The sequence below is a fragment of the Salmo salar genome, chromosome ssa27 (genome assembly GCF_905237065.1).
Source record: "Salmo salar chromosome ssa27, Ssal_v3.1, whole genome shotgun sequence".
Taxonomy (NCBI): domain Eukaryota; kingdom Metazoa; phylum Chordata; class Actinopteri; order Salmoniformes; family Salmonidae; genus Salmo; species Salmo salar.
This window is the reverse complement of record NC_059468.1, coordinates 6111929-6223344: the sequence shown is the minus strand read 5'-3', so window position 1 is coordinate 6223344 and position 111416 is coordinate 6111929. Positions and strand designations below refer to the sequence as shown.

At 43.7% G+C, this 111416-nt stretch overlaps 5 protein-coding genes across 9 annotated transcripts; 3 read left to right on the top strand and 2 right to left on the bottom strand.

The window, feature by feature from the left end:
- Positions 1-8010: 8010 nt before the first annotated feature.
- On the top strand, positions 8011-13405 carry LOC106588515 (zinc finger and BTB domain-containing protein 12). Its single transcript, XM_014177625.2, is given in 7 exon segments — positions 8011-8420; positions 9224-9444; positions 10897-11091; positions 11302-11493; positions 11817-12077; positions 12080-12277; positions 12279-13405. Coding segments are annotated over 6 exon segments (1680 nt in total). The 5' UTR covers positions 8011-8420; positions 9224-9240; the 3' UTR covers positions 12909-13405.
- A 534-nt stretch (positions 13406-13939) lies between these two features.
- LOC106588516 (negative elongation factor E) lies at positions 13940-17133 on the bottom strand. Its single transcript, XM_014177627.2, has 11 exons — positions 17044-17133; positions 16550-16635; positions 16228-16300; positions 15990-16135; positions 15678-15755; positions 15440-15477; positions 15080-15363; positions 14793-14937; positions 14562-14616; positions 14378-14480; positions 13940-14274 (listed from the first exon to the last, which is right to left on the bottom strand). Exons 2-11 carry the CDS (start codon positions 16622-16624, stop codon positions 14201-14203), a joined length of 1071 nt encoding a protein of 356 aa, XP_014033102.1. The 5' UTR covers positions 16625-16635; positions 17044-17133; the 3' UTR covers positions 13940-14200.
- LOC106588514 (helicase SKI2W) lies at positions 17126-61392 on the top strand. The gene is made up of 29 exons (XM_014177624.2): positions 17126-17371; positions 17729-17850; positions 18809-18930; positions 22238-22355; positions 22574-22691; positions 23748-23822; positions 24127-24180; positions 25464-25627; positions 25760-25921; positions 26174-26319; positions 26541-26687; positions 30126-30210; positions 30330-30436; positions 30786-30932; positions 31081-31177; positions 31375-31587; positions 33522-33632; positions 33807-33918; positions 36425-36543; positions 42241-42372; positions 42756-42893; positions 43110-43214; positions 43394-43529; positions 43790-43916; positions 44233-44443; positions 49705-49815; positions 51235-51453; positions 54971-55111; positions 60819-61392. The coding sequence occupies exons 1-29, from the start codon at positions 17359-17361 to the stop codon at positions 61017-61019; spliced, it is 3753 nt and encodes a 1250-aa protein (XP_014033099.2). The 5' UTR covers positions 17126-17358; the 3' UTR covers positions 61020-61392.
- A 295-nt stretch (positions 61393-61687) lies between these two features.
- LOC106588517 (proline-rich transmembrane protein 1) lies at positions 61688-67605 on the top strand. Of its 2 annotated transcripts, XM_014177628.2 has the most exons (5): positions 61688-62175; positions 62725-62736; positions 63911-64377; positions 65077-65247; positions 65779-67603. In XM_014177628.2, the coding sequence occupies exons 1-5, from the start codon at positions 62160-62162 to the stop codon at positions 65953-65955; spliced, it is 843 nt and encodes a 280-aa protein (XP_014033103.1). In that variant the 5' UTR covers positions 61688-62159; the 3' UTR covers positions 65956-67603. The 2 variants fall into 2 exon arrangements, with proteins under 2 accessions (XP_014033103.1, XP_014033104.1); XM_014177629.2 differs by lacking the exon at positions 62725-62736 and having other exon boundaries at positions 65779-67605.
- Positions 67606-69826: 2221 nt separating this feature from the next.
- On the bottom strand, positions 69827-95427 carry LOC106588519 (transmembrane protein 268). 4 transcript variants are annotated; one of them, XM_014177631.2, is made up of 10 exons: positions 95255-95427; positions 91996-92052; positions 90975-91104; positions 90532-90626; positions 78340-78447; positions 77982-78134; positions 73288-73398; positions 72523-72609; positions 71928-72146; positions 69827-71662 (listed from the first exon to the last, which is right to left on the bottom strand). In XM_014177631.2, exons 3-10 carry the CDS (start codon positions 91090-91092, stop codon positions 71492-71494), a joined length of 1062 nt encoding a protein of 353 aa, XP_014033106.1. In that variant the 5' UTR covers positions 91093-91104; positions 91996-92052; positions 95255-95427; the 3' UTR covers positions 69827-71491. The 4 variants fall into 4 exon arrangements, with proteins under 4 accessions (XP_014033106.1, XP_045565477.1, XP_014033107.1 ...); XM_045709521.1 differs by having other exon boundaries at positions 95251-95269; XM_014177632.2 differs by lacking the exons at positions 91996-92052; positions 95255-95427 and adding an exon at positions 91194-91328.
- Between the last annotated feature and the right edge of the window lie 15989 nt (positions 95428-111416).

Sequence of the window (111416 nt, the reverse complement as noted above, 5' to 3'; positions counted from 1 at the left end):
GTTGCAGATAATGATCAGCTAGGGGGAATCTGTTTTTCAACATTTTGATGCTATAATTATATAAATACAGTACCAGTCCAAAAGTTCGGACACACCTACTCATTCAAGGGTTTTTCCTTATTTTTTTACTATTTTCTACATTGTAGAATAATAGTGAAGATATCAAAACTAATCATGTAGTAACCAAAAAAGTGTTAAACAAATCAAAATGTATATCAATTTATTTTAACCCCCTTTTCTCCCCAATTTCATTGTATCCAATTGGTAGTCTTTTCTCATCGCTGCAACTCCCGTACAGACTCGGGAGAGGTGAAGGTCGAGAGCCGTGCGTCCTCTGAAACACAACCCAACCAAGCTGCACTGCTTCTTGACACAATGCAAACTTAACCCTGAAGCCAGCCACACCAATGTGTTGGAGGAAACACCGTACACCTGGCGACCGTGTCAGCGTGCACTCTGCCCGGCCCACCACGGGAGTTGCTAGCGTGCGATGGGACAAGGACATCCCTGCCGGCCAAACACTCCCCTAACCCTGACGGCGCTGGGCCAATTGTGTGCGGCCCAGTGGGTCTCCCGGTCGCGGCAGAGCCTGGACTCGAGCTCAGAATCTCTAGTGGCACAGCTAGCACTTTGATGCAGTGCCTTAGACCACTGCGACACTCGAGAGGCTAATCAAAATATATTTTATACTTGAGATTCTTCAAAGTACCTTGATGACAGCTTTGCACACTCTTGGCATTCTCTCAACCAGCTTCATGAGGAATGCTATTCCATCAGTCATTAAGGAGTTCCCAGATATGCTGAGCACTTCTTGGCTGCTTTTCCTTCACTCTGCGGTCCAACTCATCCCAAACCATCTCAATTGGTTTGAGGTCGGGTGACTGTGGAGGCCAGGTCATCTGATGCAGCACCATCACTCTCCTTGGTCAAATAGCCCTTACACAGCCTGGAGGTGTGTTGGGTCATTGTCCTGTTGAAAAACAAATGATAGTCCCACTAAGCACAAACCATATGGGATGGCGTATCGCTGCAGAATGCTGTGGTAGCCATGCTGGTTAAGTGTGCCTTGAATTCTAAATAAATCACTGACAGTGTCATCAGCAAAGCACTCCCATACCATCACACCTCCCTCTCCATGCTTGACGGTAGGGAATCAGACATGTGGAGATCATCCGTTCACCTACTCTGCGTCTCACAAAGACACCGGTTGGAACCAAAAATCTCAAATTTGGACTCATCAGACCAAAGGGAATATTTCCACTGGTCTAATGTCCATTGCTCATGTTTCTTGGCCCAAGCAAGTCTCTTCCTCTTATTGGTGTCCTTTAATAGTGGTTTATTTGCAGTAATTCGACCATGAAAGCCTGACTCACTCACTCTCCTCTGAACAGTTGATGTTGAGATTTGTCTTTTACTTTAACTATGTGAAGGATTTAACTCAAATGAACTTATCCTCTGCAGCAGAGGTAACTCTGGGTCTTCCTTTCCTGTGGCGGTCCTCATGAGAGCCAGTTTCATCATAGCACTTGATAGTTTTTGCGACTGCACTTGAAGAAACTTTAAGTTCATGAAATGTTCTGTATTGACTGACCTTCATGCCGTAAAAAAGTAATGGACTGTCGTTTCTCTTTGCTTATTTGTGCTGTTCTTGCCATAATATGGACTTGGTATTTGGTATAGGACTCCCGAGTGTCGCAGCAGTTTAAGGCACTGCATCTCAGTGCTTGAGGCATCACTACAGACACCCTGGTTCGAATCCAGGCTGTATCACAACTGGCCATGATTGAGAGTCCCATAGGGCAGCGCACAATTGGCCCAGCGTCATCCAGGTTTGGCCGGTGTAGGCCGTCATTGTAAATAAGAATTTGTTCTTAACTGACTTGCCAAATTAAGGTTAAATAAACAAAATTAAAAAATGACCAAATGGGGCTATCTTCTCTATACCACCCCTACCTTGTCACAAAACAGCTGATTTGCTCAAAGGCATTAAGAAGGAAATAAATTCCACAAGTTAACTTAACAAGGCACACCTGTTAATTGAAATGCATTCCAGGTGACTACCTCATGAAGCTGGTTGAGAGAATGCCAAGTGTGTGCAAAACTCACCAAGGCAAGGGGTGGCTATTTGAGGGATTCTTAAATATAACATATTTTGATTTGTTTAGCACTTTTTTAGTTACAAGATGATTCCATATGTGGTATTCCATAGTTTTGATGTCTTCACTATTATTCTACAATGTAGAAAATAGTCAAAATATAGAAAAATCCTGAATGAGTAGGTGTGTCCAAACGTTTGACTGGTACTGTACATGCAATGAATTTTCCACCAACAGGTTTATGTGCCAATGCACCACAAATAAGCAACGCATAACTACATAGGATTACCGATTTTTGGGGATTATCATCAAGGTTTGTGTTTTCAACACCACAACCAAGTAGAGTATGTCAATCTCGACAAACAGATATACTTGGTTTGACAATCTCCGAATGTCATTAAACTTTTTGGTGTTTTGTAACAATGTCTCTTTCCATAAATCAGTGGCTGTTGTGCAGTTTGGATACTGGAATTATATTAGTGAAGGGGATGAACATGTGCAGGTAGCCTACAGGAAGTAGCCTGATCAGAGTAAATCATTGTGACTAAATTTGTTTATGCCACACATGATAGGTAATACATTTTAAGTCAAATGACAAATATTTAGGCTGTATTGAAGCGTTATGTTCTAGGTTCATGAATAGCCGCTCAGATCGGAAAAGGAGGCAGAACATATTAAGCTTTCCTGAATAACTGGGCCTGCTGGAAGCATAGGCCTATATGATCAGAGTACGATTTGGTAGAATTGATGGGCAACAGACAGTGCATCGGTAGGTAATCAGAAGTAAAAATACAGCCAGACTGGCCTGCTACTGTGCCTTGCTGTAATCTTCCGAGATTAGACCCAGAACTGTGTGGTGCTGTAGCCTAGTCTATGTAGGATCATTGTATTGTCCCTAAACAAGATCAATAGGGGATCTTTTTCAGTTACTTGTCTTCACTGTTCTTTCATGCGCACCTGGCCTCTGCTGCCTATTGGCTATTTATATAGAAAATGGGGTAGATTTGAATGATTTTTATGTGTGTTATGATTGCTACTTAGCCTATTGCAAATCTGGACAAACGATCCACCTACCATTATTGTTGCTATGAATAGAGGGCAGGATAGTCAGTTCACTGGTAGACTATTAGGCTATTGAACTGTGGTATAGTAAGCATGCGGAAAAGCGTAGTGCATAAGGGAAGTACCAAAACACCTTGATATGGGAGGCGATACAAGCAGATGAGGAAAATGTGGCTGTATGGAAAACGTTATATAGTAAATCCTGCAAAATGGCTAATGTAAATCAGGGGAAAATGCACTACCCTCCCCTGTACCCAATTAAAAAACACACAACCCTCCCCAAAGCAAAACAAATAACGTTTGACAACCATCCCTAACTCACTGTATGTTGCGGATAAAGAAACTTTAGGTTGCTTACTCCAAAACATGATTAGTGACTTAAGTTTCCAGACATTGCTTTTTGTGTCTTCCCCTTTTAATAAAAAGTTGACCGGCTAGTTAGGTACATTGTGTTGGCACTAGTGATGGGTCGTTCGCGAACGAGTCGGCTCTAAGAGATGGCTCTTGTGGGTGAACGTTGGGATCCGGCTCGCATATCAGAAGAGCAGAATCTATCATTTTTATTTTAAGATATGAATAATCAAGGGATTTAAATGAATAGAATTAACTAATTCAAAGAACTGATAAATAAAAAAAATATATAGGTTTAATGCTCAAGCGCACACATTCGTTCTGACTGTCTGCTCAGACTAACAGCCTCACCTGTTGTTCCTGTTAATTAGACACGCAGAGTCAACCAATGAATCAAAGATGCGTGGGGGAGGGCCAGAGCCAACTCACACAGTCACACACTTAGCAGCCGAGGAGAGAAAGGAAGGACAGCTGTGAAAACAACAGCTGGAAAATGAGTCAGAAGCACAGTAGCATTTGGATGCATTTTAATAATGTAGAATTTGCCAAAAACAAAATCTCATATAAAGCCGGTTCTACGCACAACCTACACCAGCATATGCGAACTGTGCACCCAACTGTGAAGCTAGCTGTAGCGGAGCTTTGAGAAACTAGCGGGCCTGCTAGTGATGGTGGAGTCAGCACCTCCACACGTGGTGATGTATCCACTCAGTCAAGTAGGCCTACTCCGCGACCCACAGCAACGCAGTCTTCTATGGACCAGTTTATGCCAAAGTCTATGTCTGTAGCAAAACAAGGCCAAATTGATAATTGATATTGCATTGGCTAAAATGATTGCCACTGATTTCCAGCCATTTTCAATTGTGGAGGACAGAGGTTTTAGAAATTATAGCAATAGTCTAAATCCAATGTACACAATTCCAAGCAGGAAAACCCTATTCTGTTTTCACAGCAGTCCTTCCTCTCTCTCCTCGGCTGCTAAGTGTGTGAGTTGGCTCGCATCTTTGGTTCATTGGTCACTTCATTGAAGATTTTTCGATGTCTAGCTGTCTTCTGGACTGCTTTGAGTTCAGCGACAGACACACCTCAGAACTTGGCAGAGGAACTGTTGAGTGGCAAGTAGATGGAAAAGTGGTCTGTTGTGTTAGCGACAATGCAGCTAACATAACCAAAGCCATGAACATTTTTAAATGGACTCATCATCCATGTCTTGCCCACACAATCAACCTGATTGTAAGAGATGCTCTGAAGGTGATGAAGCCAACTGTGGACAAAGTGAAAGCAGCAGTAGAATCCTTCCACAGGAGCACAGTAGGTGCTGAAAAACTAGAGTCAACACAACGCAAGATGGGGATGCCTGAGCTGTGGCCTAACTAGACTGCACTACAAGGTGGAATTCAATAGTTTATATGTTGAAGCGGTTTCTTGAGTCAAAGGATGCTATCATCTCTACCCTGACCATTGTCAATGCACCCGTTGATGCTCTGACCCAAGAGGAATGGGAGGTGGTGGTGGAGGAGGAGTTGTGCAGAGTCCTGGTACCCTTTGAGCAGGTCACAGTGGATATCAGTGGAGAGAGGAACAGTAAGCAGTTATTACTACATCATTACTTAATCCAGTATTATATATGTACAGTTGAAGTCGGAAGTTTACAGACACCTTAGCCAAATACATTTAAACTCAGTTTCACAATTCCTGACATTTAATACTAGTAAAAATTCCCTGTCTTAGGTCAGTTAGGATCACCATTTTTATTTTAAGAATGTGAAATGTCAGAATAATAGTAGAGTGACTTATTTCAGCTTTTATTTCTTTCATCACATTCCCAGTGGGTCAGAAGATTACATTCACTCAATTAGTATTTGGTAGCAATGCCTTTAAATTGTTTAACTTGGGTCAAACGTTTTGGGTAGCCTTCCACAAGCTTCCCACAATAAGTTGGGTGAAATTTGGCCCATTTCTCCTGACAGAGCTAGTGTAATGGAGTCAGGTTTGTAGGCCTCCTTGCTCGCACACACTTTTTCAGATCTGCCCACAAATTTTCTAGAGGATTGACGTCAGGGCTTTGTGATGGCCACTCCAATACCTTGACTTTGTTGTCCTTAAGCCATTTTGCCATACCTTTGGAAGTATGCTTAGGGTCATTGTCCATTTGGAAGACCCATTTGCGACCAAGCTTTAATTTCCTGACTGATGTCTTGATGTTGCTTCAATATATCCACATAATTTTCCTTCCTCATGATGCCATCTATTTTGTGAAGTGCACCAGTCCCTCCTGCAGCAAAGCACCCCCACAACATGATGCTGCCAGCCCCCGTGCTTCCCAGTTGGGATGGTGTTCTTCGGCTTGCCCCTTTTTCCTCCAAACATAATGATGGTCATTATGGCCAAACTGTTCCATTTGTTTCATCAGACCAGAGGACATTTCTCCAAAAAGTACGATCTTTGTTCCCATGTGCAGTTGCAAACCGTAGTCTGACTTTTTTATGGCGGTTCTGGAGCAGTGGCTTCTTCCTTGCTGAGCGGCCTTTCAGGTTATGTCGATAAAAGACTTTACTGTGGATATAGATACTTCTGTACCTTTTTCCTCCAGCATCTTCAAGGTCCTTTGTTGTTCTGGGATTGATTTGTACTTTTCTCACCAAAGTACGTTCATCTCTAGGAGACAGAACGCGTCTCCTTCCTGAGTGGTATGACGGCTGCGTGGTCCCATGGTGTTTATACTTGCGCACTATTGTTTGTACAGATAAACGTCGTACCTTCAGGCGTTTGGAAATTGCTCCTAAGGATGAACCAGACTTGTGGAGGTCTACAATTGTTTTTCTGAGGTCTTGGCTGATTTCTTTTTATTTTCCCATAATGTCAAGCAAGCAAAGAGGCACTGAGTTTGAAGGTAGGCCTTGAAATGCATCCACAGGTACACCTCCAATTGACTCAAATGATGTCAATTAGCCTATCAGAAGCTTCTAAAGCCATGACATAATTTTCTGGAATTTTTCCAAGTTGTTTAAAGGCACAGTCAACTTAGTAAACTTCTGACCCACTGGAATTGTGATACAGTGAATTATAAGTAAAATAATCTGTCTGTAAACAATTGTTGGAAAAATTACTTGTGTCATGCAGAAAGTAGATGTCCTAACCAACTTGCCAAAACTATAGTTTGTTAACAAGAAATTTGTGGAGTGGTTGAAAAACGAGTTTTAATGACTCCAACCTAAGTGTATGTAAACTTCCGACTTCAACTGTATATGAGCAGTAGATGAGAATGTAGTATCAGTAGACAAAACATGAACCTGAACTAATAAGTTACTGTTCTCTCTTTTCAGCTATGTGACAGCCTCAAGAATTATGCTCCTGTGTAATGGTCTGCAGCGAGTCACAGCCAGCCGCCAGAGAGAAGCAAATGTAACCACAGGACATGTGACAGAGTTGATGGACACCCTATGTTCATCAATGGACAAAAAGTTCCATGAATGGAATATAATCACGTGCTATCAGAAACCGCTGCACTTGACCCCAGGTTTAAGAAGTTAGCCTTCAGTGATGCCAGAACGATTTATGAGGCTCTTCAAAGAATAACCTCAGCAGCAGGGAGGGACAGCCCCAGCAGTCAGCTGGCTCAGGCACCTGGGCAACAAGAAGAGGGATCAGATGGAGCAGAAGCACCAGCAGTAGTGCCACAAACTTCTGCTGGTTGGATGCTGTTTGACGAGAGCGCAACTGGGGTTGCAGCTCCGACGGAATCCCTCAGCAGATGCCATAATGGAGGTCCGATCCTATTTGGAGGAGCCCCTCCAAAGATCTGCAGATCCTCTGAGCTGGTGGAAGAACAAGAGAGAAGAAACCGCACAAGCCCCTCGAAAGTGAGGCAGCTTGCATTTCTGAATGCAAATCTCTCATAAAAGCAAAATATGGTCAGCATTGCTGTGTGCTGCTGGTTATAACATGGCAATAAAGAAGAGAGAGAAAAGAGGGACCAGTTTAATGTTTTAAGTGGAATGCTGCAGTTTTGCACATTGTTATTTATTTTTCTTTGATATGGTGCAATATTCTATTATGTTGTTCAGATTGTATTCGTTTTGAATTGTTACATTTATATGCACTTTGTTTATATACATTAAAAAAGTTATACTTTATGCACATGTGTAATAGCATCCTTCTTTTTACATTTATTTCAATTTGTGGGATGCTGCAGTTATGCAAATTATTTATTTTTCTTTGTGGTGCAATATTCTATTATGCTGTTCAGATTGTATTCGTTTTGAATGGTTAGAGTTATATTCACTTTGTTTATACATTTAAAAAGTTATACTTTAAATGCAAATGTTTAATATGATTATTTTTCATAACAAACCAATGCATTTGTACATGCATTGTGGTTAAGGTAGAGTATAATTTAATTTAATAATTTAATTAGAATTGTTTTAACCCCAATCATAGTCAAACTGTATGACTTGAAAAAATACAAAACATATTTTTTTCAGAGCCGTTTGGGAGCTGAAAGAGCCGAACGAGCTGGGTCGCTGAAAAGAGCCGGAATGCCTATCACTAGTTGTCACGGGAAGTGCTGGTCCACTCTCGTTGAAAAGAAAATGGCTAGCTGTATCGTAAAAATTCATGAAAACTAATATACGTTTTTTGGTCTTAATGTAATTTTAGGCGTAAGGTTAGCAGTGTGGTTAATGTTTGCTTTAAAATCAAAATTTAAGAAGATAAATTGTAGAAATAGGCGGGGTTTATGACTTTGTGGCTATGTAACTACTGACGCTCGTTTAAAACAAGCTAACAAAGTAAACATACCAACGTTAGCTAGCTGGCTTGCTAGCCAATATAGAATGAATGACCGGTTATTGAGTGCCTAGTTACTCCACAACATATAGTAAGGGGAAAAGATATCTACAGTAGTAGCAGGTAAGGAAACACTAAACTAACGTCGAGTTTACTGTGTTTTAGCAGGCAGGTCACAAACGACGCCTAGCTAGCTAACGGCCTGTGGCTAGTAGGGGGGCAATAAGCTAGCTAGCGAGGTACTCCTAGCTGGGTAACGTTAGCTATGACAGAGGTTGGATACACAATAACATTACCGTTTGCGAAATTTAGAACCTGCACAATTGACCTTAGCAAATGATGCTAGTGCTAACTAGCAAACGTTAGCTAGTAACGTTAACAGCAGCAGCAGTAGTATTACGTTAGCTTTATAGTCACATAAAACAATGATATATATAGTTAACTAGTAGCTAACGTTAGGTCGAAAAACAATGTATGATTATCTTCAACCTAGGCTTGTAAGCGCTTGATTTAATTTTTTGGCCATAGAGAACCATTTCATATAGCTGATTTCAGCTACTCGTTGTGACCTGCCTGACAAACCTTGAAAACAAAACGAGCGAACAATGACTTCACCTACTCTAACATCAATTAATAATCACAGGGAATATTGGGTGTCAAGCCGGGATATGGGAGCTGTTGTGCTTTTACTCTTTGACGTATAGTCAGACACCATCATGCCTCTTGTACAGCCATGGGGGTCTCTCGCTTGCTCTTGCTCTCTGGTCTGAATTTGGCCAGTATGACTGTAGCTGGAGAAATGTCCAGACCCCAGAAAGTGCCACGTTTCCCTTTGGTTGATCCAGATGCTAAATGTTCCCTTTTTAAAATATTTGTATTTTTATTATTGCAGAATTTCAAGAGTCCTCTTCATGTCTCTCCTATAGGCTCCACGGTAGCTAAGATGGAGGTGCTGTGTTTCCGGTTGCCGGGTCACGGTGACGACACCCTGAAGAGCATGAACTCCCTGAGGTCCAGGCAGCAGTTTTGTGACATCACTATAGTGGCCAGCGGCAGGCAGACGTTCCGGGGACACAAAGTGGTCCTTGCTGCCTGCTCCCCCTTCCTTAGGGACCAGTTCCTGCTCAACCCCTCCTCTGAACTGCAGGTGGGTGCCAGGGAAAGCCACTGTGTTACACACTATTTGGGTTATGTTTGATAAATGTTGTGTCAACTTCAGATGTACTAGCCCCTGACAGACACTTCTTGTCACATACCCTTTCAATGATCTGACTGTTTTAATAGGCATATCTTTGAGCCTGGGAAGTTCTCAAATGTTGCATCATGCCAGCTGTGGTTCCAGTCCTATGCCTCATTATGGTAGATTCTATCACAAGTCTTGCAGGATATGACACTAATGGCTTACACGATTGATCATAAGAAAAATACACTACATGACCAAAAGTATATGGACAACGGCTTGTTGGAACATCTTATTTCAAAATCATGGGAGTTGGTCCCCCCCCTTTGCTGCTCAAACAGCCTCCACTCTTTAGGGAGGCTTTCTACTAGATGTTGGAACATTTCTGCGGGGACTTGCTTCCATTCAGCCACAACAGCATTAGTGAGGTCGGGCACTGATGTTGGGCGATTAGGCCTGGCTCGCAGTTGGTGTTGAAGTCAGGGCTCTGTGTAGGCCAGTCAAGTTCTTCCACACTGATCTCGACAAACAAAATTGGACCTCTCATTGTCATGCTGAAACAGGAAAGGGCCTTCCTCAAACTGTTGCTGCAAAGTTGGAAGCATAGAATTGTCTAGAATGTCATTGTATGCTGTAGCGTTAAGATTTTCCTTCATTGGAACTAAGGGGCCTAACCCGAACCATGAAAAACAGTCCCAGACCATTATTCCTCCTCCACCAAACTTTACAGTTGGCACTGCATTCGTGCAGGTAGTTGTTCTGGCATCCGCCAAACCCAGATTCGCCCGTCGGACTGCCAGACGGTGAAGCGTGATTCATCACTCCAGAGAAAGCGTTTCCATTGCTCCAGAGTCCAATGGCAGTGAGCTTTACACCACGCCAGCCGATGCTTGGTGCTGCGCATAATGATCTTAGGCTTATGTGGAACTGCTCAGCCATGGACACCCATTTCATGAAGCTCCCAACGAAGTTATTGTGCAGACGTTGCTTCCAGAGGCAGTTTGGAACTCAGTAGTGAGTGTTTCAACCGAGAACAGACAATTTTTTACGCACTACGTGCTTCACCGCTTGGCAGTCCCATTCTGTGAGCTTGTATGGCCTACCACTTTGCGGCTGAGCTGTTGTAGCTCCTAGATGTTTCCACTTAACATAATTTCCAATAACAGCACTTCCAGTTGACCGCGGCAGCTCGAACAGGGCAGAAATTTGACGAATTCACTTGTTGGAAAGGTGACATCCTATGACGGTGCCATTTGGAAAGTCACTGCGCCCTTCAGTAAGGCCAGTCTACTGCCAATGTCTATGGAGATTGCATTTGAAGGGGTGTCCACATACTTTTTTGTATATATAGTGTATCTGAGACGTAACAGCAAAATATCTGTTTGGTGTGTTTTTTCCCCCCCCTATTTTGCCCTCTAGGTGTCAGTCCTTCACAGCTCCTCGGTGGTATGTGAGCTGCTCCAGTCCTGTTACACCGGTGTGCTGCAGTTCAGCCCCAAGGAGATAGTGAATTACCTGACGGCCGCTAGCTACCTGCAGATGGAGCATGTTGTGGAGAAGTGCCGGGGAGCCCTGGGCAAGTACATGCAGCCAAAGAACCCCAGCTCACCAAAGGTTAGTTACTTATTTTGGTTAGTGTATAGTCAAAGGCACCCTATTGAAATAATTGTTTGAAATCACAACGTAAAATGTTATTATACCGTGCTTCAATTGTTGAAGGCAAATAATTACTGAACTTATTTATCAAAGGCTGGATTGTTTTTACCTGTGAAGATGTTGAACTGACTCGTCTTCATTCTTTTTCTCTCCACCGCTCATTTTCAGATCAAGTCAGAAGAGAGCCAATCGATGCCAGTGACAGTCAGTGGCAGCCACTCCCTTATGTCAACCTCTGCTGATCATTCCTCACTGCAGCCTCACAGCCCTGTACAGTCTCAGGCTGATGACCATACAGACTCAAACACTAAGACAGATGTACAACACGATGATGACCCTAACACAATGGATGAGATCAAAGTAAGGCAATTCAGGAACAACACTTACCACTGCATCCATCTGTACATTTTTTGTTGAGTATTTGAATGCTTTTTTTGTTGTAAAAATATAGTTTACCAAGTTATATGAGAGTAATTTCCAAATACTTATTTCAAAAACATTTAACCAAGGTATTTACAAATAGTATGCAGTGCATTTGAGGATTTTCAACTACTTGTCTTTTCAAATAAAATATATATCTGAATAAATACTTTGATCAAATGTATGTGAAAGTAGTTGAGATTTTAAATAGTATTTGAACCCAGGTCTGGTAGCACACTCAAATCAGTCTCATGTTGTTCCAGGTGAGAGTAACAGAGGAGGGCAGGGAGGATTATGACATGTTCCGGATCTGCATCGAGGATGAGCAGGAGCCGGAAGAGAGGCGAGAGGCAGAGGAAGGCGGAGAGGAAGCCACAGAGGGGCATCAGGGGTGCCAGTACCAAGATACGGACAGTGTCATAGTGGGAGGGGGCAGGGGTGATGATATGGCCCCAGCTGAAATGGCCATCCGCAACAGCGGCTTCGAGAGGGAGGGGCTCCAAGGGTGGAGGCGTAGACTCACGACTCACCCAAAGTGGGCCGGGGGAGGGGGAGGGGCTTCAAGAGGAAGCGTGGCTCGTACCGCGAGAGGGAGAGGAGGCCTCTGGGTATGCAATACCAGGAGGCATGGCGTCTACCCACCGGGGCGGAGATGATGCAGGGCTTCGGCCTGGACTTCAGCCAGGAAGCCATGAGGTCAGCGTTCCTCTCGGGGGGGCGATCTCCCACGGCTAGACTACGGGATGGGGGAGGTTCAGGGAGAGGAGCTGGTGCCCCGGGACGGGAATGGTCAGGCTCACTACAACCTGGACGACCCCAGCGGTGATGGAGGTGAAGGTAACATGGGGATGGCGGCTGTGCCAACAGGTGGTGACGGGGCGGGGGATGAGTCTGTGGCCGTGGTGGGCTCCACCTCCAGCACAGCGGGGCCGGTGGCATGCGAGCAATGCGGCCTGACCTTCCCCTCGGCCCACTCCCTGGCCGTCCACACGCGCGCCACCCACTTGCTGTACGTGTGCCCCTGCTGCGGCAAACACTTCAACCACTCCAGCAACCTCAACCGTCACATGACCGTGCACCGCGGTGCCAAGGTCCACCGCTGCCCCCTCTGCGACAAGACATTCACGCAGAAGTCCACGCTGTGCGATCACATGAACCTACACAGCGGTGAGCGGCCTCACTGCTGCGCCTACTGCCACTCGCGCTTTGCCCACAAGCCGGCGCTGCGGCGCCACCTCAAGGAGCAGCATGGGAAGACGACCGCTCAGAACAGCCTGGAGGCACAGGCCGAGATGGAGCGAGTGGCAGGGCCAGGGGAAGGAGAGGGAGACACTCAGGACAGATTTGACTTTTGAAAAGGACACTGGAACAGGGAGGGGGGAGGAGATGCTCCCTTACCCCTCCTCTCAGCCAAAATGTACACTCATTGACTAAGCGTTGCAGTTGGAGGTACAGGGGGTTTATTCAAGCAAGCGGCTGTGTGCTTACCTTCTGCTCTAATTGCCAAAAGAGTGGTTTGGAGTGTGCCTTTGAGTTTGTGGGTTGGAAACGAGGTTGTGTGTGCTGGAGGGACCTACTAAGATCTTGAAAGGGAAAACCCCTACTTTTAGACCTGGGGTGCACAACTCCGGTCCTCCTCACGGGCTGAAGTGTATGCTGGTTTGAAGCTCTGGCCAGTCAATGACATGGCTTGATTATTTCTCTTAATTATTTAATTGAAGGGGGGGAAACGATGACCTACTGTACAGCACCGTGGCTCTGGAGGACTGGAGTTGTGCACACCTCAGTTTTAGACCTTATTGTCTCATTTGTAACTCACTGGCTGACCAATAAAATATTTTACATTTGTGTATTTGAAGGTGAGGTTCTTGTTAAACGTTGGATGTTGGTATGTACCAGCTGATTTGTAATGTGTAATAGTTACAAACATTTATTTGTAACAATGTGTACTTAAGTGTAAGACAGTATATTTAAAGAGGTACCCAAAATAAAGTAGGCTGCCATTCCATAATCATGCTCATCACAAAAGGACAAATAGTAAGAGACCTACACTTTGTGCAATGCGCGTTTACTCAGGACTCGAGACACTATTCTGTAAATGTGCACAAAATGGCATGTGACTTGGTGTGCTCAGCTGACATGTTAATATACAGTGCATTGGGAAAGTGTTCAGAACCCTTCACTTTGTCCACATTTTGTTACAGCTTTATACATCTCTGCACTGTATCGTGCTAAACCAAAGGAAACAGACAAATCGATGCATGTGAGAGGTAAGTGGATGTCATGGCCTACAGCTATGAGACAATAGTGTATGTTATTACATTGATACAGTGCCAAATCTAATTCGATCCTTTGATTCAAAGCAAGACCGCATCAGACAACCAGATGGACAAATGTATTGACGTGATTTATTGAGCTCCACAAAACAATGAAACCCCTGGTTGCAAGATCAAACCACAATCTCTGTTCACATGGTCATTGCCATTACACATCCTGGCCATGAATGAAATGTAGCATCTACTCAGAACTGACACATGGTGCCGTATCGCGCTAACAGGCAATCAACAACACAAAATGCAATATAGAAAATGCATACAAAGCTAATTCGTTGATTCTTACAGATCTCCAATGTGGCACGCCTCTTAGCTCATAGGAAATCCTCACTGTACACAACCTGGTTTCTCTTGTCTCTGTAGGAACCTTTGGCACTGTTCTGCACAGCTGTGAGGGGAAAGAGAGAAAGTATACATGAATCCAGAGTTGACACTTCCTGTCATACACTGCTTGTTAGTCCGATCTGTGTTTGACTAGAACTGATATTTACCCAGAGTGGCCCAAACAGATTTGCCGGTGGCTGCCTCCAGCATGGGCTGCTTCCTGGCAATGCTGACTTTGATGGGGACGTCTCCCACCGTGCTTCCATTCAACTGGGAGAAGAAAGGTGTATAGATGATTGGTTTTACACTATAATGCCTTAAGTTGGGACAGGGAGCTAGAGCTATACTGACCTCTGCTACAGCTTGGTCTGCAGACTCCATCTTCTCAAAGGTGATGAATGCACAGCTAGAAAGAGAAAGACAAGGCTGTGTTCATTATGCACCAAACAGAACAAAACAGTGAGGGACTTACTGGACGAGTTTTAGTTTAACTGCAAAACAATTTAAAACACTGAACATTTTCAGTTTTGGATGCTCTCCCAATCACACACCCACAAGGACATAAAAGTAATGTAGCCGTACTTGCGTGGGGAATCCATGGACAGGTCAATGATGGTGCCGTGTTGGGAGAAGGCTGAACGCAGGTTGTCCTCCACAAGGCCAGTTCCATACACGTACACTGTGTTCCCCTTCCTCACCCCCCTCCGCTCCGGGTACGAGTCTGATCCTGAGAGGGGGAAAGAGAGAAGGGAGAAGAAAAACTGTTCCATTATTCCATCCTTGAATTTGTATTTTGAGCTAAACATCCTTTTAAGAATGCCAATGATAAGACACATGAAAAGACAGAAGTCCAGTAAACGAACACTCACGTCTGAACGGTCCGTCTCGCTCCCGTGACTCTCTGTCTCCTCCCCTTTCCCGGTCTCCGTCCTGGCTCCTGTCTCTCTCGCGGTCACGCGGCTCTCTGTCCCTGCCCCGGTCGCCGCTGCCCCGGTCTCTCTCTCTGTCCCGGTCTCTCTCTCTGTCGCGCTCCCTTTCTCTGTCCATCTCTCGGTCTCCTCGGTCTCTCTCTCGCTCCATGTCTCTGCTGGTGGAAAGGCCGCCACTTCCCTCCTCCTCGTCACGAGCCGCCCGGTCACCTGGAGTGACGAAGCTGTTAGAGATCGAGATGTTAAACCGCCTTATACAGAGAACCAGCGTCTATTATTCATCAGAGCTTTTAGGCTTACCTCTCGTACAAAGATTTTCTGTGGGCTCTTTTGCCAGCCTGGAGTAGAAATTAAAATTTAAAAGCAACAGCATCAGTTGTATATTTCCCCCCAAAAAAATATCCAAGTCACTGGTTCTGTGGCCACAATACAGGCAGACAGCATTGGTAAAATACTGTAAATGCATGCCATTTTGTAGGTAGAGTTCATCAATTCATTGGCTGATTTTACATGGGATGTCATATAATTCTAATTTTACCTCAGAAAGTTCCTCATCAGTGGACATGCTCCTTTGGAATGGTTGGAAAGCCACAGGGCCTGGGACTTTCTCTGGATCCTGGTAAACAGAAAGAGAAAATATAACAAATCATTACTAAACCATAAATTGATACGTTTGAGTTCCATCACAGACTAGTTTGTGTCAGATTCAAAAGGCATTTGCAACTCTGTCAGCTTTAAACATGATTATTATTATTATTATTATTATTATGTATATAAATTGTTGTATCAATAATTTATTCTATGATCAAGTCACATTACACATCCTTGCATATTGCATTTTGTATCTCACCTTGAGCTTGATCTCTAGCGTTCTAGAGCGCTTGAAGCCAGAGTTCTTGTTCTCTGACTTGATGGCGCTGATGGCTCCAGACTTGATAAGCATCTTTGCCTGCTCTGTAGCTGTCGCTGTATCTAGCACCGGCTGGTCTGACAAAGCTAGGAGGGAGAGAGTAGATGCAACATAATCAACTGTGACAAAGTATCTGCTTAGTAATACAGTTTAAAAAAGTGAAGACAAAGCCACATACTTCGCTTCAATCCACTCTGATTGGTCTGGCTGGTTGAACTCTGCTGCTTCTTCAAAGCCAGCAGTGCCTTTTTCTAGAGGTGTGAGGATAGAGGGAGAGAAAGAGACAATAAGAGGTGTAAACACTAAGGCCAATCGGAGTTTGGTATTTCAACATTATGAGTGTGATGATGATGACTGACCGGTGAATTTAAAAAAGACCTAGGACTACTCCTGATCACATCTGCAAATGTGGGGGCAGTGACACATCTCATTGTCAGAAGCAGGATATGGATACATAGATTTCTCTCTAGTCAAGTGAGGAGATTCTTAAAGTTTTTCACCTTTTTCTTGAGTTTGGCATATTTCTTCTGCAGAGACTCCTCTTCCTCTGTCAAAGAGCTTGGGAACACCACCATGTCGAACCCAGCTGGAAAGTATTGTGAAAAAGGAATGGACAACCAGAATAGTGGACATATTTGCACAACACAATGAATACCAATATACAAGTGTGGTTGAATTCAACTCTCTAATGCAATTGCATAAACTCAAAAACTACTATTTACACTTTGTTCACGACCAAATAGATTTCTGTTTCTACATTCTGCATGCATCTGACAACATTTTAAAACCTTACGTTAGCTTGTTAGCTGGTTGGTTGGCTAGCTACCAATTAACATTAGCTGCTACTACTAGCCATCTACATTGTGTTACACAGGGCAGTGGAAAGTATATAATTGCTTATCAACAATATGGCAATGCAGCTTTCAGACTACAACAATAAACAAAATATACTACATTGACACTATTGTATTTAGAAATGTCATTATTTTGTTACCTCTGTCACGTTACTATAGCTAGTTGTAATCACACCCATTCACGAACACAAAAACACAGGCGCATGAAAATGACGTCAACAGTTGTTAGTGCGCATGAATAAGAAAAATCACTATTCAACTTGCTAAAATTTATGGAATAAGTAAATTATAAGGAATGCATGGCCTACACTTGACAACATTTAGTAAGAGAATGTATTAATATTGAGATATATATCGTATTACATATGGCAATTTGACCTACTTCCGCCTACCAATCTTTGCCATTTCCGAATAGACAGTGAACTGCTGCACCAACTTTCATCTGCGGTGGAGAAATGGAAATAATAGGTGAAGGAGATTTAGATAATATCAGATAATATGTACAGATAATGAATTAGGCATACGGTTATGGCCATTGCTGTAAGCTTTGCTTTAAAGTAACTTGCTAGCAATACAGTTTACTGGCGAATATAACAACTTGGGTTAGCCTAGCTAACGTTAGCTAGCCAGCTCAGCTCTCATTCAAGTTGCAGAAATGTAACGTTAGTCCCTCTCAACATGCGGAACGTGTTATGAGCAGAATCTTATCAGCTAAAGCAGTAAATGATGACATTGCAATATATGTTTATATGATTCAATATCTACAATGGAGGACAGTCCATAGAAACTAGGCTATTCATCTCAATCCCATGTCTCTCTCCATAGATCTTCCCCCTGTAGGCCCCACAGATCTCCCGCTATCCCTGCTGGAGATGGGTTGCTCTGGCAGGTTTGAGCTCATCACACATCCACAGCCCAATAACCAGACCCTGTATCCACAAAGCACGGTCAGTATGACTCACATCAAATTATATTTGTCACATGTGCAGAATACAACATGTGTAGTCCTTACAGTGAAATGCTTACTTACAAGCCCTTAACCAACAATGCAGTTTTAAGAAAATACAAAAAAGTAAGAGATAAGAATAACAAATAATTAAAGAGCAGCAGTAAATAACAATAGCGGTGCTATATATAGGGGGTACCGGTACAGAGTCAATGTGTGGGGGTAATATGTGCATGTAGGTAGAGTTATTAAAGTGACTGCATAAATAATAACAGAGTAGCAGCAGTGTAGAAAAGGGGGGGATGCAAATAGTATGACTAGCCATTTGATTAGATGCTCAGGAGTCTTATGGCTTGGAGTTAGAAGCTGTTTAGAAGCCTCTTGGACCTAGACTTGACACTCCGGTACCGCTTTCCGTGTGGTAGCAGAGAGAACAGTCTCTGATTAGGGTGGCTGGAGTCTTTAACAATTTTAGGGCCTTCCTCTGACACCGCCTGGTATAGAGGTCCTGGATGGCAGGAAGCTTGGCCACAGTGATGTACTGGGCCGTACGCACTACCCTCTGTAGTGCCTTGCGGTCGGCGGCCGAGCAGTTGCCATACCAGGCAGGGATGCAACCAGTCAGGATGCTCTCGATGGTGCAGTTGTCTCAGTCTGTGGTTGGATTCTTATCTGAAAACTCTCCCCGCCATTTCTACAGATATGAAATGACTGCTTAAAGTATGCACGCAATATATTGCATATCTCCATCTACCTCTACTTGTCTAAGTTACCTACAGTAGGTGTCACCTACCTATCCTAGGTCCTTAAGAACCGCAAAGGCCCGCCATCAAGTTTAAAGGAAAGGAGCAAACTTCAGTTTGGAAAGCATCCTGTGTTTACATAGGATCTACATCTCCTATCTAATCTCTCCAGCCTATTATCTCCCTTATGTGTTTCAATCATTCATTTATCTACAGCTCCCCCATGGACTCCCTCCCACCAGTGTGGGCCTGGAGACAGAGGTAGAGAAGCGCTTCCTACGCGACCCTGCCTGGCTTCCCATACACGATACCGACGCTGCCTTCCACATGTTTCTGAAGTGAGTCTGCTTACAGTGCCTTCAAGTATTCATACCCAAGGGCTTAATCCACATTTTGTTGTGTTACAGTCTGAATTCAAAATGGATGACGTTTCTTTTTTTAATATATTTTTTCCATGTACACACAATACTCCATAATGACGAAATGAAAACATGTTTAATTTTTTTGAAAGAAATATATTGAAAATTAAATACAGAAATATTGAACATACATATTCACACCCCGGAGTCAATACACGTTAGAATCACCTTTGGCAGTGATTACAGCTGTGAGTCTTTCTGGTTAAGTCTCTAAATACTTTACACACCTGGATTGTACAATATCTGCACATTATTCTGTTTAAAATTCTTCAAGCTCTGTCAAGTTGGTTGTTGATCATTGCTAGACAGCCATTTTCAAGTTTTGACATAGATTTTAAAGTAGATTCAAGTCAAAACTGTAACTAGGCCACTTAGGAACATTCAATGTAATCTTGGTAAGCAACTCTTTTCATGACGTAGTAGGCTGACCAGGTGAAAGTATGGTCCCTTGTTGATGTCACACATTAAATCCACTTCAGTCAGTGTAGTAGTAATGGGCATTCCGGCTCTTTGGCTCAGGTCACCAAAAAGAACCGTCTCTTTTGGCTCCCAAACGGCTCTTTAAAAAAAATATGTTTTGTATTTTTTCAAGTCAAACAGTTTGCGATAGTTTGACTATGATTGGGGTTAAAACAATTCTAATTAAATTGTTAAATGAAATCATACTCTACCTTAACCACAATGTATTTAAAAATGCATTGGTTTGTTATGAAAAAGAATGCTATTAAACATTTGCATTTCAAGTATAACTTTTTAATGTACACTGCTCAAAAAAATAAAGGGAACACTTAAACAACACAATGTAACTCCAAGTCAATCACACTTCTGTGAAATCAAACTGTCCACTGTCCACACCCCCAATAAAGGAGTGGTTCGGCAGGTGGTGACCACAGACCACTTCTCAGTTCTTATGCTTCCTGGCTGATGTTTAGGTCACTTTTGAATGCTGGCGGTGCTTTCACTCTAGTGGTAGCATGAGACGGAGTCTACAACCCACACAAGTGGCTCAGGTAGTGCAGCTCATCCAGGATGGCACATCAATGCAAGCTGTGGCAAGAAGGTCTGCTGTGTCTGTCAGCGTAGTGTCCAGAGCATGGAGGCGCTACCAGGAGACATATGTGCATATAAATCTAACCATTCAAAACGAATACAATCTGAACAGCATAATAGAATATTGCACCATATCAAAGAAAAATAAATAACAATGTGCAAAACTGCAGCATCCCACTTAAAACATTAAACTGGTCCCTCTTTTCTCTCTTCTTTATTGCCATGTTATAACCAGCAGCACACAGCAATGCTGACCATATTTTCTTTTTATGAGAGATTTGCATTCAGAAATGCAAGCTGCCTCACTTTCGAGGGGCTGATGCGGTTTCTTCTCTCAGTAATTATTTGTCCCATTTTCGAGAAGACCCTCTCAGAGGGAACGGATGTGGCCACTATGCAGAGTCTCGCTGTCATGACTTTAGTAAGCCGTAGGTAGACAGAGGCCTTGTTCTTCCACCAGCTCAGTGGAGGAGGGGCTCCTCCAAATAGGATCGGACCTCCATTATGGCATCTGCTGAGGGATTCCTTCGAGGCTGTATCCCCAGTTGCTCTCTCGTCAAACAGCATCCAAACAGCAGACGTTTGTGGCACTGGTGCTTCTTCTCTATCTGATACCCTCTTCTTCCTGGTGCCTATATTATTTAAGTACATTTGTCGTTCTTTGAATTAGTTAATTCTATTAATTTAAATCTTTTGATTATTCATATCTTAATTTTTATTTATTTTTATGAATAGATTCGGCACTTCTGATATGCGAGCCGGCTCCCAACGTTTACCTACAAGAGCCATCTCTTAGAGCCGTGAACGGCCCATCACTACAGTGTAGATTAATGATTAAATAATGATTTTTAAGCCTTGAGACAATTGAGACATGGATTGTGTATGTGTGCCATTCAGAGGGGGAATTGGCAAGACACAAGATTTGTGCATTTGAACGGGGTATGGTAGTAGGTGCCAGGTGCTCCAGTTTGTGCCAAGAACTGCAATGCTGCTGGGGTTTTCACACTCAACAGTTTCCTGTGTGTATCAAGAATGGTCCACCACTCAAAGGTCATCCAGCCAACTTGACACAACTGTGGGAAGTATTGGAGTCAACAATTGAGGCTGTTCTGAGGGCAAAAGTGAAGGTGTTCTTAACTCAATATTAGGAAGGTGTTCTTCATGTTTTGTACAATCAGTATATTTGTAGCCTTGTGTTTTAGGTTATTGTCCAGCTGAAAGGGGCATTTGTCTCCCAGTGTCTGTTGGAAAGCAGACTGAACCAGGTTTTACTCTAGAATTTTGCCTGTGCTTAGCTCTATTCCGTTTTCTTTTTATCCTGCAAAAACTCCCTAGTTCTTGCCGATGACAAGCATACTCATAGCATGATGCAGCCCCTACCATTGATGTGTTGTGTTGGATTTGCCCCAAACATAACGTTTTGTATTTAGGACATTTGACACTTTTTGCTACTTTTGTAGTTTTACTTTAGAGCTATAATGCAAACAGGACGCATGCTTGTTTTATTCTGTACAGGCTTCCTTCTTTTCACTCATTTAGGTTAGTATTGTGTAGTAATTACAATGTGTTGCTCCATCATTAGTTGTCTCCTATCACAGCCATTAAACTCTAACTGTTTTAAAGTTACCACTGGCTTCATGGTGAAATCCCTGCGCGGTTTCCTTCCTCTCCAGCAACTGAGTTAGGAAGGAAGCCTGTATCTTTGTAGTGACTGTGTGTATTGATACACCATCCAAAGTGTAATTAATAACTTCACCATGCTCAAAGGGATATTCAATATCTGCTTTTTATATTTTTTTCCCCATCTACCAATAGGTGTCCTTCTTTGCGAGGCATTGGAAACCATCTCTGGTCTTTTTGTTGAATCTGTTATGTTTGAAATTCAATGCTTGACTGCGGGACCTTACAGATAATTGTAAGTGTGGGGTACAGAGATGAGGTAGTCATTCAAAAATAATGTTAAACACTATTATTGCACACAGAGAGACACTGTACATTTCTTATTAGGGTTTTGCTTGTTTACTTTTTATTGCTTTGATGCCATATAAATCTCACTTGGAAAGTGGTGTTGAAGGGGAATTCAGTGGTCCAGATGAGGCTATGCACCTGTAGTGAAATACTGTTGTACCACATGGTCACAGAATTAATTTGCGGTAACAGACTTGTTTTTCTCTAGGCTGACTGAGCGAGACGTTCATGTGGACTCTCTTCTCCATTGCTCTTCGTCTCCTCTACACTCTGGCATCTCAGTAGTCAGAGATCCAACGACAGGAATGCTTTTGGACTTCACTGAGGTACATGCTATTGTCAGCTGTAATTAAGCTATGCTGTCTTAGTCTGTGTGTCTTAATAATACCGCTATGATCATAATGTGACTCATTGGGAACATTCAGAATTGTAGCACTTCCCTGAGTGATCTATTAATCTTATTAAAAGGTCTACTTCTTTTCATACACTTGCTACACATTTTACAACCCAGTGTCATTAAATCTCCTTCTCACTCTCTGTCCAGGTGTTACTGGGAGACACAGGCATCTCTGCTAAGAATTCTATGTCCCTGCAGCGCCCACCAAACCCTAATCCCTCTGAGAGCCTCCGAGGAAGCAACACCAACTACCCCTTTCTGCCTGGTGGGTCTGAGTCCTCACCTAAATATATTATCAGATCCATATATACTACATGACCAATATGGAGTTGGTCCCCCATTTGCTGCTATAACAGCCTCCACTCTTCTGGGAAGGCTTTCCACTGGATGTTGGATGCACAGAATCGTCTAGAATGTCATTGTATGCTGTAGCGTTTCCCTTCACTGGAACTAAGGGGCCTAGCCTGAACCATGAAAAACAGCCCCAGACCATTATTCCACCTCCACCAAACTTTACAATTGGCACTATGTATTTGGGCAGGTAACGCTCTCCTGGCATCCACCAAACCCAGATTCATCTGTCAGATGGCCAGATGGTGAAATGTGATCCATCACTCCAGAGAAGGCGTTTCCACTGCTCCAGTGTCCAATGGCGGCGAGCTTTACACCAGTCCAGCCAATGCTGCTTGGCATTGCATATGGTGATCTTAGGCTTGTGTGCGGGTGCCCGGCCATGGAAACCCATTTCATGAAGCTCCCAACGAACAGTTCTTGTGCTGATGTTTCTTCCAGAGGCAGTTTGGAACTCGGTAGTGAGTGTTGCAACCGAGGACAGATGATTTTTACACGCTTCAGCACCCTACGGTCCCATTCTGTGAGCTTGTGTGGCCTTCCACTTCGCGGCTGAGCCGCTGTTGCTCCTTGACGTTTCTTCTTCACAATAACAGCACTTACAGTTGACCGGGGCAGCTCTAGCAGGGCAGAAATCTGACGAACTGACTTGTTGGATGGAATGGTGGCATCCTATGATTGTGCCACATTGAAAGTCGCTGAGTTCTTCAGTAAGGGCCATTCTACTGCCAATATTTGTCTATGGAGATTGCATGGCTGTGTGCTCGATTTTCTAGACCTGTCAGCAACGGGTGTGGCTGAAATAGCGGAATCCACAAATTTTAAGGGGTCTCCACATACTTTTGTATGTATAGCGTATATTCATATATGTATATATGGCTCTGAAATATATAATAAATATTTGTCGTAAGTTAAGTCTTGCCTTTAGTCAATTATAGAGAAATATTTCTATTCTTTCTTGTTTACATAGGTGGTATGGACGAGCTGACACTGGAGCAACTCAAGACGAAATCCGAGCTGGAGGAAGACATAGACTTTGAGAACGGTGAATTTACCTTTTATTATGGAGTTGAAATGGTGGAGGGGCAATGGTCTTCCATACAAAAGGCTGCCTGTGCACAGGGAGGCGGGTTAGTGTGAGGCGGGATGCTTACTTTACAATGAAAATGCAGACTGAAAGGACCTTTGAAATAACAAACACTGTGTGCTGTTCCTGGGAACCAAATGGCTCTCTTCAAAAATCGGAATACAGATTTAAGTGATTACAGATCTTTTTGTGATTGAGTACATGTTTCTTGCTTGTGTCGTGATGTTTGTGTAAGTAACATATCTATTTCCCTTTACTTCAGGGTTACTCACAGTGCCACCTGGACTTAAAGTTGGGATGGACTTCAGTGACAAAGGTTTGAATGGACATGCACTACGTGACCAAAAGTATGTGGACACCTGCTCGTCGAACATCTCATTCCAAAATCATGGGCATTAATATGGAGTTGGTCTCCCCTTTGCTGCTATAACAGCATCCCCTCTTCTGGGAAGGCTTTCTACTGGATGTTGGAACATTGCTGCGGAGACTTGCTTCCATTCAGCCACAAGAGCATTGGTGAGGTCGGGCACTGATGTTGGGCGATTAGGCTTGGCTCGCAGTCGGCGTTCCAATTCATCGCAGAAGTGTTCGATGGGGATGAGTCCAGGGCTTTGTGCAGGCCAGTCAAGTTCTTCCACCAAAACCATTTCTGTATGGACCTCGCTTTGTGCACAGGAGCAGTGTGATGCTGAAACAGGAAAGGGCCTTACCTAAACTGATACCACAAAGTTGGAAGCACAGAATCGTCTAGAATGTCATTGTATGCTGTAGCGTTAAGATTTCCCTTCACTGGAACTAAGGGACCTAGCCCGAACTATGAAAAACAGCCCCAGACCTATTCCTCCTCCACCGAACTTTACTGTTAGCGCTACGCATTGGGGCAGGTAGCGTTCTCCTGACATCCGCCAAACCCAGATTCTTCCGTCAGACGGTGAAGTGTGATTCATCACTCCAGAGAACGCGTTTCCACTGCTCCAGAGTCCAATGGCAGCCGATGTTTGGCATGCCGCATGGTGAGCTTAGGCTTGTGTGCGGCTGCTCGGTCATGGAAATCCATTTCATGAAGCTCCCGACAAACAGTTATTGTGCTGAAGTTGCTTCCAGAGGCAGTTTGGAACTCGATAGTGAGTGTGGCAACTGAGGAAAGATGATTTTTACGCCCTACGTGCTTCAGCACTCTGTGGTCCCGTTCTGTGAGCTTGTGTGGCCTACCACTTCGTGGCTGAGCCATTGTTGCGCTTAGATGTTTCCACTTCACAATAACAGCACTTACAGTTGATCAGGGCAGCTCTAGCAGTGCAGACATTTGGTGAACTGGCTTGGTGGAAGGGTGGCATCCTATGACTGTGCCATGTTGAAAGTCACTGAGCTCTTCAGTAAGGCCATTCTACTGCCAATATTTGTCTATGGAGATTGCATGGCTGTGTGCTCGATTTTATATACCTGTCAGCAACGGGTCTGGCTGAAATAGTCAAATTCACTAATTTGAAGGGGTGTCCACATACAGTAGCTTCGTATATATAGTGTATGTTCCTAAGGGTTATCCTCTTAGCTTGAATAAATATATAATTTTCTTCCTTTTTTAAATTCTCTCTGTAGATGCCAAAACCACAAAGGGAGAAATCAACCTCCTGTCCCTCCTATCCACCTTTGATGACATCGTAGACTCCCAGCCCGAGGCAGAGGAGAAAGAGAAAGGACTCGGAAGCGGAGATGCTCTCAAACTACCCAGAACCAACAGCCTGGATGACCTGGGGATCAAGGTATTCAATAAATACTTTTTTTCTGTTTATTGATAAATAAAATCTACATCTAAAATGTAGTTTCCACTCTTAACTTAGCTTCTGTTTGTTATGTTCATATACTTAAAGGTGGTTGTTTATTTCCTCCTGTAGGACTCTCCCTCTACACCTGGGACCACCTCGACAGAGAAGAAAGATGGAGGAACGACCAAACCAGGAAAGGGCCATGAGGAGAAGAAGAGATGGGCTATCCCAGTAGACATCACCTCCCCTTGCGATGACTTCTACAAACGCATCCCCAACCCTGCCTTCAAGGTACTGTGATGTAATGACAAAATATGTTGGTGGTTTGGTAGATGTAGTTGAATATGTCGATGACCAATGTGTTGATTAGTCCCATGTAGATTAAGATGAAGCCTGTTCATTGACATTACCTGGTACCTATAAATATCCATAAATATTGCAGGGTTTAGTTTTACAGTTTTATGTCATTATTACACTCTATTCCCTTATTGGCATAGAGCCATGTTCATTCCACAATACTAATGTGATCCCCACCTCTCCCAGTATCCCTTTGAGTTGGACATGTTCCAGAAACAGGCAGTATTGAGGCTGGAGGCCCATGAGTCTGTGTTTGTGGCAGCTCACACATCAGCAGGCAAAACCGTGGTGGCAGAATACGCCATAGCACTCTCACAAAAACACATGACCAGGTGTGTGTATTTACATGTTTGACATGCTCTCTAAAATCTCTAATCCAACAAAGTAAAAATATGGGATTTTTTCAGATTTATACAAATGACAGATTTTATGACCTGTATCATTGAAATTAATGAATTGGAAATTGACTTGTTCCTGGTTTTCCATGTTGTGCCCATCACAGCCAATCACAACATGGTGCATCTAACCTCCATGTGTTTGCACCCTCTGATAGGACCATCTACACCTCCCCCATCAAGGCGCTGTCAAATCAGAAGTTCCGCGACTTCAAGACCACCTTTGGGGATGTGGGGCTGCTGACTGGGGATGTTCAGCTGAATCCTGAAGCCTCCTGTCTCATCATGACCACTGAGATATTGAGGTGATGTAATATATACATCATACAGTGCATTCAGAAAGTATTCAGACCCCTTCACTTTTTCCACATTTTGTTACATTACAGCCTTATTCTAAAATTGATAAAATAGTTGTTTTCCTTATCAATCTACACACCCTACTCCATAATGATAAAGCAAAAACAGTTTTTTAATCTGAAAATAAAAAATGTAAATAACGTTTACATAAGTATTCAGACCCGTTACTCAGTACTTTGTTGAAGCACATTTGGCAGCGATTACATCCTCAAGTCTTCTTGGGTATGATGCTACAAGCTTGGCACACATGTATTTGGGGAGTTTCTCACATTCTTGTCTGCAGATCCTCTCAAGCTCTGTCAGGTTTAATGGTGAGTGTTGCTGCACAGCTCTTTTCAGGTTTCTCCAGATATGTTTGATTGGGTTCAAGTCCGGGCTCTGGCTGGGCCACTCAAGGACATTCAAAGACTTGTCCCGAAGCCACTCCTGTGTTGTCTTGCCTGTGTGCTTAGAGTTGTTTTCCTGTTGGAAGGTGTACCTTCGCCCCAGTCTGAGATCCTGAGCGCTCTGGAGCAGGTTGTCATCAAGGATCTCTCTGGACTTTGCTCCGCTCATCTTTACCTCGATTCTGACTAGTCTCCTTGTCCCTGCCGCTGAAAAACATCCCCACAGAATGATGCTGCCACCACCATGCTTCACCGTAGGGATGGTATTGGCCAGTTAATGAGCGGTGCCTGGTTTTCTTCAGACATGACGCTTGGCATTCAGGCCAAAAAGTTGAATCTTGGTTTCATCAGACCAGAGAGTCTTGTTTCTCATGGTCTGAGAGCCCTTTAGGTTCCTTTTGGCAAACTCCAAGCGGGCTGTTGCGCCTTTTACTGAGGAATGGCTTCCGTCTGACCACTCTACCATAAAGGCCTGATTGGTGGAGTGCTGCAGAGATGGTTGTCCTCCTGGAAGTTTATCCCATCTAAACGGAGGGACTCTGGAGCTCTGTCAGAGTGACCATCGGGTTCTTGGTCATCTCCTTGACCAAGGCCCTTCTCCCCTGATTGCTCAGTTTGGCCGGGCGGCCTGCTCTAGGATGGGTCTTGGTGGTTCCAAACTTCTTGCATATAAGAATGATGGAGGCCTCTGTGTTCTTGGGACCTTCAATGCTGCAGAAATGTTTTGGTACTTTTCTCCAGATCTGTGCTCCGACACAATCCTGTCTCGGAGATCTCCTGACAATTCCTTCGACTTCATGGCTTGGTTTTTGCTCTGACATGCACTGTCAACTGTGGGACATTATGTGTGTGTCTTCCCAAATCATGTCCAATCAATTGAATTTACCACAGGTGGACTCCAATCAACTTGTAGAAACATCTCAAGGATGATCAATGGAAACAAGATGCACCCGAGCTCAATTTCGTGTCTCATAGCAAAGGGTTTGAATACTTATGTACAGTAAATGACGCATTTTTGTTTTTTATTTGTAATAAATTTGCAAAAATGTCTAAAAACGTGTTTTCACTTTGCCATTATGGGGTATTGTGTGTAGATTGATTAGAAAACATTTTAATTTAATCTGTTTTAGAATAAGGCTGTAACGTAACAAAATGTGGAAAAGAGGAAGGGGTCTGAATCCTTTCAAAATGTACTGTATATAGTTGAAGTCAGAAGTTTGCATACACTTAGGTTGGAATCATTAAAACTAGTTTTTCAACCACTCCACTAATTTCTTGTTAACAAACTATAGTTTTGGCAAGTCGGTTAGGACATCTACTTTGTGCATGACACAAGTAATTTTTCCAGCAATTATTTACAGACAGATTATTTCTCTTATAATGCACTGTATCAAAATTCCAGTGGGTCAGAAGTTTACATACACTAAGTTGACTGTGCCTTTAAACAGCTTGGAAAATTCCAGAAAATGATGTCATGGCTTTAGAAGCTTCTGATAGGCTAATTGACATCATTTGAGTCAATTGGAGGTGTACCTGTGGATGTATTTCAAGGCCTACCTTCAAACTCAGTGCCTCTTTGCTTGGCATCATGGGAAAATCAAAAGAAATCAGCCAAGACCTCAGAAAAAAAATTGGAGACCTCCACAAGTCTGGTTCATCTTTGGGAGCAATTTACAAACGCCTGAAGGTACCACGTTCGTCTGTACAAGCAATCGTACGCAAGTATAAACACCATGGGACCACACAGCCGTCATACCACTCAGGAAGGAGACGCGTTCTGTCTCCTAGAGATGAACGTACTTTGGTGCGAAAAGTGCAAATGATTCCCAGAACAACAGCAAAGGACCTTGTGAAGATGCTGGAGGAAACCGGTACAAAAGTATCTATATCCACAGTAAAACGAGTCCTATATCGACATAACCTGAAAGGCCACTCAGCAAGGAAGAAGCCACTGTTCCAAAACCGCCATAAAAAAGCCAGACTACGGTTTGCAACTGCACATGGGGACAAAGATCGTACTTTTTGGAGAAATGTCCTCTGGTCTGATGAAACAAAAATAGAACTGTTTGGCCATAATGACCATTGTTATGTTTGGAGGAAAAAGGGGGAGGCTTGCAAGCTGAAGAATACCATCCCAACCGTGAAGCACGTGGGTGGTAGCATCATGTTGTGGGGGTGCTTTGCTGCAGGAGGGACTGGTGCACTTCACAAAATAGATGGCATCGTGAGGAAGGATTAAATTATGTGAATATATTGAAGCAACGTCTCAAGACATCAGTCAGGAAGTTAAAGCATGGTCGCAAATGGGTCTTCCAAATGGACAATGACCCTAAGCATACTTCCAAAGTTGTGGCAAAATGGCTTAAGGACAACAAAATCAAGGTATTGGAGTGACCATCACAAAGCCCTGACCTCAATCCCATAGAAAATTTGTGGGCAGATCTGAAAACGTGTGTGTGCGAGCAAGGAGGCCTACAAACCTGACTCAGTTACACCAGCTTTGTCAGGAGGAATGGGCCAAAATTCACCCAACTTATTGTGGGAAGCTTGTGGAAGGCTACCCAAAACGTTTGACCCAAGTTAAACAATTTAAAGGCAATGCTACCAAATACTAAGTGAGTGTATGTAATCTTCTGACCCACTGGGAATGTGCTGAAAGAAATAAAAGCTGAAATAAATCATTCTCTCTACTATTATTCTGACATTTCACATTCTTAAAATAAAGTGGTGATCCTAACTGACCTAAGACAGGGCATTTTTACTAAGATTAAATGTCAGGAATTGAAAATCTGAGTTTAATTGTATTTGGCTGAGGTGTATGTAAACTTCCGACTTCAACTGTACATATAACATTACACGTGATATCACACATTAACCCTATGGAACACTGTTTTTATACTGTCTAACATTCTAACTGAACGCATACTATGGTTATACATTGAGTCATGTAGGCTGACACATCAGCTTGACTAACATATTCTATCTCCCTCTCTCTCGTAGGTCCATGCTCTATAACGGTTCAGAGGTCATCAGAGATTTAGAGTGGGTGATCTTTGACGAGGTTCACTACATCAATGATGCTGAGGTAACAGAGAAGCCTCGCTGTCAAAACCTTCCCCTCTCACTGTTTTAGTCAGTCACGTGTCACTAAATCTCATTCTCACGTTTTCTTTCCCTCCCCTTCTGTCTTTCTCTCCCTCTTAGAGAGGAGTGGTGTGGGAGGAGGTTCTGATCATGTTACCTGACCACGTCAGCATTATTCTGCTGAGTGCCACTGTCCCCAACGCTGTGGAGTTCAGTGAGTGGATCGGGTACGTTGTCAACTATTGCCTACTGTCAACACCTGTCAACACCAAACCCAACGCATGTATGCTCGGAAAGACACGGTTAAACCATGCACGCTTGCTTGAGTACATGACCTACTGAGGAAAAACTCTGGACCCTAATTCTAGGCTATATCTAGGGCCCAGAGTATTTCTTGTTTAAGTCACATGGTTCGAAACAACTCCTGGTCCTAGTTAAAGTGCAGTAATAGCCGGTACGGTATGGAGCTTTTATAGTGTTCAGTGTTGTGCTTGGATTCTAGTATATAAATGGAACGATGTCTGAGCTGTGTATGGATGCTTCAGTTTCTCCGCTCCCTTCCTCTCTCCTCTCCAGGCGCATTAAGAAGAAGCACATCTATGTGATCAGCACAGCGAAGAGACCTGTGCCTCTGGAGCACTACCTGTACACAGGCAACAGCACCAAGACCCAGAAAGAGCTGTTCCTACTGCTGGACCCTATAGGCAACTTCCAAACCAAAGGGTACGTACACGCACACACACACACACACACACACATACACACACACACACACACCTGGGCTCATGGATATGTTAGGGTTGTCATTAGACTTGGGACGATAAAACAAAAATGATTGATACCAACCGTTGGTGGTTTCTTTGTTTTTAAGGTACTATTCTGCAATAGATGCCAAAAAGGAACGCACCAGTAAACACGCCCAGTCCTTTGGGACGAAAAATGCATCTCAGAAGACTACACCCAACCAGGTACAGAATATCACACCTACTCACTCTGTCTCTGCCCCCCTTACCCTCTCTGTCACTCATTCGTCCTCATTGAAGCACATCTGTCAGTCTTTGAACATCTCCACTTTGCCATTTCTCCATATGCCATCTTCTCTCTGTATAATTTCTTTACTCTTTCCCTCTCCATTTTCTCATCCCTCTCTCCATTTCTCCAACAGGACCGGGCGGTGTGGCTTTCCCTCCTACACTCCCTGTCCCAGCGCCAGCAGACCCCCGTCGTGGCGTTCACCTTCTCCAGGACGCGCTGCGATGACAACGCCCGCTCTCTAGCCTCCATGGACCTCACCAGCTCGGGGGAGAAGAGCGAGATCCACTCCTTCTTCCAGAAGAGCCTGAGCCGCCTCAGGGGAGGGGACCGCCAGCTGCCCCAGGTAAGGGTGCACTCTGGCTGGGACCGGTTTTCTTCAATGTCTGGAAGAACTAAGACCTGCCTATCAAGTGTACTCATGTTCTACTGTTCTATGCAACCATCAACAATGCAATGAATTCGGCTCACATTGCTTGAAATGTATTATTCCCTATCATAGCCAATTGTAGCAAATAGATTGAACTGTTGGAAATGTGACCTAGGAATTGTTAGATTGTACATTTACATTTTAGTTGTTACTTTTGGCTAATATTAAAGATAATTTACTGATTAATTACTGGAATAATTAATTGATTTTATTAATTTGGTTATCCTATCCAGTAGTTATCATTAAGAGTTATACCATTAATCACCATCAACAATAGTCTAATCAACAGTCAATTTACTATATTCTCATTCTGAATAGCCGTCAGTTCCGGAACTGCAAAAACCCAGTCGCTCGCAAAGGACTTCAATGCCATATAATTCATTCAAGTTTTTTTTTACTAAACTAAACTTGTTGGAAAATGAAGTAGTTAAGAGATATGATATACTTTGGGGTACATTAGAGCATTTCCGTGAAGTGAATTCTTCCTCTGGTCCCAGCCCATCCCGATAGTGAACTCAGTCAGTTAGTCTTGAATGAGCATACAGTGCGTTCTGCACGATCACCTCTGGGATGATTGCTTCTGTCTTGAGTAGGATATGGTCTCGTCGATAGGTGTTTGGCTTCCAAGGAGATGTAGGTCATTCGTTCAACTGGTGTGGCCCTCCGCGAAGTAACTTGATCTACCAGTCTCTGTTTAAAAAATATATATATATATTTAATCTTTATTTAACTAGGCAAGTCCGTTAAGAACAAATTCTTATTTACAATGACGGCCTACCCGGGTCTCCCCTAACCCGGACGACGCTAGGCCAATTGTGCGCAGCCCTATGGGACTCCTGATCACGGCCGGTTGTGATACAGCACAGGATTGAACCAGGGTCTGCAGTGATACCTCTAGTACTGAGATGCAGTGCCTTAGACCGCTGCGCCACTCTGGAGCCCTGTTAGCAAGTCCTGTAGTTATATTCATATAGGCCGGGCTGATTAGGCCGGACAAGGTGTCACAGGACCACCCTGTTGATTCTGAGAATTCAGCACAGTTATGTCCATTGAGATTTCCTCATAAGTGTCCACAGTATGTTCCTACTATGCAGAAAACAGTCCAGAGGATGAAATATGTAGCATATAGGTTCTAAACATGCTTTGAGTAAAATATACATTAAATTCCCTTTTAATGACATAGAAATATCAGGAGAAAACTCACAGTATGCTTCAAGTTATACCAACATGTTATGAGTCCTTCGGTTTGAAACGTGTTTAACTGTCGCTGGTGCAATTGCCGCTACTTTTCCCTCTTGTTAAAAGGAAAATCATAGCCTGACCCCCCCTCTTTCTTTGAATCTACATCCACGGTGCCTGAAAGTCTAGTTGGTAATCAACAGTAACACATGCAGGTCGTAAGATGGTCTGCTGATCGGCACAAAGCGTCTGTTCTTTGTCTCCTCAACCTCCCCAGGGGATACTCGGAGTCGTAAAACGGGGAAAGGGAGAGGGGTTTATGTTGTTCTTGTGATAGGGGCGTCTCGTAAGCTACTCAGTGACTGGAAGGGCTAACCCCCCTTTCACCACATCGATGCGTGCACAGGGAACATCTGCCCCTTCATCATTCATAGCTTGAGGGAGGCACTGTCGATAACAAAACTACTCGTCTTGGCCTGGAGGGTGCGTGATCCTCGTCGTGGGCTCTCGTTACAACAAAGTCATTTAGCAGATGGTCTTATCCAGAGCGACTTACAGGAGCATTTAGGGTTAAGTGCCTTGCAGCGACCATTCAGTTACTGGCCCAATGCTCTTAGCCGCTATGCTACTCGCCGCTTCACCTGTCTTGTTACCAACCCCTCCTCTGTTAGATCCTGTTGATGAGGGACCTGCTGAAGAGGGGGATCGCCGTGCATCACAGCGGCATCCTGCCAATCCTAAAGGAGGTCATTGAGATGCTGTTCTCACGGGGGCTAGTAAAGGTGAGTCTTATTGGTCCAATTTTTTAATCAGTGTGACAATTTGTCAATATCTTGAAACGCCATGTTTGATCAAAAGCCCTAACTTACATCCTCTACCTCTGTCATCAAATCACAATTTATTTAAAGTGCATTTAACGTCTTGACACACTTTACAAATGAATGTCTCTCTCTCAGGTTCTGTTTGCCACTGAGACGTTTGCTATGGGAGTGAATATGCCCGCGAGGACAGTTGTGTTTGACAGCATACGGAAACACGATGGTACCGGCTTCAGAAACCTGCTGCCTGGTAAGCTCCCTTCCTTCCCTTCCATCTTATGCGTTTATATACACAACTTCCTTTTCATTCATTCACTCTCTCTTTCTTAGTGTCTCTCTCTGTCGCTCACTATCACTCTCTGTGAAGCAGACGTAACATCAGCACTTTCGTTATGGCAAAAGGAAAAGTCATTTAATTAATCAAGGGCTATTTTCATCTGATGCCACTTCAATCTCTCCCTCTCTCTCTCTCTCTCGCTCTCTCTGATGTTTGAGTGGAGAGGAAAAAATAGAATGGATGTTTTTCTACATGTTTAAGAGCTCTTAGTAACGTATGACCAGGGTTTCCGTTAGCCGGTAAATGGCAATAAATATAATTGTTCCGGTCAAATTGTCCGGGAGAAAAATAAAGTCCATTGCAAAATAAGGTTTTTTATTCGTTGATGGAAAACCAGTCTATGTGTTCCAACTTCAAAGGCAAATATACTTCATAGGCTAATAAATCCTCAAGCTGCTGGGTAATTTGTGTCGGGTGTGTGTGTTTCTAATTTTACTCACGCAAAAGATGCAAGGTCCTCATAAGGGATTTAAGCTGCCACCCTAGGCCAGATCAACATATGCCGCCCCTGTGTCATGTGTAGCATAGAGATTTGGAATGAATTGATAGGGTAGAGTAATGATGTGTATCATGCACAATTGGTGCATTTCAGTTTCCACGTATTCACATCGGAGAGTTGCAATCACTAGGCAGCCAACTGCCTGTAGTAGGAAACAGAGTTGTTATCAATAAGCCACGTATATCATACATGACACAAGTCACGACCCCACAATAGTTCAAATTACAATAACCATAATGTTTATTAACATCATCCAGTAGAAATGTTTATTTTAATTCGATTTTATTTACAATGACTAACCTCTTTTGCCAAACCCTCCCCTAACCCGGACGACGCTGAGCTAATTGTGCGCCGCCCTATGGGACTCTCGATCACGGCCGGTTGTGATACAGCCCGGGATCGAACCAGGGTCTGTAGTGACGCCTCTGGCCGCTGCACCACTCGGAAGCCTCAACTGTTAAAAAGAGCGAGATATCGTTTGAGCTTTGCCAAATTTTCATAATGGAAACCCTGAGTATGACTAACCTCTTTTGTCTCTGTCTCTGTCCCGGCTTGCTCTCTCTCTATGTCTGTAATCTGTAATCATGAAGTGCTTTGAGAGGCTGGTTATAGCACACATAAACTCCGTCATCCCAGACACCATAGACCCACTCCAATTTGCATACCGCCTCAACAGATCCATAGACAACACAATCTCTATTGCACTCCACACTACCCTCACCCACCGAGATAAGAGGAACACCTATGTGAGAATGATGTTCATTGACTACAGCTCTGCGTACAGCACCATTTCCCCATCCAAGCCTCATCACCAAGCTTAGGACTCTGGGACTGAACACCTTCCTCTGCAACTGGATCCTGGACTTCCTGACAGGCCGACCCTAGGTCGGTGAAGGAAGGCAACATCACATCCGCCACACTGACCCTCAACACGGGGGCCCCACAGGGGTGTGTGCTTAGTCCCTTCCTGTACTCCATGTTCACACACGACTGCGTGGCCATGCACAACTCCAACACCATCGTCAAGTTTGCTGACAACAGGACAGGGACCTGGCAGTGTGGGGCGGAACAGCAACCTCTCCCTTAACGTCAGTAAGACTAGGGAGCTGTTTGTGGACTACAGGAAGGGGGGGAAGCACGTCCCCATCCACATCGACAGGGCTGCAGTGGAGTGGGTCGAGAGCTTTAAGTTCCTCTATGTTCAAATCACGAAGAACTTAAAATTGTCCGCTCACACGCGCACAGTTGTGAAGAAGCTTTCATCAAGGCAAAGTGTGGCTACTTTGAAGAATCTCAAATATAAAATATATTTTGATTCGTTTTTTGGGTTACTACGTGATTCCAAATGTGTTATTTCATGTTTTCACTGTTATTCTACAATGTAGAAAATAGTAAAAATAAAGAAATACCCTTGAATAAGTAGGTGTGTCCAAACTTTTGACTGGTACTGTACATATACTCACTCCATCATTTGCTCACACATACATTTATACTGACTCTACACACACCCACTCACATACAATCATCATATACGCTGCTGCTACTCTGTTTATCATATCCTGATGCCTAGTCAACTTACACCTGTACATATCTACCTCTATCGATACAGTATCGCTGCACATTGTAAATATGCTACTGGAACTGACCCTGTTTATAGTATGCTTACTTACTTTGTGTCCTTATTTTTAAATCGCGTGCGTTTTTGTTCTACCTTCATTTTAGTATTACATTGTTATTGATTACTGCGTTGTCGTGGTTAGAGCTTGCAAGAAAGGCATTTCACTGCATGTGGCATTAACTTGAAACTTCTCTCTCTCGTGTTTGAGTGGAGAGGAGAAAATAGAATGGATGTTTTTCCACATGTTTAAGAGCTCTTAGTACTGTATGACTAACCTCTTTGTCTGTCTCGCTCTCTCTCAGGTGAGTACATCCAAATGGCTGGTAGAGCTGGTAGGAGAGGTCTGGACGCCACAGGCACTGTCATCATCCTCTGCAAGTCAGGGGTACATGACATGGGAGACCTACATGTCATGATGCTGGTAAGACTTCCATCAGAATGTACTGTTGTCTTCCATTTAATACCACTATATCAGTGTTATATTACAGTTTTTTGTGATCAAGTTTTTATAATTTTTTGGTTGACAGGACAAACACAAACTTAACAGATATTACAAAAATACACATTTATCCCCCAAAATCCCTCTCCACTTTCCACCTGCAGGACCCTATTACTTGAGTGCATATATCAAAGTAGTGATTTTAAAGTGTTGTAGTCCATATGTTAATATTGTCTGACTTTGTTCAACTTGAACTGTATGGTCCAATGTCCATGAATGAAAAAATCTGCTGATGTGTCAGAATGTGTGGGGCTTGCCATCGTAAGGAAACCATTCTCTTGGCTGCTGTTAGGCCGGCAAGCCAAATCCTTCTTTGCCTGTATGTTAGGTTCAGTGAAGTATAATCATTAAGCAGTAGCACATTGGAAGGACATGGGATGGGTCTAGACAAAATGCTTGATAATGATGAAGCCACCGATTGCCAAAACGAACCATATGAAGGAGGAGTACCCTGAGGGCAGAGCATACAGAGGGGTTGAATTTATGTTCATCTGAAAAAGTTTTTTCAGAGTCTCATAACTCATGTGTGCAAAATTGTAGTTGGTGATGTGGGTTTCTTGAGAATGTAATATTGGACCAGAAATTACTCCAGTTAATATCTACTGCTGGTATAGCTTAGGTATGGGCATTTCAAGTAATTTCACTATTTACATTTTGACACATATCCGGATAGTCAAAAAATGTCATTTTTTCCTTCCCTTTATTTAAACTTGGACACTTGTTTTCTGCGCACCCTGCACAACATGGGAGAGACTGCGCGCTGCAGCACGACGGGGGATCTGCAGGGGCTGGTGGTGTGCATGGGAGGGAGCTAGAGAAAAAGTAGCCACTGACTTGCAAATGCCATAGGTTATCTATGATCACATCTGTCAAATCAATCAATGTAAAGAAGCTAGCTGAGATAGCCAGATGCAGTAGATGGTATAGAGTACAGTATATACATACAACATGCAATTTCAAAAATTGAACTGAGTTGCGGTTCATATTAGGAAATCAGTCAATTTAAATAAATTCATTAGGCCCTAATCTATGGATTTCACATGCCTGGGAATACAGATATGCGTCTGTTGGTCACAGATATCGTTTAAAAAAAGTCAGGGGCATGGATCAGAAAACCAGTCATTATCTGGTGTGACCACCATTTGCCTCAAGTAGAACGACACATCTCCTTCACATAGAGTTGATCAGGCCGTTGATCAGGCTGTTGACTCTGGAACGTTGTCCCACTCCTCAACTTCAATGGCTGTGCGAAGTTGCTGGATATTGGCAGGAACTGGAGCACGCTGTCGTACACGTCGATCCAGAGCATCCCAAACATGCTCAATGGGTGAAATGTCTGGTGAGTATGCATAACTGGGACATTTTCAGATTCCAGGAATTGTGTACTTGCGACATGGGGCAGTGCATTATCCTGTTGAAACATGAGGTGATGACGGCAGATGAATGTCACGACAATTGGCCTCAGGATCTCATCACAGTATCTCTGCATTCAAATTGCCATCGATAAAATGCAATTGTGTTCGTTGTCCGTAGCTTATGACTGCCCATACCATAACCCCACCGCCTCCGTGAGGCACTCTGTTCACAACGTTGACATCAGCAAAACGCACTCCCACATGACGCCATGTCTGCCATCTGCCCGGTACAGTTGAACCCAGGATTCATCCATGAAGAGCACACTTCTCCACCGTGCCAGTGGCCTTTGAAGGTGAGCATTTGCACACTGAAGTCGGTTACGACGTCGAACTGCAGTCAGGTCAAGAGCCTAGTGATGACAACGAGCACATAGATTCGCAGTTTGTGAAGAAATTCTTCGGTTGTGGATTTCCACAGTTGTCTGGGAGGCTGGTCTCAGATAATCCCGCAGGTGAAGAAGCCGGATGTGGAGGTCCTGGGCTGGCGTGGTTACATGTGGTCTGCGGTTGTGAGGCAGGTTGTTCGTACTGCCAAATTCTCTAAAATGACATGTAGGTGGATTATGCTAGAGAAATTTACTTTAAATTCTCTGGCAACACCTCTGGTGGACATTCCTGCAGTCATCATGCCAATTGCACACTCACTCAAAACTTGAGACATCTGTGGCATTGTGTTGTGTGACAAAACTGCACATTTTAGAGTTGTCTTTTATTGTCCCCCAGCACAAGGTGCACCAGTGTAATGATCACGCTGTTTAATCTGCTTCTTGATATGCCACACCTGTCAGGTGGATGCATTATCTTGGCAAAGGAGAAATGTGCACTAAAACGGATGTAAACACATTTCTGCAAACCCCCCAAAAATTCTGTGTATATAATTTGGTCAAGACTATGCCCTTTCTTACCCTTGCTGTCTTTGTTTTGTGAATTGGATGAGATACTATCTCTGAACCCCAGGGTACTCCATAAGCACTTAGAGTAGAACAAAGCTGCAAATAAAAGAAAAATGAAGAACCAGGCCGATCGTATTGCTTTTCAAGTCTTGGTGATTTATTTATTTATTGTTTATTTTTTTCTGCCAAAAAGAATAACAGTTGAGAGTATTAATGATTTTTAACAATTCTACATAACTTTTTACAATGAAAATTGTTTAATAAACATCCATGTTACTTTCACTGATTAAACTGATATAAAATTTGACCTCTAAAATATTTTATTGAAATAAAATCTGCGACTCTGCTAACATTTGACAGTGATTTGGTGGTCCCTGGAGAGGACCCGTTTAGAAACCGCTGCTCTACATCAGTCAGTTCTTTTTTAGAAGTGTATTACTTGGCTTACTTAGAAAGGGATTGCTATTCTACCAAGGATATAATAATTAAAATCCCATATTTCCAATTTAAATCCAAAATCCCCCAATAGGTTCCATCTACCTTGCCCACTAAGTGCTCCGCCATTGTACAGAATATAGTCTGCGTCCCAATTGGCACCCTATGTAGTGCACTACTTTTGACCAGGGGCCCATAGGGAACTGGTCAAAAGTAGTGCGTTATGTAGGGTTTGGGAATAGGGTGCCATTTAGGGAAAAGCCATACATTCCTCTAGGGTTGCTGCGTGCTAGATTGTATAAACAAGTGCCTCATTAAACTGTCAAGGGCCTTATTTTTAACCGACCTCTCTAATGTGGGGCATTTGAGTGGACTTTAATATGGGGCTTTGGGGTGGACTATTTCCACCCTGAATTGGTCCTCCTGTTGCTATACTGTAGAAAATATGATCAATTCTCCCTATTACCCTCTCGCTGCCCACTACCGTTGTTGATCAATTGTTGGATCAGTCTTCGGATAAGTTGTTTTAGCCTTATGCTAACAGTAATTGCTCGATAGCAGTGGTAGCTAATCGCTGACTGTTAGTGTATAACTATGGGCCAAAGTTGTTCCTGGTCAGATCATCAGGGGAAAATGTACGCTCCTATAACAGTTGTTTGCTTTGCTAATTGCTGTCTAAATGATTAGAAATGCTCAACTTCATCCTCCGTACCTCCACCCTGTGTGATCTAGCACTAACCTTTCTCAATCCACTTTAAAAGGTTCCTGCTCCATTACCTCCAATTATTTCTATTTTTTTGTGTGTACAACATAAAAGTGACATTCATTTTAAATGACATCCATTTTAATGACACTTCTTCTTTGTCGCCCAGGGTAAGTGAGGGGGTGATTTTCATCGTTTCCTACTACAAAAAGAGTCTAAATGGATCCACCTCCTAGATATTGTCACTCCCCACGGATTAAACTAACAACTATAGCTAACTGTTTTCTCTAGTATACCTTCCCAGACTTGACCAGTAGCCTTTTGTGTTTTATTCCTTGTTCTTCTGACTTATTGATAATTGCCATGGTGTGCGTCTTGTTTTTTATTGATCGTGTCTTACGCAACAGTGCATATATTGTGTTTTACGCACACAACTCTAAAACATTATCCCTTTATGCACTTCCTGTACATCCCTGTGCGTTATTTTCCATGTTGCTTTTGTACACTGACGTGATCATGATTTGTGTATTTATGTTTTGTCTATAGTTTATTTTCCTGACATGACATTTACTTGCCCAATCTCTATTTCTAGAGACACGTCACCACTAGTAGTCGAAATGCGTTGCAGTTGTGCGTCCTGATGTACAATGCTGACTGCTCCTATATGTATTATTTTGTAAATACTCAGCAAAAAATAATGTCCTCTCACTGTCAACTGCGTTTATTTTCAGCAAACTTAACATGTGTAAATATTTGTATGAACATAACAAGATTCAACAACTGAGACATAAACTGAACAAGTTCCACAGACATGTGACTAGCAGAAATTGAATAATGTGTCCCTGAACAAAGGGGGGGTCAAAATCAAAAGTAACAATCAGTATCTGGTGTGGCCACCAGCTGCATTAAGTACTGCAGTGCATCTCCTCCTCATGGACTGCACCAGATTTGCCAGTTCTTGCTGTGAGATGTTACCCCGCTCTTCCACCAAGGCACCTGCAAGTTCCCGGACATTTCTGGGTGGGGAATGGCCCTAGCCCTCAACCTCCGATCCAACAGGTCCCAGACGTGCTCAATGGGATTGAGATCCGGGCTCTTCGCTGGCCATGGCAGAACACTGACATTCCTGTCTTGCAGGAAATCACACACAGAATGAGCAGTATGGCTGGTGGCATTGTCATGCTGGAGGGTCATGTCAGGATGAGCCTGCAGGAAGGTTACCACGTGAGGGAGGAGGATGTCTTCCCTGTAACGCACAGCGTTGAGATTGCCTGCAATGACAACAAGCTCAGTCTGATGATGCTGTGACACACCGCCCCAGACCATGACGGACCCTCCACCTCCAAATCGATCCCGCTCCAGAGTACAGGCCTCGGTGTAATGCTCATTCCTTCGACGATAAACGCGAATCCGACCATCACCCCTGGTGAGACAAAACCGCGACTCGTCAGTGAAGAGCACTTTTTTCCAGTCCTGTCTGATCCTTCGACGGTGGGTTTGTGCCCATAGGCGACGTTGTTGCCGGTGATGTCTGGTGAGGACCTGCTTTACAACAGGGCTACAAGCCCTCAGTACAGCCTCTCTCAGCCTATTGTGGACAGTCTGAGTACTGATGGAGGGATTGTGCGTGTCGCGCAGGTGTGATGTTCGGATGTACCAATCCTGTGCAGGTGTTGTTACACGTGGTCTGCCACTGTGAGGACGATTAGCTGTCCGTCCTGTCTCCCTGTAGCGCTGTCTTAGGCGTCTCACAGTACGGAATTTATTGCCCTGGCCACATCTGTAGTCCTCATGCCTCCTTCCAGCATGCCTAAGTCATGTTCACGCAGATGAGCAGGGACCCTGGGCATCTTTCTTTTGGTGTTTTTCAGAGTCAGTAGAAAGGCCTCTTTAGTGTCCTAAGTTTTCATAACTGTGACCTTAATTGCCTAACCGTCTGTAAGCTGTTAGTGTCTTAACAATTGTTCCGCAGGTGCATGTTCATTAATTGTTTATGATTCATTGAACAACCATGGGAAACAGTGTTTAAACCTTTGACAATGAAGATCTGTGAAGTTATTTGGATTTTTACGAATTATCTTTGAAAGACAGGGTCCTCAAAAAGGGGCTTTTTTTTCCTCTGATGAGTTTATATTCTGTAAGTAGTTCACTAAAGTTTAATGCGACGTTCTAGGGGAAGCCCACAGTGCTGCAGTCCCAGTTCAGGCTGACCTACACCATGATTCTCAACCTGCTGCGTGTGGAGGCCCTCCGTGTCACGGACATGATGAGGAGGAGCTTCTCTGAGAGCCACAGAGACACACAGGTACTGTGCTACATTACCCACAAGCACTTGGGGCAAAAGACTAGAGATAATGCATGACACGACAGTTGAGGACTACCAGTTTTAAAAATTGGTAGTCCTCAACTGAATGGTTCTTAACTGAATGGTCAAAGGACCGTTCAGCTTTTGATGGAAGGAGTCAGAACAGAAATATTGTCCGTAATATTCATATTTAATGTCACGTTTATTCATGCTTAATGAGGATCTACATTAATCTACATTCCTTTTAGATTTTATTTTACATAAGTACTTTACATACTTTACATAAGTATGAGAGGGGTTGGGTCCAAAAAAAAAGCAGAAGACAAATTTCCAGCTCATATGATCTAATAAAGGTGTATATTTTCCTCCTCTCTTTCTCTCAGGCCCATGAGCAACAGATAGGTCAGTTGAAACAGACTCTGTCCTCTCTTCCTCCTCTGGACACGGAGGGGCAGCTGTCTGACCTGCTGCCGTACTACTACACTGTCACTGAGCTACGCATCACCGCTGAGGCGCTGCAGGTACACACACAACATACTGTAGAGGCACGCACTCACAAAGATACGTGCTCGCGGGCACACACTTACGTATGTGTAACACACACACACGGTCTCAAAACACTCAAGCTCAAACCACATCACAAAACGACTCAATATAATTGATTGTGCAAAAGTGTCAATCTGAAGAAGAAAAAAAAATACAGCATCACGATGATTTGCTAATTGTCCATCTTTCAGTGTGCAGTTCTGGGGTCCGTGAATGGGTTGAAGGCTCTCTCCGTGGGACGAGTGGTAGTGGTCAACAACAAACAGCACTTCAACGCCCTTGGAGTCATCCTACAGGTGTGTTTGTCTGTGTGTCTGTGTTTCTGTGTGGGTGTGTGTTTGTCTGTGTGGGTGGGTGTGTGTGTCTGTTTGTCTGTGTGGGTTTGTGTGTGGACTGCTTTTTAAGTTGACAAAGGCATGTAATGCAGTTATCGTTCTCACTTCTCCTCTCGTCAATTCTTTAATATCTCTCCCAGGTGTCTAGCGACTCAGTGAATCGTACGTTTACTGCTCTCGTCATCTGTGAGAAAGGCAACGAGGAGGGAGGAGGGGACAACCCCAACGCCAGTGCCTTCCCCCACCTCTACAACACTGCCCTCTTTCTACCTGAGGGTCAGTCCATGCACACCTTTATTCATGGAAACGCACACGGATTGATGCTCGACTTCTCCCTGTTAGAGACATACACATTTACCAATAAAGACACAACACACACACAGGTGCCTAAACACACACACACACACACAGCTAAGTGAACACACACACACAGCTACCTCAACACGCACACATGCTAACACTAACTAACAAGCCCACGTACGCTTCAACAGAATAACCAATAACGAGTGTGCACATTCTATATGATCCGCTGATAGGTCCCTGCAGTCACACGGTCCAGAAGCTGAAGCTACAGGACGTGTCAGCCATCACAGTCAAGACCCTGAAGGTGATCCCTGACCGAATCATCGACAACTACAACAAGAGGCAGCAGCCGCGCTTCAGGTGTGTGTGTCCGTGTGTGTGTGTGTGTGACAGTGTGGGACAATTTGTGTGTGTACATTCATGCATTATCATGGAGCGTATACAGTATGTTTCCGCCTTTTTGCACATTATGGCTCCACTAAGCCCACATAGCCATGTTTTATCTATGCAAATGAGGGGTTTATATGTGTGATGTCTTCCATCTGCCTTTATTTTGTGAAAGGCACTCTACATATCATTGAATGCACAGAAATAAAGAGCCACCACTCTTGAGTCTATTTTCATCTTTCTCTCCTTCCTTCCATCCTTTCTCCCTCCCTCCTCCCATTTCTCACAGGCTTGATCCTCCGGGCCAAGCCATCTCCACGGCAACCCAGGAGCTCCTGCGATTGGCGGAGGCCAACCCAGGCGGGGTGGTGACCCTTGACGCGGTGAATGACCTCCAGCTGAAGAGTGTGGATGTGGTGGAGGGCACCATGAGGCTGCGCGTGCTGCAGGACAGCCTCAAAGACTTCAACTGCATCCACTCACCCACCTTCTCAGAACAGGTGTGTGTGTGTGAGTGTGTGTGTCACTTCCAAACACTGACCTGATATTGCCGTAATGAAGTTGGAGCACTCATATAATGAACAGAGACAGGTCTGACAGACTGTCTCCACACCCCTGCGTCTTCCTCTGTCTTCCTCTCTTTCCGTCTATCTTTTCCACTTCATTCTCCCTTTCCTTCCTTCTTTGTTTCAATCTATGGTCTAGGACAAAGGGTGTCAAGAGTAGGAGTTCTGAAATAGGATCTGTTATTGTCTTTTTGATCATAATGAATTAGATTACATGGACAGGGTCGACCTGATCCTAGATCAGCACTTCTACTCTGAGACTCTTTATGAATACAAGCCCTTTTTATACTGCTTTCTAATAGTGATTATGTCAGACTGTAATTTATTTGGGCCTGCACCATTGTTTCCGGTAATAGCCGGCTTTTGGTCGATTAAAAAAAATATCAAAAGATGCGAAATAAAAATGGTGCCGGCCAATTGTTCGAAAAAATAATAATCCCTTTGCGAAATTATGCATTTTAGCCTATTCGTTGATTGAAATACAAGTCGATGTAGCGCAAGAATTCAAACAGCTGTTTGTTGCTGCTGGAGTGAAATGTGTTTTAATGTGCGCATTGCTGCGCTTATAATGTCAAGAAATAATAGTTTATCAACATTTTATGTTTAAACGTTCTGATCTGCTGCATGAACCTCATTGCTTTTTAAAGTTTTTGGGAATGCAGCCTAGGCCTACTGGTTAAATGAATTTGGGATCTATTGTCCCACAACTGTCCCAGAGTCTGTTTGGAATAGGCTTTCTTTCTCGCACAGAATGACAAGCTGACCAATAGAATAGGTTCACTTTTCTACTATGGGGGATAGTAGGTTGACATAGGCTAGTGTTTTTGTTGTTCGTTACTCGTCTTGTTGGCTGAGGAAAAGTAAATGTGGGCAGTTATTCTAATGTAGGCGGCGTGTGGGTTTGAAGTTTGGGGAAGCTAATTTTCACCATTTAAAATAATAAAGGATTGCTCGCATTTGCAGACTTATGTAAGATCAACTACTACTCGTAATGTGATGATTAGATTGGATCGTCATAATTTAGGCTAATAATATAACTTAATTACTGTTCACAAAAAAGACTGTTCAATGCAGCTCGAAGTTGCATAGAGTAGACTATATCAGATAGCCTATATTTTTTTCTATTTTCTTTGCACAAGACAATGTTGGCCTTTTTATAAGCACATTTCATGCAATTTTACTTCACTTTATATGACTGAAGACATTATGGGGTATTGTGTGTAGATTGATTAAAATGTGACAAATTACAGGGTGCCTACTCTGCTGACACTGACAGATCAATAAAAACGACGTTGTCTGATTCACATATTTGGCTTACAAAAAAGGGAGACAAAAATACAATATGACGTCCATCTAACCTGGAGGAGGAAATGATTGTCCAAAAACACTGGCACTGAGAGCAATAACAGTGAATATGCACACTCACTGGGCAAATGGCTGATGTTCTCCACTGGTGCCAATAAGATGGGTTACGTTTCGCTCAATTAAGTTGAGAATTTTGATAACTTAACGTCAGATTGGAGTCTTTTCGTTGTCTTCTCTTTACAGCAATAGCCATTTGTTTTCCAAACTGTTTTTGCGAGATGATATTTTGAAATATCGCGATATGCCTGGCTGGGTCTCTCTGCTTTTCACTCAGTCGCAACTCAACAGTCACCTGTTTGGTATTTCTTGCGCTATGTCCAAATTGCGGGCCCTTCTGACTGTAGGCGATGTGATTTAAAACAATTCACAGCTTTAAATTTGTTTTGAGGAAGCTAATGATCCTCTGTGGCCAAATCATGCTTTCTGTATTTCTGTATAGACAGGAGTAAGTTTATACAATTAGTCCATTTTTTGGAATGCTTCCGTTAGCCTTGTTCTAACATCTTTAAATTACTTGTCGGAATTCAGTAAGAATGACGCACGCCGTTGCATCCGAGTTGCATGTCCTGTTAAGATGAATTACCATAAACTAAATGGGATTTCTGTCATTCTGAGAACCCGTGGATGAACGCCCTAATCAGGTTACGCAACCAGTGCATATAGTCCAGTAAATTAAAATGCTGCCGGTCAAATGTCCTAACGGGAACCCTGGCCTGCACTAAGCATTGTAAAACTAAGCCTTGTTAGATATTTTCCTGCCTTGTTCAGTGGCCAACTCTGTGGCCTTTTGGTTAGTGTCGGCCCTGAGATTGGAAGGTTGGGAGTTCGATCCCCAGGAGAGTCATACCAAAGACTGTAAAAATGGGACCCGCTACGTCTCTGACTGGCACTCCGCATTAAGGAGATAGATTGGGGGGCCAGGCCCTGTGATAGACTAGCGAAGTACTTGCACATCAAGCTGCATCACGCTACAGAAACAGGAGATAGGCTCCAGCTCCTCTCGTGCAAGGCTACTTACTGCCATGTTCCAGGGTGAGATGAGAACAGCAGAGCAGGAAGTTCTATAATTACCCATGTAGAATGAGCAGAGTCACCGCTGTCTGTCTCACTGAAGGGATACATTAGGACTGCATGTCATTAGAGCCATCGCTCAGTTAGACAGTAGGCTTTGTGCTGCTGAGCTCTAATTTCTTTGGGAGATAGTGTATGTGAGCTATCGACACTCTATTAAACAGGCCATTCCATTTTGTGGGGCATACATTATACAGTGCATTCGAATAGTATTCAGACCATTTCACTTTTTCCACATTTTGTTTTTACGTTACAGCCTGATTCTAAAATATGACAAAGCGAAAACAGGTTGTTTTGAAATTTTTGCTAACTTATTACAAATAAAAAAATGGATACCTTGTTTACGTAAGTATTCAGACCCTTTGCTATGAGACTCGAAATTGAGCTCAGGTGCATCCTGTTTCTATTGATCATCCTTGAGATGTTTCTACAAGTTGATTGGAGTCCACCTGTGGTAAATTAAATTGATTGGACATGATTTGGAAAGGCACACACCTGTCTATATAAGGTCCCACAGTGCATGTCCGAGCAAAAACCAAGCCATGAGGTCCAAGGAATTGTCCATGGAGCTCCAAGACAGGGTTGTGTTGAGGCACGGATCTGGCGAAGGGTACCAAAACATTTCTGCAGCATTGAATGTCCCCAAGAACACAGTGGCCTCCATCTTAAATGGAAAAAGTTGGCTGGCTACCCAGCCAAACTGATAAATCTGTCGTTCTGCCCCTGAACAAGGCAGTTAACCAACTGTTCCTAGGCCGTCATTGAAAATAAGAATTTGTTCTTAACTGACTTGCCTAGTTAAATAAAGGTGTAAAAAAAAAAGGGCCTTGGTCAGGGAGGTGACCAAGAACCCGATGGTTACTCTGACAGAGCTCCAGAGTTTCTCTGTGGAGATGGGAGAACCTGTTTTTGCTTTGTCATTATGGGGTGCCCAAGAACAGAAAGGCAACCTGCCTAAGTGACTACAGACCCGTAAGCACTCACGTCCGTAGCCATAAAGTGCTTTGAAAGGTTGGTAATGGCTCACATCAACACCATTATCCCAGAAACCCTAGACCCACTCCAATTTGCATACTTCCCAAACAGATCCACAGATGATGCAATCTCTATTGCACCCCTCTTTTACGCTGCTGCTACTCTCTGTTTATCATATATGCATAGTCACTTTAACTATCTATTCATGTACATACTACCTCAATTGGGCCGACCAACCAGTGCTCCCGCACATTGGCTAACCGGGCTATCTGCATTGTGTCCCACCCACCACCCGCCAACCCCTCTTTTACGCTACTGCTACTCTCTGTTCATCATATATGCATAGTCACTTTAACCAAATCTACATGTACATACTACCTCAATCAGCCTGACTAACCGGTGCCTGTATGTAGCCTCGCTACTTTTATAGCCTCGCTACTGTATATAGCCTGTCTTTTTACTGTTGTTTTATTTCTTTATTGTTCACCTAATTCCTTTTTTGCACTATTGGTTAGAGCCTGCATTTCACTGTAAGGTCTATTCCTGTTGTATTCGGTGCACGTGACAAATAAACTTTGATTTGATTTGTTGTGTGCAGATTGATAAAAAATATAACATTTTATCCATTTTAGAATAAGGCTGTAACGTAACAAATTGTGGAAAAAGTCAAGGGGTCTGTAGCTCAGTTTGTATTATATATTTTATACAGTCTTTTTTGCTCATCTTTATCAAGGGTCCAATAATTTTGGACCCCACTGTATGTGTGTGTGATAGCCTATCCATGTACAGGCTCACCTTTAGAATAAATGTATTGTGAATTAGGTGAAATTGCTGTGCAATCTATGTGATCAAATAGTTGCACAGTATATGAAATAATTCTACAGACCTCTTCTCTATTGCTGTTCGGAGTGCATAGATAAAGTGATTGTACACTACATGACCAAAGGAATTTTTGGACACCTGCTCGTCGAGCATCTCATTCCAAAATCATGGGCATTAATGTGGAGTTGGTCCCCCCTTTGCTGCTATAACAGCCTCCACTCTTCTGGGAAGGCTTTCCACTCGGTGTTGGAACATTGCTGCGGGGACTTGCTTCCATTCAGCCACAAGAACATTAGTGAGGTCAGGCACTGATGTTGGTCGATTAGGCCTGGCTCGCAGTCAGCGTTCCAATTCATCCCAAAGGTGTTCGATGGGGTTGAGGTCAGGGCTCTGTGCAGGCCAGTCAAGTTCTTCCACACCGGTCTCGACAAACCATTTCTGTTATGGACCTCGCTTTGTGCACGGGTGCATTGTCATGTTGAAACAGGGCCTTCCCCAAACTGTTGCCACAAAGTTGTAAGCACAGAATCGTCTAGAATGTTACTGTATGCTGTAGCATTAAGATTTCCATTCACTGGAACTAAGGGGCCTAGCCCGAACTATGAAAAACAGTCCCAGACCATTATTCCTCCACTTCACGGCTGAGCCGTTGTTGTTCCGAGACGTTTCCACAATAACAGCACTTACAGTTGACCGGGACAGCTCCAGCAAGGCAGAAATTTGACGAACTGACTTGCTGGAAAGGTGGCATCCTATGACGGTGCCACGTTGAAAGTCACTGAGGTCTTCAGTAAGGCCATTCTACTGCCAATGTTTGTCTATGGAGATTGCATGGCTGTGTGCTATATTTTATACACTTGTCAGCAACGTGTGTGGCTGAAATAGGCAAATCCACTAATTTGAAGGGGTGCCCACATACTTTTGTATATAGTGTATATAATTTTCACCCTTTTTCCACGCAGTTTCTGCGGGTGCAGGAGAGGATGAGTGTTCAGGAGGAGCTGGACAAACTGCTCTTCCTCATCTCAGATCAGTCCCTGTCTCTACTGCCAGAGTACCACCAGAGAATCAAGGTATGTCTGACTTCCATTGTCTTAATGCACATCCAATATTCAATTAAAAACTATTCATACAGTAGGTTTCTTCCTCGGTTCCTGCCTTCTATGGAGTTTTTCCTATGGAGTTTTTCCTAGCCACTGTGCTTCTGCCTCTGCATTGCTTGCTCTTTGGGGTTTTAGGCTGGGTATCTGTAAAGCACTTTTTGACAACTGCTGATGTAAAAAGACTTTAGAAAATACATTTCATTTGATTTAAGGTGTAATATGCAGAAATCGCTCCGCCATTTCCTAGTTGCTAAAATCCTAATAGTTTCCCTTATTTCAGTTTGTGACAAAACAAGCTGTCATTGTGTAGAGAATCATTGTACCGTCTAAACCGCTGTGAAATATATTTTCCAGAACCAAAATTATTGTATTTTCAGCTGTTTGAAGCTGGTGTAGTGAACCAAAAGTAAAATACTAAATTTAATTATGAGAAGCATAGAAATAGCACACACAGAACATATCTACTTTGCTTTCAAAGAGAATGACAGATCTATAACTCACATTTCTGTGTGAATTTGGTTGTCGCCCCAAAAAGTGACACATTGTAGCTTTAACTAGTTCATACACATGCAGAGCTCTAAAGTAACATTTTCCATTGGGTGCACCGGTGCTCCCAACTTTAAAAAGTTAGGAGCAAAGCATATAATTTAGAAGCAGCAGAAAATGTTAATTTATTTAATAGATTGAGATATAGCATATGTACATTATAGCTACTTCTGAAGCTCATGTTGTGCCCTAGAAACTAATATTTAACCCTGTAAATACATTTGTTTAATATAAAACGCTCAAATGTTGACACAAATACCTGTATCTGTGCCCCCAGATGTTTGGACATACTGGTAAAGTTACCAGGTTGTTAGCTAGATAGCTAATGAGGTAACAAACATGACTGAACAAGGTGTAAAACAAATGGTTAACGGCTCGTGAAATGTTTTGGAAGTGCCCGCAACATGGTTTATGAATGTAAAATGCTTAAAATGTACCTAAAAACATGAATAATTGATCATCTCTGACGTAAAAGCCTACAAAGTTGCCTGCCATTATGTCAGATCGTGACATTGAGTTCAAATACATTTTTAACTGACCAAATTAAGAATTGTTGTTAACGCACTGCAAAAATGTGTGTGGACCAGAAAGAGGCTCTCTTGCAATGAGGAATTACCATCGTCAGAGAAGTTATAAAACATATCTGCAGATCATTTTTGTCTGGAGCTCAAAAATCTGTAGTAACAGTATGCAAATCAGGGAGCCAAATGAACGACTTGTTCAAAGATCCAATTCTGTTCCCGACATTCACCAAAAATATCTATTTAAAAACAGCCTTTCGTTCGCAAACGATCCATCACCATGTAACACTAGTGTAATAAAGGCATTATCCTCCATCCCCAGGTGCTCCAGTCCCTGCAGTACGTGGACAATAGCGGTGCTGTGCAGCTGAAGGGCAGGGTGGCCTGCCAGATCAGTAGCCATGAGCTGCTCCTCACAGAGCTACTGTTTGAGAATGCCCTGAGTCCCCTGGCCCCTGAGGAGAGCGCCGCCCTGCTGTCCTGTCTGGTCTTTCAACAGAAGACCCAGGTGGAGCCCCACATCACCAACACACTGCAGGAGGTATGGGGGAACTGGGGGGGAGGTTTGGGTTTAGGGGGAGAGGTGGAGAGGGGTAGGGATGAGAGTGTGAGAGAATGCATTTCCTTGGTTCCTTGGGTCCTTTTTTTTGCCTCTTCAAAACTTATTGAATGAGAAGATCAGAGGTCACTCCCCTCTGACCTCATCCAATGGGTTTTGAGGAGAGAGGACGCAAGGAATTTAATGAAATGCAATTGAGATTCTCCCTGTGTGTGTGTGTGTTGGGGTGGTAGAATGTGCTTGGTTGTCTACTGGGGTAGGGTTGAGGTTACACTTTTGTGTTTTTGTGTCTGTCCCCTATGTGTTATAGTTGTGAAGGTTGTGCAACAATTTTTTTCTCCCCCATCTACACTCAGTACCCCATAATGACAAAATGAAAACATGTTTTTAGAAATATTTGTCAATTTATTGAAAATGAAATTCAGAAATATCTCATATACATAAATATTCACACCCCTTAGTGAATGCTTTGCAGAAGCACGTTTGGAAGTGATTATAGCTGTGGGTTTTGCATCAAATGCAAAATGAATCATACCGGCTGTATTTCTGTATTGTGAAAGTTATATATCTTAACTTGATTGCTGACATACAAATAAATGTGGGACTATATCAACAATGGACTAATGAAACAAATACCAACAAATAGTTTTTGGTTTGTGATTTCCTTTAAAACCTCTTATGGATCCCTTCACGCACCAATCCCTTTAGCGGGATTGATTTGACAATATCCAGTGAAATGGCAGCGCGCCAAATTCAAACTACAGGTATATCAATATTCAACATTCACGAAAATATATGTGTAATACATCAAAATAAAGCTTAACTTCTTGTTAATCCAGCCGCTGTGTCAGATTTCAAAAAGGCTTTATGGCGAAAGCAGACCATGCGATTATCTGAGGACAGCCCCCCGCATACAAACACATGAAAATTATTTCAACTAAGCAGGTGCGCCACAAAAGTCAGAAATAGCGATATAATTAATGCCTTACCTTTGATGATCTTCTTCTGTTGAGACTCCAAAATGTCCCAGAAACATCACAAATGGTCCATTTGTTCGATAATGTCCTTCTTTATGTCCCAAAAATGTCAATTTATTTGGCGCGTTTCATTCAGAAATACACCGGTTTCAACTCGCCCAACATGCCTACAAAGTATCTAAGAAGTTACCTGTAAACTTGGTCCAAACATTTCAAACAACGTTCCTAATCCAACCTCAGGTACCCTAAAACGTAAATAATCGATACAATTTAAGACGGAATAAACTGTTTCTAATACCAGATAACAACAACGTGAAGTGCGTTCCAGTTCACGCGCACCAAAACAGTAGAGTCCACCTGGAGTGACACTTACAATGAATAGCCCTACTTCTTCATTTCTCAAAAGAAAAACATCAACCAATTTCTAAAGACTGTTGACATCTAGTGGAAGCCATAGGAACTGCAACCAGGTTCCTCATAAATAGGGCTTCCCATGGAAAACACAATGACCTCAAAAATGTTTTTCCCTGGATGGATTGTGCTCGGGGTTTTGCCTGCCAAATCAGTTCTGTTATACTCACAGACATTATTCTAACAGTTTTAGAAACTTCAGAGTGTTTTCTATCCAAATCTGCTAATTATATGCATATCCTAGCTTCTGGGCCTGAGTAGCAGGCAGTTTACTTTGGGCACGCTTTTCATCCGGACGTGAAAATACTGCCCCCTAGGCCAAAGAGTAACACTGCAAAAAAAATGTGGCAAAGAAATAAACTTTTTGCCCTGAATACGAAGCATTATTGTTTGGGGAATATTTTCAAACAGGATGCATGTTTTGGAATATTTTTATTCTGTACACGGTTCCTTTTTAATTTTTATTTCACCTTTATTTAACTAGGCAAGTCAGTTAAGAGCAAATTCTTATTTTCAATGACGGCCTAGGAACAGTGGGTTAACTGCCTTGTTCAGGGGCAGAACGACAGATTTGTACCTTGTCAGCTCGGGGATTCGATCTTGCAACCTTTTGGTTACTAGCCCAATGCTCTAACCACTAGGCTACCCTGCCGCCCGCTTTTCACTCTGTCATTTAGGTTAGTACTGTGGAGTAACTACAATGTTGTTGATCCATCCTCCATTTTCTCATATCACAACCATTAAACTCTGTAACTGTTTTAAAATCACCATTGGCCTAATGGTGAAATCCCTGAGCAGTATCCTTCCTCTCCAGCAGCTGAGTTAGAAAGGACGCCTGTATCGTTGTCGTGACTGGGTGTATTGATATACCATCCAAAGTGTAATTAATAACAGGATATGCTCAAAAGGATATTCAGTGTGCTTTTTACACATCTGCCAATCGGTCTTTGTGGTTTAATCTGTGTTTTAAAATCACTGCTCGATTGAGGGACCTTACATATAATTGTAAGTGTGGGGTTACAGAGATGGGATTGTCATAAAGAAATCATGTTAAACACTATTATTGAACATGGAATGAGTCCATGTAACTTATTATGGAATTTGTTAAGCACATTTTTACTCCTGAACTTATTTAGGCTTGCCATAACAAGTGGTTGAATACTCATTGACTCAGCTTTCAATTTTGTATTCAATTGTAAATCATTCTACAAACAAAATTCCACCTTGACATTATGGAGTATTGTGTGAAGATCAGTAACACAACATCTCATTTAAATCTATTTTTAATTCAGGCTGTAACACAACAAAATGTGGAGAAAGTAAAGGGGTGTGAATACTTTCTGAAAGCACTAACTATACATTTCAATGTGTCATCTGTAATGTACATGGATGGAGGATGGACATGTTGGCTTCTGAGTTTTAGTAGTACCAGCCTAGCCGCGCCACTGGTGACACACACACTGGTTTGAGCTCAGGCTAGACGCACACAGCTGTCTTACCCCGCAGCAAGGGCGCCACACCCGATACACACTCCCCTGAACACAGCCCTGAAACATGGAAGTGCTCTAAAGAGGGCTGAATTAGTGATGGGCGAGGCGAGAGCCATGTCTGGAGTGGTTTATAAAGGTGCCATCCAAGGGGCGAGCAGCAAGGAACAGTGATCACTGACAGGGAAAACAATCACCCAACACAGGTAACAGGGCTCCGAGTGGGATTTCAGATGACGTGCAGCTTAACACTTAACAGAGGGGAGGCTGAGGTTGAAGTGGAGTGGGCAAAGTAAGGCGGATGTGATTGGAAAGTGTCACGTGTTTAAGTGCTCCTTGTATGACTAATCTGTATCTGTCTGCCTTTCTCTATCCTTCCTCCTCTCTCTCGCTCTCAATCTCTACTCTTCTCTGTCCTTCTCCTTGTATTAACCCACTTTTGACCGTGCCCCATTACTACCTCCCTAATTACTACCTCATATCACTCTCCTCTCTCTCTCCTTTCTTTCTCTTTCTTTCTTTGCCCTTCTCCTTACATTACCCCACTCTGTCTGTGTGCCCCGTCTATTACTTTCTTCTTTTGCCACATCTCTCCCTCCCTCTCTCCTTTCCTCTCTCCCATAGGGTATTGAGAGAGTGCTGGCAGTGGCCCAGCGTATTGGGGAACTGCAGAGGGACTGTGGGATAACCCAGACAGCTGAAGAATTTGTGGGCCAGTTCAAGTTTGGCCTGACCGAAGTGGTATACTGCTGGGCCAGAGGCATGGTGAGTGGCGTAAGCTAACTGTAATTTTAGACTCTTCTTGATTGACCTCATTTCAATCAAGACACTCGTGGACAGTTTCCTGGACACAGAATAAGCCTAGTCCTGGACCGAAAAGCATGTCCATTTTAAAGTACTTTGTACTCCAGAACTAGGCTTAATCCCATGTCCTGGAACCTGGCCCCTCAAAGCTCCATGAACCTGGCTCCTCAAAACTCCATAAACCTGGCCCCAAAAAGATCTTCACCAGGAGCTAGGTTTCTATCCAATTGGGGGGGCATCAATTATCTGCAGATAAGTGATAAAAAGATTATCCGAAGATGGTAATTCCTCAGTGCAGAAACAATATATTGAGGAGAGAGCCTCATTCTGGTCCACGCAAATTTTTTCGGTGAGTTAAATTGACAAAGGTAGGCAACGTTTTAAGTTTTACATTAGAGATTGACAATTTTTTCATGGTTTTAGGTACATTTCTAAGCATTACTGAATGAAGAGCCATTTGGGAGCCAAATGAACAGCTCTTTTAGGTGAATGGAGCCAAGTGATCCGGGTCACAGAAAAGACTCTAAATGCCCATCACTGTGCAACAGAGCTCAAAGGGGACACTGGTGTCTTAAAAGGGCAATGATATACACAACATGACCAAAAGTATGTGGACAACACCTCGTCAAACATCTCATTCCAAATTCATGGGCATTAATATGTAGTTGGTCCCCCCTTTGCTGCTTTAACAGCCTTCACTCTTCTGGAAAGGCTTTCTATTAGACGTTGGAACATTGCTGCGGGGTCATGTGTCACCGAATATGTCGTACTCTTCGGCGAATATGTCGTATGTGAGAGAGAAGGACCAAGGCGCAGCGGGATTGTGGATGCTCATGTTTTAATTCAAAAAAGGAGTAAAGCATCCACTGGAAAAACAATGCACACGACAGGAACAGTCTTACAGGCATACAAAAACGCAGTGCAAGAACAATTCCCCACAACCCCAAAGACAAACACACACACCTATATAGGACTTCCAATCAAAGGCAACTATACACACCTGCCTTCAATTGGAAGTCCCAATCACCAACACAACATTCAACAAACACAAACCACCTGCCACATCCTGACCAAGACTAAGCAATACGCCCTCTGCTGGTCAGGACGTGACAGTACCCCCCCCCTCAAGGTGCAGACTCCGGGATGCACCTAAAAAAGAAAAACACAAGAAAATCCCCAATACCCCAACAAAACCAACAAACAATAACCCCTAAACAAAAAAGGGAGGGAAGGGAGGGTGGCTGCCGTCACCGACGGCACTGTGCTACACCCCCCCTCCCCAACCCACCTATATTCTGGAGGTGGCTCCGGTTCTGGCAGCTCGGGGCAGTCTGGTCACTCTGGCAGCTCCGGTCAGTCTGGCCACTCTGGCAGCTCCGGCAGTCTGGCCACTCTGGCAGCTCCGGTCAGTCTGGCCACTCTGGCAGCTCCGGTCAGTCTGGCCACTCTGGCAGCTCCGGTCAGTCTGGCCACTCTGGCAGCTCCGGTCAGTCTGGCCACTCTGGCAGCTCCGGGCAGTCTGGCAGCTCCGGGCAGTCTGGCAGCTCCGGGCAGTCTGGCCACTCTGGCAGCTCCGGGCAGTCTGGCCACTCTGGCAGCTCCGGGCAGTCTGGCCACTCTGGCAGCTCCGGGCAGTCTGGCCACTCTGGCAGCTCCGGGCAGTCTGGCCACTCTGGCAGCTCCGGGCAGTCTGGCCACTCTGGCAGCTCCGGGCAGTCTGGCCACTCTGGCAGCTCCGGGCAGTCTGGCCATTCTGGCAGCTCCGGGCAGTCTGGCCATTCTGGCAGCTCCGGGCAGTCTGGCAGCTCCGGGCAGTCTGGCCGCTCTGGCAGTTCCGGGCAGTCTGGCCGCTCTGGCAGTTCCGGGCAGTCTGGCCGCTCTGGCATCTCCTGGCAGTCGGGCCGCTCTGGCGGCTCCTGACTGGCGGGCGGCTCTGGCGGCTCCTGACTGGCGGGCGGCTCTGGCGGCTCCTGACTGGCGGGCGGCTCTGGCGGCTCCTGACTGGCGGGCGGCTCTGGCGGCTCCTGACTGGCGGGCGGCTCTGGCGGCTCCTGACTGGCGGGCGGCTCTGGCGACTTACGACTGGCGGGCGGCTCTGGCGACTTACGACTGGCGGGCGGCTCTGGCGACTTACGACTGGCGGGCGGCTCTGGCGACTTACGACTGGCGGGCGGCTCTGGCGACTTACGACTGGCGGGCGGCTCTGGCGACTTACGACTGGCGGGCGGCTCTGGCGACTTACGACTGGCGGGCGGCTCTGGCGACTTACGACTGGCGGGCGGCTCTGGCGACTTACGACTGGCGGGCGGCTCTGGCGACTTACGACTGGCGGGCGGCTCTGGCGACTGTTACGACTGGCGGGCGGCTCTGGCGACTGTTGACTGGCGGGCGGCTCTGGCGACTGTTGACTGGCGGGCGGCTCTGGCGACTGTTGACTGGCGGGCGGCTCTGGCGACTGTTGACTGGCGGGCGGCTCTGGCGACTGTTGACTGGCGGGCAGCTCTGGCGACTGTTGACTGGCACTCCAGTCTTGCCCCGTCAAACAGCCCTTGTGCCCCCCCCCCTAAAGAAATCTTGGGGGTGCCTCTCGGTCTCCCTTACCCGTCGTGTTCCCCAGTCCGCGCCAGACTTCTTCCGCTGCTTGGTCCTGGTTTGGTGGGGAATTCTGTCACCGAATATGTCGTACTCTTCGGCGAATATGTCGTATGTGAGAGAGAAGGACCAAGGCGCAGCGGGATTGTGGATGCTCATGTTTTAATTCAAAAAAGGAGTAAAGCATCCACTGGAAAAACAATGCACATGACAGGAACAGTCTTACAGGCATACAAAAACGCAGTGCAAGAACAATTCCCCACAACCCCAAAGACAAACACACACACCTATATAGGACTTCCAATCAAAGGCAACTATACACACCTGCCTTCAATTGGAAGTCCCAATCACCAACACAACATTCAACAAACACAAACCACCTGCCACATCCTGACCAAGACTAAGCAATACGCCCTCTGCTGGTCAGGACGTGACATCATGCTTCCATTCAGCCAGAAGCGCATTGGTGAGGTCGGGTACTGATGTTGGGTGATAAGGCCTGGCTCGCAGTCGGCGTTCCAATTTAACCCAAAGGTGTTCCATGGGTTTGAGGTCAGGGCTCTTGACAAACCATTTCTGTATGGACCTTGCTTTGTGCACGGGGGCATTATCATGCTGAAACCGGAAAGGACCTTCCCCAAACTGTTGCCACAAAGTTAGAAGCACAGTATCGTCTAGAATGTCATTGTATGCTGTAGCGTTATGATGAAAAACATCCCCAAACCATTATTCCTCCATTATCCCGCACTTTGCATTGGTGCAGGTAGCGTTCTCCTGCCCATCCTGCCAGATGGTGAAGCGTGATTAATCACTTCAGAGAACGAGCTTCCACTGCTGCAGAGTCCAATGGCGGCGAGCTTTCCACCACTCTTGGCTTCTGTGCGGCTGCTCAGCCATGGAAACCCATTTCATAAATCTCCCGACAAACAGTTCTTGTGCTGACGTTGCTTCCAGAGGCAGTTTGGAACTCTGTAGTGAGTGTTGCAACCGAGTACAGGCAATTTTTGAGCTTGTATGGCCTACCACTTCACGGCTGAGCCGTTGTTGCTCATAGACGTTTCCACTTCACAATAACAGCACTTACAGTTCACCGTGGCAGCTCTAGCAGGGCAGAAATTTGACGAACTGACTTGTTGGAAAGGTGGCATCCTATGACGGTGCCACGTTGAAAGTCACTGAGCTCTTCGGTAAGGCCATTCTACTGCCAATGTTTGTCTATGGAGATTGCATGGCTGTGTGCTCGATTTTATACACCTGTCAACAACAGATGTGGCTGAAATAGCCGAATCCACAAATTTGAAGGGGTGTCCACATACTTTTGTATATATAGTGTACTTTGTAATATTTTTTTTATTTATATTTATAATAAGTTAATAATAATGATAACAATCAGGATGTTGTGTCCAATGGGGTAAATGCAGATGGATAAACCCCATGTTTCAGCCTGTGTACATGTTATAGCCACTATGCTACAGGTGATGAAGCTTATTGCTAATAACACATCTAATAGACTCCATGCATGGTCCAATATGCTAAAATAATTCTAACTGCGTTTTCACCAATATGTTTTGGGGCTTTTAAAAAGTCATCAGAACGGAGCTTCTCAGACTGAAATTGGCCGAACTCACAGTTTAATACATGTACAAAATGATCCCTAAAAGCACGATGGTCATGACTTTCTTACATGAAAGGGGAGGTTAACTTGGCTCCAGACAATCGATCTGAGATCGACTTAAGTTTCAGTCATGGGATTAGTTTTTTATTTAATCCCTGCTTCCACCACCCTGTGAAGTTCTTCATAACTTATTTCTTCTGTAGTCTAATTATCTGCATGGTTTCCCGAGTCGTAGTGGTACGACCACACATAGTGTTGTCGAGTGACACCAAGTTTAGTTCGATACGATGGTTATTATATCAATATTTGTGCATGAAGGCACTTCCACCGCCATTTCTCGCATAATTAATTTTACCGACATAAAAAGATCCCACCATGTCGAACGAACAAATGATCTGTCGGCATTTATGAAACTTCCTGTTTCCATCACAGCCGTCGTGATTTTTTTAATACGGTATGACTTTACTCATAAAAATTGTGGATGGAAACGTGGTTACTGATGATGGTTTTTTCAACACACAAGTTCGTACCAAATTATTGCCTGATGATCTTCTGAACTTCCTAATACCTTTCTGATTTCAGTTACTTCAAACCATATTTCCTTCAAATTGAAATACTGTCAAAACTACTGGCAGATTGATTTGAAATAGACTGTCATAGCCCCTTTCAAAAAAACGTTAACATTTGCTTTGATTACATCGCCTTTTTTACTTAATGGAGTCGCAATTTTTTTTAGATATATAAAAAATGGGGTCATGGGCCAAAAACGTTTGGGGACCCCTGCTGTACTTTATCTTAACTTTAAACTAACTAGTATATGTCACACCTTAGAGAGCCTTTAGGGGTGATTTGGGTGGGCATTCTAGTTTTTCTATTTCTTTGTTGGCCGGGTATGGTTCCCAATCAGAGGCAGCTGTCTATCGTTGTCTCTGATTGGGGATCATACTTAGGCAGCCTTTTTTCCCACCTTAGTTTGTGGGATCTTTTTTTTGGTACTGTGCTGTATGCCCTACTGAACGTTACGTTTTCGTTTGTATTTGTTTTGTTTCGGTGTTCATTTAATACATTTAAAATGTACGCCTACCACGCTGCACCTTGGTCCGATCCTTCAATCAACGAACGCAACAGTATCCCTACTTCCTAGCCTATTTATTTAAAAAGAGATGCAGAGTGTCGGGGTGGCAGGTAGCCTAGTGGTTAGAGCATTGGGCCAGTAACCGAACGGTTTCTAGATCTAATCTCCGAGCTGACAAGGTAAAAAGCTGTCGTTCTGTCCCTGAATAAGACCGTTAACCCACTGTTTCTAGGTGTTTCTAGGCCGTCATTGTAAATAACAATTTGTTCTTAACTGACTTGCCTTGTAAAATAAAAGTAAAAAATACAGGGGAGACCAAGAAGGCAGCAGTCCTGTACTCAACTGTGTCTAAATTAACTGGTACATTTTCCTATTTCCTACCCCAGCCATTTGCAGAGATTGCGCAGTTAACAGACGTCCAGGAGGGCACGGTGGTGCGCTGCATCCAGAGACTAGACGAGGTGCTGAAGGAGGTGCGCCAGGCAGCACGCATCGTGGGAGACTCGGTCTTGGGCAGCAAGATGGAGAAGGCCTCCCTGGCCATTCGCAGAGACATCGTGTTCACTGCTTCGCTCTACACACACTGAGATGAGAATGGGGGGGGGGGGAAGAGGAAGAGAGAGAGAGGGTGTAGATAGTGTTTGCATTGTAGGTGAAAGAGTGTGGAGAGGATGTAGGTACGGTATTGTAGGTGAGAGAGTGCCAAGGTGCCTGAGCCAAGTCCCAAGCTCGATCAATGTGTGTGAGCATGGTGGGAGAACGGGTGAGTGTATGAGGGAGGGGTGTGTTTGTGTGCACGTTTGTGTGCGAGTGTATGGACATACTATTGTTTACGTGAGTCCTAATTAAATTCCTTGACATGGAAAGGGAATGCTCTTAAACAAATCAGACCAAAGTAGTAATGATGATGAAATTATTTGTAATTTATTGTACAGTAATAAAATCCACTGTGGACTACCATTTTAGAGTGCTTTGATTTTAGCAATTGTCCCCCAAGGGCTCCTGTGATTATGTCTGAGTAAGTGGCTGTATGCATGAGTTTGACATTGGTTTAAACATTATGACACTGCTAACTATTGCCCTTGCTGTATACTGTAGGAACAACAATCTGTACATATCCTATTCTGTGAAACAATGTCATTTACAGTCAACTATCTAACCCTAATCAAAGTCATGATCCCTTCTAGACTCATGCTCATGTTATGACAGCAAGATGATTCTCAAAACTTCCTACAGCATCCACGGGTATAAAGAGTTGTCAGCATAGCATAAAAAGTATTCAAATCCAATATCCGGTCACCTCTTTAAAAGGTTTGTGTCGGATTTTCCAGCTCAGTGGCATATGTATTTCCAGTCTCGGCTGTCTCTTTAAGACAACGATAGCTTTGTGTCTGATTAATTCAATGTAACGAGAGATGCATTGGAGAAACCTATTTTCCGCTGTAACTGATGTACCAGCTACAGAGAGTGTGAAAAAGCTTGACATTTCTTTCCTATTGGTCATGATCATCGGATAATCCAATTGGCGGTTATCATATACTAAAGTTATAACGTGATACCGTTATTATAGGCAACGGATGTGGGGATTTAAAAAAAAAAATGGATTTAAATTAGCTGGAAATTAAGTCATCATTTTTCTGTTAGAGGGTTTACCAGAAGTCGTATTGGAGGAATAAGAATATTTACATTACATTGTTTGGAGGGGAGTTTTATTCTGACTGCACGAAATGTCTGAAAAACACGGTAAGCTTTTTTTCTCTTGTTCTGTTGCGTCTTTAATGTCAGCACTGTAATTGATAATTGAGCCAATTCTTCACCTCCCCCGCTGTCTATTCTCTCTGTTGGATTGTGATAAATGTGTACATTTGGGATAATTATTTGACTATAGGTTGTTTTGGTGTTTTTTGTTGTTGTGGTGCATAACTAACAATTGGCTACTTGGTGACGTATGCTATCTCTGTTTTCATCTCTGTTTTCACCTCCCCATGTCAACATCTCTGACAAACTCATCCTTCTATTTATCTGCATGCCCTACATCTGTAGTCTGCTATGTTTTTTTATTCCCAATAGGGTACGCTCTATTTAATTGCCTATGCATGTACATTTATTTAAATAACTACAATGAAATAAGGGTTTGTGTGCGTGTGTTTCCCTGAGTGTGGGTGGATTTGCGTGCGTTTGTACAGTGTATCAGGGCGAAGAAACGAGAGCGTGTGATGTTAACATAAGAAATGCAGCACAATAATTTGCTTCATTTCTCTTTTTAACTCCCCTGGATTCATTGTATCCTAGGAGGTTACCAAGGTAAGAGCCATGCTACTGAGTGAGATGCCTCCCTAATTCTAAATGAAACCCTATAGCACAGAAACAGGTTTCGGTTGGAAAAGCCCTGTATAGAGGCCCGCCGTGCATGTTCATGGCATGCACATCACCCCAATGAATGAAGTTTATAGGCTATATAGCTGTATCATGTGATAGACAGACAGCTGAGGTTTTCTTTTATGTATTGAATAGACAGAACATTGTAATCCAATATGGATGATAAGACATGCCAGATATAATCGTATTGTTCATTATGGAGAGATGGCAACAGATATAGGACTATTCCCCCTCTCAAAGGAATCGGCTAATCTTAATTATTGACACCCAAAGAAATCCTATCATAATTTGACTAGAGATCTACAACATAAGACATTTGGAATGCTCAAACAATATATGTTCTTTGATGTTCTTTGAGTAGTATGCTATCTGGTATATGCCTTAGTTGTGAATGGGCCATTAATTCAAACAGTCAATGAAAATATACATTAGTGCATTAGGAGTTCATATGGATCTGATAGTGAACTATCACATATCCCCCATCCATCCACTATAACCCTTCCTTTCTTCACTGTTGTCCTCTCCTTTTTCACTTGACTATGTCTCCCATTGCATCCTATGAAACAGATTTCCCTGTTTCACATTCAGTTCCTGATGTGCGCCATGTACCCTTGAAAGGTGTCCCTCCCGCTGTGTCAGGATCCCATCCCCCTTCTGTGTCTGAGTGGTCTTACTTTGGCTGTGGTGACAGTGTTAGTGGGTTATGTAATGGTGTGTGTATCCCCAAGCACAACTCTCTCTCTCTGTCTCTCTCTGTCTGCCTCATCAACTGCTGAGTAGGCTAGTCAGCATGCTGTGTATTGCTGTACTGTACAAAGTCAACCTGGCTACTGTGTGAACGTGGTGCTTTTTGTTTCTCTTTGTGTGTGAAATGTATTCAACATTTTCACACTACATACGTTCGTGTGATTTACATACCCGTAGGTGACAAACCTATTATAGTGCTTGTATTGCGTAAGCGGTGACCAAAATGTCAGAGTGATGGCTAGTTAGATAACATTTCTGCCGACTCTTCACTCACTCACTCACTCACTCACTCACTCACTCACTCACATATTTATTTCTCTCTCTAATTTCTTTCCATCTCTTCCACTCTCAGGTCTGGAGGACTCCAATCGGCAGGCCATGTCCCAACCCATGCAGCAAATGCAGCCCCCTCCATACCTTCCCTCCCAGGACCCTAACATGGGCCAACAACACCCCAACATGCAGCACCCCAACATGCAGCACCCCAACATGCAGCACCCCAACATGCAGCACCCCAACATGCAGCACCCCAACATGCAGCACCCCAACATGCAGCACCCCAACATGGGCCCTCCGCCCGGCTGTGGCCTCCAGCCCAACTACCCCCCTCCACCCCCGCCCCCTGGCTCCGATGGCTACCAGGAGACCCAGTTCCACAATGGCTCCTACGGACACCCAGGGGCCCCACAGGGCTACACAGTCCAGACCCAGGGCCCGGGAGGGGGGGTCCCACACGCCCCTGTAGGGTATTTTCAACCAGGATACCCTCTCCAGCTGCAGCCCTGCACAGCCTATGTTCCTGTCTACCCCATGGCGTCGGTGAGTCAGTGTATTCATCTACGATAGCAGTAATTATTCCAAAGCATTTTGTGTTTGCCGAAAAGAGAACGAAGCATATGAGGGTGGTATGCTCACCTGAATCTTTAGAACACCGGTGCTGGGTGGGCAAAAATATACAAGAACGGAAAGGCCCGCACAAGGTATAATGCTGCTCCCCAGTGTTTTACTTCTGCACCATGATACATTCTGTAAGGGATAATCAACAAGGGGTTAATGCTCTAGAATGCCCTTCAAGCCAATCAGAAACAAGTATTCAACTATGCCATGGCATATGTTTTTGTATCATCATAATGCAGTAGTAAATCACTGTGGAGCGGACGCAGCATTATAGTGACCTGGCATTTCCTTTCTTAATCGAATGGAGAATGAGTCACCCACACAGCCAATTTCCATTGGTTCTTAGATTAAGGCTGTGGAAAGTAAACATTGGTTTGCTGCTCTTGAGGGGTACAGAGAAATCCCAAAAGGCTTTTCCAAGGTCAGTGGCCATGAAGAGATCAAGCATCTCACCGTAGGAGTACTGGTTTTGGATCAGTTTTGCCATGTAGATCACAATGAATAAGATTACATGGACAAGGGGGGACCTGATCCTAGATAAGCACTCCTACTCTGAGATGTTTGATACATCTCTCTCTCTCTCTCTCTCTCTTTCACTCTCTCACTGACTCTCTCACTCAGGGACAGCCCTACCAGGGGATGCCCCAGGGTCAGATGGGCATGCAGATGCCCCATGGCATCGCCCTGATGGAGCCCCGGCGCCCGCCTCACGACTACCTGCCAATCGCTGTGCTCACCACCGTCTGCTGCTTCTGGCCCACAGGAATCATAGCCATCATCAAGGCAGTACAGGTTGGTGTTAGGCTAGCACAGAATTGTCTGCACAATATGTTTGTTAGCTAGCCAGTAATTTTTTGTGAAATTATTGATTGTTTTGTTGTTTCTCTGTTTTACCGTATTATGTTTATTTATTATATGCTGGCTTTGTTGGTTAGCCTGATCGCTATGCACAAGACTCTACAACAGTCTACATCATGTAATTGCAGCGTTGTTTACACAGGCTAAAATTGATTTTTGCAATGGGCTTCCTACCGATTTGTTTGAGTTGAGCTAAACTGACAGCCAGGCATAGATAGCCCTGCAAACCTGGGTCTTGAACCATTAGTATTGTTATTGTTATGGTTGTTTAATTTAAGGCCTGATAAACTGTCTTTTGTGGCTTTTTGTGTGAGTATGTGCGGTTGTCAACACCACTCTCTCCCTCTCTCAACTAAATTCATAAACGGCATGAAATAGATTCTATAAATATGGCCAAGCACTCCAAAAACCATAGTTTGTGAGGGGAAAAAACATTCTCTCTCTCTCCCTCCTTCCCTCCCTCAGGTGCGTACAGCAGTGGCCAGGGGGGACATGGTGACGGCAGAGATAGCGTCCCGCGAGGCGCGTAACTTCTCCTTCATCAGCCTGGCGGTGGGCATTGCCTCCATCGTCCTGTGTACCATCCTCACCGTGGTAGTCATCATCGCCTCCCAACACCATGACGATGACTGGGAACCCTAATACCTAACGCAGTGTGGCATCATGGGATATGTAGCTTTGGGTGGAGATTGAAGAATAAGAGCACCGGAATTCACTCTCTGAAACTGGTATGTTATATTGGGGTATATATATATATATATATATATATGCACCCTGTGTACTGTATATACAGTACTGACCTGACCTACTGACTACTAATGGGTTGAGAACCAATCACACTTATATTCAATTGCCAAAACAAATAGGTACACATTATTTGCCAGTATTACTTACCATTTACACTCGGATATAATAGCGCTCCATAGCACTTATGGGGGAAACAGAGTACATACACAGAGGCATTAAAGGGCAATTACACCACATTTCAACCTCATTTTCATTATCTATAGCACAGTACCAGTGTCTACATTTGTGAAAATGTTGCATGACATCATCAAAAGTACAAAGAAATAACAACTGTGATTTTCAAAAACTATGAGATTCACAGTGATGTGGGGAGTAAGAAAATGCCCTCCCTCTGGCTAGAAACTCATTGCAGGTTTTGAAAATCACAGTTTTTCTTACTTTTACTCCTGCCTTGTGATGTCACAGAATAATTTTTAGGACCTTCTTCTCTTTTTAACCACAGATCATAGAAACGTGCAATTTTCACATATGTAGACACTGGTATGGTGCTGGAGATAATGAATATGAGGTTGAAAAGTGGCAGAATTGCCCTTTAACTATGAATTACAGATTAATTTATGGTCCCCTTGAACCTAGGTAGACCAAACCATGGATCACACTGTATCTTGATAAACTATTTAAGCCTTCACAAAACTGCCAAATAGATCACAAATCATGACTGACATTAGTGCCATATATAATTAGTATTGTGTAAAGAGGTTGTTTTGAATTACTTCTAATATAAATACTTTTATTGAATTGTGTTTAGTCATTTATAGTTTTTGATTTATGATTTTCATAAACACCCGCCATCTAACGATAGTATTTTTAAAATATTGATTAAATGGATAGTATAAATTATAGTATAAGACTGCCAAACAGACGTAGGTATGGAGGGATACAAATGATCAGTATTCATTTTACACACAATCAAATGGAAAGTAAATGAAGACATATTGTCTTATTATGAGATTAATATATGAAAATTGTGAAAAAAGATGGAGATTTTTCTCGTTGGATGAATGACATCTCTATTTAAAGTTGTGCTGATGGAGGGATACACCATAGGGTGTACTGTGTCGGTGTCTTTTTCCCCGCCTTTTTTTTACATGACATGGACTTTTTTAGCTACAAATTGTTTGTTGCATAAGATTGTTTAATACTTGTTCACTTTATTTATTTATGTATTTATGTATATTATAATTTATTAGTTTATTTATAATATTTATTTTTCATAGATTATTAGCATGTCACCATTGTGTTTTAGTTGAAATCAATAGTTTATTGTATCCCTATTGGCCTAGAAAACCTTAACTAAACTCAGCAAAAAAAGAAACGTCCTCTCACTGTCAACTGCGTTTATTTTCAGAAAACTTAACATGTGTAAATATTTGTATGAATATAAGATTCAACAACTGAGACATAAACTGAACAAGTTCCACAGACATGTGACTAACAGAAATGGAATAATGTGTCCCTGACCAAAGGGGGGGTTAAAATCAAAAGTAACAGTCAGTATATGGTGTGGCCACCAGCTGCATTAAGTACTGCAGTGTTGCCAGTTCTTGCTGTGAGATGTTACCCCACTTTTCCACCAAGGCACCTGCAAGTTTCCTGACATTCCCTAGCCCTCACCCTCTGATTCAACAGGTCCCAGACGTGCTCAATGGGATTGAGATCCAGGCTCTTCGCTGGCCATGGCAGAACACTGACATTCCTGTCTTGCAGGAAATCACGCACAGAACGAGCAGTATGGCTGGTGGCATTGTCATGCTGGAGGGTCATGTCAGGATGAGCTTGCATCATGTGGATGAGGGAGGAGGATGTCTTCCCTGTAACGCACAGCGTTGAGATTTCTTGCAATGACAACAAGCTCAGTCCGATGATGCTGTGACATCGCCCCAGACCATGACGGACCCTCCAACTCCAAATCGATCCCGCTCCAGAGTACAGGCCTCGGTGTAATGCTCATTCCTTCGACGATAAACGCGAATCCGACCATCACCCCTGGTGAGAGAAAACCGCGACTCGTCAGTGAAGAGCAATTTTTGCCAGTCCTGTCTGGTCCAGTGACGGTGGGTTTGTGCCCATAGGCGACGTTGTTGCCGGTGATGTCTGGTGAGGACCTGTCTAACAACAGACCTACAAGCCCTCAGTCCAGCCACTCTCAGCCTATTGCGGACAGTCTGAGCACTGATGAAGGGATTGTGCGTTCCAGGTGTAACTCGGGCAGTTGTTGTTGCCATCCTGTACCTGTTCCGCAGGTGTGATGTTCGGATGTACCGATCCTGTGCAGGTGTTATTACACGTGGTCTGCCACTGCGAGGACGATCAGCTGTCCGTCCTGTCTCCCTGTAGCGCTGTCTTAGGCGTCTCACAGTACGGACATTGCAATTTATTGCCTTCGCCACATCTGCAGTCCTCATGCCTCCTTGCAGCATGCCTAAGGCACGTTCACGCAGGGACCCTGGGCATCTTTCTTTTGGTGTTTTTCAGAGTCAGTAGAAAGGCCTCTTTAGCGTCCTAATTTTTCATAACTGTGACCTTAATTGCCTAACGTCTGTAAGCTGTTAGTGTCTTAACGACCGTTCCACAGGTGGATGCTCATTAATTGTTTATGGTTCATTGAACAAGCATGGGAAACAGTGTTTAAACCCTTTACAATGAAGATCTGTGAAGTTATTTGGATATTTACAAATTATCTTTGAAAGACAAGGTCCTTAAAAAGGGACGTTTCTTTTTTTGCTGAGTTTACATTACATTTGATGACGTTTGTGATGACTTGCACTTCCCAGCGTTGACATAGCACAGAAACTGACATAATTACTTTGTACACCTTGGCTAATGTCAGCAGGCTTAGAATTGTTTTTATACACTCCAATAGAAAATTGTATAATTGTAGAAATAGACACATTTAGAACAAAAGTTGCTTGTCTAATTGAAGTGGTTGATCCATTTTCTAATTCCATATAGAGTAAAGTATTGCAGTACTAAGAAAAGAAAGCTACACATTTGATGGAAAGTGCTTGGATGGACGCAAAATAATTTAAAAAAAAAAAATAATTATATAAAGGGCTAGTGCAGTGTAAATTTGAGAAATTGCAGCTTTTGCAAAGAATGTTTTGCTAATATTAATGGTTTTAATAGCCAATAAAATAGTATTATCTTAGTTAATAGTTTATCAGAGTAAAAGGTTGTAGACAAAGAACTTATATGCTACAGACAATACTCTGTAATGCATGCCATTGTGAGACATTATTACAATTCTCTCAGCTTTACCCTAATTGTCTTATCTGATAGTAAGGGTTGCGTCAAACACATTTGCTCTCTAATCTAGCCTATCACTTTATGAGGTGTGCTGCCCCGTGTAAGAGAGCCAAGAGGGCTGTCGTGTAACAGCGTGAGCTAGAATGACCTGAGACGGAATCAGTGAAGCAGAAATACTGATGGTGGCACTGAAAACGAATGTCTCTGAGGAGGGAGAAAAAAATCTATGCCTAATAATACAGTACACTAGCATTTTACTCTCCTCAACTTGTTTCTATTACCCCAAGCCCCCTCTATGTCTCTCTGTCTCTCTTTCTGATGTCCATTGCAAAATTGGGACTGTAGTTATCAACATATCTCTAATCTGCTTCTCTTTTTTCTTCTGTTTTCAATTCCTATGATAAAGTTATTCAGAGATATAGAAAATGTATTGTTTCTCGTGAAGGACCATGATTACAGATTTGAATATTGTATTAGGGTGTATGACATTTTATTCCAAAAGTATTATTAAATTATTATTACTACTATGGTTATTATTCTGTTACATGGAAATCACTTTTACATTTGATTATCATTACTATATTTATAATGTACATTGTATTTGGAGAATATGTTCTTATTCTGATAACACGGTGTTCTAGAAATATGTTGAGTGCAAAGTAAACACAGTACTGTGACCCGTAGTGCTGTTACTCACCTCTATACAAGAGAAGTATTGGTATGGAATGTTCTTATGCTTTTTAGGCTCACTCCTAGCATATCTAGTTGTTTAGATCTACACTGTGCTTTTCCCACATACTTGTTTTGTGAGGCAGTTCTATGTCATTGAAGATGACAGGCTTGCTACTGCTTCTTTGCAGTATTGATACCTTTTCTCTGAGCTTGTAAATGTAATAGATTGCCATTTTCAAATTGGCTGGCGAATCACAGTGTACATGTACTTTTCTTGGGGTTTATTTCTGTTCATGGATATTACACATGCATCTGTTGTGTATGAATTGTTTGAATAAAATGTTTTTTTTGTTGTGCAAGAGTAGGTAACAGTGATGTGTACTCTACAGCTATCTCGCTCTCTGTCTTTCACTCTCTCCCACTCTCTCTCTGTGGCCTTTCCACTCCCTACATCTCTTAGGTGCTTATTTATAGTTGGCCCGGATTCCTCCATCCCTGTATCTCTCTTTCTCTCACTGTCAGAACATGAACGATCACTCAATATCTGGTGGGAGGCTGGTGGGAGGAGCTATAGAAGGACGGGCTCATTGTAGCTGGAGTGAAATCAATGGAACGGTATCAAACACGTTTGACTCTCTTCCATTTATTCCATTCCACACATTACAATGAGCCCATCCTCCTATTGCTCCTCCCACCAGCCTCCTCTGAGATAGAGATAGAGAGGGAGGTGGTGGGACTAGGCCAGACCGTGTCTGAAGGATCACAGATGGTCATTTAGCCTCCTGAAGAGCGACCCAGCATCTCTGCGATCGTTTTACTTGGTCTGTCGCAACATGCATCTCTGTTCCACTACACCTCCCTGCCTCCCCTGAGCGGGACCTGCACTGTCGCTCACTGTGTGCGTTTGTGTCATCGGGCTGAGCACCGGATACTTATGAGCCAATCACCTCGGCAGTTGCGTTAAGGCTGATTAATAACGATGGGTAATGAATGAAACTGTGTGCCACATGCTCCTTCTGTGTAGCTGTGCAGTCAGCCAAGACCAATGATTCATGTTGACCCCTTGAGCTTAATACTTTCTCTGCATCAATGAATCTGTTCTCTCTTGCCCCCACTCTTTCTTTTTATATCTCCCCAAAATCTATTTATTTTTATTTATTTAACCTTTATTTAACTAGGCAAGTCGGTTAAGAACATATTCTTATTCATACTTTGCCCTGTTTATCTAAATGCACTCCCAAAATGTCTTAGCATGTACTGTAAATTAATATCCCTGTCTACATAAGGACAAACCTCTTAAAGATATATATCGTTATTGTTTGTATAATGTAATGCAAAATGTACACAAGTGGGTACTAAGTCGTGACTTTTACATTGTCAGTGCAAATATTCTATTGTCCTACAGTAACATATTATTTAAAGTGGAACGCATGAGCTTTTCTGTGTCCCAGTCTTATAATCCTAGGACCTTGGTTTTTATATACTGACAGAGACAAAGGGAGGTGGTGGTGCAGTGATTCCTCCTGTGGTGTAGGGGGCGGTGTGTGGAGTTTGGCAGCTTTTCAGATACCAACAGCTTGACATACACCGCACCGTAGGTGAGTAGAAGCTGGAGTGCTTTGGCCTGCAAAAAGGGATATGTTAGTATAACATAACAACAAAAGAGACTTCGTAATACTGTATTGAACACATGCTACAGTCTAGTCTATAGGTAGGCTATATCTTAAACAGTGGTGGCTGGAGCCCGTCCTCCAGATTTCTCCCTCCACCAGCCTCCACTAATCTGGAATACCATTTGTTCAACATGAGGCACTAAAGAAAAGTCCTTTAGCGAGCGGTCTACATTGTAACATAAGATTACAAGTATTATTGAAAGCAGTCTAACTAACCTGAGCTGGCACTTTTTGGTCTGGTACCAAAATGTAGTTAGTAGTGAGTTTGGTGTCCTCCCTCTGGCTGGTTGAGGTACTGCCTCCAGTCTCATCATTCATCAAGAGGGGCCTTTCCTCATCAGAACCTTCATTAACACTTGACCCCACCGCCACAGGGTCATGGGTCATGACCTCTGACACCAGGACAAGGTGGGACATTCTCTTCTTGAGTCTCTTCTAAGGAGTGAGTGAAAAGTGAGGGGAACCCGTTACAGTGCATTGTCTGCTAGTGCAACACAGAAACATTGAATGGTGATCATCACAAGATTGCCTTACAAGGCAATTGAAAGGCAATATACACCAAATAAAACCCTCTGATAGTCCTAAAACACAATACGTAATACTCAAATGTCTCCTATTGTCAATGTCCAATTTCATTTCAATTTTGCTCAGACAATTCCTTATAACAGTACACAGAGATTTGTCAGTATCGATCTATGCATATTATATCCCATTGGCTTCCCAAAACAGAATGTCCCTACTGAAAGCCTTGCCAAAGAGAACACAGACACAAATCAATAGAGCGAACATGGTGACATCATGATGTACCTACCTGGGCCTCGTCTCCGGCAAAGCTCATCTCTAGAGTTTCAGTCAGTGTCCTCAAGCAGCGGGCCGTATCCCAGTACACAATGAACAGCTGAGCGAGACGAGACAGACAGGCAGGCAAACAGACGGTTAGAGACAAACAAACAGAGACAGATGGATGAATGTAATGAGGACAGTTTAGATGACTAAAGTTCATATTTGGTCTAAAGTGATCAACACAATATTTAGCATATGGAGTTTCTGTAATACACATCATTTCCCGTGTTCCGTTAGTGACACTCAAGGTGCGGGTCTATGGTCACTACCCCCTGGCACACACTGGTTGAATCAATGTTGTTTGCACGTCATTTAAATGAAATTACATTGAACCAATGTGGAATAGACGTTGAATTGACGTCTGTGCCCAGTGGGTAGACTTGTTGTGGATTCATCTCATTCAGGTATCTGTTGATAGTGATTGATGCCGCTAATAAATTCCCTGCTTTTTTGTTTTGACTTCCTACGAGCCAGAACATTTGTTACTGTCTGATTAGGATATAAAAGGGCCTATTTCAATTAAACTACAGAATCAATTAATCGATATAAACTTCAAAGTGTCTTGCTGTAATGATCGGTCTATGGATGCGGTTAGATTTATACCACAAAAAAACAGTAAAGGTATTTCGAAGTAACCTCGATTACAAGAATGTGAGTGTGATAAAAATGTTTGACACAAAATGTCTGCCATCTCAGAATGAACTGCCTATATGTGCAGGTTACGGTAGCCTACCTGTAGAGTTCCAGTGCAGTTCTGCACCCAGTCAGCCACGCCCACCAGCAGCATATGTTGGCTCAGCCTCTCATTCACCTGGATGAGTCGCACGTCAATGTTGATGTTTATCTGTAGGAAGACCATTAAATGTTACAGGTACATCTATGTTAATGTTTTTTGGTCTTAAAACTGTTTTCAGACTATAGTCCAATATCTCTATAGAATTGATGGTGTTCAATAACGAACCACATAGGTTTCAAAGTGTCTGAATATTTATCTTCAATCCTCTTGTGTGGCATATCTATGTAGTCTATTCATTTGCTTCCACAAGCACAGATGTATTCCTATTAATATTTATGCATAATTTATGTTGCTACCACAGCTCACTATTTTTAGCACTACGATTAAAGATTAGAAGGCATTTATAATTAGGCTTCCCATTAAGACTATTTTTTCCTGCAGTGGGATTTCATTCATATTTTTCATAATTCATTTAAATTGTAATTAAAACTGCTGAAAATCAGGTGTTTCTATGTCAAACAGGCCCTCAGCCAGCCAAATCACCAGTTAAGCTCTTTATCAGCCTTGCTCCCCTCCAACACAAGGTCACAAATCCCCAGCTGTCCGCAGAGTCATAAATTACCAGCTGCTCACTGCTCATTTACATTTTCATCATTTAGCAGATGTTCTTGCCCAAAAATCCATATTATATATTTTCCCTGCTCACGTCAGCTATTGAAACCCATGGACATTCGGTTTGATCACAACAATACGTTATCCAATAAACCACCAATAAGCCATTGGTTAAAAAAACATAATGACTTACCTTTTATTAAAGCTATGGTGTTTATGTAATTATTCCATCACAACCATTTGATCATCTTTTCAGATGTACCGGAAAAGATGGCCTCGTTAATGTTAATGTATTGTTGACGTTTTAGCTAGGCGTAAATTCATTTCTGGGGAAAATGTGCAAATATTCTGCGCAGCACATATGCACATTCGGTTTCTACAGTCTTTGACCTTTCCAACTATGTAGAACTTGTCCTATTCGGTTGTAGTATCATAATATAGCATGTATGAGTATCCCTCCCTATGCTGTGACTTAGTGTGTAATGCTCAGACAACAGTGTTGCAAGTGAAATTTCTGACCAATGCCCACTCAAAACCCGCCCAAAAAGCCTGAAAACTAGACCAATTGTATTTTTATACAGCAAGAGAGGAGTTTCCATATTTATACAATTAACCCTTTTTCATAACGCTATTGAGCCAAATAAGGAATATCGTCGTAACCTGTAATGACGTTAGAAGCAAAATTTTTTTCTTCAAAATAATAAGTATTGCGAGCTAGGACATGACGTAATAAAGGAATTTGAATATGTCGCAAGAGAAAAGACAATTTGCCCTTATTAAACTCGCCAGATCATTTTCCATCAATGGATGTCTATTAAACTCATTTGACTGCTATGGATGTCGATTTACCTCGTTTGACTGCTATGGATGTCGATTTACCTCATTTGACTGCTATGGATGTCGATTTACCTCGTTTGACTGCTATGGATGTCGATTTACCTCATTTGACTGCTATGGATGTCGATTTACCTCATTTGACTGCTATGGATGTCGATTTACCTCATTTGACTGCTATGGATGTCGATTTACCTCATTTGACTGATATCTCATTTAAACAATAAGGCACAAGGGGGTATGGTATATAGCCAATAACCACGGCTAAGGGCTGTTCTTAAGCATGACGCCTGGATACAGTCGTTAGCTGTCCCAAATAGATCCACAGACGATGCATCACTCTGCACACTGCCCTATTCCATCTGGACAAGAGGAATACCTATGTAAGAATGCTGTTTATTGACTATAGCTCAGCATGCAACACCATAGTACCCTCGAAGCTCATCATTAAGCTCGAGTCCCTGGGTCTGAACCCTGTCCTGGCAACTGGGTCCTGGACTTCCTGACGGGCCGCCCACAGGTGGTGAAGGTAGGAAACATCACCTCCACTCTGCTGATCCTCAACAATGGGGCCCCACAAGGGTGCGTGCTCAGCCCCCTCCTGTACTCCTTGTTCACCCATGACTGCGTGGCCAAGCACGCCTCCAATTCAATCATCAAGTTTGCAGACGACAAAACTGTAGTAGGCTTGATTACCAACGATGACGAAACAGCCTACAGGGAGGAGGTGAGGGCTCTGGGAGTGTGGTGCCTGGAAAACAACCTCTCACTCAATGTCAACAAAAGAAAGGAGATGATCGTGGACTTCAGGAAACAGCAGAGGGTACACCCCCCTATCTACATCGATGGGAGCGCAGTGGAGTAGGTGGAAAGCTTCAAGTTCCTTGGCGTACACATCACTGACAAACTGCAATGGACCACCCACACAGACAGTGTGGTGAAGGCGATGCAACTGAGCCTCTTCAATCTCAGGAGGCTAAAGAAATTTGGCTTGTCACCTAAAACCCTCACACATTTTTACAGATGCACAATTGAAAGCATCCTGTCCGGCTGTATCACCGCCTGGTACGGCAACTGCATCAACCCGCAACCGCAAGGCTCTCCAGAGGGTGATGCGGTCTGCCCAACGCATTACCGGGGTAAAACTACCTGCCCTCCAGGACACCTACAGCACCTGATGTCACAGGAAGGCCAAAAAGATCAACAAGGACATCAACCACCCGAGCCACTGCCTGTTCACCCCGCTATCATCGAGAAGGCGAGGTCAGTACAGGTGAATCAAGGCTGGGACCGAGAGACTGAAAAACAGTTTCTAGCTGAAGGCCATCAGACTGTTAAACAGCCATCACTAGCACATTAGAGGCTGCCGCCTATAGGCATAGACTAGAAATCACTGGCCACTTTAAGGAATGTAACACTAGTCACTTTAATAATGTTTACATATCTGGCATTACTCATCTCATATGTATATACTGTATTCTATACTTTTGTACAGTATCTTAATCACTTAATAATGTTTACCTATCTTGTATTACTCATCTCATATGTATAAACAGTATTCTATACTATTCTATGGTATCTTAGTCACTTAATGTTTATATATCTGGCATTACTCATCTCATGTATGTTTACTGTTTTCTATACTATTCTACGGTATCTAATTCACTTAATAATGCTTACATATCTTGCATTACTCATCTCATAAGTATATACTGTTTTTCAATACTATTCTACTGGATCATAGTCCGTTCCGCTCTGACATCGCTCGTCCATATGTATATAGTCTTAATTAATTCCTACTTAGACTTGTGTGTATTGGGTATATGTTGTGTAGTTTGTTAGATATTACTGCACTGTCGGAGCTAGAAGCACAAGCATTTCGCTACACTAGCAATAACATCTACTAATCCTGTGTATGTGACCAATAAAATTTGATTTGATATACCACAAACCAAACCTCCGGGGTGCCTTATTGCTATTATAAACTGGTTACCGACATAATTAGAACAGTAAAAAAATGCTTTGTCATTCCCATGATATATGATCTGATATACCACAGCTTTGAGCCAATCAGCATTCAGGGCTGGAATCAGGTTTATAATTGTAAACAATCCCCTTTGCGCATAACTATAGATAAATCTGACAGGAGAGTTTGAGTGATGAAAGTTGGACAGAGGATCTCAAGATCGCAAGAAACACTTAGACGAACATAAAAAAATAAATATTAGCCTACTTTCTGGCAATTCTGCTGTTATGTGCCAGATGTTAAGACTACAAACCATTATAAATGGCCTATTTTCGAGATTGACTTGTCATTTCAATAGGCATAGGCTACAGACTAAAATCTGGGTTTATAATTGTAATTCAACTTTGCCATGGTTTGCTTAGATAAAGGAAGGATGCCTATAGCCCCTGATAGGCCTACATCTCATTTCAAATAGTCTACAGTAGCCTAGACAAGATGTAGGCAAGCTGTAAACTGAACGATTTAGCAGCTTGCTTAGTTCAAATGAACAGAAAAATGTATTCAACATGAATAGCGAGGCGATTTCGAGGTTAGACGTGCTTGTTTCTCCCAATAGCCTGCCTGAATAGGCTACTGAGGATGCGGTCATAATTTCAATCACTGAATTTAATATTAATAATATGTACATGAACTAAATATGCTTGTCAATAACATCCAGTGTTTTTTTTTTACTTTAAAAAAAATGTTTTACCTGAAGCCTAATTTGACTACTGTTACCGTCAATCTAACGCGTTCTAACAACAGCTCGGCAATTGCGATAGAGCTTTGATAACTTTCACTTTAATTAATTAAACATGCCCATTAATAATTGCTTAATAACATAAGGCTACAACAACAATAAACATAAGTTATTTTTTCAATTATTAAATTGGTTTACCAGCTCCAGGTAGGCTACACAAGTGGCTAAAATGTATTTGCAATGACTCCAGTGATATTTTCATTTGTGTTTAGATTTATGAGGGGGAAAAAACAATTTAATCTATTTTAGAATAAGGCTGTAACGTAACAAAATGTGGAAAAAATGAAGGTGTCTGAATAATTTCTGAATGCACTGTAAAGTGTAATTGCGATGCAAACTCAAAATGTTTTAAGCGCATAACCATGTGTGTGAGGTGTATAATTTTGCTTCAAAGTAGATTTGTTTAAGACTGCCAAGAAACCCTACTTTAGCCCAAAGCAGTAAAGTGCTGTCAGACTGATAAACAGATTGAACACACACCTCCTTGTTACTATAGTGGAGGATGACGATGATGAATGTGGTGAAGAAGATGGAGACCAGACTGACAGACAGGCAGAGGACCCAGTAGTCAGTGACCGAGAGATACATATGAAGAGTGGAGAACCCAGCACACCATATCACCACATATATAATCTGGAGGGGAGATAAATGATACACAGTATAAACTAAACATACAAGAACTAACTCTGAACAAATACAGGACACATTAGTAGAAGACACCCAGATGGTGTGTGAGATCAACAGATACTGGACACTATTGTGAATAATGTAATGGGTGTAAAAAAAGAACAAACAAAATGACCCTTGTGTTATTAATCAATACTTTGAGGGACCCTACCGGTGCCATGATGAAGTGGAAGAGAGAAGAGTTAAGGAACAGGTATCGCCTGACCGATGGCACATCCAGTGCTATGTCTAGAGGTGTCTCAAAGTCTGCTACAGGAATCTACAGTGGAGAAACCAAATGAACCAAACAGTGAATACATGGTAATAATGTATTCTAAATGTAATTTTCCAAGCAATGGCCTTCATACTTTACCAAAATGCATTCCACAAAATAAACAAGATAAGGGAAAAAGATCAGGGAGAAAAAGACTTGAAAAAGACCTGCAATATGTGTCAGGGATGTGGGTGGTCAAACGTTTGTAAAAGTGTGTGACAAAATTATTTAAAAAAAATTGTATATCCCTTTGAGTGGTGAAGTTATTAATTACACTTGGGGTGGTGTATCAATACACCCAGTCACTACAAATATAGTGTGACCTTAAAACTCAGTTGCCGGAGAGGAAGGAATCCTCTCAGGGATTTCACCATGAGGCCAGTGGTGACTTTAAAATAGTTAGAGTATAATGGCTGTGATAGGAGAAACCTGAGAATTGTAGTTACTCCACAATACTAACCTAGGCCTAATTGACAGAGTGAAAAGAAGAAAGCTTGTACAGAATATATATATATTTTCAAAAAATGTATTCTGTTTACAACAAGGCACTACAGTAATACTGCAAAAAATGTGGCAAAGCAATTCACTTTTTGTCCTGAATACAAAGTGTTATGTTTGGGGAAAGTCCACATTGGTACACATGACTGAGTACCACTCTCCATATTTTTTTAAGCATAGTGGTGGCTGCATCATGTTATGGGTATGCTTGTAATCCTTAAGGACTGGGGAGTTTTTTAGGATAACAAAAAGAAACGGAATGGAGCTAAGCACACACAAAATCTTAGAAAACCTGGTTCCGTCTGCTTTCCACCACACACTGGGAGATTAATTCACCTTTAAGCAGGACAATAACCTGAAACACTAGGCCAAATCTACACGAGAGTTACTTACCTAGAAGACAGTGAATGTTCCTGAGTTACAGTTTTGGCTTAAATCTGTTTGAAAATCTATGGCAAGATGTGAAAATGGTTGTCTAGTAATGATCAACAAACAATTTGACAGAGCTTGAAGAATTTTCAAAAGAATAATTGCACAATTCACATGTGGAAAGCTCTTATAATTACCCAGAAAGACTCACAGCTGTAATTGCTGCCAAATGTGATTCTAACCTGAATTGAGTCTGTTATTGACAAGAGCCAGCTTTGGTTAGAGGTAAAGTCAATAATATTTGCAAGGTAATGCCAACATTGGAAAACTGCTTGTATTATATTCCTCTGTCTCAACGTGTGAAGCAATGCCCTGTCATATGTGTTTTTGTCACTTTTTTATTTTTATTCTTTAAACTGGACCATTTCATCTGGAAAATCATGTTGCAAGTCAGATTGACATTTCCTCTGAAGGTTGAGTGCAGATGAATGTAGGTTTTGTGAGGAAAGTGTGTCAATCACAACAAATTTACCGCCTGTAAATTTCTGCTGACTTGTCATTGATAAACGATGTCAGGCTCTGCCTCTTACGACTCATCAGCATGTTTTTTTGAGTCATCTATGTCATTGTGTGTCAGGTTTGTAAAGCGGTGACATGTCCTTTCCTTTTGCCTCAAAGCTATCATACTGATCCCGGAGCCCAGAAACAAAATCTCTCAAGGAGGCCACGAAACAAACAGCGCTAGACAGGTCCAGTTGGACTGCCTGAAGTGCAGTGCTTGCATTCTGAAAACGTTGGAAGTAAAAAGCAATTTTAAGTTCATCCATTTTGTAATAGAGCGTTACAGCCTTGTTAAGCGTGCAAGAGTTAGATTTTCGTCCTCAGATATTTCTAGAAGAGACTAACATTTGCATAATTGAGGCATAATGTTTATGAGGCATGTGCATGGGCAGACCACCTCTTACCGGAAAGAGATTTGCGGGTTGCTATTCAACTGTTTTCATTTGGCTGTAAACCTGATTTAACAATCTGCCATCGCCAAGTGGATTTGGAGCAAAAGTTAAATATTGACGGCACAAATGTGAAAAAAGAATGTGTCTCAGGGCAGTAGTTACCCCAACCAAATTCAGAATATGTGCAGCACAAGGCACCCACTCTGCCAATGGGTTGATCTCTCGTATGCGCGATTGCAGGCCTTTGGTTGTCATTGTCCGTTGTGTCTATGTGTTGCACAGAACAATAACCAGTGGGACCTCCCGAGTGGCGCAGCGGTCTAAGGCACTGCATCGCAGTACTAGAGGCATCACTGCAGACCTGGGTTTGATCCCAGGCTGTGTTGCAGCCGGCCGCGACCGGGAGACCCATGAGGCTGCGCACAATTAGCCCAGCGTCGTCCGGGTTATGGGAGGGTTTGGTCGGCCGGGATGTCCTTGTCCAATCGCGTTCTAGCGACTCCTTGTGGTGGGCCGGGCGCATGCACGCTGACTTCGGTCGCCAGCTGTACAGTGTTTCCTCCGACACATTGGTGCGGCTGGCTTCCGGGTTAAGCGAGCAGTGTGTCAAGAAGCAGTGCGGCTTGGCGGGTCCTGTATCAGAGGATGCATGGCTCTCGACCTTCGCCTCTCCCGAGTCCGTACGGGAGTTGCAGTGATGGGACAAGACTGTAACTACCAATTGGGGAGAAAAAAGGGGTAAAAAGTACCAAGAAAATTAATAAATCAAATAACAGTCAGTTTGGGCATTTTTTGTTTAAGTTCTTGCTCCTGCTGTTGTTTTATTTTCTGTACTTTGCTTTTCTGGGTCCCACTCAAGCCACTCTGACTTTTTCCCACTAGGTAAAAATGCTGTGGCTACCACAGAATTCTGCAGCAATATGCCATCCCATCTGGTTTGCACTTAGTGGGACTATAATTTGTTTTTCAACAGGACAATGACCCAACACACCTCCAGGCTGTGTAAGGGCTATTTGACCAAGAAGGAGAGTGATGGTGTGCTGCATCAGATGAAAAAAGCAGGAAAAGCGGCCAACAAGTGCTCAGCATATGTGGGAACTTCTTCAAGACTGTTGGAAAAGCATTCCAGGTGATACTGGTTGAGAGAATGCCAAGAGTGTGCAAAGCTGTCATCAAGGCAAAGGGTGGCTACTGTCATGACGTTGCCCTCTTTGAGTATAGGGAAGACAGTTGACCACCTCCCCCTTGCACCATCCCCCAACCTACCTCCCCCCACCCAGGCCCTGTGTGAAGGGGTCGTAAAATTCTAAAGGAGAATGTCCTGCCGCCTGGCCCAGTTGAGACACAGAGGGGTTTCATAGAGAGACAAAGGAAATTCTTCCAACTCACAGAATTGGGGAACCGAACGACATTTATGTTCTGGAGAAGGTATAAAAGATCGGTGAAGAATCCAGCTATGAACTGGTCCGCTTGGTACAATTTTGTGATACTCAGAAGAGACAATATAGCCATATTACCATAATACTGTTTATATAATAGCCTCAGCTATGGGACTTGCATCTAAATGGTTGTATAAAATGTATTAATAAGGATAAAGCTATTTGGAATACGTTGAGATGCTATGTACTGATGTTAATGTGATAGAATGTATTTCTGTTCAAAGCTTAAATCAGTCATCGGCACGCCCCCCAGGGACACAGACAGAACAGGCTTGTCACATGACGCCTGGTCCTATGTTCACGTATAAAACCCTCACCCTGATTTACTTTCTTCAGACCAGGCCTCCACTCCATTACGAGTTGGCCAATAGGTTTGACCATCCAATTCCTCTACTGAAAGTTAACTACACCACGTGGTTAACTTTTAGACTATCGATACCGACAGAATAAGAACAAGTCTTTGATATTAATTATTAGTCTGCAGCTAAGTAAATTATATCATTGAACGCGAAGACCGACGAAACATCCATTCTATAACGACATTAATGAATGTCACTTTGAAAGATCCATTCTAACCGAGAGAGAGAGAACACGGACAAAAACTCTCCAACAGGACAAAAAAAAGGACAACAGGACCCTTTGTTTAACAAGACACCAGCCATGCCTGTTTAGCCCACTAGGGCACATTACTCCACCAGTGCTTTATAACGATAACCAACTGTTTGTATGCTTTCTGTGAATGACTTAGTTTAGTAAATAAATGATTTAAGACAATTGATGTATGGATGACTTTTAGTAAAGGCTGCATTCGTGCAGATACAACAATTTACGACGTTTGGAATGAGACTGGACGCGAGGTAAAATACACCATTTAAACCAGAAGATAATCAGCCTATACTATAATACAATATATAATGTTATAATATAGGAAAGTTATATTAGGAAAATTATAACTTTGTAATCTGAATATTTTCCTTGGTGCCCCGATCTCCTAGTTAATTACAGTTAAACGATTAATCAGTTTAATCGCGTAATAATAATAACAGGGAATTATTTTGATAAACATGTCTTCAGTCTTGGCGTTCCCCTAGGATAGGGGGCGCTAAAGCGATTTTTGAAAAAAAATCGTGCTCATTTTAAACGGCCTCCTACTCAAACTCAGAAGCTAGGATATGCATATAATTAATACTTGTGGATAGAAAACACCCTAAAGTTTCTAAAACTGTTTGAATGGTGTCTGTGAGTATAACAGAACTCATATGGCAGTCAAAACCCCGAGACAGATCGAAACAGGAAGTGGAATTCTGAATTGCGAACTCAACTTCATCACGTTGCCTATTAATCACACCGTGAGCTATGGTTCATTGAGCACTTCCTATTGCTTCCACTAGATGTCCCCAGTCTTTACAAAGTGATTTGAGACTCCTACTGTGAAAACTGAATGAATGAGACGCTGTGGAACGTGGTCACACGGAGAGGGCCATCACCATTATGACGCCGGCGCCCCTGGTTACCCTCCCCTTTCGAAACGTTTTGAAACACAATGCAATCGTCCCCCTCGAATCTTATTGGCTCTCTTGTTGAAAAACGCCCTGAAGATTTATGTTATACAACGTTTGACATGTTTGAACGAACCTAAATGGGAAAAAAATGCTTTTTGTCGAAATGGCTGTCCCGTGGCCGACGGAGGATTTGGATCAGCCTTCAGACGCGCTAACAAGAACAAGCTAATGGAACATAATGGATGAACTTTTTCGAACGAAAATACATTTGTTGTGGACCTGGGATTCCTGGAAGTGCTTTCTGATGAAGACAACCAAAGGTAAGGGATTATTGACAATAGTATACAAGACTAGATGTGATATGCGATTGTTCCAAGATGGCGCTGACCTGTAACGTTAGCTTATTTTTCAGAGTATCGCATCCCCTTTCATCGCAAAGTATGATTACCCAGTAAAGTTAATTTTAAATCTGGCATTACAGGTGCTTTCAAGAGATATTCATCTATAAATCTTAGAATGACAATATTACATTTTAAAAATGTTTTCGAATAGTAATTTAGTAAATTGTAGCTCTGTTTCATCGGATGCATTTGAGGGAAAATAGTTAGTCAACGTTACGCACCGATGTAAAATGCTGTTTTTATATATAAATATGAACTTTATCGAACAAAAGAATGCATGTATTGTGTAACATGATGTCCTAGGTGTGTCATCTGATGAAGATTGTCAAAGGTTAGTGCTGCATTTAGCAGTTTTTTGGTTATTTGTGATGCATGTGGTTGGTCGGAAAATGGCTATGTGGCTACTTTTACGATATACTCCTCTAACATAATCTAATGTTTTGCTTTTGCTGTAAAGCCTTTTTGAAATCGGACAACGTGGTTCGATTCAGGAGAGGTGTATCTATAAAATGATATAATTTGAATGTATTATTATTTTTTTTTAATTATTAAATTTTGTTATGCTAATGGTGATATGATTTTTCGCTGGATGACCGTCCCGTATGGCCGCACAGGGGTTAATGGTGCCCAAAGACACGACACTACTTTGATAAATCTCAAATATAAAATATATTTTGATCTGTTTAACACTTTTTTGGTTACTACATGATTCCATATGTGTTATTTCATAGTTTTGATGTCTTCACTATTATTCTACAATGTAGAAAATATTCAAAGTAAAGGAAAACTCTTGAATGAGTAGGTGTGTCCAAACTTTTGACTGGTACTGTATATATACTTAAAAAAATGTTTTGCTGCCTCTCGGGCCCCCCACGGGCCTGGGCCCAGGGACCCTGCATTATCTGACCCTGCCCCTCCCTAACTATCTCAGACAACCCGATCCAGGTGTAGAACTCTAAAGGGTCGAAAGTCTTGATTAGGGTTTTGATGAACTGGTGTTCCAAGTTTGCTCCCTAAATCACACAGTATGACTCAGCGGCTGCCCAGTCCAGTCGTGTGGAATTGTGCTTATAGTAGCATCCATTAAAGTCGTACCAGCCCATGGGGCAGGATTTTTGGAATAGCTCTTCACCCTGGTCAGGAGTGTCATGTTCAGCACCCAAAGCAAGGCTGAAGATAGAGACAACACAGAGGAACACAAACATGGTTCTGGTTGGGCTGGTAGGTATGCTGGGCTGCAGTGGGTCCTGTCCTTTTATCTAATTTACAGAAGGAAGGTTTGGTTGGTGGGCATCATGTCATAGGCGGATCATGTACAGACGTGACACATCCACTATCTCAGAGTAAATGTTATATGAATCTACTATTAACCTCATCCTTTACTGAAGCTGTTTAATCTGTAAATTGCACTCCAGAACCTGACAAAAACATATTCAAAGAGATAAAAGAGAGAAAGTGTCACGTCCTGACCATAGTAAGATATTATTTTCTATGGTAGAGTCGGTCAGGGCGTGACAGGGGGTGTTTTGTGTTTTTCTATGTTTTCTATTTCTATGTTTATGTTCTAGGTTTATATTTCTATGTTGTTGTTTTTTGGGATGATCTCCAATTAGAGGCAGCTGGTCCTCGTTGTCTCTAATTGGAGATCATATTTAAGTATTTTTTTTCCCCACCTGTGTTTGTGGGCAGTTGCATTCTGTTTAGTCTCTGTACCTGACAGAACTGTGGGTTGATCGGTGTCCATTTGTTATTTTGTCATTAGTGGTTTTGAGTTAATACATTTCATCATGAGCACTCAACACGCTGCGCTTTGGTCCCCTCTCTACGACAGCCGTTACAGAACTGCCCACCACAACTAGATCAAGCAGCGTGCTCGGGAGGAGATGGATACCTGGTCTCTGGAGGAGAGGCTAGAGAGGGTAAACTGGACTTGGGGCCAAGTACTGGATAGATATAGAAGCCTGCCGGGGAGGCACGAGAGGCTACAGAAACCCAAATAATTTTTTGGGGGGGCGGCACATGGAGCAGTCGGAGCCGAGGAGTAAACCAGAGACAATCCGGGAGAAGAAAGAACATTTGGAGAAGGGAGAGTTATTGAGTTGGTGGAGGACGCACAAGTTTTTCCCAAAGAAACGTGTCGTCAGTTTGGTGCCACCTCAGTCAGCTCCCTGTACTCGTCCTGAGAAGCGTGTGGAAGTTCCGGGAACAAGTGATACCGGCTATACACACCAGGTCTCCAGTACGTCTCAACAGCCCGGTACGTCCTGTGCCTCCTCTCCGCACTCACCCTGAGGTTTGTGTCATCAGCCCGGTGCCACCTGTACCGGTCCCACGCATCAAACCTCCGGTGCGCCTCCACAGCCCAGTACGTCCTGTGCCTGCTCCTCGCACTCTCCCTCCAGTGCGCTTCCACAGCCCAGTATGTCCTGTGCCTCCTCTCCGCACTCGCCCTGAGGTGCGTGTCATCAGCCCGGTGCCACCTGTACCGGTCCCACGCATCAAACCTCCGGTGCGCCTCCACAGCCCAGTACGTCCTGTGCCTGCTCCTCGCACTCTCCCTCCAGTGCGCTTCCACAGCCCAGTACGTCCTGTGCCTCCTCTCCGCACTCACCCTGAGGTTTGTGTCATCAGCCCGGTGCCACCTGTACCGGTCCCACGCATCAAACCTCCGGTGCGCCTCCACAGCCCAGTACGTCCTGTGCCTGCTCCTCGCACTCTCCCTCCAGTGCGCTTCCACAGCCCAGTACGTCCTGTGCCTCCTCCCCGCACTCGACCTGAGGTGCGTGTTACCAGTCTGGCGCTACCTATGCCAGTCCCAAGCATCAGACCTCCAGTGCGCATCTCCAGTCCGGCGCCTCCAGCGACGCTCCCCAGTCCGGAGCCTCCAGTGACGCTCCCCAGTCCGGAGCCTCCAGTGACGCTCCCCAGTCCGGAGCCTCCAGTGACGCTCCCCAGTCCGGAGCCTCCAGCGACGCTCCCCAGTCCGGAACCTCCAGCGGCGGCCTGCAGCCCAGAACCTCCGACGATCCACGGTCCGGTGGTACTAAAGCAGAGGGATCAGTGGGTGGAGCGGGGGTTACGCCCCGGAGCCGCCTCCTCTGCTGGAGGTTATGTGGACTGCATTTGAGCCGCCATAGATAGGAGTTACCCACCCAACCCTCCCTTTTGTTTTTTGTTGTGTATGTTTAGTGGCATTCGGAGTCTGCACCTTTGGGGGGGGTACTGTCACGTCCTGACCATAGTAAGATATTATTTTCTATGGTAGAGTAGATCAGGGCGTGACAGGGGGTGTTTTGTGTTTTTCTATGTTTATGTTCTAGGTTTCTATGTTGTTTTTTGGGGGGATGATCTCCAATTAGAGGCAGCTGGTCCTCGTTGTCTCTAATTGGAGATCATATTTAAGTAGGGTTTTTTTCCACCTGTGTTTGTGGGCAGTTGTATTCTGTTTAGTCTCTGTACCTGACAGAACTGTGGGTTGATCGGTTTCCGTTTGTTATTTTGTCATCAGTGTTTTTGAGTTAATACATTTCATCATGAGCACTCAACACGCTGCGCTTTGGTCCCCTCTCTACGACAGCCGTTACAGAAAGTTATTTCTCACTTCCCTGTGCTCAAAAGGGCTGATGCTGAGCAACCAAAGGTAATCGCCTCGTTCCGCCCCAGTTTCACCCCCCTTGACACCTTCCCTTCTCCATTCATCATTGAAATTGTCCAGTGTAACCTGTTCTCTGGGCAGCCAAACAAATCCTGCACATGCGCAGAAGGGTTGGTTCTTTAGCTATCGCGAAGAGGTGTCCAGAGAATTTGGCAACGCTGCCACTCCGCTCCAAAAGCATCGCTACAGCCAGTCTGGATAAGGGGGTATTGCCACGCAACCCAGAAGTCATATCACATCTGGAGATGTATTCTTCTCATAATTCCTGTGCCATGTTTTGGTACAGGGCTTTTGACATAAACACACACTGGATGTAATGTTTTGGCCAACAACTTTGACTTGAGGTAAAATTTTCAACATTAACTGCGGTTCAATCATTATTTCAATTAATTAGACACTGTATACTGAATTTTAAGAATATAACTTAGAAATGCTTCATGAGCTTAGTACAACGGTCTTACCCGATCATAACCCAAAATATAAGGATAGGCCGGATTCATTCCGATCTGTAAATTAATTTCCGATTGAGCCGACAGCGTTTGTCTCTGCGAACACGGAAACATTGCCTTTAAAAGGTGCATAGCCGAAAAGGGGCAATAGGCTGGAATCGCGGCCTCGCTCCATGGTTTATATTTTGATTTAGTCTAAGTCTATGTTAAACAAACTATTGCCTATAGCTTAAAAATATGTTTAACTATCATGTTGATCTCATGGACTAAGTCATGGCATGCAAAACTTTAGCAGTGAATTTGCTTGCATTTCTCCAGCCTAGCAAAATTAAGTTTTGGGGGTGCTGTTTGCTGACACAAAAATTCAAGATTGTGGCTTTAGCACGTTTTTGTAAGGGTCCTGTGTGTAGCTGGTGTAGAGAGTCAGGCGCAGTACAGCAAATATGAGTAATGTATTTTTACTCCAAATGACAAACGTACAAAGTAACATACGAGCACACAATAACGGACCGAAAATACAATAAACAATCACTCACAAACAAACATGGGGAACAGAGGGTTAAATAATAAACAGGTAATTGGGTGAGTGAAACCACGTGTGTAAGACTAAGACAAAACAAATGAAAAGTGGATCGGCGGTGGCTAGAAGGCCGGTGACGTCGACCGCCGAACGCCGCCCGAACAAGGAGAGGGACCGACTTCGGCGGAAGTCGTGACAGTTTTTCTTCATGAACACTTTTCAGATCGATAAAATAACAGTAGGTGTCACGATCTTCACCTTCATCTGAAGATATTTCAAAATCACTGTCAGACCAATACGCAGCGGGTTGCGTGCTCCACATCATTTTATTAAATATGATGTACACGAAAAAACAAACACGACAGATGACAGTTTCACAGGCTGAAGAGACAGCAATGCAAAAGATAACTACCCACAACCTACCAAACAAACACACACCCCTATATAGGACTCTCAATCAGAGGCAACTAGAAACACCTGCCTTCAATTCAGAGTCCAGCACCCAAACCTAAACATAGAAAACCTAAACTAGACAGAATGCAGAAATACAACCTAGAACATACTAACCTAGAACATACACCCAAAACCCAAGAACACATAAATCAAACACCCCTCTACAACACACACAAAACCACCACCATACAAAACAAACATCCCTCTGCCACGTCCTGACCAAAATACTAAACAACTACTCCCTCTGCTGGTCAGGATGTGACAGTAGGCCTATATTTTGGTGAGTTTGATAGAGGAAGTGAGATAACGAGTTAATTTAAACTCAGGAAAAACAAAAACATCCCTTTTTCAGGTCCCCGTCTTTTAAAGATAATTCATAAAAATCCAAATAACTTCACAGATCTTCATTGCAAAGGGTTTAAACACTGTTTCCCATGCTTGTTCAATGAACCACAATTAATGAACATGCACCTGTGGAACGGTCGTTAAGACACTAACAGCTTACAGACGGTAGGCAATTAAGGTCACAGTTATGAAAAATTAGGACACTAAAGAGGCCTTTCTACTGACTCTGAAAAACACCAAACGAAAGATGCCCAGGGTCCCTGCTCATCTGCGGGAAAGTGCCTTAGGCATGCTGCAAGGAGGCATGAGGACTGCAGATGTGGCCAGGGCAATAAATTGCAATGTCCGTAATGAGACGCCTTAGACTGCACTACAGGGAGACAGGAAGGACAGCTGATTGTCCTCGCAGTGGCAGACCACGTGTAACACCTGCACAGGATCGGTACATCCGAACATCACACCTGCGGGACAGGTACAGGATGGCAACAACAACTGCCCGAGGTACACCAGGAACGCACAATCCCTCCATCAGTGCACAGACTGTCCGCAATAGGCTGAGAGAGGCTGGACTGAGGGCTTGTAGGCCTTTTGTAAGGCAGGTCCTCACCAGACATCACCGGCACAAATCCACCGTCGCTGGACCAGACAGGACTGGGAAAAAGTGCTCTTCCCTGATGAGTGGCGGTTTTGTCTCACCAGGGGTGATGGTCGGATTTGCATTTATCGTTGAAGGAATGAGCATTACACCGCGGCTTGTACTCTGGAGCGGGATCGATTTGGAGGTGGAAGGTCCGTCATGGTCTGGGGCGGTGTGTCACAGCATCATCGGACTGAGCTTGTTGTCATTGCAGGCAGTCTCAACGCTGTGCGTTACAGGGAAGCCATCCTCCTCCCTCATGTGGTACCCTTCCTGTAGGCTCATCCTGACATGACCCTCCAGCATGACAATGCCACCAGCCATACTGCTCATCTGTATGTGATTTCCTGCAAGACAGGAATGTCAGTATTCTGCATAGCCAACAAAGATCCCAGATCTCAATCCCATTGAGCACGTCTGGGACCTGTTGGATCGGAGGGTGAGGGCTAGGGAATGTCCGTGAAGTTGCAGGTGCCTTGGTGGAAGCGTGGGGTAACATCTCACAGCAAGAACTGGAAACACTGCAGTACTTAATGCAGCTGGTGGCCACACCAGATACTGACTGTTACTTTTGATTTTGACCCCCCCTTTGTTCAGGCACACATCATTCTATTTCTGTTAGTCACATGTGTGTGGAACTTGTTCAGTGTATGTCTCAGTTGTTGAATCTTGTTATGTTCATACAAATATTTACAAATGTTAAGTTAAACGCAGTTGACAGTGAGAGGACGTTTTCTTTTTTTTGCTGAGTTTAGTTCAAGCTCCCCACACAAGTGGACAGGCTGCTTGACATTTGATGAGAATAAGAAATTGCCAGTGGGCACCCAGAGAGAGGGAGAGAGTGTGTGTTTACGTGTATGTGCTCTGACCTGGAAGCCATCCCTCTCCAGCAGAGCCCTGCAGAGCGACAGATCAAACCTGGGGCTCAGCACGGAGGAGGTTGGTACTGCCAGCACACACTGACCTGGAGAAGAGAAAGAGGGGAAAGAGAGGGGAGAGGGGGAGAGAGAGGAGGGAGAGAGAGAGGCAGGGGAGAGTGTTAATTTTGACAATAACACATTCTGACAGATTTTAACAGTGATGAAAAAGGAGAGAGAGTCAAAACATTGAGAAATAATAAATAAGGTATTAAGGGTAAATAAATAAAGTGGGACATTGTGAAAAGGGTTTGTTTATCCCAAAAACTTGCCAAGAGGGAAAAAAATAGAACAAGGAAGAGAAACAAACCAAGAATAATTATTTGACAAATACCATATTTTGCATGATCAGACTTTTACCCATAGTAAAATTTGATAACTACGTTATTACGCACCATTCTTCCATCTAGATGTTCTTCTGTTTTCTGGCTGGATCTTGGATGATCGTCTAAGGTCATCTTCAACATCACTCTCGTCTGAATGCACAGAAGTCTTGTCCTCCATCTCATCCATGATGACGAGACCCTGAACAAGCAAAAACAGTCATACAGTTGAATCAAAATCCCTGGAACCGTAATTCAGAGGAAATGAGTAAGAGCGTGAACGGCCCTGACCGTCAGCGTGAAATACACAGTGCATCTGACCACAGCAACACAGTTCCGTTAGCCTGGTCCCAGATCTGTTTTTGCTGTCTTGCCAACTCCTACAATGACTAAAAGAGTTGGCAAGCCTGCACAAATAGATCGTGGACTAGGCTACATCCGTTGCTCAAGCAGACAGATGATTGGTCTGATTACAACACCACTTCCTAGTTGTTCCATGTGCCGTAGGTTGTCAGATATGTGTGTGATGTATACACAGTATATGAAGTGAGTAATAACATTACAGCAAGCAAGCAGCACATTCCAGTGTGATGCAAAACAAAGAAAGACATTGAAATTAGAAAATTTGGCGAATATTCCCTCAGTAGATAGTGTTTTCCTGGGGCATGGCTTGCACTGACACTGTTGGAGAAAACATGTCCAATGGCTGAAGCTCCCTTCGGGACGCCCAATCGGAGACTACAGCTTTATCTAGCAATGGCATCAAACGCCAAAGCTTAACTTTGGAGAAGTCAGTTGAGTTAAGACAAGCACTTGATGTGTCCTATGTTTCAAAAGCAACTGGAAACCACATCACTTCTCCTTTTAGAACAGATTACATTGCTCTGCTATGTTATGTCAGCATGTTGGAGAAACCAACAGAAGAATGAAACTAAAGTTTACAAACAAGGTTTCTGATTCAGCACTTTCGAGTTTCAACTTAAGTTTCAACAATAATTTTTGTAGCAGACTTTTTTTTCCCGGCTACAGACTTCACAGGTTTCTGTTAAAAGTGGCTAAGCTGTACCACAGTTATAAGATAGACATACTGCACCTCAACAGGGTCCGTCTTCAACACACAAGTTCGCTCTGCTTTCAACAGCTACAAACTCTGAAAGAGAAAGTGAGAAAATAAAGGGACAGAGAGCAGCTACATTTTTAGACACTGTTGCTTTCTCATTCTCTTGTTCTTGCTCTCTCTCTCCCACCGTCCCTCTTTCCCTCTCCCGCTCTGTGTCTCTCGTTTGATTGTTAGAGAGGGAGACACATTTTAGCACAAATGTGTGAAAATGCTGTCGGCAAGCGTGACTTTGTCTTCTTTTTTCCCTACACAAGTTCTCTCCTCTCTATTTTCCTCTCTCTCTCGCCCTCTATCTCTCTCTCCTTTTCTCTCTCTCAATTAAATTTTAAGGGCTTGATTGGCATGGGAAACACATGTTTATATTGCCAAAGCAAGTGAAATAGATAATAAACAAAAGTGAAATAAACAATAAAAAATTAACAGTAAACATTACACTTACAAAAGTTCCAAAATAATAAAGGCATTTCACATGTCATATTATGTATATATACAGTGTTGTAATGATGTGCAAATAGTTCAAGTACAATAAAATAAATAAACATAAATATAGATTGAATTTACAATGGTGTTTGTTCTTCACTGGTTGCCCTTTTCTTGTGGCAACAGGTCACAAATCTTGCTGCTGTGATGGCACACTGTGGTATTTCACCCAATAGATACAGGATTTATCAAAACTGGATTTGTTTTCAAATTCTTTGTGGGTCTGTGTAATCTGAGGGAAATATGTGTCTCTAATATGGTCATACATTTGGCAAGAGGTTAGGAAGTGCAGCTCAGTTTCCACCTCATTTTGTGGGCAGTGTGCACATAGTCTGTCTTAGCTTGAGAGCCAGGTCTGCCTATTGTCAATTCAATTTAAGGGCTTTATTGGCATGGGAAACATATGTTAACATTGCCAAAGCAAGTGAAGTATATAATAAACAAAAGTGAAATAAACAATAAAAATTAACAGTAAACATTACACTCACAGAAGTTCCAAAAGAATAAAGACATTTCCAATGTCATATTATGTTTATATACAGTGTTGTAACGATGTGCAAATAAAACTACAAAAGTACAAAAGGGAAAATAAATCAACATAAATAAATCTCTCTCTCAAGCACACAATCTCATTCTCACTTCCTGCTGTAAGTAAGTGAGTTGCCAACTTTCAGTTTGACCACGCTGGTGCCCCAAATTAAAAAAGTACCTTACAAGTGCCTGTTCACACTTTTATGTGAATGACTGTATATTGCGTACGAGCATGTGATGTTTGATGTGTTTTATGTGTGTCTGTGTGTATCTCTACGAAAGGTTTTATGACAGAGAAGAGAAACCAATTTTAGGGGAAAAGCTCTTCTGCGTTTTCTCCTTTTCTATTCTCTCTACTCCTAATTCTAGGAATGTTTTTTAAAGATAAAAATTATTTTACAGAATCGTTATCTGCACCAGTTACAGTTACAATTGAGGTTCTGAACATAAAGAAATACACATGACTAATAGGACAACTCTCCAGAGACTATACAATGTAGAAATAATTACATTAAAGGTCCTACCTACCCACACTTAAGATCAAAGTCATTTCAATGACTGGAAGTCTATGTGTATCTGTTAGCATACCCATAGACTTACAGTCATTGCGCCAACTCTAGTTAGCATTGGCTCGCAAAACGAACTCTAAGGTCCTTCATCTGACTTAGGGGAAATAGATAAAGAGCCTCATTACCAAAATCCCCAAATCCCCTTTTAAAGTCCCATTTACTTTAATACAGTTACAGCATTTCAAACATTCCCCCAGAAGCATTTAACCTTTTCCGTCTCAACTATTTGGTCCTTTTTCCTCACATACAACTACACTTCCCAATATACACTACATGGCCCAAAGTATGTGGACACCTGCTCGTCTAACATCGCATTCCAAAATCATGGGCATTAATATGGAGTTGGTCCCCCCTTTGCTGCAATAACCGCCTCTTCTCTTCTGGGAAGGCTTTCCATTAGATGTTGGAACATTGCTGTGGGGACTCAGCCACAAGAGCATTAGTGAAGTCAGGCACTGATGTTGGGCGATTAGGCTTGGCTCGCAGTCGGCATTCCAATTCATCCCAAAGGTGTTTGATGGGGTTGAGGTCAGGGCTCTGTGCAAGCTAGTCAAGTTCTTCCACACTGATCTCGACAAACCATTTGTGTATGGACCTCACTTTGTGCACAGGGGCATTGTCATGCTGAAACAAGAAAGGGCCTTCAACAAACTGTTGCCACAAAGTTGGAAACACAGAATCGTCTAGAAGGTCATTGTATGCTGTAGCATTACGATTTCCCTTCACTGGAAGTAAGGAGCCTAGTCCGAACCATGAAAACAGCCCCAGACCTTCTCCACCAAACTTTACAGTTGGCACTATGCATTCGTGTGCTTTACACCACTCCAGCCAATGTTTGGCAATGCGCATGGTGATCTTAGGCTTGTGTACGGCTGCTCAGCCATGGAAACCCAATTCATGAAGCTCCTGACGAACAGTTATTGTGCTGAAGTTGCTTCCAGAGGCAGTTTGGAACTCGGTAGTGAGTGTTGCAATCGAGGACAGATGATTTGTACGCACTACGCGCTTCAGCACTAGCCGATCCTGTTCTGTGAGCTTGTGTGGCCTACCACTTCACGGCTGAGCCGTTGTTGCTCCTAGACGTTTCCACTTCACAATAACAGCATTTCCAGTTTACCAGAGCAGCTCTAGCAGAGCAGAAATTTGACAAACTGACTTGTTGAAAATCCTATGACGGTGCCACGTTGAAAGTCACTGAGCTCTTCAGTACGGGCCATTCTACTGCCAATGTTTGTCTATGGAGATTGCATGGCTGTGTGCTCCATTTTATACACCTGTCAGCAACGGGTGTGGCCAAATCCACTAATTTGGAGGGGTGTCCACATACTTTTGGCCCTGTTGTGTATTTTACTTTTACTTGACCCCCTCTAACTCACTACATCCCTCTCTCTCCCTCTCTCGCTCTATTACTTTTTCTTTCTCTCCCAGCTTATGACTCATTAGTCTAACCACATGACTGGTGGAATGAGGTCTACACTTCTGAGAATGAGAGAGTGAATGGGACAATGAGTCCACAACATCAACAAACTTTTCTTGTAATAAACAAATGGAAATAACCTCACAGAGGTGACAGAACTAGGATCGTACTTGAAATATATGAGACAGCAATGCACACACATGGCCTACACACACAAACACTATTCCTTACCTACCTTAGCTTGGTGTTGTTGTCCCAGCTGGTGTGTGAGTTGATCTGGATGCCAGTGAGTTTAGCAGATGTTCTCCAGGTTGTCATGACTCTGGTCTGGTGGTCTGCTGCTATGGGCTGGGACTGTCACACATTAACTCATGCCCCATAGGCATACACACACACACACACACACACACACACACACACACACACACACACACACACACACACACACACACACACACACACACACCACGTATGCAATGATGGACGCACGAGCGTGCACAAACACACACACGAGCACACACACACTGACAAATTAGAACATGCAGAGAGATTGATGGGATCGATAGTAACTTGGGACCATGGAAATCTGTATAGTTTTGTGAGACTAAATAGATTAACTCAGTTGACCTGAAACATTGTCTGGAGACAACAATCTGATGACCCATGTAATAAACGTGTGAAGGATTCCACCTTGGTGTTGAGATTACAGTAAAGTTTCATTTTGTTCTCTCTATAATTTCAGGAACTTGATGAGGGCAAAGTTGAGATGAAATGTTGACTCGGTGTCTCAATGGTTTATTACCCAGACTACAGTAAACAGTGTGACCGTGGCATGGCACAACACAGACATGGTGGCCAGTCTTTCACGGCACTACAGCTCTCTGCCTAGAATGCCATCTTGGGGTATGAAGGAGTGAATAAAATGTAATACTTAGCTAGTTGTGTCAGTCACTTATCATCATCCTAATGGTAATATTGCAGGTGAACAAAGTTCATATTCAGTTTAGAGTGATAAACAATGTTTAGCATATGTATATATTTTCCCTTTCTATAATTTCCTATAATTTATAAGTTCCGGAACTCCAATTTGAGCAGAGTGAAGTACATCGGAAAAAAGCAAAAGAAAACTGCAAGACTGAATAGGAGAAAAAACAAGCAACAAACAAAGAAGATAGGCTTTTGAAAAATAACTATTTTTCATAAAATTGTAGTTATCTTAGCTAGCTGAATTGTTTACCAGTTGCTAAGCAGTTGCTAGGGCCTCTTTTGGAAGAAGCTAGCTAGCTAACGAAGAACAACAAAGAATATCTAGTTAACAGAAGAAAAGAAAGAGAAAATCAGGACAGAAGAAAAAGGATATCAAAGTGAAACAGTTCTCTAAAGAGACAAGAGACAATAATACAAGAAACAACACTTCTGTAGCTTGTCAACTATGTGTATGTCTATCCCTGTTCTCTCCCCTCTGCACAGGCCATACAAACGCTTCACACCGCGTGGCCGCTGCCACTCTAACCTGGTGGTCCCAGCGGGCACGACCCACGTGGAGTTCCAGGTCTCCGGCAGCCTCTGGAACTGCCGGTCTGCAGCCAACAAGGCTGAGTTCATCTCAGCCTATGCTACCCTCCAGTCCCTAGACTTCCTGGCGCTGACGGAAACATGGATTACCACAGATAACACTGCTACTTCTACTGCTCTCTCTTCGTCTGCCCACGTGTTCTCGCATACCCCTAGAGCATCGAGCCAGCGGGGTGGTGGCACTGGAATCCTCATCTCTCCCAAGTGGACATTCTCTCTTTCTCCCCTGACCCATCTGTCTATCTCCTCATTTGAATTCCATGCTGTCACAGTTACCAGCCCTTTCAAGCTTAACATCCTTATCATTTATCGCCCTCCAGGTTCCCTTGGAGAGTTCATCAATGAGCTTGACGCCTTGATAAGTTCCTTTCCTGAGGATGGCTCACCTCTCACAGTTCTGGGTGACTTTAACCTCCCCACGTCTACCTTTGACTCATTCCTCTCTGCCTCCTTCTTTCCACTCCTCTCCTCTTTTGACCTCACCCTCTCACCTTCCCCCCCTACTCACAAGGCAGGCAATACGCTTGACCTCATCTTTACTAGATGCTGTTCTTCCACTAATCTCATTGCAACTCCCCTCCAAATCTCCGACCACTATCTTGTATCCTTTTCCCTCTTGCTCTCATCCAACACTTCTCACTCTGCCCCTACTCGGATGGTATTGCGCCGTCCCAACCTTCGCTCTCTCTCTCCCGCTACTCTCTCCTCTTCCATCCTATCATCTCTTCCCTCTGCTCAAACCTTCTCCAACCTATCTCCTGATTCTGCCTCCTCAACCCTCCTCTCCTCCCTTTCTGCATCCTTTGATTTTCTCTGTCCCCTATACTCCAGGCCGGCTCGGTCCTCCCCTCCTGCTCCGTGGCTCGACGACTCACTACGAGCTCACAGAACAGGGCTCCGGGCAGCCGAGCGGAAATGGAGGAAAACTCGCCTCCCTGCGGACCTGGCATCCTTTCACTCCCTCCTCTCTACATTCTCCTCTTCTGTCTCTGCTGCTAAAGCCACTTTGTACCACTCTAAATTCCAAGCATCTGCCTCTAACCCTAGGAAGCTCTTTGCTACCTTCTCCTCCCTCCTGAATCCTCCTCCCCCCCTCCTCCCTCTCTGCGGATGACTTCATCAACCATTTTGAAAAGAAGGTTGACGATATCCGATCCTCGTTTGCTAAGTCAAACAACACCGCTGGTCCTGCTCACACTGCCCTACCCTGTGCTTTGACCTCTTTCTCCCCTCTCTCTCCAGATGAAATCTTGCGTCTTGTGACGGCCGGCCGCCCAACAACCTGCCCACTTGACCCTATCCCCTCCTCTCTTCTCCAGACCATTTCCGGAGACCTTCTCCCCTACCTCACCTCGCTCATCAACTCATCCTTGACCGCTGGCTACGTTCCTTCCGTCTTCAAGAGAGCGAGAGTTGCACCCCTTCTGAAAAAACCTACACTCGATCCCTCCGATGTCAACAACTACAGACCAGTATCCCTTCTTTATTTTCTCTCCAAAACTCTTGAACGTGCCGTCCTTGGCCAGCTCTCCTGCTATCTCTCTCAGAATTACCTTCTTGATCCTAATCAGTCAGGTTTCAAGACTGGGCATTCAACTGAGACTGCTCTTCTCTGTGTCACGGAGGCTCTCCGCACTGCTAAAGCTAACTCTCTCTCCTCTGCTCTCATCCTTCTAGACCTATCTGATGCCTTTGATACTGTGAACCATCAGATCCTCCTCTCCACCCTCTCCGAGTTGGGCATCTCCGGCGCGGCCCACGCTTGGATTGCGTCCTACCTGACAGGTCGCTCCTACCAGGTGGCGTGGCGAGAATCTGTCTCCGCACCATGCGCTCTCACCACTGGTGTCCCCCAGGGCTCTGTTCTAGGCCCTCTCCTATTCTCGCTATACACCACGTCATTTGGCTCTGTCATATCCTCACATGGTCTCTCCTATCATTGCTATGCAGACGACACACAATTAATCTTCTCCTTTCCCCCTTCTGATAACCAGGCGGCGAATCGCATCTCTGCATGTCTGTCAGACATATCAGTGTGGATGACGGATCACCACCTCAAGCTGAACCTCGGCAAGACGGAGCTGCTCTTCCTCCCGGGGAAGGACTGCCCGTTCCATGATCTCGCCATCACGGTTGACAACTCCCTTGTGTCCTCCTCCCAGAGTGCTAAGAACCTTGGCGTGATCCTGGACAACACCCTGTCGTTCTCCACTAACATCAAGGCGGTGACCCGATCCTGTAGGTTCATGCTCTACAACATTCGCAGAGTACGACCCTGCCTCACACAGGAAGCGGCGCAGGTCCTAATCCAGGCACTTGTCATCTCCTGTCTAGATTACTGCAACTCGCTGTTGGCTGGGCTCCCTGCCTGTGCCATTAAACCCCTACAACTCATCCAGAATGCCGCAGCCCGTCTGGTGTTCAACCTTCCCAAGTTCTCTCACGTCACCCCGCTCCTCCGCTCTCTCCACTGGCTTCCAGTTGAAGCTCGCATCCGCTACAAGACCATGGTGATTGCCTACGGAGCTGTGAAGGGAACGGCACCTCCATACCTTCAGGCTCTGATCAGGCCCTACACCCAAACAAGGGCACTGCGTTCATCCACCTCTGGCCTGCTGGCCCCCCTACCTCTGAGGAAGCACAGTTCCCGCTCAGCCCAGTCAAAACTGTTCGCTGCTCTGGCACCCCAATGGTGGAACAAGCTCCCTCACGACGCCAGGACAGCGGAGTCAATCACCACCTTCCGGAGACACCTGAAACCCCACCTCTTTAAGGAATACCTAGGATAGGATAAAGTAATCCTTCTAACCCCCCCCCCTTAAAAGATTTAGATGCACTATTGTAAAGTGGTTGTTCCACTGGATATCATAAGGTGAATGCACCAATTTGTAAGTCGCTCTGGATAAGAGCGTCTGCTAAATGACTTAAATGTAATGTAATATGTAATGTATAATACAGATTATGTCCAGTGTTCTTTCTGTAATGTTCACTAGATGAGATGCTGCATGTCATGGAGTAAACTCATATCTGTTTATAGTGATTGACGCGAGACTGGAGGTACAAGGACCAAGGACACACTGATTATTGTGTGGGTGGCAGGTAGGCTAGTGGTTAGAGCGTTGGGCCATTAACCGAAAGGTTGCTAGATCGAATCCCCGAGCTGACAAGGTCGTTCTGCCCCTGAACAACCCACTCTTCCTAGGCTGTTATTGTAAATCAGAATTTGTTCTTAACTGACTTGCCTAGTTAAATAAAAATAAAATATTTTGTGATTCTGTAGCAGCTGACAGTCACTGCCTTTTGTTTTGACTTCCTGCAAGCCTCTCAGGCTGGTGTTTACAGTACACCTGGTGCTGTCTGATTAGTATATAAGGGGCTTGTCTCCAAGAGGCCAGTTAGACATTTCTCTGCTTCTATGCTGGATGGTATCTCCCTGTTGCAACTTGTATTAAACTCAATTGATTTATGATTGACTGTGTCTATGACTGCTCTTCTCTTTTGTTCACCTGGAAATTCCTATTACAATCATCATCATCATGTGGCTGCTCAGTGAAACAACCTGTCCTGTCTTGTCATAGACGCTTGCTAAGAAACTTTAATGAGCAAGCCTTCCTTGATGACCTGGCCTCTGTAAATTGGAATAGAATCAGTTTGATCCCCTCTGTCGAAGACACTTGGACCTTCTTTTTTTATAATTTCAGTGATATTGTTAACAAACACGCCCCCCTAAAGAACATTTAAATTAAAAACAGGTTCAGCCCCTGGTTCGACTGTGACCTTGCAGAGTTACTCCACCTCAAGAATTGCATTTAGCGAAAGGCTCGGCACATGCATACTCAGGCTGACTGGCTCTCGTTCAGGCAAATGAGAAATAAGTGCACTCAGGCTATACCGGAAGGCCAAAGTTAGTTACTTTAAGGGGCAGTTCTCTCTCTTTGGGTCTAACTCCAAGAAGTTTTGGAAAACGGTTAAAGACCTGGAGAATAAACCCTCCTCTTCACAGCTGCCCATGTCCCTTAAAGTTGATGATGTGGTTGTTACTGACAAGAAGCATATGGCTGAGCTTTTTAATCACCACTTCATTAAGTCAGGATTCCTATTTGACTCAGCCATGCCTCCTTGCCCGTCCAACATTTCCTCATCTCCCACCCCTTCTAATGTGACTAGCCCCGATGCTCCTCCCTCTTTTTCCTCTGCCCCACTACAAAGTTTCTCCCTGCAGGCGGTCACTGAGTCCGAGATGCTAAAGGACCTCCTTAAACTTGACCCCCAAAAAACATCTGGGTTAGATGGTTTAGACCCTTTCTTCTTTAAGGTTGCTGCCCCTATAATCGCCACACCTATCTCTGACCTTTTTAACCTTTCTCTCCTCTCTGGGTAGGTTCCCATTGCTTGGAAGGCAGCCATGATTTGTCCTTTATTTAAAGGGGAGATCAAGCTGATCCTGACTGTTATAGGCCTATTTCTATTTTGCCCTGTTTATCAAAAGTGTTGGAAAAACTTGTCAATAATCAACTGACTGGCTTTCTTGATGTCTATAGTATTCTCTCTGGTACGCAATCTGGTTTCCGCTCAGGTTATGGATGTGTCACTGCAACCTTAAAAGTCCTCAATGATGTCACCATCGCCATTGATTCTAAGCAATGTTGTGCTGCTATTTTTATTGACTTGGCCAAAGCTTTTGATACGGTAGACCATTCCATTCTTGTGGGCCAGATAATGAGTATTGGTGTCTCTGAGGGGTCCTTGGCCTGGTTTGCTAATTACCTCTCTCAAAGAGTGCAGTGTATAAAGTCACAACATCTGCTGTCTCAGCCACTGCCTGTCACCAAGGGTGTACCCCAAGGCTTGATCCTAGGCCCCACGCTCTTCTCAATTTACAACAACAACATAGCTCAGGCAGTAGGAAGCTCTCTCCTCCATTTATATGCAGATTATACAGTCTTATACTCAGCTGGCACCTCCCCAGATTTTGTGTTAAATGCTCTACAACAAAGCTTTCTTAGTGTCCAACAAGCTTCTCTGCCCTTAATCTTGTTCTGAACACCTCCAAACAAAGGTCATGTGGTTTGGTAAGAAGGATGCTCCTCTCCCCACAGGTGTAATTACTACCTTTGAGGGTTTAGCGCTTGAGGTAGTCACCTCATACAAGTACTTGGGAGTATGGCTAGACAGTACACTGTCCTTCTCTCAGCACATACCAAAGCTGCAGGCTAAAGTTAAATCTAGACTTGGTTTCCTCTATCATAATCGCTCCTCTTTCACCCCAGCTGCCAAACTAACCCTGATTCAGATGACCAGCCTACCCATGCTAGATTACGGAGACTTAATTTATAGATCGGCAGGTAAGGGTGCTCTCGAGTGGCTAGATGTTCTTTACCATTCGGCCATCAGATTTGTCACCAATGCTCCTCATCGGACACATCACTGCACTCTATACTCTTCTGTAAATTGGTCATCTCTGTATACCCGTCGCGAAACCCACTGGTTGATGCTTATTTATAAATCCCTCTTAGGCCTCACTCCCCCTTATATGAGATATCTACTGCAGCCCTCATCCTCCACATACAACACCCGTTCTGCCAGTTACATTCTGTTAAAGATCCCCAAAGCACACACATCCCTGGGTCGCTCATCTTTTCAGTTCGCTGCAGCTAGCGACTGGAACGAGAGCAACAAACACTCAAACTGGATAGTGTCATGACTGTCCTGATCAGGTCAGGTTACAGGAGACCACAAACCTACAGATTATCTCTCAACCCCCAACAGAGGAGGAGAGATCTAGGGGTATGAGGATGTGGGGGTTTTATGACCCCTCACGCCCATGATAAATCTTAGGACACAGAGAAATTCCTTTGTCCTCACTATGGAGAACTGGCCTCAGAACATTAAATATACAATAAAGGGACTTTGGAACAATGGTTTCCGTCAGCCACAACAATTGATGGAATATGAAAATGTATGTAATTTTTGTTTTATTATTAAAGGTTAACAGATGACGTTATTATGAAAACATTGTACCTTTAAGAGTTTTCCCAGTATATGCCTGATGTTTATACATTGTACGTTGTGTGGAAAATATCCAAATCAAAGACAATGTTTTGGTAAAGATGAGATGTGAAGTTAGTGGTCTAAAATTGGATTTGAGTAAAATCTAGGCCTTGTCCCTTAACTTGGTATGCCCAGAGAATTGCCCTAAAGGCGGTTACGCCCACTTCTGACCCGAGGGTATAAGACAGGAGACTGAAGAATTAACATATTAGACTAACTGACCCCAGGCTGCAGCCACGGTCTGAATGGTCAACGAACCCCAAAACGCAACACAAGGTTGAAGACAAAGAAATCTTTTTCTACCCAAGCTACGGATGAGTAGCTGTGTCTAAGCGGGTGAATTCAAGCCGAACCACCTAGCCTCCACTCTTCATCGAATCGTGGTATCTACGCTGTTTCATTCCTATGCTGTGAGCTCTGAGCTACAGAGCTGTCTGTCCTCAGAAGCCCCCTTCCAAAGCAAGGACGAGGAATCAGACCACTAAGCCAAAAGGGACACTGACATCGTGAGGACAACCAGAGAGTTGCGTTGGAGCAGTGCGTCCTTGAGAAGCCTAAACGAGCCACGCGGGACGCCCCATCTGAGACCTCCAACACTTAATTACATCATTATATTCTGACCCATAAGAGCGGCAGTTCGGGGCAAGGCTAGAGTTAAAATAAGCATAGCTGACAAATGAACCCAAATGTATATTTCTCTCGTGTACTTTCTTTGTTTCTCTCTCTTTTAAATCCCCATTTTGGGTAACACGCGCCATAGTGTGTTGACCCGTTATACTAAGTCCTAATCAATAGCCTAGACTGTGTTTTGTGTATGTGTATCTTTTATCATCATTTTAGCTTGCTAGTAAATAAATAATCAACTAAATTGGTGTGGTAAACCCATTGGTGGAGCCCGGGTTCGTGCAGATTCCCGGATTATGCGACGTTCAGAAATGAGACTGTAGAGGAAATTGATTAATTTAGCGACTGTTGTAAAATCGATATTCTGATATTCCTTGAGTTAATTTGGGAAATAGAAACTCAATAAAACAAATTTTTCCATGGTGCCCCAGGTTAATGAGTTAATAATTGCTTGATTCATTGCTTGATTCATTTAATCATGCAATTATAAACAGTTAATCATTCGATGAGCAACAGTCGTCACATTAACTAATACAACGTCACGACAACAGTTTTATCTCAATCTCTTCATTCAAAGACTCAATCATGGAGTCTCTTACTGACAGTTGTGGCTGCTTTGTGTGATCTATTGTTGTCTCTACCTTCTTGCCCTTGGTGCTGTTGTCTGTGCCCAATAATGTTTGTACCATGTTGTGCTGCTGCCATGTTGTGTTGCTACCATGTTGTTTTCATGTTGTGTTGCTACCATGCTGTGTTGTCATGTGTTGCTGCCATGCTATGTTGTCTTAGGCTTCTCTTTATGTAGTGTTGTGTTGTCTCTCTTGTCTTGATGTGTGTTTTGTCCTATGCCGCTGTCCCCGCAGGAGTCCTTTTGCCTTTTAGTAGGCACTCATTGTAAATAAGACTACGTTCTTAACTGACTTGCCTAGTTAAATAAAGGTTAAGTAAAAAATAAATAAAAAATACAAATGTGCAATAGGCCTATATAAAAATATAACCAAGGACAACCCTGCTAAAAAAACCAGCAGAAATGAGCCATATGTATAGGGTTTGCCCAAGTTTTTGAACAGCTGCCACGTTAGCGCCTTTATTTTCAAAATGTTGGTGATGTAACAAGAGAGAGCGCCTCCGACAATTCCCTTTGAAATGACTCACTGTAAACAAGAAAAACAGTGCAGCGAATTTACCAGACAGTTTTATTGATTAGCATTCGGGATAATGTGTTTCCAAGTCTGTGTTTATAGGTTTTGACAACTATCAGGAATAAACATCAATCTAGAGAACAATGTGGAGGCGTAAATGATCACTTAGTAACAGCTATGGAGGAGAAAGTAGAGCTCTCTGAATGTTCAGACACAAATCGCATTGGTCGGATGCTGGTCAAGTTGGTCTGACCAGCATGGTCTAGCTGGTATAACCAGCATGGTCTAGCTGGTTATGGTGGTTGACCAGAATGGTGTAGCTGGTCAAGCTGGTCTGACCAGCATGGTCTAGCTGGTTAGGATGGCCGACTAGCTGGTCAAGCTGGTGATGCTGGTGACCAGGTTATGCTGGTATGCTGGTTTAGTTTAGTTTATTAAGATCCCCATTAGCTAGTGCCAGTGATTCATTTGAGCCGTGGCACCTCTCAGTTTTGTACCCTTTCATTCCTGAACCCATACCTCTTGTGGCATGAACAATAATTTTCACTGTTTACAATGTAAAACTCCTAATAAAATCAATCAGAGTAATTCAATTTTTATTCCTCTGTCATTGTCATGCCCCCTAAAAAACCTAATGTGAAAACATGCCTGATATTATAAGAATGTTGGGCCGTCTCAGGTTTATGGTTTTCACAACATTGTTGCTTATATAGACCAACCATTGCTGTGGTGAGAGAGAGAAGCACACCGGTATCTCTCACAGAACTAAAATGAGATTCACTTCCTATGATCTCTCTCCCTCTCTGTGCTGTTATAGACATGAGCCGGCAACTCGCATCTCTCCAGCATTGCACTTCATCATTGATTTCCTAATAGAATAATAGCTGCGGAAAGTGTGCTGGAGGTTCTGCAGCGCTCTGCAGTCTGTTCAGAAAGAAATTAAATAATTCCCAAATACTACACCAGGACTAAGCCTATAATTTAGCCACAGAGGATCAATGGCTAATTTAAAAAAAATAGCTTAGCTGTGGATTGTGTGTAGCCAAATCACAAGGTATGCCTACAGTCGGGAACCGTGGGAAATCTGTCAGTGTACAGCATGCAGCCAAAACAGGCCTTTCGCAATATTTCAAATACAATCATTGGAAATCACAGGTTGGAAAGCAAATGGATACTGCTGAAAATAAAATATTAATTTGTCTGTATGTTACCAAGTTATCAACTTCCAAATAGGCCGCTGAGTGAGCTGCACATCATTGGGTGAGTCAGTGAAACAGGAAAACTTTTTTAGGACTATAATTTCCTCCTCATATTGTACATATTCTAGGCCTGCCAATGCTGTTTTTATTGATCTCAGATTCTCAGTTTGTCAGTGTCAAAGTAGCCTGTCATTTTGATCATTTGTGAGGTATTATTTTAGGGCTCCTGAGTGGCACAGCGGTCTAAGGCAGCGCATCTCAGTGCTAGAGGCGTCACTACAGACCCTGGTTTGATTCCAGACTGTATCACAACCGGCAGTGATTGGGAGTCCCATAGGGTGGCTCACAATTGGCCCAGCATCGTCCGGGTTAGGGTTTGGCCGGGGTAAGCCATCATTGGAAATAAGAATTTGTTCTTAACTGACTTGCTTAGTTAAATAAAGGTTAAATAAAAAACAGTCATCTAAAATAATGTAGAATAGCATGAAATCCATTTATAAAAGGCAACATTTTACAGGACTCTAGGCTACAAAAAATTTACTCCATGTGTGCAACTTCTGCAACCAGCCCCACACTGCTGCTCTATACCAGTACTCAAAAGCGATGATAATGCATGCAATGCTTTATTATAAATCAGATTTTTTTATGCTTCCGGTACCTCATAGCCCCCAGGTCACCCACCCCTCGGGCTCACTTTTACATGCACGTTCACATGCACACCAATATCCCGTTTTTTAAAGCTAAACTTGCTTTTGCCTGAGTAACCTCTGGTGGCAAAGCATTCCACTATACATAACTGAGAGACGCATTAAATCTGTTTTTGGTTTGGGTACCGTGAAGAAACCCATAGTGGCGTCTGGTGGGTTTATATTGTAGCGGCTTTACTATGCACCACAGGAGAACCAAGAAATGAAGAGCGACACCACGGCTGTCTTTTAGGCTTTTATGTTGATCTGCAATAGTATTGTGAAAAGACAGGACAGGAACACATCAGTCTCCAATGCACCACCTGACAAGCTGTTCTACACAGGAGCATGAAGAAAGGTAAAACACATATCCTGTCTCACATCCCCAATACATTGCTAGGTGCTTTCAGTGTTGACAGTACCAAAATACAACAACTCATGTACAAAAACACTGCAACACAAACAAGTTACAACGTGAAATCGCCTTTATCTCATTCTCCCCTTCTGTCTGAACTTGGAACATTCCTGTTCGCGGGCTTTGGCCACTGATCCTCAAACTGATTGTTCTGCTCTGCGTTGTGTACTATTCCAATAATCTGAAGTTTGCTGGAATAACCATTTTAACTCTACTACACTCACCCCTTCTTAATTTCAGCAAACTTTAAGACATAAGGTAAGAGTTCTTCCTCCACAGGGGTAACCTTGACCAAGAGTCGTCCAGAAGGACAGCAAAGAGACTTTGCCAGGTAGAAATATGCCCATATACATACAACCTATGACCCCCTAATAAAGTATTTCTCATTTCCTTAATCTATCCTCTGGCTTCTGTTTCACTGGGGTACTGTCACTTCAACAAAAGTTGATAAGGCTTGAATCAGGGCAGCTAGATGCTCTCTTTTGTCCGGCTCAGCAGTCAGTTGACTCATTGACTCTAAAAGTCTTTTGACAGGCTTCACAACTCTTCCAGTTCGAGTTCTCAAAGTGCCTTAATTTGGTCTCAGGACTGTATCAGTGAGCTCAGACGTCTGGCTGTTTCTGTGCTCTACCTCTCTCTGGTTACTCATTCTCTTCTTAGTAGATCTTATGCATACAGAGCCGCTGACTGATGAACTTCTACTGCTGATGCCATCTAGACTGCTCACTGACGTTGCTTTTCTACTTGTGTCATCTTCAGAAGGATCACTTGAATCATCACCAGGCATCATTGAGGAGCTTCCTGTGCTTGATTTAGCTGCTTGTCCTGAGATCATGTCCTTCGCTGGGCTTTGAGGAGCAGCTTCTCTCATGTTCACGCCATCTTCCAGTCCCGAAGATTTTTGACCTTCAGCTTCTGTGGGCCCCTCAGGCTTCTGGCCCTCGAGAATCCAGACAGCAGTCCTTCGATCCTCTGAATCCTCATCCACATCGAATACCGGTCTTTCATCACCGCTGTCTGCGTTTATGTCCTCCTCTGAAGCAGTAGAGGCTACTGTGGACATCTCGTCTGTCTGTCCCACCGGCAGGAAGTTCACTGGCAGTATGAAGTTTCGATGAACTACTTTACTCTTCTTGGTAGTAGGATTTTCGACTCTGTAGATGTGCACAGACGGGTCTTTCCATGTGATCACATAGACCGTTGAATCCCACAAGTCGGCAAGTTTACCTTTTCCTCTTTCCTTTCGGTTTGCCAAGAGAACTCGGTCCCCAATCTCCAGGGCAGTACCTTTCACTCTCTTGTTATACTGCCTTGCTTGCTTTTTCTGAGCTTCAGTGGTGTTGGCCTGAGCGATCCTGACAGCCTCTCGCAGGTCAATTTGGAACGAGTCAACATACTCGTCATGAGTCAACACGTCTTCGTTTTTCAAGGTACTTCCAAACATGATATCCACTGGCAGCCGTGGAATTTGGCTGAACATCAGGAAGAACGGTGCGAATCCTGTCGTTTCGTGTGTGGTACAGTTGTACGAGAAGGTGAGCATCTGTATCATCTGGGGCCATCTTTCTTTTGCTCTCACTGGCAGCAATCGGACCATGTTTCCGAGCGTGCGGTTGAATCTTTCCGTCTGGCCGTTGCCCATAGGATGATATGGAGTGGTATGGGACTTTTTGACTCCTGAGACTTGTAGCAATTCTGCGATTAAGTGACTCTCAAAGTTTGCTCCTTTGTCAGAGTGTATCCGCTGGGGAAACCCATAGACACAGAAGAACTGGTTCCATAACTTCTGGGCAACCACCTTTGCTGTCTGGTTCGGGCAAGGAAATGCATGTGCCAGCTTCGTAAAATGATCTGTGATGACGAGTACATCAACACTCTCTCCATCCATCCCTTCCTTCCTTCTGCTGACCAGAAGTCTATGCACACCAGTTCCAACGCTGTGCTGGTCTGAATAGATTCCAACGGTGCCCTAGCCTCTGGCTCCATTGTCTTGCCAACCACACAGCGCTTACAGTAGGAGACATATTTCTTCCCTTCCCCTTCCGTTCCAGTCCAGAAGAACCTTTGACGTACCAAATGGAGTGTTCTAGTCTGGCCTTGGTGGCCGGCTTCATCATGGGTTCCCCTCAGAACGATGGCTTTAAGGGAGTCTGGCACAACCAGCTGGTACCTCTTCTTGACAACTCTGTCCTTAGATCTTCGGTAGAGGATCTCATCCTTGATTTCGAGTTTATCCCAATGATTCAGCATTCTCAACACTTGGGCAGTCTCATGAGCCCTCTCTCTCCGCAAAGGTCTCCTCCTCCTCTCAACAAAGTACGCCACTCGGGCCAGCACCTGATCCGCCATCTGTTTTCTCCGTATCACATCAGAAGAAAGGACTGGAAGAGTAGCCACTCCCCCTTCATGCTGAAGGATGCTGGCAGAATACTGGGCTAATTGGAATTTGCGCACTGGCACACTCGCATCCCACTCCAGACAGGATTCCAAAACTGCTTTCACTCCTTCAGAAGAGACTTGAGCCAGGATCTCACCACCTTGGATATTGACTGGCAGTTTGAATGCGTCCTGGATGGACTCTGAAGTCACATACTCTGGGAACTCACTTGCCTTCCTAGCTCCAACGAACGGCTGTCGACTAAGCAGGTCTGCTGGGACATTCTGGGGCCCGGGGATTTACTTCAAGTCAAAGTCGAAGGGGGCCAGTTTAGAGACCCACTGCTGCTCACAGCCAGTTTAGAGACCCACCGCTGCTCACAGGCATCTAGCTTTGGTTTCGTCATTATATATGTCAGGGGGTTGTTATCTGTTAGGACTGTGAATCTATTCCCCTTCAGCCAATGGTTGAACTTATCACACACAGCCCACTTAAGAGCGAAGAACTCTAATCTGTGTGCTGGGTAACAGGACTGGGACCTCGACAGAGTCTTGCTTGCAAAAGCTACTGGTCTGGGCCTACTCTCACCCTCAAATGTCTGGCTAAGTACTGCACCTAAGCCATCCATTGATGCATCTGTTGATAGGAGAAACGGTCTGCTAAAGTCTGGGTGAGCCAGCACGGCTGTTTGGGAGACAGTAACTTTTAGCTTCTCCAGCACCTCCCCACATTCAGAAGTCCAGTCTTCAGGTTTCAGACGTTTATAGGCCATGCCATGAGGTTTTCCTTTTTCTCCTTTCCGCTTACTTTTCTGTCCTGCAATCAGACAAAACAGTGGTTTGGCTAAACCTGAGAAAGTCACAATGAAGTGGGAATAATAGTTTGCCATACCAAGAAATGATCTGACCTTGGTGGGTGAAGGTGTTTTCCCATCATTTTCCATCAGGTCATCTGCTGTGATGTCGTTGATTGCAGACACTTTTCCTGGGTCGGTTGCAATGCCCTCTGCCGTGACGATATGGCCTAAAAACTTGACAGATTTTCTGAGGAGGTAACTTTTTTTTTGCGCTAGCTTCAGGATGTGTTCCTTAAGGCGGGAGAACACCATTTCAAGACGGTCCAGGGCTTCCTGCTCACTCTTCCCGAAAACCAGGAGATCATCCAAGTAGCACAGGAGGGACAAGTAGTTCTGGTCGCCGAAGATCGAGGTCATCATTCTGGCGAATGTTGCTGGGCTGTTACATAATCCCTGAGCCATTCTGTTGTACTCAAATAAACCTGTGGGTGTTGTGCACACTGTGTACTTGCGATCATCTTCATGTATGGGGATGTTGTAGAATCCCGAAGGCAAATCCATAGTACTGAAGAAGCAGTTCCCTCCCAAAGCAGCGAGAGCATCGGCTTGATGGGGCAATGGGTATGCATCTTTCTCTGTCCTCTGGTTCAACCATCTGAAATCAGTGCAAATTCTAAACTCTCCTGACGGCTTCCAAAACAGGACAAGGGGGAGGCCCACTCACTACTGGACTTTCAAATGATGCCCCGCTCCTCCATTTCCTCCAACGTCTGTCTCAGTTTCTGGTAGTCGGATGGAGAGACCCTCCTGTATGGCAGCCGGAAAGGCTTTTCATCTTTGAGTCGGATACGGTGGATGACGTTCTTCGCTTCCCCACAGTCAAGTCGGTCCCTGGAGAAGATGCCTTCATACTGAGCAATAAGGTCCACTAGTTTTCCTTTCCACATGTCAGACACTTCACAGGACTCTATGTCAACTTCTTTTAAGCCCAACTCTTCCAACTTTTGTAGATACTCCTTCTTTGCCCTTTTTCCACTAACTGAACATTCTTCCCCAGCTTGGGTGACATTCTGAAGAGCAGACTGGACCTTACTGGGGTTCTCAGCATGGCTGGCATAGAGCTCTAGGTCTTCTAGGGCTAGGCATGGGTGCACATCGGCCAATTTGGTGTTACGGCGGAGAATAATAGGGTGGTCCAACATGTTGATCACTTTCATGGGGACCCACTTGTCCCCCCTCAAAGGACATACAGTGCGTCCTACTAGGACATTTCTTGGTGCAGATCGTGCTGTGGTGGCCTCTATGACTACAGTACTACCAACTGATAGCGGCACCTTTTCTTTCAGTTTTCCCCAGACCAAATGTTCATGTTGAGGCATGAGAGTCACACTCTGCTTGAGCATTACAGTTCCCACTTTGTCTGGTATTTTGTCACCGTGCCAACGGTTCACGTTGGCTAGCATGCTGAGTAAAAGTCCATGTGAATCTCCTTTGGCAGGTTTGGAGAGGCTGTCCCAATACCACTTTGTTTT

What these genes read in the sequence shown, in the direction of transcription:
- LOC106588516 (XM_014177627.2), bottom strand. Translation starts at nt 16,624, where the DNA reads ATGGTGGTGTTCCCAAGCTCTTTGACAGAGGAAGAGGAGTCTCTGCAG. An exon ending in CAGACCAAGCTGTAGCAGAG is followed by an intron (nt 14,481 to 14,561) that starts GTCAGTATAGCT and finishes TTCTTCTCCCAG; the next exon opens with TTGAATGGAAGCACGGTGGG. An exon ending in ATCTGTTTGGGCCACTCTGG is followed by an intron (nt 14,275 to 14,377) that starts GTAAATATCAGT and finishes TTCCCCTCACAG; the next exon opens with CTGTGCAGAACAGTGCCAAA.
- LOC106588514 (XM_014177624.2), top strand. An exon ending in AGACATAGACTTTGAGAACG is followed by an intron (nt 23,823 to 24,126) that starts GTGAATTTACCT and finishes CCTTTACTTCAG; the next exon opens with GGTTACTCACAGTGCCACCT. An exon ending in GGCAACTTCCAAACCAAAGG is followed by an intron (nt 30,933 to 31,080) that starts GTACGTACACGC and finishes TTTGTTTTTAAG; the next exon opens with GTACTATTCTGCAATAGATG.
- LOC106588517 (XM_014177628.2), top strand. An exon ending in CTGTCTACCCCATGGCGTCG is followed by an intron (nt 64,378 to 65,076) that starts GTGAGTCAGTGT and finishes TCTCTCACTCAG; the next exon opens with GGACAGCCCTACCAGGGGAT. An exon ending in CCATCATCAAGGCAGTACAG is followed by an intron (nt 65,248 to 65,778) that starts GTTGGTGTTAGG and finishes TCCCTCCCTCAG; the next exon opens with GTGCGTACAGCAGTGGCCAG.
- LOC106588519 (XM_014177631.2), bottom strand. Translation starts at nt 91,092, where the DNA reads ATGGATGAGATGGAGGACAAGACTTCTGTGCATTCAGACGAGAGTGAT. An exon ending in AACATCTAGATGGAAGAATG is followed by an intron (nt 90,627 to 90,974) that starts GTGCGTAATAAC and finishes TCTCTTCTCCAG; the next exon opens with GTCAGTGTGTGCTGGCAGTA. An exon ending in TGGAGAGGGATGGCTTCCAG is followed by an intron (nt 78,448 to 90,531) that starts GTCAGAGCACAT and finishes TCTCCACTGTAG; the next exon opens with ATTCCTGTAGCAGACTTTGA.